Raw genomic sequence first — 121271 nt, forward strand, 5'->3', positions numbered from 1 at the left:
AATCATTTGTGGCCTAATGAAGCATAAAATGCTTAACCGACAGTCTCAAAGGCGAAAATTCTTTCAATTGTGAAAGTTTCAGTAAGATTTCAGTAAGTTTTCTCAGGGATTCTATTTTAGAATAAATTATTAAATAGCCAACCTTGAACTCTTAAGATAGCCAAGCCATATCCAAGCCATATCCAAGTAAATTATTCACTTATGACAGTTTGAGTTGCGACTGAAAATTATATGTCTGTCTAGGTGTGATGTGATTGATTCTGATTTTGTTTGCACCCCAGAAAGTGGACGCCCTGATCTTTATGTTTCCATTAGGAATGCATCTGGTTAGCATCAACTACATAGTCTGAAAGACAGACAGAACGGGCAGAGAACTTTGCCACCATTAAAGCTAATCAATTTCAACCACAGGCCGTCCATCAAAATTTGTAACAAGCCCCGCGGGGCGTTTGCTCAGCAAAGTCAGTAAGAGTCAGTAAAGCAAAAGGGAAAAAAAAAAAAAAAGATATATATATATATATATTTATAGTGGTATGGTATGGTATGGCAGTAAGCCAGAAAGTAGATGCAGAGCAGGAATCTCTAGAATAAACAACAAAGAGGTGGTAGATGAATGGGTTTGGGGATCCAGAGTGGAAGCCCCCAGTGTGATCTCCATTTGACATGGCCTGATGCTCGAAATGATTAACATGTTGGACTCCTGGTGGTGGTGGACTGGATGAATGGCAATGGGATGGGCTTGGGATGGACGTTGGCGTGACGAAAGCAGTCAATCAACAGAAGGATCAGCCAGGACATGAAGGGCCAGCTAGGAGTCTTCTTCTCTCTCCAGGCAGGTGATTGGTTTTTTTTCTTAAAAATTAATAAAGTCCATAGAGCTCTTTCCTTGGGCTCTCTCTTCTAATCACTTAATAAAACTCAAGCCAAACTAGTTTATATCGAACTTAGTAACTGTTAAAATTAAGTGAATAACTATACAGCCACCAACTTTAAGGAGAAATAACCCCCTTAAGCCTGAAATGCAATAATTTGTGAGCATAAAATCCGGCTAATTCCCATAACCACCATGGACCCAGAGGGCCATTCGTTCGGCCCAGACGTGTGGTTACGAGTTATAGCTTTGGTCTCGCTTGGATTAGGGCCACTCCAATGCATTTGTCACACTTCATTTGGCCAAAAATGCCAAATGCAGTTAGCTCCACTGAAGGATACTATCCGAAGGCCCCTCCCCCCCCGACAGATAGATGTCAACTGAATGGACCTGGTCTTGATGGATTCGGATCCTCAGGCTCATTATAGCCAAATTCCAGACACTTGGGGCCTGAATTCTTCAGGGCAGTGCAGTTTTTTTTTTGTTATTTTGACCAGCACGAATATTCAATTAAGGCAAATTACAAACTTTAGAGCAGGAAAGTGATTCGTTGGGTCTGGAAGAACGGATGGATGGGTTGGTGGATGCTTTGAGGCAATTTGCACACTCATCGCTTTAGAAAAAAAAATAAGGATAAACGAAGGTTAGATACCCTTGGATTTGGATAACCTTCTTAAGTGATTTTTGGTTTTATATAAGAATGATAAGTTATTATGCCAAGTTTGAGGTTCCTAATTCTTGAAACTAAGAGAGTATTCCACATAGAATCCTAACTGGCGGACAAACGGACAGAGGTACAAGTCTTTAAGAACTAATATACCCCCTAAGAAGAGTATAGCCAAAAGCCAAAAACAAAAGCCACAGGCAGTGTATACTATAGGGGATTGCCGACCGAGTTGAGTTGTCAAAAGGTTGAAATTAGCCTTGACCCCTTCGGATGGCTGATGGCCTGACTGACGGCTAATGGAGCTCAAGATGGCCAGTACCGTTTGCCAAGGATGTGGGGAAAAGCCAACGGGAAAACCTCTGAAGAGACCTCTGAAGATCTCCGAAGACAACCGGCAACAACCGACACAACCAGCCATGTCCAATCCAAGTCCAATTAGTGAATCTCTTAGAGATCTCAGAGGCTGTGGTGGCTGTGGCGATGGCAATGGGGATGGCGATGGGGATGGGGATGGCGATGGCATTCCAAACAATGACAAGAACAAAACGGAAAAACATCCAAAGAACCAAAAAAAAAATAGGAGCCACAATGTGATTATGATTAAGTGCTCCACGTTCCACGTTCTAGCTCACAAATGAAAGTTACCTTGACGAATGACCCATTTAGCCACAATACTAAAGATATATATGTATATGTATATATAAGCCACCTGAAAAAGGTCAAAGATAAATGCCGAGAGGCACGAGTCCAAAGAGACCCAAGCGTTTTATTTCAAATTAAATTATTATTTTCCCCCTTTGGTTAACTGAAGGCTCAGACTTCTTACCAAAAGCCAATTATGTCTTTATGGTTATAAGGTAGAATTCCAGAAGAGAGAATCCCAAAAGAAGAAACTCAAACAGACCGAATCGGGTTGGGGTTGAGGCTCTAAATATTCTTAAAAATATATGTTGATCTTTAAATATTAATCCTAGAAGAATTGAAGCCATCTTCTAAAGAAAACCAACTTCCAAATGGTTATAGACTTTCCACTTAAAAAACCCCAAACGATATGATCGATTCGATTCGAATTTCGGGGCCAATTTTTGGGGCCAGCATGTAATTATATGAATTAAAGAGCATTTAGAAAATTTAGCAGTTCTAATGACCTACAAATTGTAAGTGCCTCATGAGGTGAGTGAGTGGGTAAGCAAGGCAAGCAAGCAAGCATGCCCCGAGTTCCATTTATTCCCAATTGGTTCGAAATGATGGGAAATCGGCAATAAAGCAATCACTGCAAATTGCCAGCTTCTGTTGAAAACGAAAACTCTCAAATCAAATCAAATCAAGTCGGTTCCTTGGGCTTCAGTCTAAGGAGAAAGTCTATACGAATAGAATTCTTTTCGGATTTTCTGAAGAGAACCAGCACTTGGTACTTGGCCCTTTTAAATCATAAATTACATCGGCAATCGTATGGTTTTTGGATAAATTATAAGACTTTCAAAACACCTGTGACCCCCAACGATGATGGCGATTGGAACACATGAGGAGATTCTCAGCTGGATGATCCTCTAACGAGCTGAGTATGGAGTGGGGGGATAGCTCTGGTATAACCGTTACCTAAAGGTAAATCCCAAAACTTCTCCAATCCTCCAATCCAAGGTTCCTCCAATTGACGAATTGACCCAAAAGAACCAAAAGTACTTGGGCATGGGCTAACTGGATTCTCTGCCGATAGCCGATTGCCGATTCTCGCTGGGCCATGGGAAAATGCAAATGACCCGAGACCGGGTCCAGTCTGGACTGGCGGACTTGGCCACATTTGCATACAACATACAGCATGCGACACGATTATGGTTATGAACATGTTAACGATGTGAGCCCAGTTAACGGTTCCACAAACATATATACATACCATATATCCATAAATGCATACTCGATAAATGCATTACTCGCTCTGAAAAATAAATCTTTTAAAACGAAAGGGAAATCCTTGAAGTGATGGAATATTTTACAAGAAATACCATAAGCAGTTCTTAGCTTAAAATCATAAAAGAAAAAAAAAATCTACAGCTCGAACCGAGAACAGTAGCATTTGCTCTGATGGATTCATTGACCTGGTAACCTCCGCGAAATGATGATCAGTCCATTGTCTGCCATTCCGTTCTCCGTTCTTCTGGGTCATCAACTGATTCCGGATTCAGACGTATTACTACCACTACCTCTATACCACTATACCACTAATACGTTGTACGGAGTACCATTGACTATCAAAATATTTTTCGCCATTAAGATCGGTGATTATATTTTGCCATCAAGCATCAAGCATCATTCCGTTTCATTCCATTCCGGAATCCGGATTCCCAGTTCTTCGGCACTTTGCACTCAAATAGATGGGCAGAGCTTCATTTGGCCTGATGATGATTACTCTGGCTCTGGGAGTAGTAGAGTCTTCACTGTACCGACTCCAGGTCTTGTGGCTAATGGCCTTTCTTTTACCGTTAGCTGTCGTTAGGCGCCAAAATCGCAATAACTTGGCCAATTCGCCAAAGACCGCTGCGAATTTGTCATCATTTTTGGTCGTCGAAGGCAATACAAGCTTCAAATGGCCTTGAACTTAAGTTTTAGAATTTAGAAGAGGGTTTCTATATTTTATTTTTATAAAATAATAAAAGGAATAACCCACCGAAACCTAAAATACATTAAACTGACTATTCAGAGAAGAGCTGTCTCGAAGGACCATTAAAGTATTTTGGTCCTTCGAGACTAATTTTGTTTAGGGAATTTATTCAATGATTATTGATAGACACTACCCTTACTTATAAGCTTTATTATTGCTTTTGAATTGAGGATGAAGAGCTTATTAAAAGTATAAGGTTTTAAAAGCCAGTACTTCCTTAAAGATAAGTCTTCAATATATATTTTTTGAAGAAACTCAAAGCTTTTTATAAAAATAAAAACATAATAGTAATAAACCTTCCAAAAACCTAATTCCCTTAGACTCTAAGAATCTACAAAAATCCCATAAATATGCTTTACTTTCCCATTTAAAAAACTGACAAAAAATATGCTACACTTTAAAGAAAAAGCCTCTTTCCAAGTAGAAAAGACATACACCAGCATGTAAAACAAGTTATCAGTGAGCCACAATTTACTAACAAAATCAACGCAATATATATTTCAAATATTTTAGGTTAATAAGTATAACCAAGAAAATGGGAATTTTCCTGGACGAAGTGATTCGGCCAAAGATTTGTGTTAAAATCCAGTTTGTTATTTTTTATTGTTTGGTTGCAGGAAATTTCAGGGGAATTTCGATAGTGAAGCCATGCAATTTTTAAGGTAAAAGTTTGAAACTGTTTTCAAGATACTCTTACAAAATAAAAATATATTAGTTTTTTTTTTAATAAAACAAAACTTGAGAAGAAAGTGGCTTAAATATTTATATATTTTTTAAAGAACTTTAATTTATAAAAAAAAAGAGTATTTAAAAACTTGAATCTTGACTTTTTAGTTTATTTTCTTCACTTTCCTTTCAACACTGTTGCCTGTTGCTTGTTGCCTGTTTGGCTGTTTCGTTGTTGGCCTGGCCAACTGCCTGGCCAGCGTAACCATAGAGTTTCTGGCAAATTGCATCACAAATGCGGCTCCAGTACCAGCATTTACCAATCCGCTGAAACACTAAACACTTTCGTCTGCAGAAAAGCCCACGAACCACACACACTCACCGGCACACTCACTTAATGACGGCGCGACGTGTGCCCAGTCATCGAGACATCATCGCCCAAAGTGCTGAATTTATCCATGGGCGTGACCAGACATTTTGGCTTAAATCTAAAGTCCATGGATCTTACAAAAATGTATTTAATAGCATTTAGTTTATCTCCTAATGAGTAGAGTTGGCTTTCTTCTACAAGGCATTTCCAATTACCCAACAAGATCGGATGATGTTGGTACGAAAACCACCTGGTCCTGGACCAGGGAACTAGCGATTCAACCGAATCAAGTATTTCATGTTCAAGTCCCGTCTCGGGTTTCAAGTCTCAAGTCCCAAGTCCAATTACGCATTAGTCGTAGATGCAACATGAAATAGTTTGTCAACCTTTCAGGTGCGTAGCAAGATATGTACATGAATATGCAGTTTTTTTTTTGCGTACGTTATTTATAGGCGATGTAAAGCACTATTTTGGTTTTGCTTTTAGGGTTAAGGTGGTATACAATCTAGCTGAATCTTTAGAACACAGTGGGCTCGAAGGAACATTGTGGTAATTTGGTCCTTCGAGACAAATTTGATTTTCAGACGTTTTTCAGTGATTATAGTTACAATCCATCGAACTTTAAAGAAACCCGTTGGAACTTTTAGAAAACAGCTGGCTCGAAGGACCAATGTGGTTATTTGGTCCTTCGAGCCTAATTTTGGTTTAGAACGATCTTTGAAAGCTTGTACTAGCTACTAACCTCTACAAATAAGTTATTTCAAAAATATGTTGTTTAGATCTCTTCAGATATTCTAGTAGAATCTAGAAAAGCAATAGTTTCTTTGCTTATTTCAGAAGACTGTGCCGGTTTCTTAAAGTTCTCTGCAGACCACCTTCTGTATACATATTTCTTGTCTTTCAACTTTCAAGCTGTCTTTAGCCTGTCATTTTCATTCATGTTCAGAGTTTTCCATTGACAATATTGACTCGACCCCAATCTGAGCCGACATCACACTTATGTAATCGAAAGTGTCCCAAGGGGCGTGGAGCGAATGGCACTTGCCACTTGCCACATTTTGCAAATTCGATGAAAGAGCCCCTCCTGGATGGATGGATGCAAGTCTTTCCACTGGACAGCAGCAACATAGGGGGCTTTTGTGTGTGAATGGCTTGGTTAGTTGCGAATAGTTGCGACATTTATTTTGTGGCTCGCCAGGTGCCTCGCCTATTGTTTGGAAGCAAGTTCTTCGAGTTGCAATGGACTGACTGGTCAGCTAACCGATCAGGTCACTCCACTCCACTCCACTTTACTTCACTTTTAGTTTACTTTAGTTTAGTTTTATTTCGAACCAAATCAAGATCCCCAAACTCCCCAAGCTCCTCAAACCTCCTCTCTTTTTTTTTTGTAGCGAAAATTGATCATAAAAAGCATTCGTTTGGTTTCATTTAGTCGGCCTCTTTTTTTTTATTATTTTTTCTATTGCAGTTTGCAGGTTTGCAGTTTATTTTTTTTTTGGTTTTTTTTTTGGTTTTTGTAACTTTGCTGTTTTCACTTGCAGTTGTCGGGTTTTTTGCGAGTGCATATAATGCCTACTGCTTGTTTGCTTTATTGCGCTTTTCCACATACACCACATACAGCATATACCAGTGGCTTCGTGGCTCCGAATCCGATTCCGAGTCCGAACTCCAATCCAATCTCCCAGAGCTTCAAACTCCCAGCCAAAACGTCGCTTGATCAGTTGCGGTTTTTACTTTCATCGGTTCGGTTGGTTGTTGGTTGGTTCATTGTTCATTGTCGGTTGTCGGTGTTTGTTGTCCGTTTGTTGACGGTTGTCGGTTGTCGATAGTCCGGCTAGCCCAACAATAAAACAAATCTCCAAAAAAAAAACAAATAAATATACAACGAAAGAAAAAACCCTCTAAAAAGTACAGAGCTTGTCCAGAAGAGACCAATCGGTTGGTTGGTTTTTGGGATTTTGTTGCTTTTCTTTACATTGGCGTGGTTTACGATTTTTTTTTTGGGGAATGTTTGTTTATTCAATTGCCACCCCGTTTCGTGTTTTTTGGGTAGGAGGATGAGGAAATGCTTCCCCAAAAAAAGAGACTACCAGCCTTTCACTTTTTTTTTCCAGAATCTGTGCGCTCTCCTGACCGAGAATTGCATAATTTTTTGTTTTTTTTTTCATGATTTGATATTGATACGAGTGGTTGAAGTGAAAAGTGATCAACTGGCCGAGGTAATAAAGATCATCGTCACTTCATCATCATCATCATCAGCATCACCATCATCGTGGGGACAAGACACGGAAGTTATATAAGCATCAATGATACCAATAACCTCCCGACGCGTCGGCATTTTCCAACCTGGGCCTGGACGGGGCCGGGCCGGGCCGAAGGCTCTGGCAACTACCGAGACTATCCAACTACCAAGTTACTAACTTATCGTCTTGGCAAGTTGCAGCCTTCGGCCGCGACCACGATGCGAGGCTATATGGTGGTGGTCCACAACACGTTTAACAAGTTTTTCACTCTTTTTGTCGGTTTTCAGGAAATTTTCGCAATTTTCCCCCCAAATGCTGCTTTTGCAGATCCAATTCAGATTCAATTGCATCCATCGGGTGCGGATGACGGTCTGGCCAAAAGAAGAGAAACAAATCACATCACAAATGGAGTCATAAACTAGAAAATATTATGTGTCCGATTACTATAGATAGAGGTGGTCTTACGAAGTGTCCTTATAGCTTGAATGAGATGATATATAGGGGTAGATGAGGGAGTTATGCCTATAGGGGGAGATATCTTAAGAGATAGAGTCTTTATAGAGAGGGTTCTTAGGGTTAAAGAACCCCAACTGATTCCAATTACCATTCCAGGTAGTAGAGGTATACCGCATCCGAATCACGTCCATGAATCCGAACCGATCCCCCTGGTTAGGTGGAAACTGAGATCGCGACACAATGACAAGGTCGGAGCACACCCGAGGAGTCAACTGTGCCCACTGGCGGGTTAGCCAACAGAATACATAAGACAGAGACAATGCATGGCCGCGATTAGCCCGGAAAAGATCTGTACCAGAAGAGATTCCAGAAGCTAGAAGAGAGAGAGAGAGAGCCCCAGAACCACACAAAGGATCCCTCCAACATAGCCAGAGAGAGTCATAAGGACAAGATACGGTTACTTAGGCTTTCCAATGAAGCCCCACTTTTGGATGATATTGTCCGGCTTCCTGCTCGCGCTGCTGCATCCTGTGACCTCGAATGGAACCCAGGCAGAGGCTCTGCATGGTGGGCGACAGGATGGTTTCCCGGCCAGGACCAATAACATCACTATACTTCATGAGGTGGCAACGGAAACCGAACCACCACTCACCCTAAACACCCATGAGGTTCTGCCACTGAAACCGCTGAAGAAGAAACCCTACTTGCCTCTGGAGAAGATCCTGCCCAGCATCGAGTATGTGAAGCCACCGCATCCGCTCAAGGACTACGAACTGCATCCGGTCACGTTCGATTTTAATCTGGGGGACCTGGAGGATCTGGAGCATGAGGTGATCAAGAAGGGTGACCTCACCAGCCAGGAGCAGCATGTCCTGGCCGGGGATTCTTCTGCCCCCATAGATGATGACTTTAGACCCTCCTCCGCCGTCAATCCGGACGAGAATGAAACGGTGCTGGTGGACATCGGAGACCTCTCCACAGAGCCCACCACATCCACCCTGCCGGGGACGACGACTGCCTCCGTTAGCAGCCCAGCCTCCACCTCAACGCCCACCACTCACATCCTGAAGATCCTGCGGAGCAACAAGCCCCAAGTGGCTGGCAAATCTGGCAGGGATTCGCTGAAGCAAAAGGACGAGGACGACATGCAGCTGAAGACCCTGGGCAGCACCATCAACAGCATCAGTCGGTATCTGGGGGCCAATGCCACCGGGAGTGCTGGAAACGGCAGCATGGCCGAGAGTCTCTATGGCCAGGCCAACTACTTCCAGATAGTGGCCAACCTGTATGACCACTTCTACTGGCAGATAGCCGAGATAAGGACGCGGGTGAGGACGAACTGTGGCCTGGAGATGCAGGCCTATCTCACGGCCTTGCACTCCAGCCTGGAGTGGGCTCAGAAGGGTAGGATATCCCTCAATCTCTCGGAGGACTTTAATCCTTATTTGAACTCTACTTTCCAGCCTATGACTCCTCCGGCCGGTATCGGGGACAGTTGCTCTTTGGGAACGACAAGTGGCTGGGCCAGTTATCCTTCTGCTACGAACTCAATCGCCAGGACTCGCAGCTGGAGCGCAAGCACTTTGATTTGGAATTCTATGTGGCCGATGTGGCCCTCCATATGCCCAGACTTAATAGATCGGTGGGTTTCCCCTTAAAAATATCCTGGATATCCTTTTCTAATCCCATTCTCTTTCAGATGCTTTTGAGTCTAGGGGAGTGCCTGCCCAAATCCTGCTCTGCCCACGATGTCCAGTCGATACTCTCCCTGGATCCCTATGCCAGAATGCTGACTGTCCTGGGGGCACACAACACCTCGGTGCAGCAGCCTCCGCTCCAGGTCCTGCACGTGCGCACTGTGCCAGGACTCTACAGTCACTGGCGGCAGCTGAAGTTCCAGGTATTCATGTAAGTCTTTGGCCATCAGCCTGTCCAGGAAGATCCTTATCTAATGTCTTTGTTATCCTCCGTAGTAGCTTTATGCTCACCCTATTACTTGTGGTCCTGGTGGCCTCCTATTACCAGCTCAAGATCGACGAACGCCGCCTGGTGGTGGCTCCCATTGCTGCCATCAGCAGCGGGAAGTGCGACCTCGGCACCACGGCCTCCTCCAAGAATGGCGGCTTCTACGGCAAGCCCTTCGAGCTCTTCCAGATGCGCCCCCTGGGCAGCACCAATAGCCTGGCCGACGGCACGCACAGTCCTTGCGAAATGGATGTGAATGGAAATCGGCACTCCACGGACATGGCGGAAACGAATAATGATCCGAATACCACGTCCACATCGGGTTCCATAACGGGCAAGTCCGAAATGACGGACTACCAGGTGGAGACTGGCAGCTGTGCCGGTGCGGCGGGCACCTACGAGGCAGAGCAGCCCATTGGTGAGAGTCCTTAGAGGTCCTTGGAGTTCAAATCTTATAGTTTATTCTATTCCTTAGCTCTTCATCAGCAGATCCTCCTGTGCTTTGCCTTGCAGACAAATGCCAAGGCCATCCTGAACATAGACAAGACCAAGGAGGTGAGTCTTGGTGATCTAATCCTGCGGCAGGTCCTTTAAGCTATTCTCTCTCTTGTAGACCCACACCTCCTGCCTACATGGCCTGCGTGTTTTTTCTGTTTTGTGGACCATGATGGTCCATACTTATCTGCAAATGTTTGCAATTGGCGAGAATAAGGCAAGTCCTTAGTTCTTAGTCCTTTTTAGTCCTTTTCTATATAATATTTGGTTATATATTTCATTAGTTTGAGCGCGTTATCACGGAGAGATCGTTCTGGTATCAGGTGATCGGCAATGCCACCTTCTCGGTGGACTCGTTCTTCTTCATCAGCGGTCTTCTGGTCACCCTGCTCTACCTCAAACAGGATCGCAAATGTCCTGGCGAGCCGTGTACGTTTGTGAAGCGCAGCTTCCTGGAGACCCTAATGATGTTACTCTACCGATACTTGCGCCTAACTCCGGTTTATTTATTTGTGGTCATCTTTAATGACTTTGCAGTGAGGTTAGTGCTTCTATAGAAGTCTCTTAGAAGTTTTTAGATTCTTATACTGTCTTCCAGACAAGGACTCGATTCTTCAGTGTTCCAACCAGCCAAAATCGAGCACAACACCTGCCGCATCTACTGGTGGCGTAATATCCTTTATATCAACAACTTCTTCCCCCAGCAGGAGATGTGTATGATGTGGAGCTGGTACATGGCCAATGAGATGCAGTTCTATATTATGGCCGCTTTGCTGTTGGCCTTGGCCAGAAGGTTTGTTTTCTTAACTTATATTTCTTAACTTAAAAATTATATATATTTTTGTTATTTTTTTTAAGATATTTCAAAGCTGTGGCTCTCACACTGATGGTCTTTCTGATCAGCTCTTGGAGCCTTTCGGGCATTATTTCCTTGCAACATCATTACAACCACAAGGTGGCCTTGCCCTTCGAGTCCTTTGACTTTCTTTATGACAAGCCCTGGCAGAGAGTGGGCTCTTATATAGTGGGTGAGTCTAGAAGATTCTTTAAATATTATTACACAGAATCCTTCAAACAGCAGCCTCCCATCATCCTTGTTGGTCCTCCCATTCAATACTCATTCCCCTCCTATCCTTCATCCTTTTTCCAGGCATGCTGGCCGGCTATATCCTCTACAAGGTCAAGACCCCGCCACCGGTTTCCAAACGCCTCAATCTCTCCCTATGGACCGGCAGCCTGGCGGTTCTACTCGTTGTGGTCTTTGGCGTTTGGGAAGGACAACTGAGCGAAGTTAGCTCTGCTTTCTATGTGGGCGTGGCACACACCGCCTTCGGCTGCGGTCTGGTCTGGATCGTGTTGTCCTGCTGCTGGGGTCTGGCGCCCACAGTGAACGCCATCCTGTCGTATCGCGTCCTCTGGCCCCTGTCCCGTCTCACCTACTGCGCCTATCTGATCCATCCAATCATCATGTTCATCTGCTCCTCGCACATGAGTGGCACCGTCCACCTGAGCAATCCCCTCATCCTGACCCTGTTCCTGGGCAATGCCGTCGTATCCTTCGGCTCGGCCTTTGTCATTTCGGCCCTGTTCGAGGCGCCGGTCATTCGAATACTCAAGATCTGCTTCAAGAAGTGATCCAATAATTCCAGTCTAGTTTTGCTTTTTTTATTCAATGTTTTTTTTTTTGTCTAATTCATAATTATGAATATATTTTAGGAGTATAATAATATACTGTATATAATAGTATGCATATATTTTATATAATTATAGGGCGGTTCTAGAAATCCTTTGAAAATTCTTAAGGCCCTCCCTTATTTCCTATTCTTTTTTTATCCTTAAAGCTATAATATTTGACCTTTGACCTGGAACTGCCCTCATGTACAGTATATACACTATTTTTAAGGGGTCTTTCATGAGTGCGAGTGAAGTGTTTGAAAAATAAATGTTATCTACAAAATAAAAGGATATTATTTTCTTGCAAAAAAATTAAAACTATTAATTATAGAGATCGTTACTTAATCTTCTATTTAGTTTTAAAAATCCAAAAAAAAATATATGTATATTACAAAATCTACTTGAAAATTCGCTTTGCTGGAGCGCTGATTTGGCGGCGATGGGCCATCACTTCCACAACGATAATGAGCGCTATATGGACATGGCCATATATGGAGCCAGCCACAAGAGACGCTAGCAAAGGACTTTACTCCTTCACCGTCACACAACGCTCCGGATAGAGCAGCGACATCAACAGCTCCTCGGTGACCTCGATGGTTTTCACCGGCCCAGTCCCAGATCTCCCGGACATGGTGAAACTATTTGGCTTGATGTCGTGGTCGGTCAAACCGTAACCGGCATTGGTTAGATCTCGCTCCTCCTCGTCCAGCACAAAGTACAGGTCCCCAGCCAATTCCGATGAGAGATCATGACAGGGATGCAGAACCTTGATGGCGTCCCGTCGAAAGATCTGAACGGCCTGAGCCACTTGCTCGTTGACCCGCCGGCACTGCTCCAGCCGCTCGCCACCGGGAATGTTTTCCACCCGGGTGCACAGGGCTTCGTCCAGGCGCGAGAGCAGTCGCCGGAAGATGAAGCTGGCGTAGCGTTGGCGCTGCCGTTCGTTGAGCTGACGGCGTCGCAGGGAGCACGGCTGGAAGTAGGCGAATGCCAGGTATGCCATCAGCAGGATTTGCGACACAAGCGACAGGGCCAGGACGAAGAGCAGGGACTCCTCCTCGCAGGACAAAGACTCTTGTGGCCAGTCGGTCAGCGGCAGTGGGGTCACCCCCTCTGGCACGTATCTTGGCAGCATGGTCGTCCCGAGCATCACCACTGTTCCACCAAAGGATCACCGAGCGAGCTAGCTTCAGTCGACCGAAACGAAAGCGAGTCAAATTTCCGAAATTTCGATGTCGTAGGCGTTCCAGATGTTTGCCAACTGGCAATCATGATTTGAATGTCGTTGAAATCCAAATATTTATATTTTTAAACAGTTTTCAGTATTTCAATAATTTAACGCGCCAAATTTTAAATCCAACAAGTACTAAAAATACCCATCACTATTTTTGGTATTAATCCGATATATTCGTGACTATCGAATCGATAGTTCTATCGAAATACCGAAATATACCGCTTTTCAAAGCTTACCAACACTGTTAATACTGCGAATACACGTGCCGCGTGCGATTCGTAAACAAAATGCAGGTCTATTAAAATTGCGTAAAAACCTGGAAATTTAGTGCAAAAATGTCTCGCATTATAGTTAAACAGTTGCCCAAGCATGTGAGTATAGTAATTAATTAGATTGATCAAGTTAAAATAACTTTTAGAACTTAAACGGCAGATCACAGAGGAGAAACTGCGCCAAATCTTTGGGGCTCAGGGAACTATCACTGATCTGCAGTTGAAATACACACCAGATGGAAAATTTCGGCAATTCTGCTTTGTTGGCTACAGTACCGAGGATGAGGCACAGGCAGCCATTAAACATTTCGACAACACCTGCATCCAAACGAGCCGCGTGCGCGTGGAATCGTGCGCCGCTTTGGGCAGTGAGGCGAAGCCCCAGTCATGGAGCAAGTATGCAAAGGACAGCAAGAAGAACCAGGATAAGCTGAAAGCAGAAGAGGCTGCAGCAGCGGCGGCAGAGAAAGCCAAGGAGAAACTAAAGAAGAGCAAGGAGAAGAAGACGAACAAGGTGGACGAGATTATAGGCAAGCACAAGGATGATCCAGAGTTCCAAGAGTTTCTGCAGGCACACGACAAGTCGCGCACCCTTTGGGGCAACGACATGAACCTAAACGAAGGGCCAGACGATGACAAGGATGATGAAGATGAAGAGGGTGATGACGGATCGCCAGCTGGCCGAGATGATAGTGGGGTGGATGCCGATACAAGTGATGCGGAAGAGGACGATGACCACGAGGAGCAAGAGGAGGAGGAAGAAGCAGAAAAACTGGCCGAGAAGCCCATCAGTGATCTGGAGTACATGAGGTCACTGATGGAGGGCAAGTCCTCGGAAACGAAAGCCAAAACGCCAGCCACCAAGAAGACCAAAGCTGACAAATCAAATCTAGAACTGTTCACCATCAAAATCCACAATGTGCCGTACAACACGAAGCGCCAGGAGGTGCTCAAGTTCTTCAAGCCACAGAAGCCCTATTCCGTTCGATTGCCGAGCAAAGTGCATGGCTTCTGCTATGTGGGATTCAAGACGGAGAAGGACATGGCCAAGGCCATGCTTAAGAACAAGAGTTTCATCAAGGGCAAGCAGGTGTTCTTCTCCGACTTTACCGAGAAGAACAAGGTGACGAAAGCCACAAAAGCCGGACTGCCAGCGCCGGCGTCTGCGAGTTCTGAATCGTCGGGAAATGCCAAATGGAAACACCAGCAGGATAATCTCTCCAAAGAGGACGACATCTCTGAATCAGGGCGGATATTCTTCAGGAACCTGGCGTACACCACAACGGAAGAGGAGCTGCAGAAGCTGTTCGAGCAATTCGGTCCAGTGGTGGAGGTCAGTCTCCCCGTCGACAAGCTAACCCGCAAGATCAAGGGCTTCGGCACTGTGACCTACATGATGCCGGAGCATGCCCTCAAGGCGTTCAACGCACTGGATGGCACCGACTTCCATGGTCGGCTGTTGCATCTGCTGCCTGGCAAGGATATCGAGAAGAAGGATCCCCAAGACGACCTCGACGAGAACGATGCCAGTCTGTCCTTTAAGCAGAAGAAGGCACTGAAGCTGAAGAAGAATGCCCAGAAGCCGATTGGCTGGAATACACTCTTCCTGGGTGCCAATGCCGTGGCGGATCTTCTGGCCAAGCAGTTCAAGACCTCAAAGGAGCAGATCCTGGACACCAGTGGCGGTGGCAGTGGTGCTGCTGTTCGGCTGGCGCTGGGAGAGACCCAGATCGTCATCGAGATGAAGAGATTCCTGGAGGAGGAGGGCGTGCGACTGAGTGCCTTTGATGAGCCAGCTAAGAAGCGCTCCAACACTGTGATACTGGCCAAGAATCTGCCGGCGGCCACAGAGATAGCCGAGCTGACGCCGATCTTCAGTCGCTTCGGTCCCATTGGCAGGATCGTGCTCCCACCTAGCGGCGTTACGGCTCTCATCGAGTATTGTGATCCCTCCGAGGCGAGGCACGCCTTCAAGAAGCTGGCCTACAGCAAGTTCAAGACGGCGCCGCTCTACTTGGAATGGGCGCCGGAGCACGTGTTCACCAAAACCCTCAGTGGTGAAACGATTATTCCCAAGAGTGAGCCCAAGGAGGAGGAGCCCAAGGCCAAGGGCAAGGACAAGTCCAAGAAGGAGGAGAAGGAGAAGGAGGAAGAAAAACCAAAAGAACCCGAACCGGAAGATGCTCACGATGAACCCGAACCGGATACCACTCTGTTCCTGAGGAACCTCAATTTCAAGACCGTGAAAGAGACCGTGGAGAAGCATTTCCGGCACCTGGGCACCATACACACCCTGGAGATAGCCATGCGGAAGGATGCCCAGAATCCCTCCAATACGCATTCCCTCGGCTATGGCTTCATTCAGTTCAAGAAGGCTGCTGTGGCGGAGCATGTTCTCAAAAATATGCAACTCACCCACATAGACGGTAATCCTGTGGAGATCAAGCGCAGTGATCGTGTGCTCCAGTAAGTCATGGCTTTTGGAAGATCCCCACCTTCTAGAGGTAACTTATGATTGTCCTTTCAGGAGCCAAGACAACGAGGGCGCCCAACGGCGGCTGACTGCCCAGAAGAAACAAACTGGCACCAAGTTCCTGGTGCGGAACATACCCTTCCAGGCCACCTACCACGAAGTGAGGGATATCTTCAAGTGAGTACACGACCAAAAGTAGTTTCTTGTTATCCGATGTATGGCTCGAATATAGTGGATCCGGGAATATAGAAAAGAGGAGTGGGGGGTAAAGGATATTAGCTGAGGAAGGTATAAAGATATAAGATATCTATATATAGAATATAAAGATAAATGGTCTAGTTCCTGAGAGATCCAGAAGATCCTGAGAGATTCAGAAATATCCTAAAGTTCCAGAGAAATCCAGTAGTTCCTGAGAGATCCTGACCTTAAACCAAAAAGACCCCTTCAGGGATATACATAATCTCCCAAATCACACACCTCTTTGGGAGGTTCTTAGATTACCTCGATAGGAGTACTCCCTACAATATAATAGATATAAAAACTCTTTCCCTATCTCTTTATCGCAATATTCCTCCGATCTTAAAAAAAAACCCAGAATTATGAAAATATGATCCTTCCGAAGGCCATAACGTAGATGATAACCCTCCGATCCTCGAGAGGAATGCCCCAAAAGATTCCTAGAACCATTCTCCGCAATTCTGCATTAAAACCTGGAATTAAAATTATCGATCCAATTTTTTCAAAATTTTCTGATGGACCCCTTTGAAAATGGGGAAAATCACGAAATTCAAAAATATGGCTCTTGGGAAGGCTATATCTTGGCCGATATCCATCCGATTCTCAAGCGGAGTACCTTAATCGATTTGTGGATCGATTCTCCGTAGATTTGCATCAAAACCTGGAATTAAAATTTTCGATCCGATTTTTTCAAAATTTTCTGATGGACCCCCTATGAAAATGGGGAAAATCAAGAATCTCCAAAATAGGGCCCTTGGGAAGGCTATATCTTGGCCAATATCCATCCGATTCCTAAGCGGAGTACCTTAATCGATTTGTGGATCGATTCTCCGTAGATTTGCATTAAAACCTGGAATTAAAATTTTCGATCCGATTTTTTCAAAATTTTCTGATGGACCCCCTTCGAAAATGGGGAAAATCACGAAATTCGAAAATAGGGCCCTTGGGAAGGCTATATCTTGGCCGATATCCATCCGATTCCTAAGCGGAGTACCTTAATCGATTTGTGGATCGATTCTCCGTAGATTTGCATCAAAACCTCAAAATAAAATTTTCGATCCGATTTTTTCAAAATTTTCTGATGGACCCCCTATGAAAATGGGGAAAATCACGAAATTCGAAAATATAGTCCTTGGGAAGGCTATATCTTGGCCGATATCCATCCGATTCTCAAGCGGAGTACCTTAATCGATTTGTGGATCGATTCTCCGTAGATTTGCATTAAAACCTGGAATTAAAATTTCAGATCCCATTTTTTCAAAATTTTCTGATGGACCCCCTATGAAAATGGGGAAAATCACGAAATACCAAAATATGGCCCTTGGGAAGGCCATATCTTGGCCGATATCCATCCGATTCTCAAGCGGAGTACCTTAATGGATTCGTGAATCGATTCTCCGTAGATTTGCATTAAAACCTGGAATTAAAATTTCAGATCCCATTTTTTCAAAATTTTCTGATGGACCCCCTTCGAAAATGGGGAAAATCACGAAATACCAAAATATGGCTCTTGGGAAGGCTATATCTTGGCCGATATCCATCCGATTCTCAAGCGGAGTACCTTAATCGATTTTTGGATCGATTCTCCGTAGATTTGCATCAAAACCTGAAAATAAAATTTTCGATCCGATTTTTTCAAAATTTTCTGATGGACCCCCTATGAAAATGGGGAAAATCAAGAATCTCCAAAATAGGGCCCTTGGGAAGGCTATATCTTGGCCGATATCCATCCGATTCCTAAGCGGAGTACCTTAAAAGATTTGTGGATCGATTCTACGTAATTCTGCATCAAAACCTGAAAATAAAATTTTGGATCCGATTTTTTCAAAATTTTCTGATGGACCCCCTTCGAAAATGGGGAAAATCAAGAATCTCCAAAATAGGGCCCTTGGGAAGGCTATATCTTGGCCAATATCCATCCGATTCCTAAGCGGAGTACCTTAATCGATTTGTGGATCGATTCTCCGTAGATTTGCATCAAAACCTGGAATTAAAATTTTCGATCCGATTTTTTCAAAATTTTCTGATGGACCCCCTTCGAAAATGGGGAAAATCACGAAATTCGAAAATAGGGCCCTTGGGAAGGCTATATCTTGGCCGATATCCATCCGATTCCTAAGCGGAGTACCTTAATCGATTTGTGGATCGATTCTCCGTAGATTTGCATCAAAACCTCAAAATAAAATTTTCGATCCGATTTTTTCAAAATTTTCTGATGGACCCCCTTCGAAAATGGGGAAAATCACTAAATTCGAAAATAGGGCCCTTGGGAAGGCTATATCTTGGCCGATATCCATCCGATTCTCAAGCGGAGTACCTTAATCGATTTGTGGATCGATTCTCCGTAGATTTGCATTAAAACCTGGAATTAAAATTTCAGATCCCATTTTTTCAAAATTTTCTGATGGACCCCCTATGAAAATGGGGAAAATCACGAAATACCAAAATATGGCCCTTGGGAAGGCCATATCTTGGCCGATATCCATCCGATTCTCAAGCGGAGTACCTTAATCGATTTGTGGATCGATTCTCCGTAGATTTGCATTAAAACCTGGAATTAAAATTTCAGATCCCATTTTTTCAAAATTTTCTGATGGACCCCCTTCGAAAATGGGGAAAATCACGAAATACCAAAATATGGCTCTTGGGAAGGCTATATCTTGGCCGATATCCATCCGATTCTCAAGCGGAGTACCTTAATCGATTTGTGGATCGATTCTCCGTAGATTTGCATCAAAACCTTAAAATAAAATTTTCGATCCGATTTTTTCAAAATTTTCTGATGGACCCCCTTTGAAAATGGGGAAAATCACGAAATTCAAAAATATGGCTCTTGGGAAGGCTATATCTTGGCCGATATCCATCCGATTCTCAAGCGGAGTACCTTAATCGATTTGTGGATCGATTCTCCGTAGATTTGCATTAAAACCTGGAATTAAAATTTCAGATCCCATTTTTTCAAAATTTTCTGATGGACCCCCTTCGAAAATGGGGAAAATCACGAAATTCGAAAATAGGGCCCTTGGGAAGGCTATATCTTGGCCGATATCCATCCGATTCCTAAGCGGAGTACCTTAATCGATTTGTGGATCGATTCTCCGTAGATTTGCATCAAAACCTCAAAATAAAATTTTCGATCCGATTTTTTCAAAATTTTCTGATGGACCCCCTTCGAAAATGGGGAAAATCACTAAATTCGAAAATAGGGCCCTTGGGAAGGCTATATCTTGGCCGATATCCATCCGATTCTCAAGCGGAGTACCTTAATCGATTTGTGGATCGATTCTCCGTAGATTTGCATTAAAACCTGGAATTAAAATTTCAGATCCCATTTTTTCAAAATTTTCTGATGGACCCCCTATGAAAATGGGGAAAATCACGAAATACCAAAATATGGCCCTTGGGAAGGCCATATCTTGGCCGATATCCATCCGATTCTCAAGCGGAGTACCTTAATCGATTTGTGGATCGATTCTCCGTAGATTTGCATTAAAACCTGGAATTAAAATTTTCGATCCGATTTTTTCAAAATTTTCTGATGGACCCCCTATGAAAATGGGGAAAATCAAGAATCTCCAAAATAGGGCCCTTGGGAAGGCTATATCTTGGCCAATATCCATCCGATTCCTAAGCGGAGTACCTTAATCGATTTGTGGATCGATTCTCCGTAGATTTGCATCAAAACCTCAAAATAAAATTTTCGATCCGATTTTTTCAAAATTTTCTGATGGACCCCCTTTGAAAATGGGGAAAATCACGAAATTCAAAAATATGGCTCTTGGGAAGGCTATATCTTGGCCGATATCCATCCGATTCTCAAGCGGAGTACCTTAATCGATTTGTGGATCGATTCTCCGTAGATTTGCATTAAAACCTGGAATTAAAATTTCAGATCCCATTTTTTCAAAATTTTCTGATGGACCCCCTTCGAAAATGGGGAAAATCACGAAATTCGAAAATAGGGCCCTTGGGAAGGCTATATCTTGGCCGATATCCATCCGATTCCTAAGCGGAGTACCTTAATCGATTTGTGGATCGATTCTCCGTAGATTTGCATCAAAACCTCAAAATAAAATTTTCGATCCGATTTTTTCAAAATTTTCTGATGGACCCCCTTCGAAAATGGGGAAAATCACTAAATTCGAAAATAGGGCCCTTGGGAAGGCTATATCTTGGCCGATATCCATCCGATTCTCAAGCGGAGTACCTTAATCGATTTGTGGATCGATTCTCCGTAGATTTGCATTAAAACCTGGAATTAAAATTTCAGATCCCATTTTTTCAAAATTTTCTGATGGACCCCCTATGAAAATGGGGAAAATCACGAAATACCAAAATATGGCCCTTGGGAAGGCCATATCTTGGCCGATATCCATCCGATTCTCAAGCGGAGTACCTTAATCGATTTGTGGATCGATTCTCCGTAGATTTGCATTAAAACCTGGAATTAAAATTTTCGATCCGATTTTTTCAAAATTTTCTGATGGACCCCCTATGAAAATGGGGAAAATCAAGAATCTCCAAAATAGGGCCCTTGGGAAGGCTATATCTTGGCCAATATCCATCCGATTCCTAAGCGGAGTACCTTAATCGATTTGTGGATCGATTCTCCGTAGATTTGCATCAAAACCTCAAAATAAAATTTTCGATCCGATTTTTTCAAAATTTTCTGATGGACCCCCTATGAAAATGGGGAAAATCACGAAATTCGAAAATATAGTCCTTGGGAAGGCTATATCTTGGCCAATATCCATCCGATTCCTAAGCGGAGTACCTTAATCGATTTGTGGATCGATTCTCCGTAGATTTGCATTAAAACCTGGAATTAAAATTTCAGATCCTATTTTTTCAAAATTAAAATCCCCCTTTGAAAATGGGGAAAATCACGAAATTCAAAAATATGGCTCTTGGGAAGGCTATATCTTGGCCGATATCCATCCGATTCTCAAGCGGAGTACCTTAATCGATTTGTGGATCGATTCTCCGTAGATTTGCATTAAAACCTGGAATTAAAATTTCAGATCCGATTTTTTCAAAATTTTCTGATGGACCCCCTATGAAAATGGGGAAAATCAAGAATCTCCAAAATAGGGCCCTTGGGAAGGCTATATCTTGGCCAATATCCATCCGACTCTCAAGCGGAGTACCTTAATCGATTTGTGGATCGATTCTCCGTAGATTTGCATTAAAACCTGAAAATAAAATTTTCGATCCGATTTTTTCAAAATTTTCTGATGACCCCCTTCGAAAATGGGGAAAATCAAGAATCTCCAAAATAGGGCCCTTGGGAAGGCTACATCTTGGCCGATATCCATCCGATTCTCAAGCGGAGTACCTTAATGGATTCGTGGATCAATTCTCCGTAGATTTGCATCAAAACCTGGAATTAAAAATTCAGATCCGATTTTTTCAAAATTTTTTTTAAAAATGGGTACAGCGAGGGGGCATGAAAGTTGATTCTCCCAAGGATTTATGTTAGGAAATATGTGTCGGATCCTTCAGCGGAGTACTTCAAACGCTTTATAGTTCGAGAGCCCAGCATCCTGCAGCAGAAACGATCCGCTGAAGCTTCAGCGGCTTCAGCAAAGAGTGTCTGTGGACAACACTAACGATGAGATTCCGGGTGATATTGTATTTCAGAGCCTTTGGCGAGCTACGATCCCTGCGAATTCCCAAGAAGGCAACCTCTGGAGCTGGCGGAGAAACGCATCGAGGCTTTGGTTTCGTGGACTATATGAGCAAGGCGGAGGCGAAGCGAGCGTTTGAGGCCGTCAGTGCCAGTACCCATTTGTACGGTCGCCGTCTGGTCCTGGAGTGGAGTGCCAACGATGATGGACAGGATGTGGAGGAGCTGCGCAAGCGGACGGCTGCCAAGTTCGGCCAGAGCCAGGCCGCAACGGATGCCAAGCGAAGCCGGAAAGCCTTCTTCGATGTGGATGGCAATATGATAAAGGCTGCCGGCGAGGATGAAGATGAGGAGGACGAATAGTGTTCCATCCAGATTAGTGTGAAGGATGAAATGTATAAAGTAGATGAGTTATGTAATATAAATTATAATTTTTTTTTAAAAACAAAACCAAGGGGGGTTTTATTATACTTTATATATGGTCTTTAATTCTTACCTTTCAATATAACCTCATCTATCAACTCTTATCTCTTTCTTCTATGGAAGACGTGCATTAGGCGGCAGCGTCCTTTCGCTTTCTTTCTCCCAAGATAACCCACTCTTTTCCTATATAAATCCTTTCATTTAAAAACTCTCCCACCTTTTCTAAATAGAATATATTTTATTTTACGCTTCTGTTTATATAAAACCTAAATAATTAATATAAAACAAGACGAAAAAAAAAAACAGAATTTATAAGCATACACATCTCGTACATCAATCAGCCAGCAAACGCGCTACCTCACATTAGTAAATTATAGTACTAAGTATATTAATTAATTAGGTATAGGTAGGTATATATATATGTCTCTATATATATATATATATATATATTTAAATACATATATATATATATATATAATGTATACTTGTAATATTGAAAATATTTGCATTTCGTTACTAATTCTTCTCTCTTTTTTTTGTTGCAATTGTTGCAGTAAGCTAGCGGCAGGCAGGGACATGGGTACATGGGTACATATAGGGGAGTTATTAGTTATCTTTTCTTGTTTTTTTTTTAGTTAGCTCGCTTTGATCGTAGCATTAAGATACATATATATATATCGGATATCCGTAATACATAAGCATATGTATGTATAGAGGGAGGGAATTGTGGGTGGGGGGGGGAGAGAATGCAAGAAAGCATACAAGCCATACAAGCTAATGGCTTTCTAATTAGGGTTCTTTTTAGCATTATAGTTGCTATATAGTGTTAGACACTTGATCATCCCAGGTGTGTGTTGATGTGTGTGTGTGTGTGTATGTGCGTGTGTGCATATTTGTATTTTTGATGTGCTTTTGTGCTTGTGCTTGTGCCCGCCATTGAGCAGATTGTTCGATCCTAGCCAGCTCCTCATCCTCATCATCATCATTTCTGGTATATACAATTGGCAGCAGCTTGGGTGTGGTTGTGTGTGTGTTTATGTGCGTGTTAGGTCCTTTTTATTTTTTTTTTTAGATTTGCATTTTTGTGCAACAAGGGGCATGGAGTAGGCGTATCAACTGCTCTCTCTCTATTGCTATGTAAAAAAAATATATAATTTATATATATATATATATATATGATCCATATGTATAATGCAGGGGGCAGGGCTTTAGTCCTTCTTGATGCGAGCCTGCAGGAAGCAGTAGAGTATACCGGCCTGGGCCATCACATCGACTGTACTGGCGGCCAGTGGATCCTTCTGCTTCACCTGGGTCTGGCCGGGGCGCAATAGAGTCGGCCCGAAAACCATGGCCAGGTTGTGCAGCGACATCTTGTTATCCGCTTCCTTTTCATGGACTCTGAAAAGATGGACACCATGTCAGTTAAATCCCTAAGAGAATCCTCTTATTAGGTCCTTCCCACCTTATCAAATGATCCAGAATCAGACTGATGGAGGCCTTGTTGGCCTGAGGAAGCTCTTCGAAAACCTTGAGTAGCTCGCTGGTCCGTATGGCTTCATTGTTGTTGCTAAAGGCGCTGAATGTGTCGAAGAAACGCGGATAAAGCTGATCCGTGAATAGGGCTTCGGGTAGTTCTCGCAAGAAAGTCTTTAAAATTCCAGTCACCGAGTGGATGTCCACCTCGCGTAGTAGCTGCTCTGCCTCATAGGCATCTAGTTGGGGGAAAACACACCTTTTAGCATAAAGTAACTTAAATTATAGAGGAAGATAGATGCTAACCCGATTCAAAGGCCTTCTTGAGCTTGGAAAGATCAGAGGCACTACCGCTGACACGATAGCAACCGACCTCCAGCATTCCACGTCGCTCCACCTCGCGTATGCAGGCACTGATGATGAACGGAATGTCGCGTTTTTCGCGTCTGGAATTGGAAGATTATACAGGTTAGTCTTTGGTATGGTTTGGAGCTAAGAGATGACTAGATACCCACTTCAATACTTGGCTCATTTTGGCACCGAACAGTGCACCTGGCTTGGTTGTGGCGCGGCACAGTTCTCCGGGCACGAACCGGAAGCTGCAGCCCAGCTCCAAAGTCTCGCTGAGCTTAATGGTACGTGTCTGGGTGGTCTCCGTCAACCAGCTGAGGCTTAACTGCAGGAGAAAGGATATTACAACTTGGAAAACCATGATCCACATGATCTTATGATTCCAAACCCACCTTGAGTATGTGCTTGGCCCTGAGAAGGGGACGCTCCTTGGCCTCGTAGAGCAAAATGCGCACATTCTGGCTGCCCTCGAGCTCCAGCATGAAGCTCTCGTTCCAGAGCGGGGTCTGGCTGCGACAGATCATCTTGGTGGTGGCCTTGCGGAAGTAGTGGCCATAGGAGTCGACCTCGATACAGATATACAGATCGGTGGGCTGCTCCAGGCCCTGCAGCCCTTGGACGGCCATGTGAAGGTCACCGACCAGGAGGCTCTCGTCGTTGGTGTTGCGCATCAGATACGAACCCATTTCAGTCTTCATGCCCTTTTGCATGGCCACAATGAAGGCGGTGACCTCCAGAGCATTTATTGTGTTGGCACCCGGCAGGTTGCATTTTTGCTAAAGATTAAGGTTCAAGGATTAAGGATTAGGAAGAAGACTCAGACCAGAATGACCCACCTTTAACGATGTGATTGAATCAATCCACTGTGTCCGCTCAAAGTCCGAGCTAAGGAAGAAGGTCATGGTCTTGTTGTTGGCCTTGTTGCCCAGTCGCAGGACCAGATTGGGCGTGGCCAGCACCAGCTGTGACTCCAGATCGGCCAGCTTGCGACGGTACTTGTCGCCGGAGCGCACCGTTCCACCGCCATTGTTGCTGGCCGCCTCCAGGGCCAGTTGATCGCGCACCGAACGCAGGTTGCGCTTCACTTGCGAAATGTTCGCCGGACTAGATTCCTTCAGCTCCGCGGCCGGATCGGCCTCCTCGTAGATGGAGATATCCTTCAGGGGTATGAACCACTTCAGCTCGTAGTCGATGCGATCTCGTCCCAGAGCCTTGTACTTGGCACAGGCAATCACATCGTTGAAGAGGAACAGATGGCGCAGCTTACGATGTGCATCGACCAGCTCCACGATGAAGGAGTTGCGCACCATGCGCCGCAGGTTGCGGTTGGACTCGATGGGCAGGCGCTGGTTGACCACGTTGAACTGATTGAGGAACATCTGAATGATCTTCTGGGCCTGGCGCAGCGGCTGGTGATCCGGATGATTGGGCGGCGTCTCCCGGAGCAGATCGTTGAAGACCAGGGCGTTGATTTGGACGCGTGCCACCGGCTTGTGGAGCAGATCCTCGAGCGTTAGCGACTGCTCGGTTTGCAGATTGACGACAATGGTCGATACGATCTTCTTGAACTGCGGATTCGTGCCACTGCACTTCTTCACCGTGTCGATGGCGTTCTTGTAGTTGTGCAGAAAGGCGCTGTACAGGTCGAACATGTCGGCCATGCGCTTGAAGGGCTCTCCGATCAGGACATCGCCGCCCTCGTGCGACACGATCGTCTTCAGGTCCGCCAGGAAGGCCGTGTGCAGTTCGTACAGTTCGTCGATCTTGAAGAAGATCGTGTTCTCCTCCTCCTCCTTGATCACAGGCTGCGATGTGTTCAACGTGGCGTGGATGGCCTTCTTGTACTGTTCGGAGAAAGAGGAGGGGAATCATTAGTTACCTGATTTCCACAAAAATCCACCAAGCTATAACCTCATCCTCCGGGGCAACCCTACGGCGAAGTAAGTGCAACAATTTCTTTATTTTCTTCAAAAAACCCATTTCTATTTTATTTTTCGGACCAACTGCTCCGACTCGAGACTTTCCTCGCCGATCTCTTAGAATGGGAAGCACACAATGAGCTCCAGGATGCGAGGTTCCACTGGGAAGCTACGAATGTATTCCCAAGGCCTGCTCGATTTACTTTTCGTTCGGACTACATGTGAGGAGCGTCCCATTCGCGCCAGTACTGCCTCCTAATGAAACCGTGCGAGATCCGTGGTGAGGAAGATACCTCAGGACATTCCCCTGCAGCTGCAAGATCTGTCCTCCGCCTCCCCGACGCATCTACATCTACCCAGGAGCTCCTAGAACACAATCCCAGCTGCAATCCTCATTCACCTAATAAAAAGGATCCCACCTTCCTTACGGGAAAACGGAATGCATTCAGAACCATCCTAGCAGCCCCAGGAGCACCAGGTTCACTACCAGAGCAATCCCAGCAGCACCAGGACCACCCGGATCGCTGGAGCACCCGGAATGCATCCAAGAGCATCCCAGCAGCCCCAGAACCACCTAAAATCCATCCAGGAGCATCCCAGCAGCACCAGGGCCACCAGGAATCCATCCAGGAGCATACCAGCAGCCCCAGGACCACCCGAATCGCTTCCAGAAGCATCCCAGCAGCACCAGGAGCACCCGGAATGCATCCAGGAGCATCCCAGCAGCCCCAGGGCCACCCGGATCGCTTCTAAGAGCATCCCAACAGCCCCAAAACCACCCGGATCGCATCCAGGAGCATCCCAGCAGCACCCGGAATGCATCCAGGAGCATTCCAGCAGCACCAGGAGCACCCGGAATGCATCCAGGAGCATCCCAGCAGCTCCAGGAGCACCCGGAATGCATCCAGGAGCATCCCAGCAGCCCCAGAACCACCCGGAAAGCATCTAGGAGCATCCCAGCAGCCCCAGGGCCACCCGGAATCCATCCAGGAGCATCCCAGCAGCCCCAGAACCACCCGGAATGGATCTAGGAGCATCCCAGCAGCCCCAGGGCCACCCGGAATCCATCCAGGAGCATCCCAGCAGCCCCAGGGCCACCCGGAATCCATCCAGGAGCATCCCAGCAGGCCCAGAACCACCCGGAATGCATCCCGGAGCATCCCAGCAGCCCCAGGGCCACCCGGAATCCATCCAGGAGCATTCCAGCAGCCCCAGGAGCACCCGGAATGCATCCAAAAGCATCCCAGCAGCCCCAGAACCACCTAGAATCCATCCAGGAGCATCCCAGCAGACCCAGAACCACCCGGAATGCATCCCGGAGCATCCCAGCAGCCCCAGGGCCACCCGGAATCCATCCAGGAGCATTCCAGCAGCCCCAGGAGCACCCGGAATGCATCCAAAAGCATCCCAGCAGCCCCAGAACCACCTAGAATCCATCCAGGAGCATTCCAGCAGCCCCTGGAGCACCCGGAATGCATCCAGGTGCATCCCAGCAGCCCCAGAACCACCCGGAATGCATCCAGGAGCATTCCAGCAGCCCCAGGAGCACCCGGAATGCATCCAGGAGCATCCCAGCAGCCCCAGGGCCACCCGGATCGCTTCCAGGAGCATTCCAGCAGCCCCAGGACCACCCGGAATCCATCCAGGAGCATCCCAGCAGCACCAGGAGCACCCGGAATGCATCCAGGAGCATCCCAGCAGCCCCAGAACCACCCGGAATGCATCTAGGAGCATCCCAGCAGCCCCAGGGCCACCCGGAATCCATCCAGGAGCATCCCAGCAGCCCCAGGAGCACCCGGAATGCATCCAAAAGCCCGGAAAAGCCCTGGTCTTCTTCAGGAGCATTCCAGCAGCCCCAGGAGCACCCGGAATGCATCCAGAAGCATCCCAGCAGCCCCAGAACCACCTAGAATCCATCCAGGAGCATCCCAGCAGCCCCAGAACCACGGGGAATGCATCCCGGAGCATCCCAGCAGCCCCAGGGCCACCCGGAATCCATCCAGGAGCATTCCAGCAGCCCCAGGAGCACCCGGAATGCATCCAAAAGCATCCCAGCAACCCCAGAACCACCTAGAATCCATCCAGGAGCATTCCAGCAGCCCCTGGAGCACCCGGACTGCATCCAGGAGCATCCCAGCAACCCCAGGGCCACCCGGATCGCTTCCAGGAGCATCCCAGCAGCACCAGGAGCATCCCAGCAGGCCCAGAACCACCCGGAATGCATCCCGGAGCATCCCAGCAGCCCCAGGGCCACCCGGAATCCATCCAGGAGCATTCCAGCAGCCCCAGGAGCACCCGGAATGCATCCAAAAGCATCCCAGCAGCCCCAGAACCACCTAGAATCCATCCAGGAGCATCCCAGCAGACCCAGAACCACCCGGAATGCATCCCGGAGCATCCCAGCAGCCCCAGGGCCACCCGGAATCCATCCAGGAGCATTCCAGCAGCCCCAGGAGCACCCGGAATGCATCCAAAAGCATCCCAGCAGCCCCAGAACCACCTAGAATCCATCCAGGAGCATTCCAGCAGCCCCTGGAGCACCCGGAATGCATCCAGGTGCATCCCAGCAGCCCCAGAACCACCCGGAATGCATCCAGGAGCATCCCAGCAGCCCCAGGGCCACCCGGATCGCTTCCAGGAGCATTCCAGCAGCCCCAGGACCACCCGGAATCCATCCAGGAGCATCCCAGCAGCACCAGGAGCACCCGGAATGCATCCAGGAGCATCCCAGCAGCCCCAGAACCACCCGGAATGCATCTAGGAGCATCCCAGCAGCCCCAGGGCCACCCGGAATCCATCCAGGAGCATCCCAGCAGCCCCAGGAGCACCCGGAATGCATCCAGGAGCATCCCAGCAGCCCCAGGAGCACCCGGAATGCATCCAGGAGCATCCCAGCAGCCCCAGGAGCACCCGGAATGCATCCAGGAGCATCCCAGCAGCCCCAGGAGCACCCGGAATGCATCCAGGAGCATCCCAGCAGCCCCAGGGCCACCCGGAATGCATCTAGGAGCATCCCAGCAGCCCCAGGGCCACCCGGAATCCATCCAGGAGCATCCCAGCAGCCCCAGGAGCACCCGGAATGCATCCAAAAGCATCCTAGCAGCCCCAGAACCACCTAGAATCCATCCAGGAGCATCCCAGCAGCACCAGGGCCACCCGGAATCCATCCAGGAGCATTCCAGCAGCCCCAGGAGCACCTAGAATCCATCCGGAATGCATCCCGGAGCATCCCAGCAGCCCCAGAACCACCCGGAATGCATCCCGGAGCATCCCAGCAGCCCCAGGGCCACCCGGAATCCATCCAGGAGCATTCCAGCAGCCCCAGGAGCACCCGGAATGCATCCAAAAGCATCCCAGCAGCCCCAGAACCACCTAGAATCCATCCAGGAGCATCCCAGCAGCCCCAGAACCACCCGGAATGCATCCCGGAGCATCCCAGCAGCCCCAGGGCCACCCGGAATCCATCCAGGAGCATTCCAGCAGCCCCAGGAGCACCCGGAATGCATCCAGAAGCATCCCAGCAGCCCCAGAACCACCTAGAATCCATCCAGGAGCATCCCAGCAGCCCCAGAACCACGGGGAATGCATCCCGGAGCATCCCAGCAGCCCCAGGGCCACCCGGAATCCATCCAGGAGCATCCCAGCAGGCCCAGAACCACCCGGAATGCATCCCGGAGCATCCCAGCAGCCCCAGGGCCACCCGGAATCCATCCAGGAGCATTCCAGCAGCCCCAGGAGCACCCGGAATGCATCCAAAAGCATCCCAGCAGCCCCAGAACCACCTAGAATCCATCCAGGAGCATCCCAGCAGACCCAGAACCACCCGGAATGCATCCCGGAGCATCCCAGCAGCCCCAGGGCCACCCGGAATCCATCCAGGAGCATTCCAGCAGCCCCAGGAGCACCCGGAATGCATCCAAAAGCATCCCAGCAGCCCCAGAACCACCTAGAATCCATCCAGGAGCATTCCAGCAGCCCCTGGAGCACCCGGAATGCATCCAGGTGCATCCCAGCAGCCCCAGAACCACCCGGAATGCATCCAGGAGCATCCCAGCAGCCCCAGGGCCACCCGGATCGCTTCCAGGAGCATTCCAGCAGCCCCAGGACCACCCGGAATCCATCCAGGAGCATCCCAGCAGCACCAGGAGCACCCGGAATGCATCCAGGAGCATCCCAGCAGCCCCAGAACCACCCGGAATGCATCTAGGAGCATCCCAGCAGCCCCAGGGCCACCCGGAATCCATCCAGGAGCATCCCAGCAGCCCCAGGAGCACCCGGAATGCATCCAGGAGCATCCCAGCAGCCCCAGGAGCACCCGGAATGCATCCAGGAGCATCCCAGCAGCCCCAGGAGCACCCGGAATGCATCCAGGAGCATCCCAGCAGCCCCAGGGCCACCCGGAATCCATCCAGGAGCATTCCAGCAGCCCCTGGAGCACCCGGACTGCATCCAGGAGCATCCCAGCAACCCCAGGGCCACCCGGATCGCTTCCAGGAGCATCCCAGCAGCACCAGGAGCACCCGGAATGCATCCAGGAGCATCCCAGCAGCTCCAGAACCAACCGGAATGCATTTAGGAGCATCCCAGCAGCCCCAGGGCCACCCGGAATCCATCCAGGAGCATTCCAGTAGCCCCAGAACCACCCGGAATGCATCCAGGAGCATTCCAGCAGCCCCAGGAGCACCCGGAATCCATCCAGGAGCATCCCAGCAGCCCCAGGAGCACCCGGAATGCATCCAGGAGCATCCCAGCAGCCCCAGGAGCACCCGGAATGCATCCAGGAGCATCCCAGCAGCCCCAGGAGCACCCGGAATGCATCCAGGAGCATCCCAGCAGCCCCAGGGCCACCCGGAATCCATCCAGGAGCATCCCAGCAGCCCCAGAACCACCCGGAATGCATCCAGGAGCATCCCAGCAGCCCCAGGGCCACCCGGAATCCATCCAGGAGCATCCCAGCAGCCCCAGAACCACCCGGAATGCATCCAGGAGCATTCCAGCAGCCCCAGGAGCACCCGGAATGCATCCAGGAGCATCCCAGCAGCCCCAGGGCAACCCGGATCGCTTCCAGGAGCATTCCAGCAGCCCCAGAACCACCCGGAATCCATCCAGGAGCATCCCAGCAGCACCAGGGCCACCCGGAATCCATCCAGGAGCATTCCAGCAGCCCCAGGGCCACCCGGAATCCATCCAGGAGCATTCCAGCAGCGCCAGGGCCACCCGGAATCCATCCAGGAGCATTCCAGCAGCCCCAGGACCACCCGGAATCCATCCAGGAGCATTCCAGCAGCCCCAGGAGCACCCGGAATGCATCCAGGAGCATCCCAGCAGCCCCAGAACCACCCGGAATGCATCCAGGAGCATCCCAGCAGCCCCAGGGCCACCCGGAATCCATCCAGGAGCATTCCAGCAGCCCCAGGAGCACCCGGAATGCATCCAGGAGCATCCCAGCAGCCCCAGAACCACCCGGAATGCATCCAGGAGCATTCCAGCAGCCGGAAAGCTGCTATAGGATACTTCTGGAAGTGATCCGGTTGGTCCTGGGGCTGCTGAAATGCTCCTGGATGGATTCCGGGTGCTCCTGGGCTGCTGGAATGCTCCTGGATGGATTCCGGGTGGCCCTGGGGCTGCTGGGATGCTCCGGGATGCATTCCGGGTGGTTCTGGGGCTGCTGGGATGCTCCTAGATGCATTCCGGGTGGTTCTGGGGCTGCTGGGATGCTCCTGGATGGATTCCGGGTGGCCCTGGGGCTGCTGGGATGCTCCTAGATGCATTCCGGGTGGTTCTGGGGCTGCTGGGATGCTCCTGGATGCATTCCGGGTGCTCCTGGTGCTGCTGGGATGCTCCTGGATGGATTCCGGGTGGCCCTGGGGCTGCTGGGATGGTCCTGGATGCATTCCGGGTGCTCCTGGGGCTGCTGGAATGCTCCTGGATGCATTCCGGGTGGTTCTGGGGCTGCTGGGATGCACCTGGATGCATTCCGGGTGCTCCAGGGGCTGCTGGAATGCTCCTGGATGGATTCTAGGTGGTTCTGGGGCTGCTGGGATGCTCCTGGATGGATTCCGGGTGGTTCTGGGGCTGCTGGGATGCTCCTGGATGGATTCCGGGTGGCCCTGGGGCTGCTGGGATGCTCCTGGATGCATTCCGGGTGGTTCTGGGGCTGCTGGGATGCTCCTGGATGGATTCCGGGTGGCCCTGGGGCTGCTGGGATGCTCCTGGATGCATTCCGGGTGCTCCTGGGGCTGCTGGGATGCTCCTGGATGCATTCCGGGTGCTCCTGGGGCTGCTGGGATGCTCCTGGATGCATTCCGGGTGCTCCTGGGGCTGCTGGGATGCTCCTGGATGGATTCCGGGTGCTCCTGGGGCTGCTGGAATGCTCCTGGATGCATTCCGGGTGGTTCTGGGGCTACTGGAATGCTCCTGGATGGATTCCGGGTGGCCCTGGGGCTGCTGGGATGCTCCTAAATGCATTCCGGTTGGTTCTGGAGCTGCTGGGATGCTCTTGGATGCATTCCGGGTGCTCCTGGTGCTGCTGGGATGCTCCTGGAAGCGATCCGGGTGGCCCTGGGGTTGCTGGGATGCTCCTGGATGCAGTCCGGGTGCTCCAGGGGCTGCTGGAATGCTCCTGGATGGATTCCGGGTGGCCCTGGGGCTGCTGGAATGCTCCTGGATGGATTCCGGTGGCCCTGGTGCTGCTGGGATGCTCCTGGATGGATTCCGGGTGGCCCTGGGGCTGCTGGGATGCTCCTAGATGCATTCCGGGTGGTTCTGGGGCTGCTGGGATGCTCCTGGATGCATTCCGGGTGCTCCTGGTGCTGCTGGGATGCTCCTGGATGCATTTCGGGTGCTCCAGGGGCTGCTGGAATGCTCCTGGATGGATTCCGGGTGGCGCTGGGGCTGCTGGGATGCTCCTGGATGCATTCCGGGTGGTTCTGGGGCTGCTGGGATGCTCCTGGATGGATTCCGGGTGGCCCTGGGGCTGCTGGGATGCTCCTGGATGCTTTCCGGGTGCTCCTGGATGGATTCCGGGTGGCCTTGGGGCGGCAGGGATCCTTCTGGGGCTGCTGGAATGCGCCTGGATGGATTCCCGGTGCTCCTGGTGCTGCTGGGATGCTCCTGGAAGCGATCTGGATGGCCCTGGGGCTGCTGGGATGCTCCTGGATGGATTCTGGGTGCTCCTGGGGCTGCTGGGATGCTCCTGGATGGATTCCGGGTGGCCCTGGGGCTGCTGGGATGCTCCTAAATGCATTCCGGGTGCTCCTGGGGCTGCTGGAATGCTCCTGGATGCATTCCGGGTGCTCCAGGGGCTGCTGGAATGCTCCTGGATGGATTCCGGTGGCCCTGGTGCTGCTGGGATGCTCCTGGATGGATTCCGGGTGGCCCTGGTGCTGCTGGGATGCTCCTGGATGGATTCCGGGTGGCCCTGGGGCTGCTGGGATGCTCCTGGATGCATTCCGGGTGGTTCTGGGGCTGCTGGGATGCTCCTGGATGCATTCCGGGTGCTCCTGGTGCTGCTGGGATGCTCCTGGATGGATTCCGGGTGGCCCTGGTGCTGCTGGAATGCTCCTGGATGGATTCTAGGTGGTTCTGGGGCTGCTGCGATGCTTCTGGATGCATTCCGGGTGGTTCTGGGGCTGCTGGGATGCTCCTGGATGCATTCCGGGTGCTCCTGATGGTGCTGGGATGCTCCTGGAAGCGATCCGGGTGGCCCTAAGGCTGCTGGGATGCTCCTGGATGCATTCCGGGTGGTTCTGGGGCTGCTGGGATGCTCCTGGATGGATTCCGGGTGGCCCTGGGGCTGCTGGGATGCTCCTGGATGCATTCCGGGTGCTCCTGGGGCTGCTGGAATGCTCCTGGATGCATTCCGGGTGCTCCAGGGGCTGCTGGAATGCTCCTGGATGGATTCCGGTGGCCCTGGTGCTGCTGGGATGCTCCTGGATGGATTCCGGGTGGCCCTGGTGCTGCTGGGATGCTCCTGGATGGATTCCGGGTGGCCCTGGGGCTGCTGGGATGCTCCTAGATGCATTCCGGGTGGTTCTGGGGCTGCTGGGATGCTCCTGGATGCATTCCGGGTGCTCCTGGTGCTGCTGGGATGCTCCTGGATGCATTCCGGGTGCTCCAGGGGCTGCTGGAATGCTCCTGGATGGATTCCGGGTGGCCCTGGGGCTGCTGGGATGCTCCTGGATGCATTCCGGGTGGTTCTGGGGCTGCTGGGATGCTCCTGGATGGATTCCGGGTGGCCCTGGGGCTGCTGGGATGCTCCTGGATGCTTTCCGGGTGCTCCTGGATGGATTCCGGGTGGCCTTGGGGCGGCAGGGATCCTTCTGGGGCTGCTGGAATGCGCCTGGATGGATTCCCGGTGCTCCTGGTGCTGCTGGGATGCTCCTGGAAGCGATCCGGATGGCCCTGGGGCTGCTGGGATGCTCCTGGATGGATTCTGGGTGCTCCTGGGGCTGCTGGAATGCTCCTGGATGGATTCTAGGTGGTTCTGGGGCTGCTGCGATGCTTCTGGATGCATTCCGGGTGGTTCTGGGGCTGCTGGGATGCTCCTGGATGCATTCCGGGTGCTCCTGATGGTGCTGGGATGCTCCTGGAAGCGATCCGGGTGGCCCTAAGGCTGCTGGGATGCTCCTGGATGCATTCCGGGTGGTTCTGGGGCTGCTGGGATGCTCCTGGATGGATTCCGGGTGGCCCTGGGGCTGCTGGGATGCTCCTGGATGCATTCCGGGTGGTTCTGAGGCTGCTGGGATGCTCCTGGATGCATTCCGGGTGCTCCAGGGGCTGCTGGAATGCTCCTGGATGGATTCTAGGTGGTTCTGGGGCTGCTGCGATGCTTCTGGATGCATTCCGGGTGGTTCTGGGGCTGCTGGGATGCTCCTGGATGCATTCCGGGTGCTCCTGGTGCTGCTGGGATGCTCCTGGAAGCGATCCGGGTGGCCCTGGGGTTGCTGGGATGCTCCTGGATGCATTCCGGGTGCTCCAGGGGCTGCTGGAATGCTCCTGGATGGATTCTAGGTGGTTCTGGGGCTGCTGGAATGCTCCTGGATGGATTCTAGGTGGTTCTGGGGCTGCTGGGATGCTCCTGGATGCATTCCGGGTGCTCCTGATGGTGCTGGGATGCTCCTGGAAGCGATCCGGGTGGCCCTAAGGCTGCTGGGATGCTCCTGGATGCATTCCGGGTGGTTCTGGGGCTGCTGGGATGCTCCTGGATGGATTCCGGGTGGCCCTGGGGCTGCTGGGATGCTCCTGGATGCATTCCGGGTGGTTCTGAGGCTGCTGGGATGCTCCTCGATGCATTCCGGGTGCTCCAGGGGCTGCTGGAATGCTCCTGGATGGATTCCGGTGGCCCTGGTGCTGCTGGGATGCTCCTGGATGGATTCCGGGTGGCCCTGGTGCTGCTGGGATGCTCCTGGATGGATTCCGGGTGGCCCTGGGGCTGCTGGGATGCTCCTAGATGCATTCCGGGTGGTTCTGGGGCTGCTGGGATGCTCCTGGATGCATTCCGGGTGCTCCTGGTGCTGCTGGGATGCTCCTGGATGCATTCCGGGTGCTCCAGGGGCTGCTGGAATGCTCCTGGATGGATTCCGGGTGGCCCTGGGGCTGCTGGGATGCTCCTGGATGCATTCCGGGTGGTTCTGGGGCTGCTGGGATGCTCCTGGATGGATTCCGGGTGGCCCTGGGGCTGCTGGGATGCTCCTGGATGCATTCCGGGTGGTTCTGAGGCTGCTGGGATGCTCCTCGATGCATTCCGGGTGCTCCTGGGGCTGCTGGAATGCTCCTGGATGCATTCCGGGTGCTCCAGGGGCTGCTGGAATGCTCCTGGATGGATTCCGGTGGCCCTGGTGCTGCTGGGATGCTCCTGGATGGATTCCGGGTGGCCCTGGTGCTGCTGGGATGCTCCTGGATGGATTCCGGGTGGCCCTGGGGCTGCTGGGATGCTCCTGGATCCATTCCGGGTGGCCCTGGGGCTGCTGGGATGCTTCTGGATGCATTCCGGGTGGTCCTTGGGCTGCTAGGATACTTTTGGAAGCGATCCAGGTGGTCCTGGGCCTGCTGGGATTCTTTGGGGTGCATTCCAGGTGCTCCAGGGTTCGCTAGGTTGCTTTTGGAAGCACGTTGGACGCTTCTAGGCCGACCGGAATGCTTTAGAAATTACGCTGGATCCGCCCATGTGAACGACTATCACTACTATCAGTAGCACCGAAGAACCAAATCAAAACCCCGCTCGAATCTTTTAAGGATTCTCATAAACTATCCTCTAATCCTATGCACTCTTATCCTACCCATAGGCTTATTCTACAGTTTCTGTCAAAAATCTAAAACAAGGTGAGTACCTCCGCTATCAGAAATGGAAGCTTGGTTCTGTCTCGAAGGACCAAAAGTTTTCTCTTGTGGAGGATATATATCTCCTCCTCCATACCCATATATATATGAGATAGCTTTGGTGGTTTGTTACATTTTCCATTTTTTTTATATTTGTAGTTCACTCACCTGCATCATCTTGTTGAGGCACTCCACGTATATCGTCTCGCTCTGGATGATGGAGCTGAGTATGGAACGTATTTTGGCACCACGGGCATTTCCACAGACCTGTCATACGGAGATGTCATGAATAAAAGTTATGAATAAAATGAACTGAAGACACCTCTTTCCAAATTATATACTTGTGGATGGAGGCAACATTTAAACAGAAGGGCATTTATGTACAGGAGGGAGTATTGGGTGCTTAAGGGGGGTTTCTTTCTAGACCTTAAGCCTCACTATCATGGAATACAAAATGAACCCAAAATTCAGGCAAAAAAAATGGATTAGACAGAGACAGGGTGAAAGCACACAAATGGGAGTGAGTGGGGGACGTCGACAATTGATCAGTGCAAGTATATACAATCGTACGAAGATATATAATAATAATAATATATATATATATATGTCTATATATGGGTGAAAGTGTAAAGTGAGGAACTGAGGGCAGAACTAAACCAACAAAGAGACAAAAAACACACAAAAGTAATGGAAGAAAGCGCATTCAAGGAAGCTATAGCTGTACAGATCATAGATCATATCACAAGAAGGCTACAATCTATAACTATATAGCGTCTATATATATATATATCCTGATCCTGGTACTCACAAGTATCGCTGAAACAAGGTTCTGTTAAGGGAGAGAAAGTAAAAAGACAGACATCGATGGTTAGTAAGGTTAATTAGTAAATAAATCTAAAAAAAAAAGTCTTAAAGTTAAAATTATGGCCTGGAGGAGGTAGAGATTAGGGCTATAGGGCTGTAGAGCTTGAGAAGCTGGTATTATAGTCATGGCTGACTTCATTGTAGAATCAATTGTGTCATCTGGAGAATGAAAAACAACTTGGAATCTTGGCTTTGAATCATTTGTGAATAAAACCATATTCCGATTCGAAAAGTTTCTTTAAAATAGCGTCTAAGGGGGGGTACTACTATACTACTTTTGTAGTTTCTATACCCCAGAGCACATGCAATTTGCAATCAATTAGCGATAACGACAAATATGTTAAGTGTCGAAGCGTGCGCTTAGTCATCCGGGTGGTGGCGGAGAGATGTATTGCATCAGACCCGCATTAGACCCCGAAATGGGAGGGGAGGCTGCTACCAGGGGGGACTCCATTACTCTGGTTATATTGAGCTCACCTTGCGCAGGGCTCCCGGCGTGTTCTGTGACGTGGTGGTGCTGGTGGTGGTCTGTTCGTCGTGGGATATGGTGCGCAATATGGGCGGACCCTCGTATTCGCCATCGCTGTCCAGTGAACTGGAACGTGTCTCGTTGCTTTGCCTGCAAGGAGGGGGAGGAAGGGGGGCAATGGTAGTTTGCTTATATAAATAGATTCATAATTATCCCTAAAGATAAAACTGAAACATACTGTAGGAAATAGTCGATATTGACGTAGTTGGAGGTCCGGCCGGGAGATTCGGGATCCGCCACACTGGCCAGGGGCAGGGTGCTGCTGCCGGGCGTCGACAGGTCATCGCGACTGGAGGAGGAGCCGGTGCGGCCGGGCTTAATGAACACATACTCGCCCTCGCCGTTGTCCAGCGGCACGCTGTCATAATACGGCTCATTGTCCGCCGCAGAAGCTGCCGGATTCTGTTGGGAGCCTGCCGTCGCCGCCCCCGCCGCCTTGGCGCTCTCAGAGCTCAGCGAGGATACACTCTCATAGCTTTTGATCTGCAAACCAGGATTAGGATGAGATCATGGAACAAGTAAACCGAATTATAGATAAACCCACCACTTCTGATATGCCCTGCGAGGCCAGGGACTCCTTGGAGCCGGCACTTCGCTGATTGGCTGATTCCGCATCGCTGGCCTGCAGGGAGGTGCGCGATTTCTTCTCCAGGCTGCTCGTGGAGCTGCTGTCCGCCGCCGCCAACTTGGCGCTTTTGTTCAGGCTACCCGTGGGCGAGGCGCCCACTCCCGCTGCCGTCCTGCCCGGTGTCAGAGCTCGGCCCGGCGTGGAGGCCGTCCGTCCCAGACTGCCACCGCCACTGCCGCTGGACGGCGAGGCCGAGGAGTCGCTCCTCTTGGCCTGCTCCAGGCCATCCGCCTTGCCACCGCCCACCATTTTGCGTCCCAGCTCCTCCATCAGCTCCGGATTGTTGACGTTCACGAACTTGCCCAGCTCGGGTGTGGTCTTGCGATTGGCCGCATACTTGGCGTCCAGGTTCTCGGAAGACTTCTGGCGCAGGATGTCCGAGGGCTTGATGTTGCGTTCCAACGAGTTGCCGGGACTGTCGGAGGACAGACTGCCGCCGGAGCTGCTCGGCAGTGGCATGGTGCTGCCCGCAAAGGGGCCATCCCGTTTGGGGGAGGAGGACAGCTGCTGGCTGGGAATGGTTGGCGGTTCCACGCGTCGAACATTCTTTGGCGGAGGTCTGCAACATAATGAATCATTAATTCCAATCCCAATCCCATCCAGACTCGCGATAGACTCACCTGGGTGGCATTTTCTTTTTCTCGACGTGGGCGGCGTACGAGGTGAGCGAGGGCGAAAGGGGCGGTGCTGTAGGCTCCACACCCACACCCACGCCGCCACCGGATGCACTGCCGCCTGCAAAGCGGGAGAAGGTGGAGGGCGGAGTGGGTTGTTGCTGCGACGGCTGCTGGTCGTTGACCGAAGTGGCGGCATTGTCGCCGTCTTTGTCTTTGGCCTCCTTGACCTGGATGACGGTGACGTATTGTGATGTGGACTTGCGCAGCGGCAATTTCGTGGCAGCGGTATCCTTGTCTCCATCGACACCTCCCACCCCAGCCCCAGCCCCAGCACCACCATTATCCGGCTGGGCTTTTATGGACGCCGCCAGTTCTGTGATGCATTGCTGGAGTGCTCCATTTGCATCCTTCTCATTGCCGCTATCCTTATCCCTATCCTCCCGTTCGAAGCTCAGATCCGGAATGCGCTTGGCTGTGGGCGGGGCAGAGTTGAGGCCACTGCCACCGCCACCGCCTCCACTGCCCGTGGCATTCTGACTTGTGTGTGTGTATTTGTTGTCTGTGTTAAGGGACAAGCGATCCTTGTCCTTGCCACCAGCGGAGGAGGAAGACTCTCGAAGATTTAAACTGGATTTCTAAAAAAAAATAAAGAGAGAGAGAAGATATTAAAATTCTGCCTAAATTAGCATAAAGATTGGTTTTACAAATTGGGAGAAATCGGTTAGAATTCACTGATTGCAGAACCACCAAAACGGGAGCTCTCTCTCAGCCATGTGCTAATTGGTTACCAATAGCTTTGGATAAGGCTTAAAGGCCAACACCTCCACATCTTAAAAATTGCAAACTATTTTTATAAAAATTTTTATATGTTTCAGATGCCGGGCACGTACATAGTCGTTTCTCTTCAAGTCTACATTGGCCGGCTACCACTACCACCACCACCAAGACAACATGCCACTGGAAATCGACAACAAACTTGGCTTAAACGTGCGTGCCGCGTTTCTTCTCGTTTCTTTCTTTCTTTCTTGCCAACAAATATCTATATATGTATAGGTCTTTCTTTATTTTTGGGCATTGAGTAGAAGAAGAAGAAAAAAAAGTGAAAACTAAAAAAAAAAAAAAAAGAGAGCAGTGGCCAGCCAGACAACGAGGCTTATTACCAAAATGGAAAATTGCCAAAAAAAAAAAAAAAATAATAATAAATAAATAATAATGATTTTAGAAGGGGTGGGTAGCTGCCAGGTGGGTGGATGGTTAGATGGATGGCTTGGCTTAGTTGGCTTGGCTGGCTGGATGGCTGACTGGCTGGCTGGATGTGACCAAGCGGAGCGATGAAGAAAGCGTGCCCAAGTGCGTCTCTCAAAAGCCCCGAAGGTCGATGGCTACTGGTTTGTCTTTTACACAGAAAAAAAAATAAATACAGCTGTATAGAGAGAAATCTTTAAAACTCAATACTACTATTATTTTAAGATTTAAATTTTAAAAAAATTCTATAAATTTTCTCTCTCTGTTTTTGAGAGAAGACTTCTTGTTGTCCTCCATCATCATCATCATCAAATACAGCTGTATAGAGAGAAATCTTTAAAACTCAATACTACTATTATTTTAAGATTTAAATTTTAAAAAAATTCTATAAATTTTCTCTCTCTGTTTTTGAGAGAAGACTTCTTGTTGTCCTCCATCATCATCATCATCATGCAGTGCATTGATACAATTACTTAGCATATTGTCCAATTAACAGGCACTTGGGGTCATAGGCAGCTTATCAGAGCCCATTTTCTCAGGCGGCTGGCTGCTGAGAAATGGCATGAGTAATGCCACTTTAACCCCCGAGAGTCACTTGGGCAATAAATGGGACAGATTTTCTTTAAAGATTTCCAAGAATACCCAGTTCTTTAAAATAGAAACTATAAACTAGAAATATTATAGAGTTTTCTAGAGGGTATAATGACTTAATTAATCCCTATCTTCCTTAATAAATACTGCATTTTGTAGATCAATATATTCCCTTTACACCCTTTTTTTTTTAGAATTTCTTACTTAAAAAAACATCTGTTAAACAAACATGGCCCTTGAGTTATTGGCCATTTTTTGAATCACAATCTCTTTTGGCCAAAAGTCACCCGCACATGTAAGAACTCCGCCCCCTCTGGTATGGTATTATTGATATGGCTTGGGGCTTATCAGGGAATATACATATATATACATTGTGCGTCGGCTGCTTTTGCGGCACAGATTGCTGCCGAAAGGGCGCCCACTCGAACAACAACAATAAAAAAAATACAAAAAAAAAGCAGTTTCACGCCTTTTTTTAAACTGCTTTTGAAAGAGAGGGGGAAAGTATCTCCAAGATACATATACATAGATCTTAAATCTAAAAAGTTAAGATAGCCAACTGAAAAAGTTACGGGTAATGTATTTCAAAGCCTAGAAAGGAAATATTTAGTGGTTTTTAAAATACCTAATACCATTGACTAAAAAAAAGAATAAAAACACTATTATAACTAAGACTTTGTCCTCTATTGTGTTTTTTTTTTTTTTGTCAAGTGCCTTGCCTTAACGCCTATTTTTTTTTTTAAAACCGCTTGCCGTTATTGCTTAATTTTTCAGCCACACAACCATATGATACTGCTACAGATACAGATACAGCTACAGCTACAGATATAGCTACAGATACAGAGTACTTGTATGTTGAAGCTATAGCTGTATTGGTACTTTGTTATATGGCATATTTTTGCGATAAGTTTATTGATTTCAACTTGTGATAATACCACAACAACATTGTTGTTGTCTCGAAATATTTTATACGATAGTTAAACGATAGTTAGACGATAGTTCTTAACTGTTTTTACGCACCCCTCTGGACCATAATTTGAATTTCTCTTTAAAGGAAGCCATGCTTGGAGATCATTCAGCGCCACTTTGTTGAAATTTTTTTTATTTGTTTGTTTTGGAATTTTTTATTTTTATTTTTTTTTTTTTAGGGAGAGAATTTTACTTTTGGGAGAGAGGGCACAACTTAGTGAGGATGACTAGGCGACGCTAACGCCAACGTCGACCGAGACTGCGACTGCGACTGCAACTGCTACGCCGCTAACAGTGCTGACCACGAAAACTTGAGTCAACCGAACACGTTAACAAAAGATACAGATACACGACAATACACGGATACAAGGCGATACGAAGCTATACGGTTATACGATCTATACGGTCTATATGGCGGCCCCAAAAACGGAAGACGGAGCTCTATGAATACGAATGCAAAAATATATATATTATAGGTATTTTTTTTTACGTAATTTTTTTGTTGTTATTACTGTCTGGGGCTTAACAGGTGTTTGTTTGGTTTTTTTTTTTGTTTTAACTTTTAAAATGTAATTGAACTTTTAACATAATTTTTGTAATTTTATTTTTTGTTTTAAAGACTTTGTTTTTTATTTTTCAGACACCCGTATACCCGTACCCGTATCCGTATCCGTTCGTTTGGCCCGTCACAGTTATTCACCCAAAACTACTACTGGCGGGGACAATATATTCTCATGCTGCCACTGGCTGCAACGCTGACTGAGGCCGAGGCAGAGGCCGAAGCCGAGGCCGAGGCAGAAGCAGAGTCATAGACAGCCTAAAGAAAAAAAAATAATGCTATACACCCCCACAGACGCAGGTCTTTGGTGCAGTGGTGTGGGTTGATAACGGGCTTGGGGGAACCAACGATTCCAGATATCGGCAAAGTGCTATAGCCCATAGGCATTATACAGCCCATAGGCCTAGATAGGCTGGGCAGAGAAGTTGCCAGAAGCAGTGGCAGAGGCAGAGACAGAGGCAGAAGTGGCAGCAGATGTTGCAAGTTGTCAACTTTGACTTTATAGCCCAAAAAGATCTTCTTCTATTTTTTAGCTATTTTTTAAGCTTTTTTTTTAAATTAAAATTAATATTAGAGTGCATTTATCGAATATTTTAATGCTCATCTCTATTACTTGTATTTTTTAAAGCGCTATCGCTATTCCCCTCGAACTTTTCCTTTTATTTTAGCCCCGTCTGACAGCTATACCCCCTTATCTGATACTGATAAGCAGGCAATGACATTTGCAGAAGAAAGCTACAGAAGAATGCAGGCCAGCGAAGAAAGATGAGCGCCTGGTAGCATAACGCCAGCCCTTTGGTTGGAAAGGAGGAGTTATTTAAGTAAGGGGAGTTACTAATTAAATAATAAGACTTTAAGATTAAGAATAAGGAATTAAAAAGAATTTTTAAAAATAAAGTATCTTCAGGCTCTTAAGAGGGGTGGGGTTTTAGAGCTTATGGGCCTTAACCAGTTGGGAATTCTAGCAAAAGAGATATTCTAACTAATAAGAGGAGTTTTGAAAAAAAATTAAGAGTTTTTTAAAATCAAATTAAGATTAGCTGGTTAACGTGGTTAATAGTTAACCAAAAAGTATCTTAGTTATCTTGTCTAGGATGTAAGTACCTCTTAGAGGTTCTTGGAGATACTTCTTGGCTTTTATTTAGTTTCTGGACTGTGATTAATTAAGAATTCTAACATCAGACGTTAAAGGTTAGTTAGAATAAGAGGATTTTTAAAATAAATAGTTTACTTAAAGATAAAGCCAAGGAATTATATAGAAATATTACAGAAATGTGTCTATGATCTTTCATATTTTTCCAAGAACTTCTCTCTAAGCCGGCTTGGCTTTTATACTTTTATGGCTAGAACTAGTTGGGAATTATTGGTTAGAGGTTAGAGAGGTTAGAATTAGTATTAGAAAAGTTATTAAAGGAAATTTTAAGAACGAAAGACTAAGAATTCTTCCAAATAGTATCTATATTCAAAGATCCAAGCCATATCTTAGTGAGCTTGTCACTTTTCAAGCTATAGGGGTTAAAGCCAGTTGAGAATTCTAGCATAAATTACTGAGAATAAGGAGTGCTATTTAAGGTTAGTTATAAAACAAGAACTTAACTTTAAGAAAAGACTAAAACTTAAAAAAAAAGTATCCTAAATCCCAATAATCCAGCTCATCTCTAAGAGAGTGTAGAGCTTCAATACCTTCACGGCTAACTTCAATCAAGGATTATAAAGGGTCAAGGGTTATATAACCCCAGAAATACACCTCTTCTAGTGTTAGTTCATAAAAGTTAAGTTATAATCCTTAAATTAAAACAATTACATCCCCAAATAAAGAAAAAATGAATAAAAAATAAACCTTTATACTTACAAATTCTTTGTCCACCCCTCCAGCCGATGAGCCAGCCCCTGGAGGTGCTGCTCCATTGGTGGTAGTGCCATTGTTCGCCGTGCTGCTGCTACTGGTGCTGGTACCACCGCTGGCTGCCTCAAAGAGGGCCGTTGGATCACCGCCGGTGGCGCGATACTTCTCCACATCGGACAACAGACGCTCCAGATACTCCACATAGAGGGTCTCCTGCTCCAGCTCTTTGCTCAGTTCATGGATCTTGACCTTGTGCCGCTCGAGACTGGCGCGTACATCCAGCTCCCAGGCATCGGAGAGGGAGCTCTGCGGAAAACGTTCCATCCACAGACGCTGGAAGTCATTGAAGACGCTCATATTTGGAACCGCTGCCGCTCCACTTTTGCACCAGCTCCTCCACCCCCCGGGGTTGTTGTTGTTGTTATTGTTTTTTAAGAGTTTTTTTGTGGCTAGTTTTTTTTTTATTTTATTGGGTCTGTTTTTTTTTTTATTTATTTAAAAAAAGATGCTGTTTTTGGAGGCACTGCTGCTTCTGTCGATTAAACTTGACGATGATGATGTCGATGATGATGATGATGATGACTTTCTGAGATGATGACGAAGAGAGGGCGAGGTTGGGCCTTTTTTTTATGTAATAACAAGCACCAGTTGTGCGTTGTCGCCTTCAGTGCCTGAAAGATATATTTCTATAGGTGAGTGTGTATGTGTGTGTGTGTGTGAGTATCTCAGATATTGTATCTGTATCTGAGAATATGCCTGCCCTGGGTGCCTGGGTGCGTGCGTCACAGCCAGAGCCCAGCACTTGAATTGAATCAGAGGAGAGACTCCAACATGCAATATCCTTGCGTGGGGGCAGTGCAACAACAACAACAGCAGCAAAAACAACAAAAGCCGGAAGAAGAAAAAGATTTCTTAGGATTTCTCAAGATTTCTATAAAAATTTAAAATAAAATTTAAAATTTAAAATAATAATAAATAAAAATTATCTTTGATTTTTCAAAAATTAAAATTTAATTTTCAGATTTTTTATTTCTTTCTCTTATTTTTTTTTACAGTGTAGTTGCAACCAATGCACTTTTTGTTGCTGTTGTTGTTGTTGCCCTTTCGAATTGCAGCTGTGTGTGTGTTTGTTTGTGTTTTTTTGATGCTGCTGCTTCTTCCTCTACTTCTTCTTCTCTCCATCTTCTCCAGCATCTTCTTATTCCCCCCCAAACTTTGTTGTTTTGTTTTTTTTTTTTTTTTTTTTCCTTTAAGCCAAGGCCAATAGTGTTGGCTCCTTTGTTGTTGTTATTACTGGCGCAGACGCAATGAATTTCCGAATTTTCATCAAAAGTTTTCTCAAAAACAACAACAACAACAACAGTTACGGCAAGATGAAGATGTGCAGAGACACCCGCACTCACACACACACACACACTCATACACACACACATGCAAATAATAATAATAATTGTTGTTTTTGTTGCTCTTAGTAGTTTTCTTTCATCTTCATCTCCTTCTCCCACTCTTCTTTCACTTTAATCAGTGGGCGTTGCAGCTTCAACCCAAAAAAAAAAGAAAAAAAAAATTTTAAAAGAAAAACACAAGCTATTGCCGCCAGCGTCGCTGCCTTTTGTTGTTGTTGTTGTTGTTGCTTTTTTGTCCCTGCCCCAAAACACACACACACACACACACACACAGGCACATGTACAGGTTCACGGAAATATTCAGGGGGGCACAGGTAAATATCCTCGTATTAGATATTTTCACACGAATTCACTGTTTGCCGTTCCAATTAGATTTTACTTGGAAAACATTCATTATATTCACACTTTTTGGCACTCATACAGACACCACTCATTTGCATATGTGCAGCAGTAGCGTTGGCGCTGCAATTGTATGCGTAAAACTCGGCTTGGTTTTGTGCCTTTTACCGTTTCATCACTCACGTTTCATTTTCCGCCACGATTTTCATTCAATGCCGGGCACTAATCGTCTGCCTAACGTTTAGCGGCACAAAACTGCCGAACTTTTGGTCGCGCCGCAACACTTTCACATCGAATATCCAAAAATATCCACATATATCAGCCGATTTGTACAAGTTGGCAGCCGCAATCGATGTTTTCCATAATTCAGTGTGACCACATCTTAGATTCGAATTTCGATTTATTTTTGACCAAATATCGACAAGAGTATCGATATATTTGGCGGTGTTGCCAGAAAAAAATACCAAAAAAACTACCAAAATAGATTTAAATTCCAGTTTAACCGCCAAATTCAAATAATTTTGTAATAATTCAAGTTAACATTAACATTATATAAATCTATAATCTTTAATCTATATACCAGCTATATTAAGAACTATTATTAACTGTCCTTACCAGACTGTCGTTTTATCTAGTTTCTTAAAAGATAACTTTCAAAATGCATTATTTGTTAGTTCTCCAACCTCCAATAAGACACTTTCAAATGAACAAAGTCCAGCAGACGTTTTTCCCTATCTGGCACCTGGTAATAGTCATTGATATTAATTAATATTTGTGTCCGCTCTACTATTTTTAGCCGAGAAAAACAGAAAATGGAATTCCACCTAAGATGTCAGATCGGCTTCAAAATCGTTAGCTTATCGCCACCTGCCAGATAATACCCACTCGCATATATAATTAAGGCTAACCGAATTCGATTCTTTTGGTCTCTGCCGGCACTTAGTCATCTCAGGAAACTATATACACTCATACATATACATATATATATATTTGTTTCGAAACATGACGTAGCGAATCATCCAGGGCAATGGATTTGGATTTGAATAAAACGACGGCCAAGGTTCTTGTCTTATCGGGGTTCTTTTCGGGGGGAAAGATAAGTGATTGGATATAAAAGGCGATTGATGGGGTCCGATGGCTATTTGAACTTGCCATTGGCTCCAGTGCCGCCCCTTTTTTTTTTAAACAAAACTCATCCTAGTTTATTTATTAATTTAAATTTAGTTTTAAGGATACTCATCACACAAAATGTTGTAAGTATTTTAAGAGGATTATACTATCGGGGTCAACTCAAGGATATTGCCATTGAAATTTTCGAAAAACACCCATTTAAAAAATTATTATTTAACAAAAAACAAGTGACAGCTTTCGAGAATTACTTAAAAAAAAATAATCAAAGAAAAAAAAATAAATTCCGCATATCAAACGACTGACCATGTTCTATGGGGAATTATTCGATGCCTTCGGTGATATATTAATCGGGTACGGGAGCAATACTTGGAGATGGCAAGTATCCCGCCCATTGAGTGCCCCCCTCTAACCTCTAATCTTCCACTCTCGATCTCCTCCAGATGCTGCAAGAAGTATGCCGTTTGCTGGATCATTCTGGTGGTGGCAACTGTGGGAGTGACCCTGGGATTGGTCTTCGGACTCCGTGACAAGAATGAGGAGCCGCGTCGCATGGGTGCCGTGGCCTCCAATGGAGTTGGCTGTGCTGAGATTGGTGGCACCATGCTGGACATTGGCGGATCGGCAGCGGACGCAGCCATTGCCACGATGCTCTGCGAGGGTGTGATGCTGCCACACAGCCTGGGCGTGGGAGGTGGCTTTGTGGCCACCATTTACTCCAAGGAGACGGGCTTCGTCGAGACCCTCATTGCCAGGGAGACAGCTCCTGCGGCAGCCACGCGGGACATGTTCGTGGATCGGGACATCACCGGAGCTCTGTCGTGTGCCGTTCCCAGCGAGATCTATGGATATTGGAAGCTGCACGAAAAGTACGGTCGCCTTCCCTGGAAACGGCTCTTCCAGCCGACCATAGAACTCTGCCGGAACGGCATTATGGTGTCCAAGTACCTGGCCGGTGTCCTTGAACGTGAGGAAGAGCGTATCCGCGACGAGCCCTCCATGGCGGAGATCTTCATCAACCCCAAGACGGATAATGTCTACAAGATTGGTGAGGTCATGTACCGTCCTATGCTGGCGGAGACACTGGAAATGGTGGCCAACGAAGGAGCCGAGGTCATCTACAGAGGCGGCCGGGTGGGTCGAAAGCTGGTAGAGGATATTCAGGCCATGGGAGGCATTGTGACTGAAGAGGATCTCCAGAACTATGAGTGAGTACTTAGTTTCTTTCGTTTTTTTAAAGAAACCACTAAATTGGCAATCCTATAGTGTCCGCTGGGAACTACCGCTCCATTCCCGCTTCAATGGAGACTATGAACTCTTCACCTCGCCCCTGCCCACCAGTGGTGCAGTCCTGACCTTCATGCTGAACGTAATGGAGCCTCTGTTCACCACCAACACGGACAAGTACTGGCAGCGACTGATAGAGACCTTCAAGCACGCCTACGGACATCGCACCAATCTGGGGGACATCCACTACGAGCCGGACGTCCAGGAGGTGTACGAGAACCTACTGGATCCAAAATTTGCGGGTGATATCAGGAAACTGATCCTGGATGACCGCACCTTCGAGAACATGTCGTACTACGGCGCCAACTTCCACAACGTGGAGGATCATGGAACCGCCCACATCTCCGTTTTGGCGCCGAATGGTGATGCCATTTCGGTGACCAGCACCATTAACAGCCATCTGGGGGCCAAGGTTCGATCCCGTCAAACGGGCATCATACTGAACGACGAGATGGATGACTTCAGCACGCCGGGAAAGGTCAATGTATACGGTATCCCGGCTAGTCCCGCAAATTTCATCAAGCCGGGAAAGCGACCCATGTCCTCCACGTGCCCCAGCATCATCCTGGACACCCACGGGAATGTGAAGCTAATTGTGGGCGCGGCAGGCGGTTCCAAGATAACCACCTCGGTGGCCCAGACCATTCTCCGCTACTTCGTCCTGAACGAGCCCATAGAGAAGGCGGTGAATACGGGACGCCTCCACCACCAACTGGCTCCGATGGTTGTGGACGTGGAGCGGGATGTTCCGAAGCATACGGTTGCCTATCTGCGGAAAATTGGACACGAGATCCGGTATCTGGACAATGACAAGGCGTACTCCGCCCAGACGGCGATAGCCATGAGGGGAATAGAGCCGCATCCCGTCTGCGACATCCGGAGGCTGGGCAGTGCCGTGGTCGTGGAGCCGGACAAGCTGGACTGAGATTGGCGGGCAATGGGGCGCCATTGTCATTTGTTCAAGAGGGATCTCCTGCATAAGTTAGAAAAATAATTATTTTTTTTTACTACCTTTTGCTATTTTTAAAACAATAACTATTAAATTCTTGTTAACTTTAATGATGATTTGGGAATTCCATGGGGGTCTGCCTCTTCTTCTTTGGCTAAAAAAAAAGTTGTTAAATGAGGTATTTAAAATAGCTAATATACTGGCTTATAGTTAATACAAGGCTGTTTCTTTAAATACAAATCTGACCTTTAAATTTTTAAACAAAACTTTCGTTTGGCGCGAAACTGGCTATAGGAGAAAACCGCATTTTTAAGCGATCACGGAAAATGGACAAAAAATCGAAAAAATATTTTGTGTCAGGATTTTGATGCAGAATGATGGGAAATCGATCCACAAATCGTTTAAGGTACTCCGCTTGAGAATCGGATAAGAATTGAGGAAGATATAGCCATCACCGTGGACCCCATAGGGGAAAACCCCATTTTGAAGGGATCCCATCACGAAAAATTGACAAAAAATCTAAAAAATCTTTTGTCTTGGGGTTTTGATGCAGAATGGTGGGAAATTGATCCACAAATCGTTTAAGGTACTCCGCTTGAGAATCGGATAAGAATTGGGGATATATAGCCATCCCTGTGGACCCTATAGGGGAAAACCCCATTTTCAAGAGATCCTTTCACGAAAAATGGACAAAAAATCTAAAAAATATTTTGTCGCAGGATTTTGATGCAGAATGGTGGGAAATCGATCCACAAATCGTGTAAGGTACTCCGCTTGAGAATCGGATGAGAATTGGGGAAGTTATAGCCATCACCGTGGACCCTATAGGGGAAAACCCCATTTTCAAGGGACCCCATCACGAAAAATGGACAAAAAATCTAAAAAATATTTCGTCCCAGGATTTTGATGCAGAATGGTGGGAAATCGATCCACAAATCGTTTAAGGTACTCCGCTTGAGAATCGGATGAGAATTGGGGAAGTTATAGCCATCACCGTGGACCCTATAGGGGAAAACCCCATTTTCATGGGATCCCATCACGAAAAATGGACAAAAAATCTGAAAAATATTTTGTCTCAGGATTTTGATGGAGAATGGGGGGAAATCGAACCACAAATCGTTTAAAGTACTCCGCTTGAGAATCGGATGAGAATTGGGTGAGATATAGCCATCACAGTGGACCCTATGGGGGAAAACCCCATTATCAAGGGATCCCATCACGAAAAATGAACAAAAAATCTAAAAAATATTTTGTCCCAGGATTTTGATGCAGAATGGTGGGAAATCGATCCACAGATCGTTTAAGGTACTCCGCTTGGGAATCGGATGAGAATTGGGGAAGTTATAGCCATCACCGTGGACCCTATAGGGGAAAACCCCATTTTCAAGGGATCCCATCACGAAAAATGGACAAAAAATCGAAAAAATATTTTGTCCCAGGATTTTGATGCAGAATGGTGAAAAATCGATCCACAAATCGTTTAAGGTACTCCGCTTGGGAATCGGTTGAGAATTGGCGAAGATATAGCCATAACCGTGGGCCCATAGGGGAAAACCCCATTTTCAAGGGATCCCATCACGAAAAATGGACAAAAAATCGAAAAAATATTTTGTCCCAGGATTTTGATGCAGAATGGTGAAAAATCGATCCACAAATCGTTTAAGGTACTCCGATTGGGAATCGGTTGAGAATTGGCGAAGATATAGCCATAACCGTGGGCCCATAGGGGAAAACCCCATTTTCAAGGGATCCCATCACGAAAAATGGACAAAAAATCGAAAAAATATTTTGTCCCAGGATTTTGATGCAGAATGGTGGGAAATCGATCCACAGATCGTTTAAGGTACTCCGCTTGGGAATCGGATGAGAATTGGGGAAGTTATAGCCATCACCGTGGACCCTATAGGGGAAAACCCCATTTTCAAGGGATCCCATCACGAAAAATGGACAAAAAATCGAAAAAATATTTTGTCCCAGGATTTTGATGCAGAATGGTGAAAAATCGATCCACAAATCGTTTAAGGTACTCCGCTTGGGAATCGGTTGAGAATTGGCGAAGATATAGCCATAACCGTGGGCCCATAGGGGAAAACCCCATTTTCAAGGGATCCCATCACGAAAAATGGACAAAAAATCGAAAAAATATTTTGTGTCAGGATTTTGATGCAGAATGGTGGGAAATCGATCCACAAATCGTTTAAGGTACTCCGCTTGAGAATCGGATGAGAACTGGGGAAGATATAGCCATCCCTGTGGACCCTATAGGGGAAAACCCCATTTTCAAGGGATCCGATCACGAAAAAATGGGCATGGAGAGGTTATTGGGCAGGTGTGGCTGTTCAAGGTATTTTTCGTTATTTTAAATAGTTATTGGACTGGCTAATAGTCAATACAATACTTTTTTTCTCTTAAACCAAACAGTTAACATTCAAAATTTTTAAACAACTTTCGTTTGGCGCGCTTAGCGTTGCCAGACTGTGGCAAGCTTTTCAAAAACACAAATTTAAAAAACTGATTAACGAAATTTCCGAAACTTTTCCATGAGAAAGTTTGAATGACACATAAGTAGCCACAAATATTATTTAATATTATTCGCACGCTTCACTATTTTTAGCACAGATGCTATAAAGTAAGGAACAACAATACTTGCCAACAATCTGCCCCTGAATCCAATTATTTTTCACTCTTTGGGTTATGCTCTCCTTTCGCATGGCCTTGAGCTTGGCCGGAGAATTGGTGAGTGTCTTTCTCTGGGCCAGTGCCCGTCTGCACTTTCGCTTTTCACCACATCCATCTCTCCGGCTGCTGCAAAGCTCTGTCGTGATCTTCCGGGTTTTGGTATTAGGTCTTTGGGTAGTCGCTCTCGGGAAGGACTTGAAGAACCACCCAATGTGTTCCAACCTGTTAGAGCATCTTAACTTTTAGTTAAGAATCTGGAAAGGGTTGGATGTTCCTGATCTCAGCCGGTGGCATTAAAAACCTCAAAAATAACAAGGCGCGCGTTCAAAAAAAGTTTGAATTATAGTTTTGAGTTAAACTCAAACTCGAATTAAAACATGTCGTAAGTAAGAGAAAAAAGAAATAAATCCTCAAGAAATCGGGACTATCTTGGGATTAAACTGTTTCACAATAAATTCTTGAAAAATCACATAACGATCCAATATTTTATAATATATGTACATGATGTGAAGATTTATGTGAAAATAAATTTAAAATTCGGATGCTATTTTTAGCTTTTACTTGCTCGTCAGAGTTAGTTTCCAATTAAAAGAAAAGTGTCATCTAATCTCTGCTCCCGCGATCCTCTCCAGGTGCTGTAGTAAATTTTCCGTGGGCTGGATCATGTTGGCCGTTCCCGTGGTGGGCATTTCGCTCGGTCTGGTCTTCAGGCTCCGGGACAAGGCGCAGGAACAGCGTCGCATGGGCGCCGTGGCCTCTAATGGAGCAGGTTGTGCCGAGATAGCGGGCGCCATCCTGGAGCTTGGAGGATCAGCTGTGGACGCCACCATTGCCACAATGCTCTGCGAGGGTGTCGTGCTGCCCCACGGCCTGGGCATCGGAGGAGGCTTTGTGGCCACCATTTACTCCAAAGAGACAGGATTAGTTGAGAGCTTGGTTGCCAGGGAAACAGCTCCGGCGGCAGCCACCCAGGACATGTTCCTGGATCGGGACATCACCGGGGCTATGGCGTGCGCAGTGCCCAGTGAGGTCTACGGGTATTGGGAGATGCACGAAAAGTACGGTCGCCTTCCCTGGAAGCGCCTCTTCCTGCCGGCCATCGATCTCTGTCGGAACGGCGTCAAGGTCTGCCAGAATTTGGCAGCTGCCCTCGTCTTCGAGGAGAAACGCATCCGCAACGAGCCCTCCATGGCGGAGATATTCATCAATCCCAAAACGAACGATATCTACCGGGAGGGCGAGATCATATACCGTCCCAAGCTGGCGGAGACTCTGGAAATAGTGGCCAACGAGGGCCCGGAATCCATCTACCGAGGCGGCCGGATAGGCCGGGAGCTGGTGGAGGATATTCAGGCCATGGGAGGCATTGTGACTGAAGAGGATCTCCAAAACTACGAGTGAGTACATCCCCTTTTGTTTTAAAAGAAAGAGCTCTAACTATTGAAATCCTTCAGAGCTCGATGGGAAAAGCCACTCCACTCGCGCTTCAATGGAGGCTACGAACTGTTCACATCGCCCCTGCCCACCAGTGGGGCAGTCCTGACCTTCATGCTCAACGTGATGGAGCCTCTGTTCACCACCAACACGGACAGGTACTGGCAGCGACTGATCGAGACCTTCAAGCATGCCTACGGGTATCGCACCAATCTGGGGGACATCCACTACGAGCCGGACGTCCAGGAAGTGTACGAGAACCTACTGGATCCCAAATTTGCGGCTGGTGTCAGGAAACTGATCCAAGAAGATAGCACCTCTGAGAATATGTCGCACTACGGCGCCAAGTACGCCGGCGTGGAGGACCACGGCACTGCCCACATCTCCGTTTTGGCTCCGAACGGAGACGCCGTATCGGTGACCAGCACCATTAATTACCTTTTCGGAGGAATTGTCCGATCCCGGAAGACAGGAATAATATTGAACAACCAGATGGACGACTTCAGTTCCCCGGGACGGAGTAACTACTTCGGGATGCCACCCAGTCCTACCAACTTCATCAAGCCGGGCAAGCGGCCCATGTCCTCGACGTGCCCCAGCATCATCCTGGATGCCCAGGGCGATGTTAAGCTGATTATAGGCGGGTCGGGAGGCTCCAAGATACCCAGCTCGATGGCCCAGACCTTGCTGCGCTATTTCGTGCTCAAGGAACCCATCGAACAGGCGATTAGCAGCGGAAGATTCCATCACCAACTGGCTCCAATGGCTCTGTATGTGGAGGAGCGGGTGCCGAAGCCCACAGTGGCCTATCTTGAAAGTATCGGACACAAGATCAACTACATCTATGAGAAGATTATCTTTTGCTCCCAGACGGCGATAGCCGTGGAGGAGGGAGAGCCTCATCCCTACTGCGATTGGCGGAGATTCGGTAGCACCGTGGTGGTTAAGGTGCCTTGAGGGGGTCACCTCAGTTGTTATCTATTATAATACTTAGTCTTTAATTAGTCTTAATTTTTTTACAAAAAAAATAGAACCAAACCGGAACCAAATAAAAGCACATAAGGGGGAACAGGTAAACACCCTCCCCAAGGCCGTCGAAAGTTCAAAGCCCCAGGCCTGGACTGGTGGAGGGGTCTTTCACCCATCCACCAAGTACATTGTAAATCGGGTGAAAAGCATTTGCAATTCCTATCGGAGTGGAGTGAGTGGTCGTGACAACGCCAATGGAATTCTTTCTGATTTCGGGTTTATAGATATAGAAAACTAGATGGTATGTTTACAGATGCGCTGTAAAGGCACACTCACGCACCGCTTGCCTGACACTATATTTTCTCACATATATATATCATATATATGTTTTGTATAAATAACCCACGACGGGGTGGGGATGGTGTTGGGTGTGGGGCAGACTTATGAACTAGGATAATAAGGTCACAGAAAAACTATATAAAATATCCACAAATTTTAAAGTCAACAGGCACAGCTCCTGTATTCAGCATTGATCGACCTTGGCATCGCCCCGTCATCCGACTGATAAGATAACGGGAAGAGCTCGGATCGTAATTTAGGTAATGGGATTTCGGATTTTTTTGAGATTTACATGCGATCATGACGGTACGAACGAAAGACTAATCTTCGTCGTCGTCATCAATGCGCTTCGTCCGCTTCTTGGCCATTTTTCGTTTCTTGTGCATCGCCTCCATGCGCATATCCTCCAGATCCTCTTGCATTCCTATTAGATTTCGTTAAAGAGAGGTGTTAGCCAGGATTGTAGACCATCTGTAGAGCCAAGTACTTACCCAATTTCTTACTAATAAACTCCTCACGCTGCATCTGAGCATAGCTGGACTCCATACCGCGATCGTCGTCGTCTATGTCGCGGTAGCGGCGCTTATCGTAGCCGAATATGTCGCGAATATGCGAGGATATGTCCTCTTCACAGTCTCCATCATCAATAAAGTCGTCCAGCTCGGAGTCGTACTCGGAATCATCGTCGTCGAGGTAGCGTTCTGGAAAATGAAAGGATTTAGATTTGATTCGAATTCCTCCGAAGACTAACTTACTCTTGTTGCTGGGCTGGTCGTTCCTGGGGCCCAGAGATCGCTTCATATTCTTGACATCCGCTGGCGGGAATGGCCTGCCACCCGATTTCCGGACATCCGCCGGCGGAATCTGGCGAGTCTTGGCCGGAGGCGCAGTGCCTCCTGACGGACGATCGCGTGGTGGAAACTCACGCACAGCCCCATTCTTGTTGACCGTGGCATAGGGATTACGAGATACAGACGCTTCCTTGGAGCTTGATGAACTGGTGGCAGGTTTCCCCGCTACTGTGGATCCGGCTACCGGCTTGGAGGTAATCGAAGATGACTTTATCGGAGTGGTGTTGCTAGTCTTACTGGCTGGTTTTGTACTTGTGGCGGGAATACGATTAGTGTTTGAATTGGCAACGGAAGAGCTGGAGGTGGATTGCCCCGAAACTGGCGCCGGGGGACGTTTAAAATTATCACTCGATGAGGACTTCCCTGTGGTATCACTCGTTTGGGCTGATGGCTTGGCTTGGTTCAGCTTAGGTATGCGTCCGTTGGGCTCCATGCGACTGGGAAGAGGTTTGGCGGCGGCCTCCGTTGCCTTCGCATCCAACTCCTTCAACTTATCACGCATTGCTCGCTGCACCTTTTGGCGCTGACGCTCCTCCATCTCACGCTTCTCCCTGGCGGAGAGCAGGCGCTCCGGTTCTTTCTTTTTCTCCGGCTGGGCAATCATCACCGGCTCGTGCTGCTTCTTTTCAGCCAGACGTAGCAGCGCCTGGAAGTCCATTGGCGGTGGCTGCTGTGGACGCTTAATCTTGGCACGGCGCTGTTCCTCCTCTTGCTTCTTTTTGCGCTCTTCCTCCCTTTTTTCAGCTTCCGGATCATACGCGGTTCTTTTGGTGCTGTAGGATCGTGCTACGTGAGGATCTCTGGAAGACCGCGAGGAAGTCGAGGCCGAGGTACTGCTCCCACTGGCGGTACTGCTGCGCTGGCGTGTATGGGACTTGGCTTCTTCACGTTCCTTGGTAATGGCAGCTTTAACTCTCTCCTTTGTCCCGGACAGGTCACGCAATGACTGCGGGCGACTGGGCGCAAAGCCCTTGTCCTCCTGGACGTCGCGAACCTTCTGTATGTACTTCTCATAGAAGGCGTTAGCCTCGTTGGAGACATAGCCGTAATCATCGCCCTGCCCCTCGCCGGCTTCATGACCATTGGATGCATCGCCCTCATTGGTATTATCCAGCACCGATTTGTTCGCTGACTTAGTAACCTTGAGCATTTTGCGTATTTTATTCTTGGACTTTTCATCCCGCATGGCCATCAGCTCGTTTAGCTTCTGGCGCTGCTCACGCTTGCGCTCCGCCTCCTCGAATTCGCGCTTCTTCAGGAACTTTGCGATATTTGTGGACAGCTGTTTGCTTTCCTTGGTCTCCTTCTTGGGGGGTGCATACTTGGTTTTGTAGAACTTGCCCTGAAGAGGAGGGATATTAAACCTTAATGAGTTGTTTGTTTTTATAATTTAAATGGTATTCTACATCTAATTGAAAGTGGGTGACTCGGTATATATCTGGAAACCCATTCTAGAAGCAAAATCATCCTTAATTAACTTTAATCTTCGACTGAAGTTTTGTTTTTGATTCGCCGATGGGAGATAACTGAGGGTGACAAGGGGACTGGCTACCATATGCTCTCGCGGAGAGTGAATCAACAACGCCAGCAGGTAGATCACCCAGTCGCCCCACAAATCTCGACGAATCTGACCCACAAATGAGAAATCTACAATATCCGTACCTCGTCTTTGGTGGTTGCTGCATCGTTATTGCTCTTAGCGTAGTTTAGCAACGTGCCGAAGTCCATCGTCCTGCCCGTTGATGTTTGTCCGAAATCCACTATTAATAAATATCTTTTTACTACTATTTTTTCAAAAAAAACAAAATCGTGTGCGATATTCGTCACACAAAAACTAAACGTAACTCTTGATTGGAGCTAAAAACTATAAAGACTGTGACAAATGTGTGACCGAGTCCTGAGCTCGAAAATTTCCCAGGGCGACCTGATGTGGAAATCATAATATACCAGAAGGTATGGTATTGTCACCTAGGAAATCTGTAAATATATATAACTTTTATTCTATTATCTTTTAACTAAAGGAGTCTCTAAAAGTAACAGAATAATTTTAAAAGTTAAAATAATTAATATACCAACACACGGTATATGATGGGAATTCTCTGTGATGGCCTGGTCACACTGCCCATTCCTGTTCCTCTATTGTCGCACGGAAATTTGTTGATATCCGCGAAAACTGTATTAAACACTTGCCAATAGGCCATCTGGTTAGCCATGCCCGCAGATCCAGAGCCCACAGACAGCCAGTGCAGCAAGTGCGGTAAATCCAGTGCCCCGGATCAGCCGAATCCGACAAAGGAATCGGCCGAAGATGGAGACCAAACGACTACTGAGGAAGCGGCCGTTGCCGCAGCTTCCGTTTGTCAGTGCAAGGAGGAGGACGCTTCCACGGAAGTGGTATTAATGGACATTGACAACGATCTGACCACCAACGAGCAGATGCCCTCCCTAGCCGAATTGGAGCAGGTCAAGCCAAAGCCAAAGTCCAAAAAGGAACTGAAGGAGGAACCCGAGGAAAAGGAGGAGCCCGAGGTAAAAGAGGAGAAGGAAGAGGAGACAGAGGACAAGAAACCAGAAGTTGAGGAAGAGCAGCTTAAGCCGCCGGCTACTACGCCGCCCGTTAATGTCGAAGAAGAGGAGAAACCCAGTACCGAGAGCAGCAGTAAGGTCAAGCAGGAGGATCTGACACCGAGCTCTCCCGAAGCACCGCCCATTCCCGTTCAGCGTACGGGAAAAATAACCAGGAGCAGCTTAAATGGCACCGCCAATCAAAGCACCCGCACTCCCACGATTATGAAACGCTTGCGAAAGAGTACTCGCTTCAAAGCCAAACAAACTGGAACCAGAGGTAATGCCTCCGGAAATGCTGGTCAGGCCAACGGGCACAACAATGGGCCGAATGGGTCTTCCGGATCTTCTGCCCACCATCTCTCTGGAGCGGGGAATCATCCTAGTAACTCGAATAAGCATGGAAAGTCGGGCACAGGTGGACCGGGAGCGGGGTCTGGAGCCCGAAATCGTCGCACTCTCTTCAAGAGACCTGCACAAAAGACGCCCAAGGTCCAGGCCTGTACCAAGTTCGTTAAGAGCGTCTTCTACAAGGGCAGCTATATGCAGATCGGTGACATTGTCAGCATCGTGGACGGGGAGCAGAATCTGTACTACGCCCAGATTCGGGGTCTTCTGGTAGATGCGTACTGCGAAAAGTCGGCCTTTCTCACTTGGCTAATTCCCACCCAGGACAGTCCAGATCCCCAGGAGGGATTCGATCCCGCCACCTATCTAATTGGTATGTCCTCTTCCCAACCATGATGCCCATAATTGCTTTAATCTTTAACTGTCTTCCAGGACCTGATGAGGAGCTCTCACGAAAACTGTGCTATCTGGAGTTTGTGATGCATGCTCCCAGTAACTACTACTATGACCGGAGTACTCCGTTCCCGCTACCGGACGTCGATGAATACACCGCCCAGCGATCGGGGGGATATATCTGGACGCGTCTGCCGGTTGTGAAGAGGGAAAAGGAGAAGGAGCGGTCAGGACACAAGACTGGAGGAGGTGCATCCTAGCAGGAGATTGCCGGGAAGAAGAAAAAGTCCAGAGTCGAGTGCTGAATTTAAATAATATAATTTATTGAGTAAAAAAATGCATAAGATTGAGGAAGAAATACGTTTTTATTTATTTAAAAAATAGATTTTTGAAGATTTAACTAAATATGACATTTAAATGGGAAAAATATATGTACAACTTTAAAATTATAAACCTCTAACTTTTTTTTAAGAAAAAATAAAATTAACTTTTTAAAATTAAGAAAAAATGTTTTTTTAAGTTAAAATACCGAAAAGCTTTTAAAGAGACCAGCTGTAATCGAAGCATTATTTAGCCGAGAACGAACGGTCACATTGGTACACACACACTGGCACTTTCCCGAAAATTGGTTGACATTTTTCGCAAATAAGCTAAAAATTTAGCTGAAAGTATAGTTAACGTTGGCCGGATCGAAGAACAACGAAGCAGACACTATGGAGGTCGATGAGGAAGAGTTCGAGGTCCCATCCAGCAGCAGCAAGGGCGAGAAGAAGCGCTTCGAAGTGAAGAAGGTGAGTAGACTCGGCGAGGAGTCAGCATTTCTGGCGGTCATGGCCAGGCCTTTGTTAATATTGCAACTTTCTCGTTTCATTTTCCTTGAAAACACAGTGGAATGCCGTGGCTCTATGGGCTTGGGGTAAGTAGTTACCATTTATCCAAAAACTGGACATGAATCATGACCGTTTGGTTATCTCCTTGCAGACATCGTGGTGGACAATTGCGCCATTTGCCGCAACCATATCATGGACTTGTGCATTGAATGCCAGGCGAACCAGGCATCGGCCACCAGCGAGGAGTGCACGGTGGCCTGGGGCGTCTGCAACCATGCCTTCCACTTCCACTGCATCTCCCGTTGGCTGAAGACGCGTCAGGTCTGTCCGCTGGACAATCGTGAATGGGACTTCCAGAAGTACGGTCACTAATCCCGCTCAGACACCAGGAGCCTTCTCATCCGGAAATAATAATATAGTATACCCACTTAGTTCATAAGCGAGCATAGGTCAGAGTTCTTTGACCTTTTTTCCTCCTCCCTACCCCCCCTCTCCATTTTCCCCGAAAAAGAAACAGATTTTTGTACGCTTACTTAATAAATGAGAAGAAGATGCTGAAGACAGAGAAAAATCGATCAGTTGTAGACCTTCTTTTAAGGCGGAAGAACATGTTTAATAAGGAAGCTTGCAACTTTCTTATAGAAATAATGAGAGGCATTTTTGTTTCCGGAAATTCCTTTGTTCAGTGAGTGTAGCCATGCATAGCTGGAATTTTTGCTTTAAAAAATAAAATACATATAAAATAATAGATGTATTTTGTGCATAGGACTTGAATGAGAAATAATTCCAGAAGAATGGTCAGAGAGAGAGAGAGTAGAAGAGTTCCAAGATTTGCCAGAATATTGTTTATCTTTTTTTGGAGAACAAAGGCAAATTAATAAATAAAAAATGCCATGCATTTGTAAAAACTAAATTTCATTTTTTTTAGTTTATTATGAATGTTAGCGGCGGCGACGGTGGCTGCTGCTGTAATTGTTTTTGTTGTGGCTTACAAAATAATACACAGTAGTTACATATATAATATATCGAATATATGATTAATTAATTAATTAATGTACGCTAATAACTAAACTTATGCGTTAAAAAAAATAATCATAATCGCATCGCACGACAAAAAAAAAAATCAAATCTTTATATTATCGTTTATAATAGGATAAAATAATGAATGAAAACATAATCGAATCGGTGTAAGCCAAAATACATTCTGTGGGTGCCGTGTGTGTGGTTTTTGTTTTTGTTTCTTATTTTTGAAATCTTGGCGGATTCTTCCGGAAACGCAAAAGATAACAACAGCATGGTTAGCATGATGGAGAGCTTTACAAAGGTGGAGGGGGATGATCGAAAACAAAATGAAATTATTTTTGGGGCCACTTTTCATCTGGAAACGGTTTTCGGTTCGTTTTGAATTATTTATTTTTATTTTTTCTCAAGTTGAGTTAAATCTTCACTTTCGTTTTTCTTTAAATAATTTATAATTTTTCCATTTTGTTTTGTTTTTTTTGTTTTGTTTTTGTTATATACATTTATGTGAAATTTGTTTGGTTTTCTAAGATTTTCTTTATAATTTTCCCCTTGTATTTTGTTTTTTTTTTTTATTAATTAAGTGGCTTATATGTTGCTTTTATTCTTCTTGGTGTTGTTGTTGTTGTTGCTGCTGCTCTATTGTTTTGTTGGCTCTTGTGGGATTTTTTTCTCTAAAGTATCCTTTATATATGTATATATATATATATATTTTATTTGTTTTCCTTGTATATATATAAGGTTTTTTTTTATGAAGTTAACGTTAGTTGTAAGGCGTCTAAAACCGCTGCTAATTGCGTTGTGTCTGTGTGCAAGATGTTATTATCCTTTTTTTATATATATATATATATATTTGTTGCTTCCTTTTTTTGTTGTTTTTGTTGCATTTCTGGCATTATTTGAAATAATTTGTTAGTTAAATGGCTTTCGGATTATCCTTCCTGGCTCTTTCAACTGTACATGATTTGAATGCGATTTAATTCTATTCTTAGCTTTTTAACTAACAAATTGTTGTTGTTGTTGTTGCCGCTGCTGTTGTTGCTGCTGCTGCTACACAGGATGTTGTTGTTGCTCCTGCGATTGTTGTTGTTGTTGGTAATGGTACTTCTGCTGTAGATACTGTTGTTGTTGTTGTTGCATTTGTTCTTCTGCTTTATTTCCCCATCCTTTTTCCTACTTTTATGCTTTAAATTTCCATCTGCAATAAAGAAAAGCACACAGCAGAAGAAAAAAAAACAAGCAAGCACGCACGCACATGCACAGACACGCACAGGCACGCGCACGCACACACACACGCGCACAGAAACACAAAAAGGACGAAAGGGAGAAAGGAGAAAGAGAACAAAGAGAAATGGAAGAAAGCAAAAAAAGAAAGTTATAATTCAGGTATTTCCAAATATTTTGCCTGTTCTAGCTTTTGGTTTTTGCTTTTTTTTTTTAAGTTTTTAGTTTTAAGTTTTAAGTTTTGTTTTTGGCTGAATAATAAAATATTCTCAATATTTCTCAATAAAAAAAAAAATATATCTATATGTATGGATATAACTCGGATGATTTTTGAGGTCAAATACAGGATGATCTACTTGGATTTGGGGAGAGGGGGGTGGATAATGGTGGCTAGATGCTAGATCTATGTTCTAAGGGCTAAGTCTATATGAGGACACTATTAGGATTGCAGATCGGCGGCAGCAGCAGAGGCAACGACGCCAGCAGCGCAACAATTCTCCTTAGTCTCCTTCCCTCATTCACTTTCCTCTCTTCCAGATCTTCGTTCTTGTTTGGCTCCTCCTCCGCTTCCTCCTTTTCTGGTCTTCTCTCGTCTTTCGTATTTTGCAACCCCGTATCCGCCGCTTCCTTCTTGGTTATCCGATTCCTTACTCCTCTCTTGGCAATGGCAGCTGAGCTTAGTCAATTTGCTTGGAGATCAGTCGTTGGTTATTTCTGGCCATGATGGTTATGATGATGATGCGATGCCGACGTGGATGTGGCCACCACTCCTCCGCCGCCGCCTCCTCCTCCTCCTCCACTTCCTCCTCCGCCTGTGGAAGAGGACTTTATCTGCTGTTGTCCCGCCTGCTGGGCAGTCTGCTGGAGACTGGCAAAACTGGTGGGCGCCAGGAGGGCGCATGTCCCAAAGGTGTGCTTGGGCATGCTAAGGAATCCACCGCCAGTGGTGCCTCCTCCGCCTGCGGCCGCTCCTGGGCCCGCTCCCGATCCACTGCTGCTGCTCACGATGGCCTGTCCCTGGCCGGGACTGCCGAACTTCCCCAGCTGGTAGTAGTTCATCCCATAGGAGTCCCCGTCGCCGCCGCGTTGCTTTCCGTTCGGGAAGTAGATGTTGCTGCTGGTGGTGGAGGTGCAGGCCGATTGGAAGGAGCTGCTCGTGGTGGAAGATGGCGATTGGGCGCTTCCGGAGGCAGCAGTCGCCGCTGCACCGCTGGACGACTCCACCGGCTCCACGGACGACGACGAAGACGAGGAGGAAGTGGTGCTGCTGGTGTTCACCGTCAAACTGGTACTGCTGGCGTACGAGGCATTAAAGGACTCGTCGCTGGCGCTCACTCCTCCGGCTCCGCCGCTGCTGTTCAGCTCATCGACGCCGCTGCTGGCTCCTGCTTGTCCCGGTCCCTCGGCTGTCGGTGGAATGTCTATGGTGTGGGATTCGTTGCCGAAAATCAGGCGGAGCCGCTTCTTCTGGGGCGTACCGTATACACTGCTGCTGGGAGCTGGCGATCTCCTTTGGCTGCTCCTGCTCCGGCTGCGTTGCTTCTTCCTCTGCTTCTTGGAGTAGCTGGTGGCGGCCAGTTTCTCCTCCTCCTGTGGCTGATGTTCTTCTTCCGGCTCTTCCGCCTTCGGCTCCTCCTCCTCTGGCAGTTCTTCGTCCTCCTCCTCCTCGTCTTCGTCCTCCTCCTCGTCATCGTCGTCGTTGCCATGCTCGGAGATGCCCTCCATGCGCAGGATCTCATACTCGATGCCATTACCGATACTGGAGCTGCTGCTGTTGGCATTTAACGCCGCCTTATCCGATCCAGATCCATGCAACGAAGCCAGTCCCCCGGCACTGCGGCCCGATCCGTGGCTGCCATTGTGGCGTCCCGCATGACGATCGTTGCTGAGGCTCGTGCCCAGCTCGATAACCTCGTCCAGAATGGGCGAACGCTTCATGCGAAGTGTTAGCTTCAATCGACGCTCCGGAGTCTTCAGCAAGGGCTCCACATTACTGTTGCTGATGATGCTGCTGGAGGAGGCCTCTCCGGTGCTGGTGCTGCTGGTGGTGGTGGTGGTGGTGGTGCTCGCCGTCTGGGATCTCTTGCGCGGATTGCTGGTTAACGATGATAGCGAACCGGGTGTTACTCCCAGAGCATCGCAGTGAATGCTTTGGGCCGCCGCCAAAGCTGCTGCACGGCGACTCCTTTTCTGCTTGACCGGTGGATTAGCTCCATCGTCCGCCTGCTGCTGCTGCTGTGGCTGTTGATCCTTGGCTCCCGATTCGAAGCTGGCCAGTAGATTCTTCTTGTAGGCGGGACTGTGGCTGCGACTGCGACGCGTTGCCTGCTGCTGCTGCTGCTGCTGGTGATCTGAGGATGTGGATGTGGTGGTGGATGAGGATGTGGACGAGGCCTCACTTGGTGCTGGCTTCTTTGATTTAACACTAAGTCTACCGCTAAGATTAGAATTATGATTAATTCTACTGCTATTATTACTATTATGGTTATTACAATTTGTAATCGTTGTTGCTTTGCTGCAGTTGTTGTTGTTGTTGTTTGTTGCTGTTGCTGTTGTTGGTGTTGTTGTTGCTGTTGCAGCTAATGCTACTCCTGCTCCTCCTACTGCTGCTGCAGATGTATGGATTCCTATGTTATTGTTATGGGCAGTGGCTAATCTGGCAACCATTCCTCCTCCTCCAACGCCTCCCGATCTTCCTGCACTGTTTCGCGTCACACGCTTCTCCTGCTGCTGTTGTTGTTGTTGTTGTGGTTGCTTTTCTGGTTTCTCATTCGCCAGGATAAACACCTTGGCCGGCAGCTGCTGATCCGGGATCTCCTTCTCCCTGTCGCTGCTCTCACCGTCCGTCAGCTTCTCCTTCTGGCGCTCGCTGCGTCTCAGTTGGCGCTTCTCCCGCTGCTGCTGCTGTTGTTGCAGTTGTTGTTGCTGCTGTTGTTGCATGGCTGCCGCCGCAATGGCCATCTGGGCCGGCTTGCATCGGGGCATCAGCACCACGGGCGCCTTAGTGGGCAATGGTGTTATTGGACCGGTGGCGATTACCTCGTCCGTGGAGGCGGTGGAGATACTGCTGCTGGTGCTGTTGACGCGCATCGATTTGCGCAGACCATTAACCTCGGAGCCAGCTCCGCCGGCGGCAGCGCTTGTCCCGCCTCCAACTGTGCCGGCGCCAGTGCCAGAAGTGCCACCGCTACCGGGCTTTTGCATGGCCTGCACAGCGGCCGTGGCCTCGGCACCTGTACTGGCGTGCTGGCCATGATTGTGGTGGTGGTGATGGTGGTGATGATGGTGGTGGTGGAAGTGGTGCTGATGCTGGTGGTGGTGCTGCTGCTGATACGCTGCATTGGCCATTATCATCTCGGCATCGTACTTGGTCATACCCTTCTGGCGCAGCTCCTTCATCGTCAATGGCGATACGACCACGTTGGGCAGCTTCTTTTCCAGCAACGAGACAGCAGCAGTGGCTTCCTTACCAGCTACCGGGGCAGCTGCTCCCGTTCCCGCTCCAGCTCCTGCTCCGGCAGCTGCCGGTGTGGCTCCTCCCGCTGCACCAGCTCCAGCGCTAGCTGCTCCTCCTCCACCGCCAGCCGAGACCACGCCGTTTGAACTGCTCTCACTCGCCGTTGTGGAATCGTTGGTGTTACTGTTACTGTTCGAGGTGCTGTTCGTGGAGTTGGCTCGGCTCTTGATGCGATTAATGCGGTTATCCGTCTCGCGTAGCCGGTAGCCAGTACCCCCGGTGGCCAGGCCCAGGCCCAAGCCCAGGCCGGAGCTCAGGCCGAGCATAAGGCCATCCTCTTTGCCGGCAAAGGCGCCAGTGCCCCTTCGTTCGCAGGTTTCGCATTCGCAGTAGCGATTCGAGTCGCCGAAAAAGTCCTCGCCGTAGAAGCATGTTATCTCCTCACCCACCTCGATGTCGCGCAGTACCTTCACACAGGCTGTGTCCCGGCCGGTGGCCAGGAACTTGCAGTTGGCGCGGCAATCGTGATTAATGTACGCAGCAGGACCTAACCAGAGTTGGGCGCAATTCTTCCGGCAGCTATACATCACCGAGAAGTCATTCTTGCCCGAATGCAGCAGCGCCGCCTCTTCCGCCTCCGTCAGCTCGGCAATGCAGCCGACCAGACACTCGATCTTGTCGTTCTTCGACCAGCGTTTCGTCGAACTGATCTTGGCGCCGCGTTGCTCCTCCAGCGAGTACCGATAGCAGGCCTCGATCGCAAAACCACTGTCCTTGTCGAAGACGCGCAGGTACCGCACGATCTGTAAAGAATATCGAGAGGAATACATGTGTTTTAGCGCTAATATTTCGAGAGGATATTAATCTGGAATATGGATCTTAACCTACATGATCGTGCAGACGTTTGGTGGCAATCTTGTTCTTGTTCTTGAGGTGGCGCGGTATCCAAGGACCATCGTAAATCCGCTGTATAGCCACATCGTAGTTCTGCGTGTGTATAAACTCGTCCACAATGGCTTTTAGCTGCTGCGTGTCCACTTTCAGGGGCCGGAAGCGTATATTCATTTTGTGGGTCTGGAAACCCAAATGCGGATCGAGTATCAGCGAAGTGGCCAGGTCATCGTTCTCGGAGAGTTCCCGCGGCGACATGCCCGTGGATTGCGATAATCTGCTGACGGCGCTGCCGTTACAACCATTGAGCCCACTGACCACCGATGCTCCAGTGGATCCACCGCCACTACCGTTCGTCTGATGATGGTTATTGGTGCTATGGCTGCCATGGTGGTTGCTGGTCTGCTGCTGGTAGTGGCCATGATGATGGTGGCCCTGCGCCTGATGGTTCGCGGCATGCTGTTGGTGATGCTGCGACTGTTGCTGCGCGGATGATGCAGGTGCAGGTGGTGGTGGGACATGACCTTTTTGGGACATTGACGACAACAAAGCCGCAGCCGCCGACGCCGACGATGCGGTCTGCGATGCTGTCGTCGACGCTGTCGATGAGGTGGCTAGTGAAGACGTTGCGCTGGTGGTGCTGCTGGCGGTGCTGGTGCCTCCGTTGGTGCTGCTGGAGCTGTTGCTGCTTGTATATCTGCTGCCAGTTTCACCGCGCCGCGTATGATTCGAGCCGACGACCATTCTGCAAGACAGTCTGTGGGACACACGAAACCAATATTAATGGTTAGTACTTGGTGGCGGGCAAATTCAAACAAAGAACTAATTAAATCTGTTTCTTTTTTTCCGCAAATATCAGCTGTTTTCAAATTCAAATCTTTGAACCATCTGGCAGCACTGCCACTGCACGATTCCGAGCGAGATGGCTACATCGCGCATACATATGTTTGGCAGGACAGGACTAGGACAAGTGCAAACTATTTTCAGCTCTCTCACAGATACCCACCCCTGCCACTCTCACTCTCTCCTTCTCTCTCTCTTTCTGGACGGATCTAGATTTCCGGAAATTAAAAACGTTCCTAGGGGAGGGTGGGGGGTGGTGGAGACGAGCGATAACAAACAGCTGATTTCGCACTAAAAGTCAATAGTTTCATTTAACTTTTTTCTAAGGAATTGTGAGCGTAATTTGATTTTTTTTTTTTTTACTCGTACGGCTTCGCTCGCGAGCGAAATGAAAGAGGTGAGCAAACGAGAAGTGTAACTGGGGTCGTCGTTCCCTCTCGTTCTGGCGCTGCTCTCCCTCTCTCCATCGCTCACGCAAAATGAAGAAAAAAAAAAAATCAATTAACTTGGCAAGCACATGTGTAACAAAAAGCCGTATCGATCCACGACTTGCACTGCAAAATCTCATATTTTTCACAGATATTTTTTTTAATATTTATTTCACAGAACCATATACACACACACACACACTTACAGAGCCAATGAAGAGTATTAAACATTGCTCATGTTTGGTTGATGTTGTTGCTATTGTTGCTTTTGTGCATGGCAAACGGATGAAGACAACAAAAAAAATTTTGGATTATCGATTTGCATGCGCAGCGATCCGTAATTTGCAATTTTGCATATCCCTTTTTTTTTTTGGAATTCGCGAGAAGCTGCGCGGCGTGGCGGCGTACAACGATGTAACTGGCGTGACTGGGACTGGGACTGGGCAATGGCAATGGAAAAAACGCGTCGAGTTATCGACGCCGACTTTTTCTACTGCCTTTACCGATGCTGCCGCCGGCGAGAATGGGTTTTGTGTACATTTGTCTGGACGAAAGAATAATAATCTAACGTTAAATTAGACATAAACATCAAGCCACGCATGTGAACACGGCTGGAAATGAAGTTTTGTTGCTGCCCGAAATTGTTCTGAATGGATTTCGATTGCAAATTGCTCTCAGCTGTTTACAACACACACACACACACACACACACACACATAGATAGGCAAGAGAATAGCAGAGTATGCGCAATGGGCAGTGTTGCCAGGGACATAAAAGAGCTAAACTAGCTTTTGAAAAACAGCTAGAATTGTTTATTTTTGTTATCTTTTTTGAAAAATCTGCTGACTATTGTCTTTCTAGCAGGGTCCTAATCTTCATTGTTTTATAATTAAATGTTATGTAATTTTTATAGACAATTTTTTTCATTATCCTAAAGTCTAGTTCCGCACGATTTATATTAGAAAAACTCTAGACCTAGTTGTATAGCTAAATTGGCAACACTGCCAATGAGAGACATAAAAAAGGGTTACCAAGTCTCTGGCAAAATTAGCAAGGTTCCCATGTAAAAATTTGTTTTAAACAAAATTGTATACTTCTTATTATAATATCAGGGTATTCAAGGGACCAGTTGGTTTAAAAATTTTGGGTAATTACAACCAGGTAAACTACCATTATTGGGATGGCAGCCAACCCTAACAATGGTCGTTACAAGGGAACGAAAAATGGCGGCGCCTGTTACACACAAACACACACATAGAACAAAACACGCAGACGCGCACGAAAACACGCTTACACTCAAACTCCTAAATGTTTATACTTTTTTCTGCTTTTGTTGTAAACATTTACCTTAAATGAATTATTCACTTTGTCTGGTCGCTCTCGCTGTGTGTGTGTGTGTGCGTCTTTTTCTGCGTTTTGTTGGAGAGACGGGAGACGGAGACATACACACACATGCAGACACGTACGAGCTTGTTTTCGGCTGGGGCTGGATCCAAATAATATATCACAGTGGGCTGGCGGAGTCGTCGTTGCTGTTTTTGCTCTAGCTGCGGCTGGCGACTCCTTTTCCGTGCCAAATCATTTTAACGCCTTTGTTCCCAAAACACCCAAGCGCCGCCGTCCATAGCGCCCTCTCTCTTTCTCTCTATCAGTCGCGTCTCTTTCCAGGCAGCCCCCCTTTTGCTCCACTCGAGTGCTCCAACAATCTTCGCTAGAAGCTGCACGCACACATACACCTCTTTGGATACATATATTCCTTCGCAACGTATACGTGCGCTTGATGTCTGTATGTATGCCTTCTTTTCTTCGCTTCTTCGCCTCGCTTTAACTTTTCGATTCTTCTGTCTCGCGTCTACCGAAAATCCCGAAGATGCTCAGCTTGTCTGTAAAAGCCTGCATTTGCGGTTGGGAGCGGATGGTTATTCGCGGCTTTAATTTACAAGCGAGTTCTCGTTTTTCGCTTTTCGCGTTATAATTTTCCGCGATATTCCGATTAGTCGAAAATATATATTTATATCGAAGTATTATCGTTATGTTTTTTTTCTTTATAGTATTTTCTGTTGTTTTCGGTTTGGTCTCACTTAACAGGTTTTCAATAGCTGTTTTCGAGTTTTGCAACACTATTATGTCCGATAGTCCCCCTATATTTTAAGTGTTGAAAAATCTTAAAAATATTATAATTAATTCTCTAAATTCGTTTTAAATTAAATCTTTGTTCCTAGAAACATGTTCCTAGAAAAAAAACTAAACCGTGGATCGATATTTTAATTTTGTGTTATCGGAATATAGAGATGGCCCTGAAAAATACCGCGACTACTTTTCAGTCTCTTAGAGGTGGGACGAACAATGGTACTTTTGAGTCACTAAGGCTGTTACCAATAATGGATACCCATCTCTAATAAGAACAACAACAACAACAAGTAGCAGCAGAATATCCGAAACCAAATTCAAAGCAAATAATGAGCAACGGAGGTTGCCTATTTTAGCGCGCTAGCCTGCTGGTCTGTTAGCCCTCCGTTTGTGCCCTGGAAACTGAGACTCGGTTTCGTATTGCCTCCCGTTGTCATTGTCCGCCGATGAATAAGTGCTCCCCGTCCGTGTGCCTGGTGTCAGTGTGTGCGTGAGAAAAACACCCACCTTGAACGTTGAAAACTCAAAAACAAACAAACAAGCGGGCCAGGTTACGACTACAAGCGGGCCAGGCGGGCTACAGTTACAGTAGGGCCTCCAAGAGCTGGGTCGGCACCCGGAGCCCTCGGAGCACCTGCAATCCGAACAAGAAGCCCTCAAACGCTGCCCCGAACCGAAAACCACGACCCATCCGGGGGAAATAATAATAATCGTTGGGTGAGCGCGCTAACTATAAATAGAAAAGCCAGCAAAAAAAAAAAACAACAACTACACCAGCAGAAGCACCAGCAGCGAGCAGCCAACTGTCCAAGTTCCATATAGTACATATATCCATATCGACGCAGAAGAGGAAAACCCACAGTATTAGTCCTCATTCCGAGATTAAGCATTAAGGAAGAAGATATCCGCCTGGCGAGATGGAGATAGTGGGAGACACCATATCCAATGGATCAGCAGCAGCAGGAGAAGATCCTTCAGTCCCGCCCAAATCCACACTGAACATTGTCAAGCAGCGTTTCAAAAAAGACGAGCAGATACTCTACGTAAGCCAAAATACAAAGAGTTCCCATTCAGGAAGTCACAATTATAGCTTTTAATTTAATTTTGTACATAAGAGTGGGGTTATTATCGGATGTTTGCTTTGTGGACTTGCTATCTGGCAAGGACCACGCCAAAATAAACACCAACCGAGTCTCTGACAGACGTTAGTCTCTCAAAGATTTTCACATCCCCTTTGAGTGTTTATAGGGGGGGAAATAGTAGTCTTATCGGGCAGATAACGACAGTCAACCCTCGCTAATCAGAATCCCTTTCTCGATGCAGATATTCGAGTCGTATCAGCTGAAGGGCCCGGAGTATGTCACGCGGCTACTGGTGCTGGTTTCCTCAGAATCGGGCGGCACATATGCCATCGTAGCATTCTCCTGCCAACGCACACCCATTAGCTCCGTGAACGAGCTGGTCATCAGCAAGGTATTCGCCATCGATGACCAGTTCAAGTTTCGCCAAGGTAAGGAGACCCCCGAGGAGCACTCATAGCTGCCCAGCCAACAGATTGTGCAAGCTTGTTGACATACGGATAGCTGCAGCAAGCTCCCTGGGCTTAATGATTTGCAAATATTTGTCCATCTACTTCAATTGATATTCAAACATTATTAACAGATGACAAGAGCTCGATAGCAGCACAGCAGTTTGATCTGTTTTCCGGCGAAGAGGGCCCCATCAAGTATTACTATTATCCATCGGAGACGGCCAACTTTGAGGAGTTCTACGCCAAGGTTGTCAACTGTCAGGCGCTTATGACGGCCAACCACCTGGATACGGTGCTCAACTTTCGGTGGCTCAACGATTACCGGCAGATTGGCGAAGTCAAACAGGAGCTAAAGAAGCGCGAGAGCGAGTATATGATCTATCAGGACACTAGGTGAGTAGTTTCTACCACTCTCTGGTTCAATTATTAATCTCAATCTAATCCCTCCTTTAGAATATACTGCGCCACTTGGAATGTAAACAACAAGCAATGTTTAAATGGCAGCGATTCGCTGAGAAGCTGGCTGTCCCGCAGCGAGCAGCCACCTGACATCTATGCCATCGGTATCCAGGAGCTCTACGTGCCCGCCAAGAACATGTTGAGCTCCACAGAGGCCGCAGCCGACGCCCAATGGATGTGAGTGGCTGAGGGATTATTACAAAATGCAAATTTCTAACTCTTTCCATGTCTGGCCATTAGACAAACGATGATCAATAGCATGTATCCGGGTGTGGAGTACTCCATCCTCAAATCCTACCGCATGATGGCCGTATTTTTGATCGTCATCGTTCGGGAGCCATTGAAGCAACAAATTCTGAATGTTCGCTGCCATCACGTGACTCGTGGGATTTTCAATGCACTTGGGAATAAGGGCGGAGTCGGGATTAGCCTGCAATTGAATGAGGGAAACATTTGCTTCATCAACTCCCACTTGGCGGCCCATTCGGGACAAAAGGCGGTACGAAACCAGGACTATCAGGGCATCGTCGCAGGCATGAACTTTGAATACGGACGAACCATCAATGATCACGAGTAAGTCATAGAATTGAGTTCAAAGTAGTAGTTGAGGTGCTAATTGGCTAGGAAAATAGTGGAGGGAAAGTATCTTTGCCAGATGGGGTTTATTGAACTTGGTAATTGGAAACCCAACGTTTAGGAAGTACATCTGTGGTGTTTATTATGCAACTACCTTGCTAGATGTATTCATCCCTTTCTTTTTGGCAGCCACATCTTCTGGTTGGGTGACCTGAACTATCGCCTGAAAGAACGTGAGCCGCAACCCGGACCCTTGACCGATCCCCAGCTACTGCTGATAGACGACGAGCTGCGCGAGGAGATGAGTAATAACCAATGCTTCGTTGGCTACTCGGAGGGCGACATCAATTTCCAGCCAACGTACAAATTTGAACCCAACACCGACAACTACGACATGAAACGGCTGCCGTCCTATTGCGATCGGATTCTGTGGAAGGGCACCCGTATCGATCTGTTGGAGTACAATAGCATCATGGAGATACGTCAGAGCGATCATAAGCCCGTTTATGGGGTGTTCCATGTGAAGATCAAGACCCGCGATCAGGCCAAGTATAAGCGGGTCCAGGAGGAGGTCCTCAAGGCGGTCGATAAGCGGGAAAACGATAACCAGCCCCAGATCGAGGTGGACAAGACAATCATTGACTTTGGTCGCGTCCGTTTCAATGAGCCCAGCACGAGTTATTTCAACGTCTACAACACCTGCCCGCTGCAGGTGGATTACAGCTTCAAGGAGAAGGACATGGACTCCATCTGTGAACCGTACTTGCAGATTGAACCGCGGGAGGGATCGTTACTCATCGATTCGGCTCGCAGCATCTGGCTAAATATGCACGTTGATGTCCGGAGCATTTCCAGCTTGCTGCGCAAGATCCGGACCAATGATAACTTTGATATCCTCATCCTGCATGTGAAGAATGGTCGTGATATCTTCATCACAGTGACGGGCGATTATCAGCCAAGCTGTTTTGGCCTCTCCATGGAGACGATGTGTCGCACCGATCGGGCACTCAGCGATTACTCACAGAGTCAGATCAAGGAGCTGGTAAATGGTTTTCTAATCGAGTGGGTTCCCATTTTTTTTTAATAAATATCTTTCATTGAAGATGAACAACAACTCGCCCCACTATCGTGTAACGATGCCAAGGGAGTTCTTCCTGCTGATTGATTATCTTTACAAGCAGGGTGCCCAGCAGCAGGGAGCGTTCCCTCCCTACGAATCGCGGAATCAGCTCAAGCCCGATTTTAATGCGGTACGCGACTGGCTGGACACCTGGTCGCAGGATCCATTCCGTAAGTTTGTATCTATCTTGGCTAATACCATTTATAAGCAAGAACCTTCTTATGAAAACAGCTGGAAGCGTGGAGACAGCTGCTCAAGCTTTGTTACTTTTACTGGACCTACCGGATCAGGCCCTGCTGGAGCCTTTTGTGGAGAACCTGCTGAGCAGCGTTAGCAAGCAGGATGCCATGAACTACATCGATTTGCTCAGTCCGCCCAACAGGAATGTCTTTATGCATCTGTGCATGTTCCTGCGCGTGGGCATCGAAAGTGGCTACTATGATATGCATCAAGTCGGTGAGTTGGCTAAGCTTTTAATCCTTTATTTTGTATTATTTTGTAAAATTTTTTGATAATTTTTAGCTGCCACTTTTGGTCGAATCCTGTTGAGAAGCATCGAATGCGCTGCCTTGCCAAATTACCACAGCAAGTGCTGCGAATTTATGAAAATGTTCATTGAAAGCGATGAAGAGATGGTGGGTAATGGCAATGATTCTGGAGCGGGTTCCGGAACTAGGAGCACGGGACTGCAGGCTTAGTCACATCAATCCCACAGCAACAAACAAAAACAAAATGAAAACACCTACTCACACTCGATAGTTGTACACTGTTGATATTTAAATGTACGAAATAGTGTTAGCTTATTTATTTTACTTGTTGGTAAACACTTTGTTGGTCCACCCACGCGCCGGTGCACCCTAGCATTTATTCTGTAAATTTCTCTGTTTTACCTGTTAATTGTTTGTGTCCTTTTCCGTTCATTCCAATCGAAAAGACCATCAACTTGGTTATTATGTTCTTTGTTATCACTCGAAAAACACACATCACGCGAAAGAGCCGGGCACCTGGACATCGAATGTCCATGGGTTTATCTAGTATTTAACAAATGCAAAAAAGAAGGCCAACGCTAAAATAAAATTATTGTGTAAATAATATATCCAAATGAAATGGCGTCGTTCCGGGTATAATACACCCGTTAAAACAATGTTTAGTTGAGCTAACTATTTTAGATTTATAAAATATGTCCCCTGAATCCCCGGTTTCAGTTTTCCACTGAAAATAAATAAAAACACCGTTACTAGCAGTATCAAAAATAAAGTTTTACCTTCATTTCTGATATGGACTTGAAATTTTAAAAAAGGGCGCCCAATCACGATTATCGATTTGTCCAACACTAGAATTCGATAGTTCTAGAAATCGCAAACTTGGAATGTCAAGGTAGTGCCAAACACTGACGGCCACACTTCAAATCGAATTGGACGGGAAATAAGAGAAATACAGGAAAATCGGGGGGCCGGAAAATGAAACGTGAATGAACAGCGAGAAAAGGACGCGACAACCAAATGCAATGTTTCCCATGCATCCCAAAATGGATGAGCAGCTGGCCCAGGCCTTCTCCGCCAACGAGGACGAGGAGGAGAAGCATATTCAGAAGGTGCAGAACGCCTTCCTCTACTATGGGTAAGTAGATGTTGTTGGTTTTTGTTGTTGGAGCCGTTTCCCATGCGCTGAATGAGTCTCCCCCCTTTAGCCGGCTAACGGTGAATGGAGCGTAGAGCATGAGTGAGCGCGAGGGAGCGTAAGAGAGCGGAGAGGGGAAACGACATGTGCAGACAGGCTGTCGTCAAGCTCGGTGTTGATTTCTGCTTGAAGAATCAACAGGTTTGTTCTTGCACTGCTTACCCGTTGCGCTGTTACATTATTTCATCATGGGTATCCAATTTGAGCTCTCCTCTGGCCAGAGCAGCCCTCTGGGCCTGTTGATAAGCCCCACTCACTGATAATGGGGATAAATAATTAGTTTATTACAACCCCCTTCCACTCTCGGTTGCAGACCATATGCCTGCCAGCGACTGAAGCGCTCCATGGATTACCTCAACAGTCTGTCCGGCGAGGACCAGCACATGTTGTCCAAGTACCGGGCCCACCTGAGCTGTGTACGCACGTGCATCGATCGAAATCAGGCCGTTATCCGGGAGATATTGCGGGAGCGTGTGCTCTATCCGGATCCGGACTCCGGTTCACCATCCAATCCATCATCGGACCGTTGGGAATTTGACGAGCCGCCGCCTCATGTCAGGCATGGCGATATGGACCAGGTACTATTGGGGGAATCTCTGTAACATTTCTATTACATTTTCATTTTGTTGTTGTAAAAAGTTGTTTAACTTTCAATTAAATCCACACACTCATCCACCTTTTCCAACTATTACTTTTGAATTGGCACAAACAAAGTCTATATCTATATATCGTATCTTTTCCAAATCTGTCCACCGACACCCGCACCCATCCGCTATCCACCAATATCGCAGAATTCTATTGCACTTGATGATGCTGACGTTGAACCTCTCAAAATTTTAAAGGCCCAGTCGACATTGAAGTTGATTGCGCGCGACTGGAGCACCGATGGCGCCCTGGAGCGGGAGCAGTCCTACAAGCCCATCATTGACTGCATCGTAGAGTACTTTAAGCCCAGTGACTAGTAAGACAAGGCCATCTTAATCATTTATTGTTTTAATTAACTTTTAATCACTTGCTAGTGAGCTGAAGGAGATCAAGATTCTGGTGCCGGGAGCTGGACTGGGACGTCTCACCTATGAGCTGGCCTGTTTGGGGTACTCCTGCGAGGGCAATGAGTTCTCCTACTTTATGCTCATTGCCTCCAACTTTGTTCTGAATCTGTGAGTTTGACCATTCCAAAGAAGCTTCTTCTATAGAACTCCTCATCTTTCAGTTGCGATTATGAGAACAAGTATGTGTTGTATCCCTGGGTCCATCAGTATGTGAATAATTTGAGGCGCGAGGACCAGGTGGCTGCCGTTCGCTTTCCGGACGTCTGTCCGCTGAAGAACCCGCCCAAAGGTCACTTCGAAATAGCCGCTGGTGACTTCCTGGAGGTCTACAAGACGCCGCACACCTACAACTGCGTGGCCACATGTTTCTTCATCGATTGTGCCAACAATGTTATTGATTTTATTCGAACCATTTACAAGTAGGTTGATAGCCCATCCGATCTATGGTTTCTTTTTGTTAATTGGTGTGTTTTGTTTACAGAATTCTCGTACCGGGTGGCATTTGGGTGAACCTTGGGCCGCTGCTGTATCATTACAGCGATGTCAGTGGCCAGAATAGCATCGAGCCGACGTTCGAGGATCTGTGCATCATTATGGAGAGCATTGGCTTTGTGATCGAGAGTTCGCGCACCGGCATTCGCACCAAGTACGCCCAGAATCCGTCCTCGATGAAGCAGAGCGAGTACCAGAGCCTGTTTTGGGTCTGCCGCAAGCCGGATCCGTTTGAGGAGCAGCGCGGCAAGCGCAAGGCCTCACGGGAGCCTCATGATCTCATTGTGCGCGCCGACACCGACGAGGAGGAGGAGGAGGAGCGCGAGCGGGCCAAGCAGGAGCAGCAGGAACTGGCCGATGCCGCGATCAACAATGAGACTGAGATGCAGGACCTGGCCCAGCCAACGTGATAGCCGAGAGCGAGAGATAGAAGCGAGAAATCAAAACCTTAACACAACCACCACACATCACCATAATCCAAATACCGAAATCGAAAACCAAATTATAATCCAAAAACCCACCACCACCTCAAGGATGCCATCACAAGACAGGGAACTCGAATCGAAGAGGCGTCACTCGATGATTCGTTAAGTGTGTACATTTAATATAAGGATGCCTTGATTTACAAGAAGTTTTAAAACACCTTTATAATCGTAAGCTGGAACGAACCCGGAAACCGGAAGCGGAAACGGAAACGGAAACTACAACTACAACGACAACAAATATATCTCGTAGGCGAAACAAAATATACACAAAGATTTATATAAACTTTATATAGAAAAAGGATAAGAAAATATAAAAATAAATATGTTTTTATTTTCGCCAACATTATTGTAACGCCCCCATGTTACCTTATTAAACCAGGGTCACGACATCCTGCTGCTGCATAACTCAAAAATCCCGTTGTTTTTCATCGTTTCTCTATGGACAGTCTTATGACGCGAGTTGATATGGCTCGTATCCCCATCGTGGGGATGAGGTCAGAGGGTCACTGGATCACGTCAGTTCTCCGTCCGCCACTGGCTTGTACGGATATCCAGGTGACGCAGCTTAATCTCGGAATGGATCTTCTCGAAATTGGTACCACCCTTGCGGGCAGTCTCTGCCAGGATCTCGAACCAGATGGCCTCGCTCAGTTCGCCGCCGCTGCACATGGAGGTGCGCGGGCAGCTTAGGACACGCTCCCGAAACTGCCGCACCAGCTCCCCGAGGCTGGGATGGTAGGCGGTGGCCTCGTTCCCCGCAATATCCGGCAGCAGGAAGGTGTTAAGGCAGCGGGCTTCACCACGTCCCCGATAAATGGGCAGTCCCGTGGGCTCGTACAGGTGCGTCAGCATCCTTTCTATACGTTCCCGCTGCTGGGGCTCGAAGTCCAAACGCTGGGCACGATTCCGCACGAACAGCAGCTGCGGCACGTGGTCTCGGACATAGCCCTTGCAGGGAAAGCGCGGCCTCAAGCGCAGGGCAGCATTCAGCAGACGCAGGTGCTCCACAGCCACACCGTCGATGACCAGGATGAGCACATGGCACACGCTCAGCAGCTGGGCCACCAAGCCCAGGCAGTGCATGTCCAGGTTATCGGTGTCCTTGCATGTGGCCAGCAGTGGCGGCGTGTCTACCAGTATGTGACGCTCTCGGGTGATGAAGAACTGCAACGCCTCGGTCCTCGAACGAAGCACATTCTTCTGGCTGCCGTTGTTTGTCTTTTTGGGCCGCGTCGAGAATATGCACTCGTCCGCCTCCGGAATGAACAGGTGCTGGTAGTAGTCATAGTCCAGCGGTCGCTCGGACGCCAGGAGATTGAGCAAGGTGCTCTTTCCGCAGCTCTGGCCCCCCAGAACCCCGATTACCGTGAAATCGGTGTTGGTTTTGTTGAACAGCTTGCGGGCATTGGCATTAAAGACGCCGTTGGCGACGATCAGGGGAGTGGGGCGGGTCATACGCGGCGGCTGGAGGTCCTGGATGGCGGGTGCAGTTCCGTTGGCAGTGGATGTCGGGTTGCAGCTTCTATCCCGGCAGCTGTTCGTCGCCGAGGATGAACTGACCAGAGCCGCGCACACCGAGTTGCTGGGCACTGAAACATGGGCCAAGCTTGAGGCAGATCCTCCTGCTCTGGCCGTGGGCGACATCATGGCTTGATATCGTTCCGGTAGCCGGCCATCGGTGGTCCGATTTATAATTATGGTCTTTAAGGATGAGTTCGTATCGTGGTTACTGCTGCGAAGCTCCGAGTCACGTTCCCTCACCTTATCCCGTTCTGATTCCCTATCCCGCTCCTTGTCGTGCTCCTTGTCCCGATCGCGGTCCTTCTTCAGCAGGATCTTTGGCTGTAGAAGGCGGGGGTCATCGCAGCGCCGGGCAATGGTGACCGGCGCCAGGACATTAGCGGACTGATGGTCATCCCGCTTCTTGTTGCGGAACCGGCGGCGCTGTTCGGCCATTAAAAAGTCCAAATAAATTTGGATGTTTTAAAATTTACACGTTTGGCTTTGTTCACTACCCGAACAGCTGTTGGTGTCCGCAAAAACTGCTTGCCAATAAAAACACTGTTTACCAACCCTGTTATCGATTTATCGATAAAGAAATGAGAGGATATTTTGGCGCATTTTTTAAAAATTATATCTAGTTTGAAACCTTATAGAATAAAAGATAATTTTAAAAACTCTGCCATAGTTTTCTTTTTATTAAAGATTAATCTTAAAACCTAGAAAAGGGCATTAGTATATTTTTAAACAATTAAATTCATACTATATATTTTTCCTTACCAACACGCAACAGAAAATGTGAACTGCTTTCATTTCCTAAACCAGCCACTTACCAACACTGCTGCTGCTGCTGGTCCAGCGTGGTCCCCGCTATTTATTTACTTTTGTTTATTTATTAAAATTCATCTGCAAAAGCCATGCCTATTGTTGTGATAACGGGTCTGCCGGCCAGCGGAAAGTCCACTCGAGCCCGCCAGCTTCGTGACCACTTCGAGGAGAAGGGCAAACGTGTTCACCTGATCACCGAAAACGAAGCGGTCCCCAAGGCACTCTTTGAAAAGAACTCGCACGCCGGGGATTCGCAAAAGGAGAAGGTGGTGCGAAGTGATTTAAAGTCCGAGGCTTCACGAAACCTCAACAAAGACGATCTGGTCATCCTGGATGCTGGCAATTATATAAAAGGTAAGTGTTGAGCTATCCCTAATAATATAGAAGACGAACTAAACATTCCATCTACTCCAGGCTATCGCTATGAAATCTATTGCATGACAAAAGCAGCTAGGACCAACCAATGCACTCTGTTTTGCTGCATTCCCCAAGAGCAGGCCTGGGAATTTAATAGCAAACGTACGGCGACGGATGAACTGCCTCCGGAAGCCGAAACACCGGAGCAGCCGGTGAACAATTCGGATGTGCCTTACACCCGTGAGATCTTTGATGCCCTGTGCATGAGGTACGAGGAGCCGCAGAGCAACAATCGTTGGGACAGTCCCCTGGTGGTGGCCCTGCCGGAGGATACCCTGGATGTGGAGGCCATCTACAAATCACTGTACGAGACTCGTCCCCTTCCGCCCAATCAGAGCACGCAGAATGTAAGATATTCTTATAACCCATAGTCTCTGAAACTAAGCTATAACGTTTGCAGCCACCTCTGGGAGCCACCAACTACCTGTTCGAGCTGGACAACATTATGCAGTCGATAATCAAGGAAATACTGGGCGCGGTCAAGATCAAGGCCTTCGGCCAGCTACGCATCCCGGGAAGCTCTAGCCCCGTGAAGGTCACCACCTCGATGAATGCCCTCCAGCTCAACCGGCTGCGACAGAAATTCATCACGAGCACCTGCCGGGCGAGTCAAACAGCACCCACGCCCCTGGAGCAGGTGCCTCAGCTTTTTGTCCAGTTCATCAATGCCAACACAATTGGCTGTTAGGAGTTTGTGATTTTTAAAAAATTAATTAAATATCTATTTTTTTTATTTAGAATAAAAATATGTGACTGGTAATGTTTGTTTTTGTATTTAACAGTAACAGAGCTCAAGAGCATGAGCATGTTAGTTCGCTGTTAAAAATTGAGAGAGTGACTCGGAAGCTATGCTCTCTTTTTGGTGGTTTTGCTCTTAAGAGAGCCGTGAACTTCAAGTGAATGAACTTTTCTCTTAATGTATCTGGTTAAATGTATCTGTAACCGAACAGTGCGGCCTCTGCGGCCGTTGGCAGAGCACAAAAGTCTGCTTAAGCATTGCGATTTAACAGTGCTGCCTCAGTCGACGCCGGCAGCGGTCGCTCACGTCGCTTAAAAGCATCAACAAAAACAACATTTTTTTTTTCGAAAAAAATCGTTCTCTGCGTTCGCATCGCGGCCGCTGGCCTGGAAATTCGGAAAAACTCGCGGAAAAGCCGGTAACTAGGGAAAACTCGAGCTATCGAGCCGCCTAAATCGAAAAAGAACGCGATTGTGCCGCTGTGAAAATTGTGCCGAGTAGGAAAACTTGGGGAAAAACGCTCCCAACAAAAAATAAAAAAAAATTGGAAAATTTTTTTTTTGAAACAGCTTTGTTTTTGTTTTGTGATCCGGCGTCTATTTTTTGTGTGGATGGTGTTTTTTAATTGTGACAAAAAAAATAATAGAAAAATATTTGTAAAAAAAAAAATGCACAAAAACGCATTCGACATTTTGATTAATTGAATTTAATCAAAAATCTATTATTCACTATTTTTTAATGGCATTTTTTTATATGTGTGTGTTTTCTGTTTACAGTTGACGCTTCATCAGCAATTTTTGGCCACAAATTTTAAGCCAAAAAAAATATAGAAAATTAATGGAATTTAAAATGGAAATTTCAAAACCAAGCAAGGAGTAATTAAACAGCTGCTAGAATCTTGAATTTCCTTAAAACTAAACAACAACCAACAACAACGATAAAATCAACAGCAAAAAATACACTTCAAAAGTGATTAGTTTCAAAAATTGTCTTCAAAATCCCTATATCTATTCAAAAAAATTTACCAAAAATACAAAAGAGAAAAGCTGCAAAAAAAAGCTTTAAAAATTAAGGGAAATAACCAACCAGTGCACGTGTATGTGTATGTGTGTGTGTGTGTTTTTGAGTGCGGGTGCTTGTAACGGTAAAACAAAGCCATACCGATGAAAACCTCAAAAAAATAATTAAAAAACAAGTGAAATAAAAAACAAATCAAAAAAAGAAGGATAATTCTAATTCTAACGGTAATCTGAGAGTGAACTGGAAGAATCGCTTGCTGGCAGAGCATGGATTTCCCCTCCCCCCAACCGCCCGCACCCCCCACTGCACCACCATCTACGGTATTCGCTAAAGCTGGCCCTTAAAATAATAAGCGCCAGCCGAATGCCATAAAGATGCCACCGCTGCAACGGAAAAAATTCAAGTAAGTCTTGATTTTAAATTTTAAAAAATATATATTATTTATAAAGAGCTAAAAACTATATACAAAAATTAAATGATAGTTTGTAAAAAAAGCTTTGAAATCGGTTAGATTTTACTTGGACTTTAAATACTTTATTTTAAATATTCTTGGAATTGGTTTATATATGTTTTTTACTTTAAAAATTCCACTAAAAAAAGCTGAAGCTAAAGCTTATAAAGTCTAGAATTAATAACATAAAATATTGAATCTATAAAGCTCATTTTTTTCAAGAATTTGGATTTCTTTTTCAAAAAGAACAGTTCTGAGGAATAAAATTGGGTTTCTACCAAAAAATTTGAACTATTACCTCATTCTTTGTTAAAAAAAAAATATGATTTCCTAGAAAGGATTTTTATTTAAAGGTCAAATTCTATAAATCTTTAAAAATTTCATTAAAAAAAGTAATCAATTTAAAACTGTATAGAAGAACTATACAGAACTTACAGAACTAAATAGCTAGGAAAATATGTAGAAGATACTCTATCCTATGATCGACCTTTGGAAATTATTTTCAAAGACTTCCATAATCTTCAAAAATCAGAAATAAGAGAGATATTTCAAATAAAAACTACAAAAAACATCAAAAACATTTAAAAATTAAATTGTTAGACTATAAGTCTTAAAAAATATTAAAATCTATAATAAAAAATTTCATAAAAGATCAAAATTGCTAAAAAAATCTTTAAAAACTTTAGAAATTAGAAATAATATCGAAAATCCCTGTAAAGGAATTCCCCACAAAATAAATTACAAAGTTCATTCCCCAGATTTTCGTTCACTTTAATAAGCGAGCAATAATCCCAATGATGGCATTATAATTGGCCCCATTGGGTTGCATGTGGCATGTGAAATTCCGCTTCTGGGGGATGTGGGGTGTGGGGCGGTAAAGTTGGGTTAAGTTTAGGAGTTCAAGAGGGCGCGCTTAGTCACCCCGCCTTAGTTAAAGCAAGGGGCGGGTGCAAGCAGGGGGCTGGGGGGCTGAAGCAGCTGGAGGAGCTGACTGAAGAAGCACATGTCAGAGCCCGGTTCGTTGGCCTGGCCCGGAGTTTAGGTTTATCTCTCTCTCTCTCTCGCTCTCTCTCTGGAGTTCGGCGCTCTCTGTTTATGAATGAAACGCAACGAGGAAGCGCGCGCAAATTCAAAAAAAAAAAAACACAGAAAAGAAAAGAAAAATAAAACAAGAAGAGAGAGGTAATACGCTCTTTGCTTGGACTCTCTCACTGGGGCTTTCTCGCTCTCTTTCTCTTTTGGTCTCGAGTTCATCGACCTTTGCTATTGAAATTTTTGGGAACGAAACGCACACACAGATACAAACACACACACACACACACATATACTCAGATACGTTTATTTACACATTGATAAACAATTGTTGATGCTGAATGTCGATGACTACACGAAAAATAAAATAAAAAAAATTAAAAAAATCATTAATTATTAATAGATTTATATTTCATAATATTATGTATTATAAGTAACAGTTATTAAGACGAGCCTATTGGATTTTATTTTCTTTAAATATTACTTATTTTCAAATCAATTCCTTGGGAAAGAAATCTAAATCCCATTTATCGATATGTCGCGTAACCTGATCACTAACTGTAAATAAAATCCTAACAATTGTTTGGTTATAATAAACATTTGTTTTTCTTAGCCAAGTTTGTTGTTTGGGGCCAAAAAAAGTGACCTAAAAGCCATGTATTTGGCCAATCAATCCAAAAACCAGCCCAAATAAGAATATTTGAGTTATATTTGAATAGAAATTGATTATATAACGTTTAAGGTTCGAAATCTACATGAGAAAGAAATAAAAAAATATATTTTTTATTATTTTCTTAAAGAGCATTTTATAAAACAAGGCTTTGTAAATTATTTTTAAGTATAATTATACTTAAAAACGGTTAAAAGTTTACTTTTAAAGAGTAATTTTTTGTTATTTTCGATATAAATATAAAAAGAATGGTTACTAATAGTTTTTTCTATTATAAATTATTTATTTTTCACATTTTTTAAACCTTTTTAAGCCTTACCTTTTAATAATTAATATTTTTAACTAAAAATATCATCTTTTTTTCAAGTGTAGGGCATTAAAAGTGCGGCCAAAGCTTGAAAGCCTATAACTTTATTGCCTGGTTTCTTCTTCCTGATTGCTGATGTATGAGTGTGTTGCGTGTGTGTGTGTGAGTAGCGGGTGGGTTGGCAAACGCACGATAACAACAGGGAGTAGAGGAGAGGAGGAGAGCGGGTCTGACGAGGGGGAGGTTGGGGAGCCAAAGGGAGGTTAAGGTCTGGGCATTGTTTTGTTTTTGGCTTCTACTTTGCATTACGACTGCCTGTTACCAAGAGTCCCAAATGGCTTTCATGTATCTCTATGTGTGTGTGTATCCATGTGTGGAGTATCTGTGTGTATCTGTGTGTGTATGTATTGGAGAGGCCAATGACCAAAAATGTAGTGACAAGGGCGTCAGAGAGATTCCACACACAAATTTTTGTGTATATTTTCGCCATTACATTACAGGCCCAGAAAAATAACAAGCAAGAGGAATATCTGGATCTGGATCTGTATCTGAATCGGATTTTTCAAACCCTTGACTCTGTCTCTCTCTCTTCCTTATGCCCTTATTTTTTTTTTTTTGTAGGTAGTTAGGTATTTTTGCAGAAACCAACCACTTCACCCTGCCCAGAGACACAAAACGTTTTGTGGAAACCTTCAAAATTTCGTTTCAATGTCATGTAACCCCCGTTTTACATGGCTCACATATGCCAGAAAGAGACAGCACCAAGACCGGGGGTGGGGGGGGGGGGGGTTATGATGAGATGAGAGGGCAGTAGCAGAACGCACATTTGGGTGTCCAATTAAGTGAAAAAAAAATAATACAAAATATTTAGAGGTATTTCGAATCTCTAAGAAAGTCTGAGAACTTTTCTACTTTTTAAGATTAAAATACTGATTATTTTTATAGCTAAAAAGTAAAATCTATTTTTACTTATAATTTATTCTCATCTGAAGCTATTGTATTTATTACAACTTATGGCTGTTATCGCCTTTGTTTCATTTTGTTTTTGCCTTGCATTTTAATCAATGCCAATGAACTTGAAGTTTATTTAGAGGGGCGGGGGAGAGATAGAGGAGCTTCAAGGGGGGGGACTGGCTGGGAGAGGTGGGGGAAAGGCGGACAGGTGGGTAATGCACCCGAGAATAAACACGAGACTGTCTTATCATTTTTCTCTTATTATTTATTTTCTTATACAAAAATATTCCACTGATATCAGATATTTTTTTCTTCGAATTGATAGTTATCGATAATATATCGAGGGTAGTGGCCCCATCCCTGAGTGGCTTGATCCCAATCGAATCTTGGCTTTGGACTGGAATGTTTCCTTATCTCTAGTTGGCTTTTGTACTTTTTCTTCTGACAATATTGTACCTCGTAGTTGCCAGTGGGGGTGGTGGAGCCAGTGGAGTCAGGGGGCCACGGGGTAGAAATGGGAGTCAGCCAGTGACACACACACACACACACACATACACACGCTCAGTGACGTTTAAACGTAATTGTATGTGGAAAACATAGGGTCAGTGCCTCGATAAAGTACTTATTGTCTCCCTATCGCTCCCCTTCCCTCTTGCTCGCTCTAGTGCTATCTCGCTCTGGGTGGCGCGCTTTTCTTTACTTTTCTTTTGTACCCCTTAGTCATGATTACTAATTATGTTCTGCGGGATTGATTGTGTTTTTATTCATTAGCGAGGGAGTTTCTCATATTTTATGCATTTATGATATTTTCTACATTTTTTGCATGAAAATCGAGTAAGAAATTACAGATATTACAGATACAGATAACTTCGAAAAAGTATAGAGACTTTTATAAGATAAACCTTTCAAGAATCGGTTCAGAATTGTCAAAGATATGGCATTAGGAAAAAGTCGAATTTCGACTTTGGTGGTTTTGATGGGACCTCCCCAGAAAATTTGGAAAAAAATCGAAAAATTTTTCGAGGTTGAGATTTAAATGCAGATCGATAGAGAATCGATCCACGATTCTTTTAAGGTATTCCTTTCAAGAATCGGTTAAGAATTGAAAAAGATATGGAATTTGCAAAAAGACGAATTTCGACTTTGGTGGTTTTCCCCACTTTTGAAGGGACCTCCCCAGAAAATTTGGAAAAAAAACGAAAAATTTTTCGAGGTTGAGATTTAAATGCAGATCGATGGAGAATCGATCCACGATTCTTTTAAGGTATTCCTTTCAAGAATCGGTTAAGAATTGACAAAGATATGGCATTTGGAAAAAGTCAAATTTCGACTTTGGTGGTTTTCCCCACTTTTAAAGGGACCTCCCCAGAAAATTTGGAAAAAAATCTTAAAATTTTTCGAGGTTGAGATTTAAATGCAGATCGATAGAGAATCGATCCACAAACCTTTTGAGGTAGTCCTTTCAAGAATCGGATAAGAATTGACCAAGATATGACATTTGGAAAAAGTCGAATTTCGAATTTGGTGGTTTTCCCCACTTTTGAAGGGACCTCCCCAGAAAATTTGGAAAAAAAACGAAAAATTTTTCGAGTTTCAGATTTAAATGTAGATTGATGGAGAATCGATCCACGATTCTTTTAAGGTATTCCTTTCAAGAATCGGTTAAGAATTGAAAAAGATATGGAATTTGCAAAAAGACGAATTTCGGCTTTGGTGGTTTTCCCCACTTTTATAGGGACAGAAAATTTGGAAAAAAATGGAACATTTTTTCGAGGTTGAGATTTAAATGCAGATCGATGGAGAATTGATCCACGATTCTTTTAACGTATTCTTTTCAAGAATCGGTTAAGAATTGTCAAAGATATGGCATTTGGAAAAAGTCGAATTTCGACTTTGGTGGTTTTCCCCACTTTTGAAGGGACCTCCCCAGAAAATTTGGAAAAAAATCGAAAAATTCTTCGAGGTTGAGATTTAAATGCAGATCGATGGAGAATCTATCCACGATTCTTTTAAGGTATTCCTTTTAAGAATCGGTTCAGAATTGACAAAAATATGACTTTTGGAAAAAGTCGAGTTTCGACTTTGGTGGTTTTCCCCACTTTTATAGGGACCTCCCCAGAAAATTTGGAAAAAAATCAAAAAAATTTTCGAGGTTGAGATTTAAATGCAGATCGATGGAGAATCGATCCACGATTCTTATAAGGCATTCTTTTCAAGAATCGGGCGAAGAATATAGAAATGGGAAAAGTTATCGTGGACGTATCAAATGCAGACATCTTTTTACCAATTTGTCTATTCAACTGGAAAACTGAAGAACTTAGTGGGTAAAAAAAACATTTGTGTGGCCAGAATGTATTTTTAATTGGCGCCGTTGTGTCACTGTTGCGAAACACGGGTACCTGGCTGGTCGGGCTGATCGGCTGGTCGGCTACCTGGCTTTCGATTCGTCGGAATTTCATGGCGGCGACTTCCGCGTGGAGTGCACTTTCCCAATATCGGTGTGAATCATCCAGAACTGGTCACAATTGGACACCTTTTGGATATCGCTTGGATTTGCATGCAAGTCCGATGCAATCACCTTTATTTCAGCCAGGTTGGCACTTTTGTTTGTCTCTCCCTCTCTCTCACCCTCTGTCTCTGTCTCTGTCTGAGGCTTCTTCTTTGTGTTTTATTTTTTTGCGATTTTTGCAATTTTTGGGGCCGCTTTCTTTGGCCAAAAAACAAAGAGCTGTGATCACGCAACGGCCTTTGGACCCTTTTTTGGGCAAAAAATAAAAAGAGATCATCTTTAAAGTTCCTATGACGATCCGTCAGATACGGTTCTGTCGGATAAACGCCGAGGAATGCAAAAGATCTGATCTGATCTTGGCCAAAATGGTTTTGGCCTCTTGGCCATGGCCATTTCACTTTGGCTCGCCACATTTCCTCAATTTCTCCAAGCCATTCGAGTGCGGAATACAAAAAGCAATTACCAGGTTGTACTCTATCTAGAGGTCTTTCAACTTGGCTAACAATAAAGTATGACTAAAATGGCTTAAACTCGGACTATAGTTGTATTATGTTTTATAATATTATTCGGTATTTTATATTTTATAATAAATGTTTATATAATTAATAAAAAAAAGTGTATTTATTTATTCGCTTTAGGTTTATCTCAAACATTTGAGGTTTCTCTTTTAATTTGTTAGGTTTTGTATTTTATTTTTTATTTTTTTTTGGTTGTAACTGGTGAATAGTAATAACAATTCGCCCACACACATACTCATACAAAGATACTTCATGTTTTTATTATAGAAATACATGTGTGTGTGTGTGTAAATGGCAGAAATAGGTACGATGTTCGTTCAATGACCTTTTACTTTTACACTATTCTCATTACCATTCCACAAGCCCTGTTGCCCCCCATTTCACCATTTCTCCCCACCCCCTGAGCACCGCCCCACCGCCCACTTGTCATGTTTTTGCCAATGCTTTCCCCCCCTATTTCCTAGTGCTTGCTCTTTCTTTTGCTCTTTCGCTTCGTTTTGTTAGTTTTTGTGGCAGAGATATGGTTAAATTAGTCAGTTTTGCGATGATGTCTCCCGGAATTGCGTAATCCATTCCAATAATGACGTCAATTTTGAAAAAGGAGGTGCTTTTCGGGATCATTAATCTTAAGTTAAAGGAAAAAAATTAATAAAATACACAATTTTAAAACTTAAGCTTATATATAGATATATTTTTATTAAAAAAAGATTCCAAAACCTTAAGTCTCAAGTTTAAGTTGAAGTTTCACCGCAAACTCCACAAACACACACATACACACACATAGCTGGCCACACCGATACAGAGAGAGCCCCCAAAACGTAAGAGACAGAGAGAGAAAGAGAGCAACAACCTGGGGGAGAGCGAGCTCCAAGAGAGCTCCCAGCGCATTGCTCTCCAAAAGGGCACGTTCGGTGTGAATGACCGGCAACTAACACACATTTGTGAGCGCTCTAAAACAAAAGAAAAAAAAAAAAAAAAAAAAAAATCCCAAACATACAAAACCTCAGAGCTGCGCTGCTGCTAGCGTTGGCAGAGCCAGAGACCGAGGCAGAGGCAGAGGAAGCGAAGCCAGCCCCGTAACAAAAACAAAAACAACTGAAAAGTAAAAATACAGCACAGCAGAAAGTTTGAGGAGCAGTACACCCCACACGTGTGTCAATTACGTTTACGTGTTATTACGACGTGAGTCAGCCACGTAAAATGCTAAATGCTGAATACTAAATGGGTTATGCGAGGAACGCAATTAAATGATAATCAATAAAGCGTTTAGGTTTCATAATTTGCATGGAAAAGTTTTTAGCAAAGATAAAAAGGTGCAAGACATAAATATTAGTAATAGTTTTTTTTTAAATAATTTTTTTTAAAACCTTATTGCTTTGTTTTCTTTAGTCGCCTGGTTCTGTTATTTATACATTTGTATTCACTGTACAGTCGGCACTGTCTGGGCGTAAAGTGGAGATTGGAGTTGCTTCTGCTTTAGCTTCCCGGTTTGTTTTTGTTTTTGTTGTAGATGTTGCTGTTGCTGGAGTAGTTGCAAGAATAAATAAACAAGCCACAACGGGCAACAAATAAAAATAAAAATAATAAAAAAAAAAAAAAAATAAAGCAAAAACAAAAAAAAAAAACAAGGAAAAACAACGAAGAACCGGCAATGTCATTAAACCCTAAACAAGAGCGAAAGCAACAACACAATAACGACGGCGACGCCGATAGAACATTGACACGAATTACAACAGCAACAACAACAATAACAACTTAAACCAGAAGCGTTATGAAATACTCCAGCGTAAGAGAGAGCAGCTCCACGAAGAGCGAGAGCTACAAGCTACTAACCGGCCGGTTCCCACAAGCACAAACACGCACACACATGAAACTTTCTTCTCTTTTGGGGGGGACGCTCTCTCGTGTAGCCAAGGCAGGTGAACGACCGACCTAGCCATTTGTTTTCCTTTTGTGCGAGAGAGAGAGAGAGACTTTGTATCTGTGAGAATGTTAGTGTTTTTGTGTGTGTGTGTGCAGTGGGGATCAAGTGAGTCATTTTTTTTTTTTTTACGGGCCCCAACGAAATTACTTTTGATTTGATTTCATTTGTTTGCCCGGTGATTTTGCCGTTTGCTTTATTTTCTTTTCGTTTGCTCCTTGCCCCGTGTGTGCTCTCCCGATGGCTGGTAAGCCACTTCCTTGTTGATCGTTGCCGCACCCACTCTGGCCAATAGCCCCCCCTCCATCGCCCCCCCATCGTCATCGCAAGTATTAAATTCTTTGTGAGCTTATCATAGATAATAAATAATCGGTAGAGAGAGAGTTATGTTATGGGTGGATCAAAATTGAAATTATGACAAAAAAAATTACTCATACGCACTGTTGAACAACATTTGAACTAACATTTATTTTAAAGGAATACATAAAATTTAATTTCCAAGAATTGTAATCTTGCACATAGTCAGGGTCCACCCTAGCGTACAAAACAGATCTGCGGTTCTTTCTTTCTTGCCAGCCCCATCACAGCACTCGCTCTCTCTATCTCTTTCTCGCTTTGCACGCATGTTGACCTTGACTGTGACTTTCATAAAATTGGTTGCCTTTGTTGTTGTTGTGGATGATGTTGTTGGTGTTCTGGTGGTGGTGCTGCTGCTACTCTTGAGCTTTTCCATTGTTGCCATTTCTTTAGTCGCTTATGAACTTAATTTTTGTTTTTGCATGCACACACATGCTTATAGAGTATATGGAGCATACATACATACATACACTCGAAGTAAGGTGTACACTGTGGTTCCGTTATACGCCTGATTTTTGGCCTTATCTTTTAGCGATTTTAGTGACATTCCTGTCAACACCAAAAAAAAATATAATATGATTATTTGAAGTACAAGAAATTGTTTCAAGTTTTTACCAACAACTCATATTTGTATGTATTAGTGTAGAGAATATACAAATAATTTTAAATAAACTGCAATTTAGAAATTAGCTTGAATAAATTTTTAAAATATATTTAACATATATGTATGTTTATTTTATAATGGTTCTCAAAAGTCTCCTCTTGTTTTCTGTAAAAAATTCATGTTTTAAGTAAAAGATTTTTAAATTTTGATTAACGAATGCAATATTTCTATATTTATTTGTGAAAATTGCATTTAAAATTATAGAAGATTGGTAATATCCACTTGGGTTTTATAATCGGAGGGCTTTTACCGGAATTTGGAATTTTGAAATAGAATCGATGGTTTATGATATTCATTACCGATTATCGGTAGATGGTAGAGTTGAAATAATATAGTCTAAAAATCCGGGAAACACTCTGGTTTTAAGACATGGCTTTCCATCAATGTCATCCCTGTACTTTAATATTCTTTAAACCAAATAATAAATTACTTGAAATTTAGAAATAAAATTTAATAATTTAAATTTCTTGTTGTCTGTAAAAAATTTATATTTTAGGTAAAAGATTTTAAAATCAGGATATAGTACTTACAAATCAAATATTTCCTTATATATATCTGGAAATTGTATTAAAAATAATACAAGATTGGTAATATCCAGTTGGGTTTTATAATCGGAGGGCTTTTATCGGAATTTTGAAATAGAATCGAGGGTTTATGACATCCATTAACGGTAATCGGTAGATGGTAGAGTTGTAATAATATAGTCTAAAAGAGATCAGAGAAATACTCTGGTTTTAAGACATGGCTTTTCCTAAGAAAATAAATTAATTGAAATGTAAAAAAAAGAGTTAAAAATTAACTTACCAATCAATGCAAGTATATTTTTGTGAAATTTTTTCAAACCAATATAACGATTGTAAATTTATAGTAGAGGGGGGGTTCCTTTCAGTTCAGTAGTTTTCAGTAAATAATCCATTAAAATAATAAATACGTTGAATCTATAATTAGAAAGGTAATATATTATTTCATTGATTACCGGTAATCGGTAGTTTTGTAGCTTCGACTTGCTAATTGTTCAGTTACTCTTACTATCCCACACACTATCTTACCTCTCCTCCAAAACACACACACACTTACATACCTAGATTTCGGCAAGCTCACACACACACACACACACATACAGCGAAAAAAAGAGATTTCTGTTGCGGCGCTTTCTATGCGAAAGTTCAGTGAACTTGCCCTCCATACCAAAAGCCAAAAAAAAATTGAAATAAAAGCAAATGAACGGAAAACAGAAAAAAGGTGCCGGAGCGAAATTGCTAATAAGATGGAGCGTGTGCGAGCGAGACGGGTGACGCACTATAGATGGTCGGGTAGGTGGGTGGGTGGTTGGTCGGTTGGTTGTAGCGAGTGGGTGTAGCGGGAGGAAGAGTGCCAGTGGCGGCCAACGCATTTGCTCAGCGGCGCGCATCAATTTCGAGTTCAATGTCAAACCACAAAAACGACAGCAGCGCTGTCGGCGTTGACGTCGCCGCTGACGCAGCCTGCCAAGACAAAGACATATCGAAGGGGGTGGGAGGGTGGTGGGCATTGGCATTTCAAAGAAAAGACATTTTTGGGCTTCCGTGTTGGAATATTTACAAAAAAAAAATATATTCAAAAATAAATTGTATTTTTTGGCTAAATATTACATGTAAGGTGTCGCTGTGGATTGTATCTTACAGATTGTGGCAAAAAGAGGGAGAGAGGGAGAGGCAGAATCAGAAGCAGAGGCACCAGCTGCGACGCTGACGTTAACATTGCCCGGAGGGCGTTAAACTTCACGGTCATGGCTTTTTCCTTCTTATACTCTCCCACTCGCCCCCCTCTTCCATCATCTTCTTCTTCTTCCCACCACTCTCTCTCTCTCTCTTGCTCCACCTCTCGTTCTCTTTCGCTCTGCTTGTGATTGATAGCCAGAAAGCAACGTGACGCATTGCTGACCGCTACGCACTCGCACTCTCCTAGAGTGGTTCTCCTCCGCCTCCGCCCACTTCCCACTCTGGCTCCCCCACTCCCTTAGCTAGCCTAGCCTAGCCCTATCTCCCTCCCGCACTTGCCGAAGAAGGCGAATGACCGATAAAAGCTAACCACGCGCCAATCATTGGACTGATAAACAGGCAGAACAGAAAAAAAAAACTCAAGAAAGGGAGAAGTAGGAAGGAGAAAGAAGGAGGAGAAATGGGGGTGCTGCTGGGGTGCGGTAAGTAGGCCTAAAAAGAAGCAGACATGCCAAGTATTGTTGCCTAGAGAGATTAAACCGAAAAATATTAAGTACTTGAGTGATCTGCAATAGAATTTAGACTAAAATGGTATTAAAAAAAAAAAACTAAACTCAATTTCAGCCATTAAGTAGGCAACAAAAATATAAACTTCCAGTTCCACTCTCTTTGAAAGTTTCTAGCCAAGTAACGGGGGTCTATAGCCTCTCTTACTATCCTAGCTCTTTAATTAAAAGCCCAAAACTATTTCAAAAACTCTTAATCTCTAATTTAATATTTTTAATATTTTATACATGATGTTTATGTATTTATATGTATGTGTATATGTATTATAGACTGCATTGAGATACATGATGGTGCACTGGATTGGGTTGCAGTTACATAGTTTGCCTTGTCTGGAGGGAGGGGAGGGGAGGAAAAGCAGGGCTGACCGACCGGTCGAGCATTCAACCCTAACCTCAGACAATGTTGAACTATGCACCAATACACTCGCACACACACACAGACACTCGCACACACAGACAGAGTGCATCAACAGCAGAAGTAGCAGCCCTACATTTGCTTTCGCTAAAAAAAAAAACAAATAAAATAGCAAAATTCTAAATGGAAATACAAAGGAGGTAAACACTACACAGAAAGAATATATTATTTTATAAATTATTTAAAAGAAATTAAAAAAAAAGAAGCCTTATTTTTAGATTCACACATTTTTTATAATAAAATATTTAAATTTTATATTATTTATGATGTTATCTTTTAAATCTTTTATCCCTATAATCCCTCATAATTATTTCTTATATCATAATCCCAATAAATAAAAGAAACCTATTCCCGTGTAAGAACAACAAAAACCAAAAAAAAGGTGGTTGGCAACCCTTGTTGGGGGGGTGGGGAAAAGGTAGAGGTGCAAAAAAGGAAGCGGCAATCGGGAATGCCCTGTTGCCACATTACGTCACGAAAGAACGAGAGAGAGAGCAAGCGAGCGAACAAGAGGAGCCAAGCGAAAGGCCAACGACCAGCACACATTTCGAGCCGCATCCAAGGGTTGGGGGCAGGAGGGTGGCAGAGAACGGCTGGCAGCCAAGAAGGATACGGAACAGGAGCAGCATAGGCGACCCTCGTCAACAGACAAGGGCCAGCCCTAGAGCGGGAATGAACAGGAGCGAGGGTGAGAGCGAGATAGGTAGCGAGTTCAACAACCTTCGGCGACCCTGAGAAGAGGTCAGCAACCCTACAGCTAAAGTTGTACAAGTGTGCGAGTATGTGTGTGTGTGTGCTGTAGGACCTGAAGAGCAGGCAGCCTGCGCTCTCTCTCTCTCTTTTACTTTCTGTTACTCTCTTTGGCAAACACGGAAGGGAAGTTTAACATTAGGGTGGTGCTTATATTAGAAATTATTATAATAATATTAAAATTTTAAAATAATACTTTTTATCACATATTTTATTTTATAGTTTTTATTTTAAATGCATTTATTTTTATATTTTTTTTTTATAATAATTGAGGACTACCCTAATAAAGCTAAAGAGAGCGAATACCTCTGGGGGTAGGCAAACTTTGAATGCGTTTGTTTTTTGCCGGTCGTTGCCCGAGAACGTCAACGTCTACGTCCGCCGTCCGCCGTCCGCGTCCGCCGTCACCGTCAGCTGTAGTAGCTGCGTCGCCGTCAGCGCAGCCCCAACTTTGGGGTCGTTGGTGGTCGTTATCCTATATACCGAGAAAAATCTATTTTTATTTGCATGCGCCCGGTTTGCGCCTGTCTTTGGCTTTTGCTTCTATTGGCTTTCCCCCTCCCCATAGACGTGGGGATGGATGGAGTAGTTGGTGGTGTAGGGGCGATGGTAGACTGGGCGTTGGGGGTATTGACATGGCACACAGGATGAACCTGCCCTCGGCCAACTGTTGTTGGGCGGTTTTAATTAGCCGGGCTTACAACAACATGACTTTTTAAGCGGCCAACACATAAGAGAATGCATTAAAGTTGCGACTCTGAGGAATTTTTTGAAAAATGAATTAAAGGTATTATTTTTAGTAATTGTTGGGGTAACTTTAAGGTAAAGAATGTATCTATAAGATTTATGGCTATTTTATCTATAATTTTAATGAAACTGGGGATTTAAATTAGTTTAGTTTTGTTCTATAAAATGTAATTACTATACTTGTTAAACACAAGTGATATTTATATTATATATATACTGACATTTATTAAATGTATCTATTATTAAAAAAAACTATAAAAAGTTTCAAAGCTAGTAATACTATCTTTAAAAATTTCTAAAGATACTAAACATGACAATAAGATAAATTAAAATAATATTTAAAACAAAAAAATAAAACAAAAATAGATAGAAATAAAAGAAAATAGAATAGAACCCGTACTTTAATTATAGATATTAATTGAAATTAGATATGTATTTAGGTATTTAAATATAGTTAATAAAATAATAACCCTATAAGTTTCCTAACTTTTTTTCTTGAATCCTAGCTTAGCTTAGGACCTAACTTTATAGGAGCTACTTCCACTTCACTAGATTTAAGCTTTAATCATATAATATTTATAAACTTGCTCCCCCCTTAAACACTTTAAACGTGAGGTAGGTTCTGTTTTCTGTTCCACAAATTGTTGCAAATTGAAAAGTATCTTGTAACTGAATCTGCAATGCAGCTGCTGCTGCCCCCTTTTAGCTGGAAATCTGCTAATCTGTCTTGGCCCCCCCTCTCTCTATCTCTCTCTCTCTCTCTATCCTTCTCTATCTACCTAATATTCTTTTTAATTTTTTTTTTTTTTTGTTTTTCTTTCCGTCTGCGATCGCCAGACTTTGCAGTTAATTTTTGTTGTTTTGTTTTTGTTTTTATTTTGCTACTTCTTGCTACTGCTTCTTCTTTTTCCTATTGGTGGACCCTCCACCCTCCTCCTCCCCTCTGCATTGCGTTACATATTCTTCCGCATTTTTGCAGTTGCAACGAAGAGAGCGAGAGAGTTGGGGGCCCAGAGATGGTAGAAAGAGAGCGATAGAAAGCAATGACCCGTGTGGTGGGGGGAGAAAAAAAAAATATATATATAAGGGGCAACATAGTGGGGCGGGGTCGTTGCCTCAAGAGTGGGCGGAAGGATGTACAAGTAGGCGGTGGTGCAACTACAATAACAAAAATAACAGCAACAAACTATGACATTCCATGACTAGCGAAAACCAAACACAAACACCAAGAACAACAAATAAAACCAAAAGCAAAAACAAAAACAAAAACAAACGCAACATAATCAAATCTAGGAAGAGGAAGAAGCGGTGTCCATGAAACGTACTTTGTTGACCTTTCGCTGCCACAGCGCTGTTGGCAGCGCTGCTTTCTGCTTCTGCCTCTGCTGTTGCACATTGCCGCGTCGGGGTTATTGAAACAGTTTGACACACAAAATGCAGGCGAAAGAGAGTCGCAATCAGCCAAAGAGTGCAACTAAAGAGAACCGAAAAGAGTGGCTCTCTCTCTTGTAAGAGTAATAACCTAAGAGAGCATGTACTCTTAAGCAAGCGCCATCTATGCTCTTAAAAAGGTACCAAGCATTTAACTATAAAGTAGCGCCATCTGTGTGTAGCTTTTTTAGGAAAAGAAATAGCAGGGCTTAGTCAAGACGCAAACCTAAGCTACCACAATAGTATATTAATTTTTAAATTAAAATTAAAATTTGAAATATAATTAATCGAATTTTATTGTTTTCCATTACAGCCACCAACAATTTGTGCATTTAAAAGGTCAAAGTGTCAATAAAAATATTGACAGCTTTGTTTCAGACATTTTCAATCGATCGGATATAGCTGACAGAAGATCGACTATAAACCCAACAGCAAATAAAAAAGTTCGAACTAAAGACCGATTCAAGATTGGCAGCAACAATAGCAAGAAAACCAAGGGGTAAGTTTTCAAAAAAAAAAAAAGATATATCTACTCCCTTTTTTAAGGGGATTTCAGTTGGCTTAGTGAGTGGAGAAAGCTTTAAGCTAAGAAAACCACCAGGATGGCGGGTAAATATTTTCAATTTAAAAAATTTTTCAAAAGATCTACTCACTTTGGGCTTAGTTCTGGAAATTGGGCTTATCTGGTTTTTGAACTTTATATTTAATTAAACATTTGTTTCATTTTTAGCAGCAGAATTGTGAATAAGCTCCTGGAGACTATCATAAAGGTTCTTAGTCTTGTCGCTGACGAAATAATACTTTGAAACCTTTTTACGTTCCTAAATGGTTAAATATAAAGAATTAAATAATTTGATATAATTTTTAATATGAGACTTACCTTATCCATGTGCATTATTTTTCTCGGATCTCGTCCTTCTAATCTACAATAAACTTTGTACGCATTTATCATTCCCAAGAATCCCTGGGCCATAGTTAGAATTATTTCTGATATGAAAATCAGTTGTGCACAGATCGTAACTAATATAATAAATCTCAAGTAGTTGTACTTTTCTAAAGTACTCAAAACCATATAGGAATATGCCAATTCATGGTCGGTTACGTATCGCAAGACGTTCTTAATTAGTTTCCAAAAGTATGGAATGATGCCAATAAAATAGCAATTTATGTTGATCGGAGCGATCATAAATGATCCTCTCGAGTTGGGTACCCTTATCCCATTAGCACCCGGCGAAACCATTTTCATTATCGAAACCATCGGTAGGATCGAATTTAAAATTGATCTTATTAGGATGTGATAGAAGTTTGATTCCCATTCGAGGGTAATGACACGGCGCTTTATAAAGTTAAACCGGGACGTCTGCTTCCACTTGACTGGAGAATCGAAAATAGGACCCAGCTCCATGGATACGGGGAGCCATACAAGAGACAGGAATATAAGTATCTTGAAAACCATAGACAGTTTCTTCTGACGGTTTGTTACACTGTTTAAACTATCCGCAACAGTTGGTACCATAAAGTTCATCACATTGCCATGAAGATTAGCGAGAGCGAGAGGATTCATGTTCGATACCAAGGGGTTGGAATTCAAATTCATCAATATGTCAATATTTGGCACGGCCTTTTCATCGATCTGTTCATCATCGTTTATAGTTTCATTCTCCGAATGTTGAGATTCATTTGAATCCCCTTTTAGTGTTACATCGTCGTCGAATGGTTCATTGGCATTAGAGCGTTCATCCTCTGATTGGGTTTTTCCTTGACCTTGGGGTCTATATCTAAGGCGAGATTCATCCCTAGGTGATTTTTCATCTTCATAGAGTTGACTATATTTCCCTTTGTTCTCACTCATTTTGGCTAATAAATAGTAGCTATTAATAGGTAGTAGTAGCTTGCAACTATATAGTAGTACCTCCTTCTAGGCAGTTCTCCTGATAATTCCTGGGGGGGCGTTGAAAATCTATGCCAACGTTCGTTGAACAAAGCAAATATCCACTGGAAAAATAAATTCAAATGTCAAACCACAAAGAATAGAAGCTAAAATCCCAGCCTACTTGGTTCCTATTCAACACTATAAAAAAAAAAAAAAAATACCCCTACAAATAATAAACTTTACAACACTATTGACATGAAAAACTTTTCTCGCCGTGATGACTTTGCACATAAATATGCAATGCCAGGAGGCGAGACGCCCCAAAGGACCTGGTACTGGGTCCCAACCCATGCCACCGAAGCGCTGGGTGCACTCTTCTTCAAGCACACTCCAAAGTCCGTGACTTCGTGGCAGGGGTGGTGGCGGCGACGTCATCTCGTCCCCGGCCCCAGCCCCGGCGCAGTCAACTTTTATGTAAGGCCAAACCGAAACCACGTTCCTGCCAACCATTGAGGCAGGAAGGGCTGTTCGGATGTCCTTCAGTCTGCGAGTGCAACGAACGCTGCCCTTTAACCTACATAGCACACCACTGCACTCACCTGGGGGTTTATAGACTGCTGGCTTGCTATTGATATTATTATTATTATTTCACTAATAATAAAAACTAAACTTTTTTTTTTTCAAAATTATTTTCAGAAATTTTTTTTAGAACTTATAATTTCAGAGTTTTTTTTTTGATGAAAAAATATTATTCGCTGGAGCTCCGATCTGATCAAGTTTCAGAATAGAAGTGAGGAGATTTTAGGGCACTGACACTAACAGTCCAAAAAGGAGTTGGCAGGGCTAACTTGATCATGTTCAAAAATGTTTTTCAAATTCAATATCCCATCCCTACTTTTTTTATTCTTTTTTTTGGTATTTGATTTTATGGTAAAAACTGTCTAGAAATTATCAGATATAAATAATACTTCTTTAAAATCTTCTAATAATCCTTATTTTATAAAACTCTATAATTTAGAACCCATTTCCTCAAAAAATCGTAACGTGTAATAAAGGGAGAAATGCACTAAAAATTACAGACACACACACACACACACTCAAGAGCGCGTGTTAATGTATGGGTATCTGCATGCGCTTATTACGCCATCGAAAAAAAAAACCAACAACAACAACAAAAGCAGAAGCAATAACAACAACAACTGCAGCAACGTCGCCGACTGAAATATCTTCATGTTCATCGTCGCGTCGCTGTTGCTGTCGCTGACGCCGTTGCTGTTGCCGCTGCCGCTGCCGTCGCCATATTGCATTTAGAGATGGGGAGGTGGTTTTGGGGCTTATAGAGTTTGGTGGGTTTGGAGGGGGTGTGTGATAGTTGGCTTCTATTTACATTTCCAAGCTCCAAAAGGCAGCCGCGCAATGCCTGCAGCAACGCCGGCAGCGACGTCGACGCGCGCAGACGAAAGCGAAAGGCCATTGTCCGGAATTTTGTTGACCCACTAAGGCAGAATGTAAAGTACGAGAGGCATGGCGGCGATAACGACAGCGATGGTGGCGGCATTGGTGGCGGTGGCGGCGGCGGCGGCAGTGGGCGGTGGGAGACGATGGCGGCAGCAGCAGCAGCAGCTACACTGTCATTGCCGTCGAAGAGAGCGGAAAAGCTTTCGTGGAGAGCATCCAACTGAGAGCTTTTCAGCTAGCTGTTGTTGTTTTTATTGCTAGTTCTGTCTGCGGTTCTGCTTTTGAAAGTTCAATTTTTTTTTTGTAGGCAGTCATAACAATACAATAGCAACAAAAATGGCAGATCTAATGCCCTGCATTTGCTCTAGAGAGAGGAAGAGAGAGCCAGAGAGAGAGAGAGTGAGCTCTATTAGCTGACTGCGCAACTTGAAGTCATTCACCTTTCGTGTCCGAGCGTTCTGCTCTATGTCTCATTTTTAAAGCTCGGCTTAAAAGTCACATCTCTCTCTCTCTCTATCTCTCTCTGCGCCGAAGACTTGACGCCTACACTAGGAAAGCTATAGGTTAGAGTAGAAACGAATTTTGAATACCCTTCGCATTGGGGCTATTGAAACTTAAGACTAGAAATGGATAAAAATAGAAAGACCCTTTAGAAAGGGTATATAACAAAAAAATATGGGGGAAGGGAAACAATAGAAAACGTAGCCAACCCGTCAAACTTTTTTTGATGAGCAATAAAATGTATTGATGTGCGAATGACTGACTGTCTGTCTCTGTCCCTGTCTTTGAGTGCGTGTGTGTGCTTGTTAGGTTTGTGTTTTTTTTTGTTTTTTTCATTTTTGTTTTTACTTTCTCTTGGCAAATAGAAAATGAATTACATGAAAGGCAATTAGAAGAGCTGCCAGCTGCTATTAACAGTTACCTTTTTTAACCTCAAACAGATGTTTATCTAAAATTTAGTACTCATACGCACTGTTGTCCCTAAAATGATAGAAGAGATCCTAAAAGATCTTAAGGGTACATTGTAACTCTTTTTATAGAGCTTCCAGTTTAAAATCGATATCTTTGAAGTACCTACATAGTTTTTATTACTCATACGCAGTGGTGTCTAATAGACCAGCTTTTTATTAGGATGATCTGTTTCTGGTTTCTAAATAGTAAATTTTAATGGATATATGTATCTATTACTGAAAAGAAACAGTTGTCATTGAAGCGATTATTAATAACTATAGACCCTGTCATTAGAAAGTTTACTCATGTACCTGTTTTTCTTCCCAAAAGGAAGTAACTACAAGAAAGTCCTTAAGTTGGGAATATTATAATGCAGTCCTTATATGTACATACATACATGTGTGTGCATAATGCACTTGTATGTGTGTGTGTGTGCGTGTGTGCTTTTGCATTCAAAGCGGTTCACTTTTGCATATTCATGCATAGTTATAGTTGCGTGTGAATGATTCATGAGTTGCATTTAGGCAAACAAACTGCTTCTCTCTTCCGCCCACTTTTCCCCTTCATACCACCCGCTCTCTCTCTCTCTCTCTGTCTCTCTCTCTTTCTGGCTTTTTGTTGGTAATGCTCTGTTGCACAGAAAGTTCAATTTACAAGCCCCCGCTTAACCCTTCTCATGTCTGAGGTAACTTTGGCGAGCTTTAACCCAGTTTAAGGTCATTTCGAGTCAAAGACAAACAGCACTAAAGCGGGAAAGCACGAGAGTGTGTAAAAGAGAGAGAGAGATGCATGTGTGTGTGTGTGCGTGGTCATCGTTTGGCATTTGTCAAGGACTTTACAAATAACGGAATTACAAGTCCACAGAATCAAATACGAAAGCAAAACAAAACAAAAGGAGACTTAACTTCAAATATAATCGTTATTTTGTTATAAAATTAAAAGAAATTTGTTAATTTCTTAACTTAAAAATAAGGTCAGAATAAAAACAGTCTTGACATTGCAGAAGAACCCCTGTTTTCCCCTCACACCGCTGCCGCTCTTATCGGTCCGTCCCCACAAGCTTCTCTTATCGACACCATTTTGTTTTTGTATTTTTTCGACATGCGACGCCGACAGCGACGCCAGCGTCTGTGATAATGAAATTGAAAATTTCATTGCTAATTGCGCTTAATATTTATAATTGACCTAAATACTACATTTTTGCGATTGGCATTGCCAAAACGGACAAAAACAACAAAAGAAGAAAGCAGCAAAACATGCAAAGTGAGGAGCGAAAGAGAGAGGGATAGTCCAGTAAGCAAAGCACGACTTGTGTGTGTCTGCTTGGTGGGAAAGGGACGAAAAAGGACGTGCAAGGGGGTGGTGGGGGTAAAGAAGTCTAGACTGGCAGGCAGGCGGAAAATCCAATAAAAACCGTTGCAAAAATGGGGGAGCTGCCCAAAAAAAAAGAAAATGCCAGTGTGGCAATGACATTTAATAGGAAATTATAAGGAAAAATAAATAATTTCTTCTACTTCTCTTCAATCTTTTATTTTTATGATTATTTTTCTAAAAGTATGCTTTTACTCTCTCCTTTCTTCAAAAAAAAAAACATGAAATCGAACTGCAACTGCAAAAAACAAAGTGTTCTAAATATACTCTCTCACACACATACACACACATATACAATTGCATTATGACTCAAATGATTATTCACATACGTAATATGAGAGCTATAACCCCGTCTTTCTTGCACCTACTCGTTCTTATGCCCAGACTGTTAATAGTCCTGCATCTCGCTCACTGAATTATTTAAAATGCAAACTTTTCTCCACCGCTCTCGGATAGCTCCTCCTCTCTCCGCCCCCTGGGGGAAAACCAAATCAAAAACGAAACATAAAAAAAAAACTACAAAAAAATGCTGAGCACCAAAAGAAGAAGAAGACGTAGAAGAAGCACACACAAAAAAGTAGGTGAAAGGTCTTCAACCTTTTTGCATGAAAAACAAAAATTGTTCAAAGGGGCAAACGAATTGGCGTGGAAGGGGGGGTGGCAGGCATGCAATTCTAGCTGCACACAAAAAAAAAAAAATATACATATAATGCCTAAAATAAAAAAAAAAAACGAGAGGAAAAAAAATCTGCCAGCAAGGCAATAAAATGTAAAACAAAAGTGAAAGAGTCAGCGGAGCCCAAGGAGGCGGGTCGAGGTGGGGCGATGAAAATGAGCTGAAAAGGCAACTCTACACTGGAAGAAATTGTTCCAAACCAAGAAAAGAAAAGAACATGATTAAAATATTCTTATTATTTGCTTTATATTAATTTTAAAATTTTATTTTTATTTTTTATTAAAAATTTTGAGACAAAAAGGGATTACCAGATGGGATGGGAGTATTTTGGGCAAGTGACCGACACATCGAGCCACTGCATTTAACTATTTTTAGACGTCCCAGTCGAGAACTTTGCAGCGCACACACACATACACACACAAACATGGATACATGGTAGTACAAATACAGATGCAACGCCTGGACTTGGACCTATCCCAATGGCCCAGCACTGTGGGGCAGGTTCAGTTTCGCCTCGTCTCGCCATTGCCTCCTATCCCGCTACCCCTCTTCTACCGCCCTTGGTGTTTCGTATTCGTAACTTTTCGTATCGTTTCGTTTCGCTTCGTTTTGGTTCACTTGAGGTTGAAAATTGCACAGATGCGCCAAAGTTCTCTTCATTTTTTTTCATTTTTTGCAACGAGAGAGCTTTTTTGCACTCATTCTCCGTTCAGCGAGTGCATTTACTCTTCTGGCCTAACGGCTCGGCTAAACTTTGTCCCTCACCGCGACCCTCAAAAGCTTATTCTTCTTTCGGTGCAGACAGACAGAGACATTGATTTCGAACGGTAAAAAGAGTGTGCGGGGGTGAATGTATGAGTGTGTGTGTGTGTGTGCATATGGTACATGTCCGATTGTAGATATAGGGGGTGGAACAAAATATTGTTGGGGTTGGTCAGGATGAGACAGCTTTTTTTTTTATTATTGTTCTAAAGGGGATCTTGGAGATAAAAGAGGTAGTCTATAAGATTAAAATATTAAAATTTATAAACTATTTAGAAGTAAGATTCTTAGCAGAATAGAAATAGAAATGTTTGAAATATTTTCATTATAATTCTTTTTATTTATTTTCCAGACATTTCCATTTAAATACCATCCCAGACGTCATCACCTTTTTGTCGTCACCATTTGTTGCATCCTCCGCCGCCTTGGTAAATGCGGTAAGTAACTAAACAAAAAAAAAAACTAAAATTTATAAAAAAAATAATAATTTGCATATCATCATTACAATATACCATCCCTCCCAACAATTGAGATTCGAGGCCCACAGGTTTCTTACGATTATTGATTGGATCAATTTATTTGATTGATGGAATCAATTACATTTGATATTTTTTGACCAGAAAATCACAGTTTTGATAGGTTGATGGTTATTAAGCCATTAAGTTCAATAGCTCAAGTTAAATATACAAAATGAAGGATCAACTAAGTAAGTCCTTGCCCCAAAAAAATAACGGTGGCGTATACTTGATATTTAAAAAAAAATAAATTTCTAAAATAAAATACATAAATATGTTAATATATTGAAGAAAACGGAAGTTTTAAATCGCATTTTAAGAATTTAAAGTTTTAGGATACCACACTGCGTATACTTAATATTTTCAAAAATCATATTACGTATACGTAATATTTTTCAAAACCAAAAAAAAGCAAAAAACTTTCGCCCAAAAGCCCAATTACTTCGAAATACCAGAAATGTTGGTCAAAATCATATTACGTATACGTAGCATTTCAGAACTAACTGTAAAAAGTCCTTGAGCAACAAACTCATTGAATCGAAGGTACTCATCGAAATCCTATTACGTGTATGTATGTACGTTCTACTGTGAAGGTAAAAATCTTCATAAATGCAATTTTAACCTGTCACAGGTGTCCTGCATTGAAGTTTTTTCTTTTTTCCTTTTGCTTTTATGCTTCGAAACAAGTAAAATCCCGTTACCAATTGCCCAGTTATCGATAAGGTGCAAGAGCAGCAGCCACAAAAAACCAAAAAAAAAACAAGAAATAGAAGCAAAACGAAACAGAAATGTGAGGAAAAAAAAAAAGGAAAATAACAAATGCACACACACACACATAAATACATACATGGTATGTGCCTGTGTCTGTGTGAGTGCAAAAACTGTGCCAATGCCCTGACAACGGCACAAGGTGATGATGCAAACTGCAGCCGGCTGCAGTCTCAGTCACAGTCGCTGTCGCTGCCATCGTCGTCGTCGTCGTTGTCGTTGTCGTCGTGGTAGTCGCAGTCAGTGAGGCAGTGACGCCAATTGCCATGATGAAAGAGCCGGTGGCACAGTAGTCGCTCTGCTTGTCGGTTTATGGAGGGGGGGTATGGGGTGGCTTGGTGGTTTGGCGGTGTGGTTGTGTCTGTGTGTGTGTTTTGTTGCACTCCTGCACAGACATTGGCGATGCGTTGGTGAACATGCAATGACGCGAATGACACAAACCAGAGACAGTTATGGTTATAATATTAGGTACATCATACGATTAATTCTTATTATTTAATAATAATAGTATTTAATTTGTTTAATATTTGCATTTAAGTTTTAGTGTGCCCATTGCTCTTTTTATTCTCCTCTTTATTGGAGATGGACTAAGGACAATACTATCGACTTTTCAATTATCTTGTATATCGATATGCTATAGATAATAGATTTTAGCACATCTCTAGAGAATATTTTTTTAAAAATATAAAATTTCTGATATACTATTCCTATTAACATAACCCAAGGTGTTTTTTTTTGCCTGTAATCTGCGACTTGGCGAAGAGCGTTCCATGGAGGCGTAGCCGTCGAGTCGGTGGTTACAGCACCCCCTCCCAGCCATTGCTGCTCTATCACCACCCACCGCCCACTCAGATTGTGGAGCATACCAGGAAGGCCGGGCCATGTCGAGGTCGGACCGAAAGGGGAGCAGGGAGAGCCTCAAAGTGTTGCCTCTGCTATTTGAGTATTTTGTTGCATGCAAACAAGGAAGTGAAAAAATTTCACGCTTTGCAAAGGAAAACAAATGCAAAGGCAAGACGAAAAGATACGCTAGGAGGATATATGGGGATGGGTGGGGGTGAACACTAGCAACTTGAAGTGTGGGACACAGTCGAGGGTCCGTAGGGAAGTGGATTTTAAGTGTTTGACAGACCGACATATTCAACACTCCTTGAATGTCCCCCCTCCCCATTTTCTTTCAACTCCCACACACACCACTATGGTTCCCTCTCTCGTTTTCCTCTTGCCTATTTTTTTTGCCTGCTTTTTTTTTCTTTTTTAACTTGGCTCAAAAAACTTTGACTTATGCAATGGAAAGTGGTTGAAACCAAAATCAATGTGAAGTCTTACCAACAGAGTGCGAAAAAAAAGAAATAACGATGGCAGTAACCTAGGAAGCTCGTTAGAGGTTCGTGTTTCGTTTCTAGTGATCGTTAACAATCGATAATTATCGATTAACTATATGAGTTAGAAACTCTATTAGCTTAAGCCTGATAATGACCTTATGTTGGAATACTATATCTATTCGATTAATATCGTTTTCAAATAACTATCCTTACTCTCCCATATCTAATTCCCTTTTTGGAAATGCAAATTTAATTCACATTTGCCGGAAAACTTCAGTTCGTGTCACTTGTATCTGAAAACTCTTGTTTCTCCCCCCGTTCGTCCCCGCTCCCACCACTCCATTACACGAACATTTTCCTGTATTTCTGTTGCGGCTATTTTGGTTGCGCGTTGGATTTTCTCACGAACTGCATTCGTGGGGCGATTCAAATGGAATCGGTTCGACTCGTGAGCTGATCGGCAGTATCGGTATTTCTTTTGCTTTTAGTTTCGGTTTTTTTTTTGGTTTTGATTCGGGCGCCATTGACTTGTTGACCGAGCGACTTAGTGAGCATACATAGTTAGACACATACATACATACGTATACGTACATGAACATGCATGCTTGTCTGTAAAAAATTTATGCATTCTGTGAGCGAAATCGAAAGTTCAATAAACTTTCACGTAATCTCTGGGTTGCACAAATGCTTGGGTGTTTTTAGAAGCTTTTATGATCAGATCTGAACTTTTCTAAGGCTATTATTATTATTTGTTATTATAGGCTTAAATAATAGTATGATGATCTTTAAGGTTATTTGATATGTTTCTACACTGCGTATACGTAATATTCATGTTTGGTGACAAAGAACTTTTAGAAACTCTTCTTTTTTTATTTTCTTATATTAGCCATCTCCCTTGGTTAGTTTTTTTTTGCTGGCAAAGAAAGTGAATTGAATAAAAAAAGGGCAAGTACCAGGGAAAGAAAGACAGGGAAAAAAACCGCTAAAATGAAATGAAATGAAAAGAAATTACATAAAAGTAACAACGAACTCTTTGTGCATGAACAAATCGCACAACAACAACAGCAACGATGAAAGCAACATGGAATGCCAATGAACAAAAGCACAACAGCAACAACAACAAAAGTAACACACTGTATTAGAAGCAATGAAAGCCAGAAAGAGAAAGAGCTTCGGAGAGCGATCACTCAGTGAACTTGCATTATGCTGCGTTCTGCTTAGTTGCTTCCTCCCTCTCTTTCGCTCGGCCGTCACTTAATGACTATTTCCGTCTTTTTCTGATGGCTTTCACAACACACACACACTAACACACACACACACACACACGATTCCCGTTCGCTTTGATGACTCCACTTGGCTTCTCTTCCTCTTCCTCTTTCTACACCGCCGCCATCTTCTTTTCCCCTCGTCGCCGGTGACTTGGCTCTTTCTCGCTCTCGCTCTTGTGCCAGAAATTGGGTCAGCCATTGAACCCGTTGCGTTGACGCCGTCGTCGCTGCCGCTAACTTCGTTGCTGCTTCTGCTTCTGGCGCTGCCACTGCCTCTGCCTCTGCCAGCGTTAACGTTCTGCTGGAGTTCTGTCGCCGCTTGGCTTTTGCTTTTTTTTTTGTTTTTCGGTTCAGCTTCCTACCAAGCACGTGTTCTTCCTCTTCTTTACCGTTGATCGGCTTAAAAACAGCTGTGATCATTTCACTGGCACTCTGTTTCTGTCCCTTTCTCATGGCTCCACCTTTGCTCTCTCCTCCCTTTCTCCTCCTGCCACCAAAAACCGAGTCTTAAGGTTATGGTCAACTCGTAATGACCGTCACAGTCCGCTTTTTTGACCCCTGCCCTAGCCGGAAAAAAAATACATACATATTTATAATAAAGAGCAAAAAAAAAGTAAACAAAAAAAGAAAAAAAAAACACCGAAAAAATTTCACTTTCACATCAATTATGTACGCGGCGGTAAGCCCCCAGACAGGCAATTCAAAAAGTGCTTTTGTTTTTGTTTGTGGGGTTGTACTGTACTTGACGATCTGCAATAAAAATTCATGAAAAAAAAACATCCATCCCCCGCATTACATTTCATATTTTATGACAATTATTTTAAGTTTTTATAATTAAACCAATTTATAACGGTATTTCTTGGTAAAGAGAGTTTATGGGAAGTCCCGTTCATTGCTTTGCGATTGCTTCCAAATAAATATGATTTTTTGGTTAAGATCTTCTCTGACCAATTTTTTTGGTGTCCACCAGTTGGTGACTTGGTGTCAACGAACGTTTAATGGCCCAACTGGTCGCCCTTTTTTTGCAACAACAACAAAAACAACAAGAAGAAGACCAAAAAACCAGCTAACCAAAAACTGGTAGACAACCAAAATGTCAAGGGAAAGAGACAGAGCTGCAGAGCTTAACAGGAAGCAGAGGTGAAGGGAGAAGAGAGGCTTAGTGAAAGGTAGAGGGAGAGGGTCAAGCCAAGCTTTAAATACTCTTTTTTAGGGTTGTCAAGAGAGTATACCTTTATATATTTTATAACAGTTATTTTAAAAGTAAATAAGGATATTATGAAGTAATATTTTATTTTATTTTTTTTAACATAGAGTATCTAAATTTTAGACTTTTAGTTCAAATGGATCTCTTTTTATGATGGCCTGTCTTTTTTGGTTATCTCCCCCCTTTCCCCTTTTCTTTCTTGACATCTGTTTTGGTGGGAGCTCTCTCCCCGCCCCCACCTTTGGCACCACCCAGCCACCTCGACACAAACCGGTTACAGTTACAGTTCAAACATCTTTGGCATCGTCTCGTCTCGTTTTTTTTTTGTTTTTTTCGGGGGTCAAGCCCAAGCTCATACACAGCGACACACGTGTGTGTGTGTGTGTGTTGGTTTTGTATTTTTGGTGAACATGACTTGCCACACCTTGAGGCTGCTGCATGCTTCCCCACCACCCTCTCCTTACAATATTTCTTCACTTCCTCCATCCTTATCTACATTTCTCCGATTCTCTGTTTCTGTCACCCTCTAGCGCTTTCTTTCCCTTTCTCTTTCTGACATTTTCCTCTTTTTTTTCTCTCGCTGTCATTCTGACGCCCTTTATTTATATTTTTTTTTTTTTTGGCTTAATTTTTAGTGCGTTGTTGTTTCTCCAGAAAATAAACTTGAACTTGCCCGTTCACTTTTACTCCAAAAAAAAAAAAAAGAGTTGCCAAGTGCGTGTGTGTTGGTTTTGGTGAGTGTGTGTTATTGTTTCCCATAGGCATTTATTGGGGCCCTCCTTGGAAATACAGCTTTAACAGATGCTTCGACTTGATTACTAAACTGATGAGTCTTCTCTCTGGTTTTTTTTTTTTTTTTTTTTTTTTTTTCAAACTCATCATGGCGGTTGATCATGAAAATTTTCAATTCAAGTTTAGGTGAAATTTAATGCGTCACCAAAAAAAAAAAGAAAAAAAATAGCGGAAGAAAGAGATATGTATGGGAAGAAAAAGAAATGGGCAAGTCAAGATCACAGCATGGAAAGTTTTTCAATTAATTTTGGAAACAAACAGGTGTTTTTTTTTTCTTAAATTTTATTATTTATGAGTTTTCTTATATAAAATATTTATAGAAAAAAAAAGCTTCTTGGCTTCTATTAATTTTCTTGGCACCCCTCTGTTTTTATAGAGTTGCCACCCACATGTAGTTTATGGAGCTTGTAGCCTGTGGTGTCTGCACAATTTTACATTTGTTGCAATTTGTTCGGTTTCTGTTTCCTCCTCCAGACCCCTGTAGCCTCCTCTTCCACCTCCCCTCCCCTCCCCACTCTTCTTATTGTGGGCCTTTTGGTTACCCTTTCGCATATGTACTAGGTTCTTTGCCATGTATGCTACATCATGTTGCACCACTTATGCCTCTGCCCCCCAAAAACTCCTTACATCACCTACTTCACTCGTGTCCCAACCCCTTACTTTACCCCCCTTTTCACCCATTCCCCATGCCCCCCAACCCCTTACTTCATCAATTCCCTCCCCACCCCCCCACTGCTTCCCTTTTAGAATATATGGCCAGCGAAAGTTTACTGGGACTATGACCGCTTAGAATGTCTACACAAATACACCCACACAACACACACACACACACACATACATACATATGGAGGAAACAGAGTCTGGAACTTGAAAGCACAATTTTGTGTTGATTGTGTGAGTGTGTGTGTGTGTGTTTTTTTTTTTCCTGTGCCCCCAACATTTGGATGCCCCATAGAAGTGTCTGCCAGCTGAATGGCAGTGGCAGTTGCGTTGCCACCAACCAACCACCCACCCCCCTGGACATGTATGTGCGTGTGTGCTCTCTCAGAGTCTCTTATCTCAGAGTCGTTGCCTTGAATGTAGGGCAGTAGTCGGCACTCGACAGTTGCAGTTGCTGCTGTTTCTGTTTCTCTAGCTGTTGTTGTTGTTGTTGTTGTTGCAGTTGCAGACAGAGGGCAATGCAATGCAATGCAGGCCCCAGACACACACACACACATATAACCAATACTTGTAAACAAGTAGTTCCCCCAAACCCCCTAATCATAACATAAATATATAATGATGGGACTTGATTATACCCTAGAAGGGGTTTTTTATTTTTAAAAACACTGGAAATTCCTTTAAAGTTTAAATAGTATTATTTAAATGTTATATTTAAGGATTAAAATATATCTTATTTTTTAGGGTATCTAATAAAGTTTCTTTTGATTTTTTATTACAATGTCCACAATTATAAAGCCACTGATAAGATTGATAAGAAGTCCATTGTTAGAAGGAGAATATGTATAGAAAGAGAGAGTAAAAAACAGGACAAGATAAAAAGAAAAATGAAGTGCAATGGCGTGAGTACTAAGCTTAAATGTAAATATTACTTAGATAATAGCATTAAAGGTTTTCCATTTGAAAACAATGTTGCATTGGAGTACTCAAATAGTAGCCTGGTCACATTATTTATAGAGCTGCCACCCGTACCACCCAACTGTACTCTACTTTGTAAGCTGTCAAGGAGCTTATGTACAATTTCCCAATGGCTTTTCACTTCATTTTCTTGTTTTAAAGCTTTTTTTTTTTTTCTTCTGTTTTTATATAATTGGTTCGGCCATAAATTCTGAGGTCTGTTGTGTTCTGGGAGGTCGTCTTCTACTTCTTAATCATATTATTTTCTTCTTCTTCTTCTTGTTTATGGTGGTCTGTTTTTGTGGGTGGAGAGAGAGAGGGGAGGGTGATGGCCTGCAGTTTAAAAATACAAAATTAATGGAGAAAAGAAAAGCACTTCGAACTGCATCGAGCCACATAAATAACAAGCGCCAAAAACTATTTTCAACCCCACTGTAGAGGGGGACCCAAGAGAGAGCATGAGGAAAAAGGAAGAGGGCAGGCATTGAAGTAGCCACAAGAAAGAGAAGAGAAGAAAGAGAGGCATGAAAATAAAGTCATCGCCGTCTTGTGTAAATAAGGCATCAAGAATTGGGTTAAAAGTTTATAGAGCAATGCGGTGATTTGTCTCTCTATCTCTATTTTCTACTTCTAGCTCCCTCTTCCCCATTTTGCTTAAGTGTTAGTGTGTGTGTGTGTGTGTGTGTCATATCAGCATTTTGAAGTAGTTACATGGTCAAAGGCTGCGCCAGTTTTTTTTTTTTTTTTTTTCCTTCATTTACCGAGACAAGTCAACGTGCTCTGTATGCCACCTGACACCCACACCCACACCCATGCCCCACCACCACCTTTTTGGCCATTTGGCTCAATTCAACTCACAGCAGGTTACAAACAAACAAACAAACAAAGAAACGAACAAAAAAAAAACATAAAAAGAAACATACAAACAAACAGGAAAGCAGGAAGAATGTGGCTCTGTTTTATGCCAAAAAGCCAAGGGGAATGGATAGGGGGGTTGGAGGGGCAGAAAAAAGGGAGTTACACGGGCTAATTTAGAAAACTAAAAAAAAAAAAAGAAAGACCAACAAAAGTTGAATGGAAAGAGGAGACAATGCAGAAGCCGTCAGAAGACGGAAGAAGTCAGATAGAACGGTAAACTAACCCAGATCCTGAAACTACAAGGATTTGGAAAAGTGTACTGTTAGAAAAAATATAGTAGGCTTTTGGTTTAATATCAGTTATTTTATTAGAACCAAAAATATTTCACAAAATATGTCTAAAATGAAAAGAAAACCATTAAAACCCGGAAATAAGACCACCCAAAAAAACTATACTCCAAAAATTGTATATCCCAAAGAACCATTAAGCCATAAGGAAGCCAGAGGATCAAACAGATGGCCAAAAAAAAGAAGAACAAAATAATAAAACTCATAACTATAACCATATTCCACACATGGTAAGCCCAAGGAATTTTTTATGAACTCTCCAAAGACACACACACATACACCCATCCACCCACAAAAAAAAAACGAAAAAAGAAAAATACATCAATAGAAAATGCAAGTGGCTGTAGGTGAAAGAACAGGAGCCAGGAGACGGGGTGGAGGTGGACAACATAAAGGAGAAGAAACCAAACGAGAAGAAAAGAAAAAACAAACACAAATAGGTACTGGCAACTAAAAAAAAAAACAAAAAAAAAAAAAGCACCCGGAGAGCTGTAATAGAAGCCAAAAGCACAGCAGCAGGCAACAGAAAAAAAAAAAACAATATCTGAGGAAAATAATAACAACGTGCAAATGAAAAGAGTGACGGCAGTGGCAGTATTAGGGGGCGGCATGAGGGAGAAAAGCCATCGAGAGAGATAGACAGAGAGAGAGAGAGGGAGAGAGGGCGAGGGTGAGAGAGAACTGCAGTGGGTCAAAGACCTGTAGGAGGTCGTTTTAGCCGTTGCAGTGGCAATAGGCAACGTACAATACCATGGCAAAAGCACACAGCATATACTATGCCATGTTGTTTTTGTTATTGTTGCGATGGCGGCAGATAGTGCACAAAAACACACACACACACATACAGCTTGGAGAGAATACATATACATGCTCTATTGAATAACCGAGCGACGTCAGCAGCGCTGCATATTGCAGAGGGAGAAAGAGATAGGGAACGAGCAACGTAAACAGCTGGCTTGCATTAGATGAGAGATGTGGGAGAGCGTAAGCTTTATGGCTCCACCAAAAAAGCTCAATAGCTCACGTTCTCTCTCTCTCTCGTGCTTGCAGCTGCAGCTCCCCCATTTTGGGAGAGCTGCTTCTTCCTGCACGAAAACGAAAAACGAAATCAAGAGTGAAATGCAATTCTAGACGAGAGTGGGAGGGATAGAAACTAGGGGAATTAACTGTAAGGCACGTAAACATGCATTTCCAAAAAAAAAAACAAAAAAAACAAAAACAACCAGCTGACTGTCTCTTTCGTTCTCATTGCAGACATGCCAGGCGGAGGAAGGACAAAGTTCAGCAGGATCATACAAAACAGGTGAGTGCATTTCCATCTGGTCAAAGGACATCATGAAAATATGTACCAGAAGTTCATAATTCTCCAGAAGAATTTTCTCATTTATTTGCCTTCTGTTATGCAATATTACTCATACGACACGTTGCCTTCCAAAAGTAAACAACTTTTGTAGAAACTTCTGGTTAATTTATGGTCTTTGATTAAAATTTAATTTGAAAATTAAAGGAAATTTAATATTTTTTTAAAGAAATATGAAGAATGCTCGAGGTACCACACTGCGTATGAGTGATATTTATGGTCAAGGTTCAACATCGCGTATGAGTGATATTTTTTTTTAAGAAAAACCTTTTTGTACTAAAAATAAGTAGTAGTTAGATTAAAAAGTTGTACTTAAGTATTATTTTATCTAAAATCCTATTTGAAAAGTATTTCCTTGACAAGATTTCCCTATAAGGCGGAAACTATTGAAGATTCTCTTAATTTCCGATCGCCCACATATCGCATTTCTTGGGTAACCTCATCCTCCGCCACCCACAACCACCCACACACCCCCCCTTAGATCTGTCTGGTTTAACCCCCACTCCTTATTTTTTATAATTTTTTTTTGCATATCATTTTCCTTTCACGTTGCATTTTTTATGTGCCACAAGATTTGGCTGGCAAAACTTTTCCGCTTTTCACGTTCAACGACGACGATCGCCGTCACCCAATGCCCCTCCATTTGTGCCACCAGTTTTCCTCCCCCTCACCCTGCCCCTGCCCCTTGTGGGTAGGCCCCGTTACGAGCTTGTCGTCGATGTTGTTTTCCTTGTTTTTCCACAGCTAGTTTTCTTGCCTGACTCCATTTGCGCAACAAATTTTGCGGTAAGGTGGGGCACGGTCAGAGGAGGGAGGGAGGGAGGTAGGAGGTTGAGAGGCAACCGGCACTGGTGAGAAGAAGGGGTGAGGGAGGGGGGAAGTGCATCATATGATTTGCAATTTCCATTTGCCGACTGCATGCATTGCTGCATGGGCTGGTTGCGTAACCCAAAAGTTAATGCCACATAATCATGGCTGAAGTTGCAACAAATGCTAGCCGCAATGGGAAATGGGGAAATTGTTGTTGCCCATGGTGGAGTCTAACAGGAGCGGGTGGTGAGGGGATGGCACAGCCATGACACGCCGTCTTGCCGATCGTCGGCTTGCATTTTATTCCATTTTTTTTTCTCATTTTTTTTTTTTGCAAACGTTTTTCCTGGCACTTTCTCTCTCGTTGGCGATGAAGTAATAGGTATCCCCCCCACATCTCTACCTCCCCCCCGTTCATGCAATTGCGGTTGCAGTTGCAGTTGCAATTGCAGTTTTGCCGGTGACTTAATTTTTGTTTTGCCTTGCTTTCTGGAAACGGGTTTTTCGCATTTTCTTCCCCGGTAATGGATGCTCGTTGTCTTAACTTTTTGGTCTTGCCGATCGCCGACTCTTGGCCACGTCGGCCAAACTTGGCTCACAAGGTGATTACGTCTTGACTCTTCCAGCTGCCAGCAAAACGAGTGGGCGGCTGAAAATGGTTACCACAAGCAGTGGGTGTTTGGCTTTTTTTTTTTCTCTTTTTTGGGGTGATTTGTGGGGATTTAGGAAGCCCTAGACCTCTGTTGGATTTTGCTTGAAGTTCGAACTGAACAGAGGGGGAGGGTAGAGGAAGGAGTTGGCTAAAAGCCGATTTCAGTTGGCCAAATTAAATTTTTTTTAAGGCTAAGAAATCTTCTAACCAATATGGGACATATAAGCCAAGTGTTAATTGAAGTTAAATTGGATTTTTCTGGAAATTTGCGTAGATTTTTCAGGAGAAGTTTGATTGGTTATTAATTAGGGGTTTTTAATATTTTTTTTAAGAGGTTTTTAATATTTTATAAGGGGTCTTATAAAAGGGGTATTTTGTGGTGGTTTTTTATGGGTTTTGATTATTAGGAAAGAATTCTATCGATTTTATATAGATTTTTTTGATGTTTTTGGATTTTTCTTCTCTTAAAAATGATATATTTTTATATTTATAGTTTTTATTGAAGATTTTTTAAGAAAAAAGTATTAGAATAAAAGAAGTCGTTTTTTAATTCACTTCTAACCACAATTTTGAGACCCTTTTTATATAGTTTTGATCGATTTTTTCTATAATTTTCTGTAAAATAATTTTTATTGAAGGATATGTTATTAAAAATTATATAAAAACCTTTTTATATTTATCCCTATTTATATTATATGGCTACTAAAGCTTCTTAATGCATAAAACCATATTTTTTGTATGTTAACTATCGATATTTTCGATAATTTCTAGTGAAACTTATCTACAAAACTTTACTTTCTAGAACCTATTAAAACAAACCACTTTCTGAATATCAAAAATTCTCTATTTTATAAACAAAAACCATAGATACTCTAATTATCCCTAAAAAACTTAAGTATTTAGCTTAAAACTAATCGAAATCGATCAAAAAAAAATCGTATCGTATCGTAATGAGCTCAGCACGATTGAGGAAATGCCAGGAAATGAGATCTCAGAGTAAGTTTGATTCATTGGCATCAATTTACGGATCGGATACCACTTTGGGATAAGACTCTTAGTGTGTCTCTGTGTGTCTACGATTTCCCAGCGTCTTTCTTCCGCTTTATCGCAAAACGCTTTTCATTGCGGCACGGAAAGCTGGAAAGTGAGGAAAAGCGAGCGGGAAAACTGATCGCATTGCTTCCTGCTTTTTTTTTTTTTGAATTGCGATCGCCATGCAACAGTTGCAACTTGCAACTTGCATAGCCTCCCGTCTCTATCTGTCTCTATCTCTCTCTCTGGCTGGCTTGTAACGGTAACATTGCCTGCTAACACCATTTTCCTTTTGCTGCTGTTACGTGAGGAAAAACGAAAGTAAAACTTGCAATTTGCCGTTTGCTGTTGTTGTTGCTGTATTGCCGATGACTTTGGTGGCAGCAACTTTTGCAGTTGTTGCCATTGTTGGTGCTATTTGCCGCTTGCTGTTGCTGTTGCAGCAATTGCAGTTGTTGGCATTGTTAGTTTTCATTTTCACATTATACTCTTTTTTTTTTCTTTTTTCTCTATTTCTATTTTTTTTTTTTGTTTATATAGCAAGCGAAGCTCACTCGATCGATTGTTGACTTGGTCATGGTTTGCCATGAATTTTCCAATGAATATTTTTTTGTTTATATAAGATATTGTTTAGAGATCGTGTGGAAAATGTCTACAATGTGGCAGTTTATTATTTTAGGTATACTTTTGTGGAATAAACTATGAAATTTGAAGATGATAAGTTATCGATTTTATCGATAGATTAAGGCTTTAAAAAGTACGTTTTAAGAAAAGAATTTTTAAAAATTTTAATCGAAAGTATTGGGGATATATCCGGACTATAAGTATTAAAATTTCAGTCGATAAGTTATCGATTATAGCGATAGATTTTCTCATTTTAAAAATACATTTTTATAAACGGTAACTTACCTTTATTTTGTTTTCTTAAATAATATAGTTTCTAATTTCCTTTACCGATTAACTATCGATATTTATCGCTTTTTTGTAGAGTATCTCCCCTTTCGGTTTCCTTTGTCTTTCCTTTACTCTTCTGGTTTGGCTTTTCATTTTCATTACGCCGCCTGATCGAATCAGTGAATGGGAAAAACGGGATTTTCCAGCCAGAAAATGTTGGCAAAAACTGGAATGTGGCACAAGCACTTTTTTTCGGTGGGTGGAGAAGTAGTGGGGTGGTGGTGGTGCTGCTGCTGGTGGTGGGTTGATGGTTACACCTCGCTCTATTCGTGGAGGTAAAGATCGCCTCCGTTTCTCCTTCTTTGGCTCCTTCTCCCACTCTTCTTTATAACCCCCCCTGGGTTAGTTTTTATTTTTTTTTTGTATTTTTCTGCTGCCCACCAGCTGGCTTGGGTTAGGCGATTGTTATGTCATACAAGGAAGCGAATGATGGCCAACAATGTGTGGCAAGGGGGGGTAGGCGAGGAGGCGAGGAGTGTTGGTGCCTGTTGCCTTAACGTTGGACATTGGGAAATCGTTGTAACAGAGTGGAGTTGTTGAGATTTGCAGACTTGCAGTGGAAGAAAAAATAGAAGAAAATTAGGGAAAATAGATAATTAAACTAAAAATAATATAAGTATAGAATATTTTTAATATTTAGCTTAAATATTTATAGAAAAGTAAATATTTTTTATCAAAAAAGTGTCACATCTAGATTATTCTCTTTTTCTAAATATTTTTCTAGAAACCTTTATTCTAAAAACCTTTCAAAAACTTTAAACTTTATTTATTATAAATTTTCTATTATTTTTGCAAATTTTTTTGGCATATACTGACTTGATTTTTCTAGGTTTCCTGCTGCTTTCGGCTTTAGTGGGTAAATGTTACATAATTTTGACTGGCTTACCACCAATAACAAAAAATCCAAGTCTCAGAGTCAGAGCCAAACCCAAGTGTCAAATCCCCTCCCTCGAAGCCCCCTATCAAAAATTAGTTTTAATTTTTTTTTTTAAGTCAATGAACTTTGTTTTTGGAGGTGAAACGAGTCGAAAAAAAAAGAAAAACTCAAAAATTATTGTGATATTCAATTGGTTTTTGAAGATTTAAGGTTTAGTTTAGGGATGAGAGGGGCTACAGCCAGGAGCTTTTGTCCCCCTCCCGCCCTCGGTGCACACCCTTTTTCTGTTGGCCATGGCTTATAATGGCCAAAAAGCAATTAAAATGTCAAAAGCGTGCACAAAAGGAGAAAGTGAGAAAAAAAGTGCAAAAAAATACAAAAAAAAAATAGTACTCATTGCTTTTTAAGTTTTATTTCATTTTGTTGTTGTTGTTTCGGTTTGCATTTTAACAATTACATTTTTTAAAATGCGAGACAGGCAAACAAAAAAAGTCAAAAAAAAAAAAATAAATCGAAAAAAAAAGTACTAAAACCTTAAAATTATAAAGTGACCATGGCCGTGGCAGAAAAATGAAAGAGGGGGGAAAGGAGGGTTACACAAGTAATAATAGAAAATTACTTTTAGTTTAGGGATTTTTGTTAACTTAATGTTTAAAAACAAATTATATGACTCTGTGTGCCTCATGATGGGCTTCATTATTAAGTTATTCAATATATATATATCTATATAGACAGGGCCTTTGAGAGACAACAAAAAAATGTGTAATAGCAACAATAACAAGTACAACAATACTACTAACAACAACAACAATAATCATAATAAAACATTTGAACAACTTTCACTTGGCGCTTGAATTCAACGCACGACAAATTCAAACGACAACGATCATAGCCCATTGTATATATCCCTCTCTCTATATACACCCCAGTGTGGGTGTCTATGTATAGCAACAACAATAAACTAACAAATAATAAAAAAAATAAATTTAAAAAAAAAGGGGGGTACTCACACCACCCCCACTTAACTGGCCAAGCGGAGAAAGAAGCCAATGCTAAAAAAAAAACAAAAAAAAACCTATAGCCATGAATTGAAATTGTATTGCAAGTACAGTGAAGCTCTTATGATGGACTCGTGCCAATCAAGACAGTGAAAATTCCAGTCACACTCGGAAAATAATTATTACCGAGTTGGCTTTTGCTATTAAGGGCTTTAATGGCTTAAAATTATTAGAAGAGAGGCCAAGAAAATAAATATTTGCCAAAAAAAACACAGACTATTAAAGCTAATCAGGTTTATTAGTAATTTTTAAAGATTTTTATTTAAGGTTTTATGATATATCTATTAGAAGGTTTCTTTATGGCTTTGTAATTTAAGCAGCAGCCATTGATTTCTGGTTATTTCTTAATTAAGAAATTATGAAGTTTAGTGTTAGGTTTTATATTATTTGTTTTTTAAAAGTTTAAAACTTAGTTGAACTCACGACTCACTTCATCGCCCACAAGGAAACCAAAGATGCTTGTTTTGTGGAGGTTTAAGCTGTGGAGGCTTAAAATAAAAAGGAAACAAATAATAAAAAAAAATAAAATAGAAACCAGTCCCGGGCAGACTTCCTTTCACCTGGAGTCTGCAGTTGAGACTTCCGCCTTTAAAAAGGAGTAACAAAATGTATTTTCAATTACCCTTGCGGATGGCATTCGAATTTTCCTCAAAAGTCTGCCATTTATGGATAAAATAATAAAAAAAAAAATTAATAAAAAAATAAAAATTTAGCGCCCTCCTCCTCGATTCTCATAGGTAGCACCTAAGCGGCCTCGGAAAATCGGTCTCGGAAAAAAAAAAATAATTAATATTATTTTTATTAATTCCAAAAATAATAAATTTAGCGCCCTCCTCCTCGATTCTCATAGGGAGCACTTAAGCGGCCCCAGAAAGTCATAAAAAATTAATCAATTAATTAATTAATTATTTTTTTATTAAATTAAAAATAAATTTTATTTAGCGCCCTCCTCCTCGATTCTCATAGGGGGCACTTAAGCAGCCACTAGAAGGCCCAAAAACTACTAAAAATACCAAGTACCAAAAAAACAAAAAAAATACCAAAAATACTAACAAAAATTAAGTATCCTTTAAAATGATCCTCCTGGAGTATCCTTTTCAATAAGCTAAGGACGAAAAAAAATACTAAAATTTATAAAATATCAAAAAATACTAAAAAATGAAAGTAAACAAATAGAAGTATCCTTATCCTTGATTATCCTGAAGTGTCCTTGATAATTGTCCTTGTCAAGAAGTAAAATTTTAAAAAATACTAAAAATACCAAAAAAAAAAATACTTGAAAATTAAAAATAAATAAATTAATTTAAGGGCCCTCATAGTTTCTCATAGAAGGCAGTTACAGGAAAACATGAAAAATATACAAAATAGTTTAATTTGTCCTTCTTTAAATATATATATATTTTTTTAAAATTTATTTCAAATATTTAAAACTAGGAAAACTAGGAGCAGGAAACAGGGAGTCCAGGTCCTGTCAATGCCAGTGACACAGTTTAGCTGGCAGCGTAATCACATGTGGCTTTCATATCCGTTGAGAAAATATAGTATATATAGAGAATATATACATATAGCCAGATATATAGTATATTTCTTTGAATATATAACCAAAGGACTTGTCATGTGCAGGCTCCGTAAAACCCGTACCGTATCGTATCGATGTCCTTGGCGTTGCCACCGTCGAACGTTGAACCTTTTGCTTACGTGTTGCCTTGGAAAAATTCGTAAAAAGGAGAGCCAAGCAAGGGGTGGCGGGGGGGCTAGCAAATCCTTGCCAGCAAGGATTTTTAGGACATGCGCAGTAAGGACCTTAGGAAAAATCGTGGACAATATGGATAACGTTGCGGTAGGTCAGTTGGTTGAGCGAAAAAGCAAAAAAAAAAAAACAGGAGGAAGCTTTTTTATTTTGTCCTGACCTGCCACACAGCGCTGCAAAGTCGCTTCACCTTGCAGCCCCAGAATGGGGTGAGGGGTTGTACCACCCCCCCCAGAGTACCCCTTCTGATTTTTCGACAGCTGCTGCATCTGCATTTGCAGACTATATATGTACATATACATATATATATGTTTGTATGTGTTCGTTTTAGCGCCCAAGTGCAAGTTC

The 121271-nt window shown here is 44.2% G+C and overlaps 15 protein-coding genes across 24 annotated transcripts; 10 read left to right on the top strand and 5 right to left on the bottom strand.

The window, feature by feature from the left end:
• Positions 1-8094: 8094 nt before the first annotated feature.
• On the top strand, positions 8095-12150 carry LOC108124856 (O-acyltransferase like protein). The gene is made up of 10 exons (XM_043209894.2): positions 8095-9336; positions 9396-9574; positions 9632-9840; positions 9906-10315; positions 10373-10452; positions 10511-10609; positions 10677-10933; positions 10991-11185; positions 11251-11420; positions 11543-12150. The coding sequence occupies exons 1-10, from the start codon at positions 8406-8408 to the stop codon at positions 12025-12027; spliced, it is 3015 nt and encodes a 1004-aa protein (XP_043065829.1). The 5' UTR covers positions 8095-8405; the 3' UTR covers positions 12028-12150.
• A 241-nt stretch (positions 12151-12391) lies between these two features.
• On the bottom strand, positions 12392-13351 carry LOC108124858 (uncharacterized). Its single transcript, XM_017240737.3, has one exon. It carries the CDS (start codon positions 13214-13216, stop codon positions 12593-12595), a length of 624 nt encoding a protein of 207 aa, XP_017096226.2. The 5' UTR covers positions 13217-13351; the 3' UTR covers positions 12392-12592.
• A 160-nt stretch (positions 13352-13511) lies between these two features.
• Positions 13512-22331, top strand: LOC108124853 (probable RNA-binding protein 19). Its single transcript, XM_017240728.3, has 4 exons — positions 13512-13671; positions 13733-16038; positions 16100-16222; positions 21923-22331. Exons 1-4 carry the CDS (start codon positions 13636-13638, stop codon positions 22269-22271), a joined length of 2814 nt encoding a protein of 937 aa, XP_017096217.2. The 5' UTR covers positions 13512-13635; the 3' UTR covers positions 22272-22331.
• A 218-nt stretch (positions 22332-22549) lies between these two features.
• On the bottom strand, positions 22550-46363 carry RhoGAP1A (Rho GTPase activating protein at 1A). 3 transcript variants are annotated; one of them, XM_017240695.3, is made up of 14 exons: positions 46171-46363; positions 44249-44913; positions 39036-39667; positions 38332-38974; positions 37966-38270; positions 37736-37877; positions 37203-37223; positions 36563-36661; positions 24992-25999; positions 24548-24931; positions 24320-24480; positions 24111-24250; positions 23794-24043; positions 22550-23729 (listed from the first exon to the last, which is right to left on the bottom strand). In XM_017240695.3, the coding sequence occupies exons 2-14, from the start codon at positions 44597-44599 to the stop codon at positions 23540-23542; spliced, it is 4326 nt and encodes a 1441-aa protein (XP_017096184.2). In that variant the 5' UTR covers positions 44600-44913; positions 46171-46363; the 3' UTR covers positions 22550-23539. The 3 variants fall into 3 exon arrangements, with proteins under 3 accessions (XP_017096184.2, XP_017096185.2, XP_070135711.1); XM_017240696.3 differs by lacking the exon at positions 37203-37223; XM_070279610.1 differs by lacking the exons at positions 44249-44913; positions 46171-46363 and adding an exon at positions 41889-42427.
• A 940-nt stretch (positions 46364-47303) lies between these two features.
• Positions 47304-49428, top strand: LOC108124804 (scoloptoxin SSD14). 2 transcript variants are annotated; one of them, XM_017240652.3, is made up of 3 exons: positions 47304-47469; positions 47559-48323; positions 48382-49428. In XM_017240652.3, exons 1-3 carry the CDS (start codon positions 47423-47425, stop codon positions 49325-49327), a joined length of 1758 nt encoding a protein of 585 aa, XP_017096141.2. In that variant the 5' UTR covers positions 47304-47422; the 3' UTR covers positions 49328-49428. The 2 variants fall into 2 exon arrangements, with proteins under 2 accessions (XP_017096141.2, XP_070135775.1); XM_070279674.1 differs by having other exon boundaries at positions 47322-47493.
• A 3173-nt stretch (positions 49429-52601) lies between these two features.
• Positions 52602-54440, top strand: LOC108124845 (scoloptoxin SSD14-like). Its single transcript, XM_043209866.2, has 2 exons — positions 52602-53427; positions 53485-54440. The coding sequence occupies exons 1-2, from the start codon at positions 52694-52696 to the stop codon at positions 54419-54421; spliced, it is 1671 nt and encodes a 556-aa protein (XP_043065801.1). The 5' UTR covers positions 52602-52693; the 3' UTR covers positions 54422-54440.
• Positions 54441-54739: 299 nt separating this feature from the next.
• On the bottom strand, positions 54740-57504 carry LOC108124844 (protein SPT2 homolog). Its single transcript, XM_017240716.3, has 4 exons — positions 57286-57504; positions 55528-56965; positions 55264-55473; positions 54740-55196 (listed from the first exon to the last, which is right to left on the bottom strand). The coding sequence occupies exons 1-4, from the start codon at positions 57349-57351 to the stop codon at positions 55093-55095; spliced, it is 1818 nt and encodes a 605-aa protein (XP_017096205.2). The 5' UTR covers positions 57352-57504; the 3' UTR covers positions 54740-55092.
• A 211-nt stretch (positions 57505-57715) lies between these two features.
• LOC108124846 (pinin) lies at positions 57716-59382 on the top strand. Its single transcript, XM_017240718.3, has 2 exons — positions 57716-58909; positions 58969-59382. The coding sequence occupies exons 1-2, from the start codon at positions 57835-57837 to the stop codon at positions 59187-59189; spliced, it is 1296 nt and encodes a 431-aa protein (XP_017096207.2). The 5' UTR covers positions 57716-57834; the 3' UTR covers positions 59190-59382.
• Positions 59383-59523: 141 nt separating this feature from the next.
• Roc1a (Regulator of cullins 1a) lies at positions 59524-60330 on the top strand. The gene is made up of 3 exons (XM_017240650.3): positions 59524-59720; positions 59818-59845; positions 59911-60330. Exons 1-3 carry the CDS (start codon positions 59643-59645, stop codon positions 60129-60131), a joined length of 327 nt encoding a protein of 108 aa, XP_017096139.1. The 5' UTR covers positions 59524-59642; the 3' UTR covers positions 60132-60330.
• Positions 60331-61154: 824 nt separating this feature from the next.
• Hmt4-20 (Histone methyltransferase 4-20) lies at positions 61155-69639 on the bottom strand. Of its 4 annotated transcripts, none has more exons than XM_017240691.3 (4): positions 68969-69638; positions 66349-67108; positions 64496-66263; positions 61155-61977 (listed from the first exon to the last, which is right to left on the bottom strand). In XM_017240691.3, exons 2-4 carry the CDS (start codon positions 67093-67095, stop codon positions 61730-61732), a joined length of 2763 nt encoding a protein of 920 aa, XP_017096180.2. In that variant the 5' UTR covers positions 67096-67108; positions 68969-69638; the 3' UTR covers positions 61155-61729. The 4 variants fall into 4 exon arrangements, with proteins under 4 accessions (XP_017096180.2, XP_017096178.2, XP_017096179.2 ...); XM_070277219.1 differs by lacking the exon at positions 61155-61977 and adding an exon at positions 63991-64440; XM_017240689.3 differs by having other exon boundaries at positions 61839-66263; positions 68969-69639.
• A 351-nt stretch (positions 69640-69990) lies between these two features.
• Positions 69991-74676, top strand: Ocrl (Oculocerebrorenal syndrome of Lowe). 2 transcript variants are annotated; one of them, XM_017240694.3, is made up of 10 exons: positions 69991-70468; positions 70529-70794; positions 71075-71261; positions 71414-71675; positions 71736-71918; positions 71982-72314; positions 72507-73359; positions 73421-73607; positions 73669-73893; positions 73960-74676. In XM_017240694.3, the coding sequence occupies exons 2-10, from the start codon at positions 70669-70671 to the stop codon at positions 74133-74135; spliced, it is 2532 nt and encodes an 843-aa protein (XP_017096183.1). In that variant the 5' UTR covers positions 69991-70468; positions 70529-70668; the 3' UTR covers positions 74136-74676. The 2 variants fall into 2 exon arrangements, with proteins under 2 accessions (XP_017096183.1, XP_017096182.1); XM_017240693.3 differs by having other exon boundaries at positions 70532-70794.
• Positions 74677-74815: 139 nt separating this feature from the next.
• On the top strand, positions 74816-77559 carry LOC108124852 (carnosine N-methyltransferase). Of its 2 annotated transcripts, none has more exons than XM_017240726.3 (6): positions 74816-75057; positions 75431-75695; positions 75909-76078; positions 76137-76277; positions 76331-76588; positions 76651-77559. In XM_017240726.3, exons 1-6 carry the CDS (start codon positions 74909-74911, stop codon positions 77069-77071), a joined length of 1404 nt encoding a protein of 467 aa, XP_017096215.2. In that variant the 5' UTR covers positions 74816-74908; the 3' UTR covers positions 77072-77559. The 2 variants fall into 2 exon arrangements, with proteins under 2 accessions (XP_017096215.2, XP_017096216.2); XM_017240727.3 differs by having other exon boundaries at positions 75960-76078.
• Positions 77456-79191, bottom strand: LOC108124851 (protein SMG9). Of its 2 annotated transcripts, XM_070277880.1 has the most exons (2): positions 78908-79191; positions 77456-78847 (listed from the first exon to the last, which is right to left on the bottom strand). In XM_070277880.1, the coding sequence occupies exons 1-2, from the start codon at positions 79100-79102 to the stop codon at positions 77663-77665; spliced, it is 1380 nt and encodes a 459-aa protein (XP_070133981.1). In that variant the 5' UTR covers positions 79103-79191; the 3' UTR covers positions 77456-77662. The 2 variants fall into 2 exon arrangements, with proteins under 2 accessions (XP_070133981.1, XP_017096212.2); XM_017240723.3 differs by having other exon boundaries at positions 77456-79191.
• A 272-nt stretch (positions 79192-79463) lies between these two features.
• On the top strand, positions 79464-80637 carry LOC108124807 (protein KTI12 homolog). The gene is made up of 3 exons (XM_017240655.3): positions 79464-79828; positions 79889-80238; positions 80292-80637. The coding sequence occupies exons 1-3, from the start codon at positions 79564-79566 to the stop codon at positions 80577-80579; spliced, it is 903 nt and encodes a 300-aa protein (XP_017096144.1). The 5' UTR covers positions 79464-79563; the 3' UTR covers positions 80580-80637.
• A 275-nt stretch (positions 80638-80912) lies between these two features.
• LOC138925824 (uncharacterized) lies at positions 80913-118324 on the top strand. The gene is made up of 7 exons (XM_070277297.1): positions 80913-81048; positions 81407-82053; positions 96956-97141; positions 104086-104170; positions 113685-113733; positions 118068-118210; positions 118319-118324. Exons 2-7 carry the CDS (start codon positions 82025-82027, stop codon positions 118322-118324), a joined length of 498 nt encoding a protein of 165 aa, XP_070133398.1. The 5' UTR covers positions 80913-81048; positions 81407-82024.
• Positions 118325-121271: the final 2947 nt, after the last annotated feature.

Source organism: Drosophila bipectinata, chromosome XL (assembly GCF_030179905.1).
Source record: "Drosophila bipectinata strain 14024-0381.07 chromosome XL, DbipHiC1v2, whole genome shotgun sequence".
NCBI classification, from domain to species: Eukaryota; Metazoa; Arthropoda; class Insecta; order Diptera; family Drosophilidae; genus Drosophila; species Drosophila bipectinata.

Excerpts from the sequence above, each read along its gene's own strand:
- LOC108124856 (XM_043209894.2), top strand. The coding sequence starts at position 8,406 with ATGAAGCCCCACTTTTGGATGATATTGTCCGGCTTCCTGCTCGCGCTG. Across the intron at positions 10,316-10,372 it reads CGAGGCAGAGCAGCCCATTG|CTCTTCATCAGCAGATCCTC; the intron begins GTGAGAGTCCTT and ends TCTATTCCTTAG. Across the intron at positions 10,934-10,990 it reads TTTAATGACTTTGCAGTGAG|ACAAGGACTCGATTCTTCAG; the intron begins GTTAGTGCTTCT and ends ACTGTCTTCCAG.
- LOC108124858 (XM_017240737.3), bottom strand. The coding sequence starts at position 13,216 with ATGCTCGGGACGACCATGCTGCCAAGATACGTGCCAGAGGGGGTGACC.
- LOC108124853 (XM_017240728.3), top strand. The coding sequence starts at position 13,636 with ATGTCTCGCATTATAGTTAAACAGTTGCCCAAGCAT. Across the intron at positions 13,672-13,732 it reads TTAAACAGTTGCCCAAGCAT|ATCACAGAGGAGAAACTGCG; the intron begins GTGAGTATAGTA and ends CTTAAACGGCAG. Across the intron at positions 16,039-16,099 it reads CGCAGTGATCGTGTGCTCCA|GAGCCAAGACAACGAGGGCG; the intron begins GTAAGTCATGGC and ends TTGTCCTTTCAG.
- RhoGAP1A (XM_017240695.3), bottom strand. The coding sequence starts at position 44,599 with ATGAGCGTCTTCAATGACTTCCAGCGTCTGTGGATGGAACGTTTTCCG. Across the intron at positions 37,224-37,735 it reads CGCCGGGAGCCCTGCGCAAG|AACCTTGTTTCAGCGATACT; the intron begins GTGAGCTCAATA and ends CTCCCTTAACAG. Across the intron at positions 24,044-24,110 it reads CAAGAAGGCCTTTGAATCGG|ATGCCTATGAGGCAGAGCAG; the intron begins GTTAGCATCTAT and ends TCCCCCAACTAG.
- LOC108124804 (XM_017240652.3), top strand. The coding sequence starts at position 47,423 with ATGTTCTATGGGGAATTATTCGATGCCTTCGGTGATATATTAATCGG. Across the intron at positions 47,470-47,558 it reads TTCGGTGATATATTAATCGG|ATGCTGCAAGAAGTATGCCG; the intron begins GTACGGGAGCAA and ends GATCTCCTCCAG. Across the intron at positions 48,324-48,381 it reads GAGGATCTCCAGAACTATGA|TGTCCGCTGGGAACTACCGC; the intron begins GTGAGTACTTAG and ends GCAATCCTATAG.
- LOC108124845 (XM_043209866.2), top strand. The coding sequence starts at position 52,694 with ATGTTGGCCGTTCCCGTGGTGGGCATTTCGCTCGGTCTGGTCTTCAGG. Across the intron at positions 53,428-53,484 it reads GAGGATCTCCAAAACTACGA|AGCTCGATGGGAAAAGCCAC; the intron begins GTGAGTACATCC and ends GAAATCCTTCAG.
- LOC108124844 (XM_017240716.3), bottom strand. The coding sequence starts at position 57,351 with ATGGACTTCGGCACGTTGCTAAACTACGCTAAGAGCAATAACGATGCA. Across the intron at positions 56,966-57,285 it reads CAGCAACCACCAAAGACGAG|GGCAAGTTCTACAAAACCAA; the intron begins GTACGGATATTG and ends CCTCCTCTTCAG. Across the intron at positions 55,474-55,527 it reads CGACCAGCCCAGCAACAAGA|AACGCTACCTCGACGACGAT; the intron begins GTAAGTTAGTCT and ends TTCATTTTCCAG.
- LOC108124846 (XM_017240718.3), top strand. The coding sequence starts at position 57,835 with ATGCCCGCAGATCCAGAGCCCACAGACAGCCAGTGCAGCAAGTGCGGT. Across the intron at positions 58,910-58,968 it reads TCCCGCCACCTATCTAATTG|GACCTGATGAGGAGCTCTCA; the intron begins GTATGTCCTCTT and ends ACTGTCTTCCAG.
- Roc1a (XM_017240650.3), top strand. The coding sequence starts at position 59,643 with ATGGAGGTCGATGAGGAAGAGTTCGAGGTCCCATCCAGCAGCAGCAAG. Across the intron at positions 59,721-59,817 it reads AGCGCTTCGAAGTGAAGAAG|TGGAATGCCGTGGCTCTATG; the intron begins GTGAGTAGACTC and ends TTGAAAACACAG. Across the intron at positions 59,846-59,910 it reads CGTGGCTCTATGGGCTTGGG|ACATCGTGGTGGACAATTGC; the intron begins GTAAGTAGTTAC and ends ATCTCCTTGCAG.
- Hmt4-20 (XM_017240689.3), bottom strand. The coding sequence starts at position 67,095 with ATGGTCGTCGGCTCGAATCATACGCGGCGCGGTGAAACTGGCAGCAGA. Across the intron at positions 66,264-66,348 it reads CCAAACGTCTGCACGATCAT|ATCGTGCGGTACCTGCGCGT; the intron begins GTAGGTTAAGAT and ends TATTCTTTACAG.
- Ocrl (XM_017240694.3), top strand. The coding sequence starts at position 70,669 with ATGGAGATAGTGGGAGACACCATATCCAATGGATCAGCAGCAGCAGGA. Across the intron at positions 70,795-71,074 it reads AAGACGAGCAGATACTCTAC|ATATTCGAGTCGTATCAGCT; the intron begins GTAAGCCAAAAT and ends TTCTCGATGCAG. Across the intron at positions 73,894-73,959 it reads CTATGATATGCATCAAGTCG|CTGCCACTTTTGGTCGAATC; the intron begins GTGAGTTGGCTA and ends GATAATTTTTAG.
- LOC108124852 (XM_017240726.3), top strand. The coding sequence starts at position 74,909 with ATGAACAGCGAGAAAAGGACGCGACAACCAAATGCAATGTTTCCCATG. Across the intron at positions 75,058-75,430 it reads AACGCCTTCCTCTACTATGG|ACCATATGCCTGCCAGCGAC; the intron begins GTAAGTAGATGT and ends TCTCGGTTGCAG. Across the intron at positions 76,079-76,136 it reads TACTTTAAGCCCAGTGACTA|TGAGCTGAAGGAGATCAAGA; the intron begins GTAAGACAAGGC and ends ATCACTTGCTAG.
- LOC108124851 (XM_017240723.3), bottom strand. The coding sequence starts at position 79,102 with ATGGCCGAACAGCGCCGCCGGTTCCGCAACAAGAAGCGGGATGACCAT.
- LOC108124807 (XM_017240655.3), top strand. The coding sequence starts at position 79,564 with ATGCCTATTGTTGTGATAACGGGTCTGCCGGCCAGCGGAAAGTCCACT. Across the intron at positions 79,829-79,888 it reads TGCTGGCAATTATATAAAAG|GCTATCGCTATGAAATCTAT; the intron begins GTAAGTGTTGAG and ends CATCTACTCCAG. Across the intron at positions 80,239-80,291 it reads CCAATCAGAGCACGCAGAAT|CCACCTCTGGGAGCCACCAA; the intron begins GTAAGATATTCT and ends TAACGTTTGCAG.
- LOC138925824 (XM_070277297.1), top strand. The coding sequence starts at position 82,025 with ATGCCACCGCTGCAACGGAAAAAATTCAA. Across the intron at positions 97,142-104,085 it reads AATAGCAAGAAAACCAAGGG|ACATTTCCATTTAAATACCA; the intron begins GTAAGTTTTCAA and ends TTTATTTTCCAG. Across the intron at positions 104,171-113,684 it reads CCGCCGCCTTGGTAAATGCG|ACATGCCAGGCGGAGGAAGG; the intron begins GTAAGTAACTAA and ends TTCTCATTGCAG.